Source organism: Rhinolophus sinicus, linkage group LG05 (genome assembly GCF_036562045.2).
Source record: "Rhinolophus sinicus isolate RSC01 linkage group LG05, ASM3656204v1, whole genome shotgun sequence".
Classification (NCBI taxonomy): domain Eukaryota; kingdom Metazoa; phylum Chordata; class Mammalia; order Chiroptera; family Rhinolophidae; genus Rhinolophus; species Rhinolophus sinicus.
Window position 1 is genome coordinate 176,984,945 of NC_133755.1, and position 144,179 is coordinate 177,129,123.

The 144,179-nt window shown below is 43.6% G+C and overlaps 1 protein-coding gene across 2 annotated transcripts; it reads left to right on the top strand.

Annotated features, from left to right (window-relative positions):
- Positions 1-17,565: 17,565 nt before the first annotated feature.
- On the top strand, positions 17,566-109,421 carry FNDC1 (fibronectin type III domain containing 1). Of its 2 annotated transcripts, XM_074333768.1 has the most exons (24): positions 17,566-17,898; positions 44,728-44,922; positions 47,217-47,303; positions 47,726-47,794; positions 59,884-60,090; positions 64,776-64,874; positions 66,413-66,530; positions 68,830-69,017; positions 69,728-69,835; positions 72,620-72,808; positions 74,221-76,129; positions 76,442-76,794; positions 78,891-78,991; positions 80,778-80,889; positions 81,817-82,233; positions 88,551-88,628; positions 90,023-90,166; positions 92,147-92,377; positions 95,036-95,144; positions 99,406-99,485; positions 103,262-103,291; positions 104,049-104,210; positions 105,617-105,739; positions 108,637-109,421. In XM_074333768.1, exons 1-24 carry the CDS (start codon positions 17,625-17,627, stop codon positions 108,750-108,752), a joined length of 5,499 nt encoding a protein of 1,832 aa, XP_074189869.1. In that variant the 5' UTR covers positions 17,566-17,624; the 3' UTR covers positions 108,753-109,421. The 2 variants fall into 2 exon arrangements, with proteins under 2 accessions (XP_074189869.1, XP_019605115.2); XM_019749556.2 differs by having other exon boundaries at positions 74,221-76,794.
- Positions 109,422-144,179: the final 34,758 nt, after the last annotated feature.

Below are 144,179 nucleotides of genomic sequence, written 5' to 3' on the forward strand. Positions count from 1 at the left end.
CAGCGAGAATATAGTGGTATGACTCCCCTACCTATAGCTCCATGGGTGTTCCTTTTTGGCCTCACCATGTCCTGTGTTCTTGTATGGGGAGCGGGAGCAGAAACTCAGCCTGACGCCCAGCATGACAAATGGCACCGCGAGCAGGGTCTCCCGCATGACACTGTGTTATTCAGCCTTTTCTTCAATCCAGTGAACTACTCCTCACTCTTCTAACTCTGTGGGTTTTGTTAGTTTTTTTGCTTATTCTAGCCTGAGTGTGTCTTTATCATTTGTCAGTGATATAAAGAATATGTGCATTTAATATTTTGGCAAATACCTTTAGTTGCCCTCAAATCTGAGGTAGCAGTTTAAACTTTCACCAACAGTTGGAAGCTTTTGGGTTCCATTTTACATCAATTTACTTTAAACAGTTCTGTGGTGTTACGTAAAGAGAGGCTCCCTTTATTCAACTTTCCTAATACAATACCACTTTGATTTCCTGATAAAGTGATTCTGTCTTCTTCTAAATAAGTAAAATGCCATTTCCTACAGTGGGTTGGCCAATAAATAAGTCATTTATTATTGTTAGATTACAAGTGGTTTGTATTAACTTGCCAAAGGTAGTTGATGACATGGCCCAGGGTCAAATTAATTTTATTTGTAAGTGGAGTGATTCACAAGGATCGGAGCCACAAACTTGGACTCCCATATTCCAAAACTGAGTGTTCTCACATGATCGCCTTAGCAACTGTAAATAGTGATGTAATTGTGAAAGACCAACAAAAAGAACAGTCCAGCGAGTGACAGAAAGTTCCTTTAACATCATGTTTGCCAGTTACTTTATTCTTACTTGAAATATATATTAGAAAAACCAGCTGTAGAGGTGGAACAATGTGATTTCAATTGAAGGCATATGAAAAGGAATTCAGATGCTCCAACTGGGCAAATACCATCGTTAAAAGGAAGCATGTAGGGTTCAATCCTGTGTGAAGCAAAATGTTCAGGTGATTTATGGACAATAGGAACCATAAATAAAGATGAACGCTAGTGAGCACTCAATCACCAAAAATTGTGTGTACCAGGGAAAGCATGGAGAAATGAAATCACGTCCACCACCACCTACTCCTTGACATATTTCCTACAGTGTGAATAAGAGAAATAAGGGAAATAATGTACACATTTGACTTTTACCTCCTCTCCTCGCTCGACCTGTTTTTGTTAAAACTTAAAGAAGAGTAGAAAATGTCCGGAGGAGAAATAATTATAATGCTGGAACAGAGGCTTCACAAGGTTTTAAGTAAGAGCTGAAGTGCTATTCAAAATATTTAACAGCCAGGACTGGAATGTAAATTAATATGTAAAGCAGAATTAAATCAATTACCACTATGTGTTTTATAGGATCTTAGAAAGGAAGATTACTTAAGTAAGTAAAGTTGTGCTGTTTTGTTACTAAGATACATGGAAAAGGTTGTCTTTCATGTGCCAAGCAGCGCAACTGACAGCAGGAGAAATTGCCAAGCGCCTGAAATAGATAAAGGCTCAGTTGCCAAGTCCTCCACAAGAGTGGGCTCATAAGAAGGAGCATGCCAGGCTTCTCACATTTCACAATTAAGATGGTGTTTGCTGGATGTAGGTTCTTTGTAGATACTACTCATCAGTTTATGCAAATCTCTCATGTGTTTTGAGTTTCTTAAGATTTATTTTTAACATGAATTGATGTTGAATTTTATCTACTTTTCTGATTTGAATGAGAAGACCATATGGTTTCTCCCCTATCATCTATTAATGTGGTAAATTACACTTATTTTAATGTCAAACCTCCCCTGAATTCCTGGAATAGAGCAAATTTGTACAAGATATGTGCTCTTTTTTTATTCTTGGCTTGGTTCAGTTTGTTAATGTTGTTTAGGATTTTTGTATCAACGTTCATTAGTTAGATTGTCTATGATTTCCTTTTATCATATCATCTTTGTCTAGTTTTGGCATCAAGGCTATCCTTACCTTATGGAATACTATCAGGGGAGTAATTCTGCATTTTCCATCTTCTAGAAAATTGGAACAATGTTTTTGAAAGTTATGTAGAATTTCCTCATAAAATTGACTGGGCCGATATTTGTATTCTTTTTAAAAAAGATTTTTATTAAAATATAGCTAACTTACAATATTAAGTTAGTTTCAGGTGTACACCATAGTTATTCAACACTTATATACCCAAGAAAGTGATCACCATGGTAAGTCCAGCAACCATCTGACACTGTACCATGCTATCACAATATTTTTTACTATATTCCCTATGCTGTACATTACATCAGGGGTATAGGATAATGGTTAGACATTTATATAATTTAAGTGATTGCCCTGACTAGTCTAGTACCCACCTGGCACTGAAAACATCGTTATTACCATATTATTGCCTATTTCCCTATCCTTTATACCCCATTGACTTTTGTAACTTCCAGCTGATATTTTCTAAACCCTTCACCTTTTTAACCCTGCCCCCAAACCGCCCCCCATCTATCACCCCGATAGACCTAGTACCCATCTGACACCATACATAGTTTTTATAATATTATTGACTATATTCCTTATGTTATACCCTGCATCCCCATGACGAGTATATAACAACCAATTTGTACTTCTTAATCCCTTCCACTTTCTCACCCACCCCCAAAACCCCTCCCATCTGGCAACCATCAAGATGTTCTCTGTATCTATGAATTTGTTTCTGTTTTGTTTGTTTGTTTATTTTGTTCTTTAGATTCCGCTTATAAAACAAATCATGATATTTGTCTTTCACTGTCTGATTTACTCCACTCAGCACAATACCCTCTAGGTTCATCCATGTTATTGCAGATGGCAAGTTTTCATTCTTTCTAATGGCTGAATAATATTCCACTGTATACATATACCACCTCTTCTTTATCCATTCATCTATTCAGGGACATGCAGTTTGCCTTCATATCTTGGCCATTGTAAATAATGCTGCAGTGAACATATGGATGAACATGTCTTTTAGAAGTAGTGTTTTAGGTTTCTTCAGATAAATACTCAGAAGTGGGATTACTAGGTCCTTCTTTGCCTCTTTTTATAGACTTTGTTTTAAAGTCTTCTTTGTCTGGTATAAGTATTGCTACTTCCGCTATTTTTGTTAGTTTGTTTCCATTTTCATGAAATATCTTTTTCCATCCCTTTACTTTCAGTCTCTGTGTGTCTTTCAATCTGAGGTGAGTCTCTTGTAGGCAGCATATGCGAGGATCTTGTTTTCTTATCCATTCAGCCACCCTATGTCTTTTGATTGGAGCATTTATTCTACTTACATTGAAAGTAATTATTGATAGGTATGTAGTGATTACCATTTTATTATTCACATAGGCCCCTTAAACTATCCTCATTTTTTAAATTCTTTTTTCTTTTTGCTGTTCTGTTTGGGTGTTTTCTGCTATCTTATCTTCTAAATCGCTGATTTGGTCTTCTGCTTCATCTAATCTACTATTGATTCCCTCTAATCTGTCACACACACACACACACACACACACACACACAACCCCATATAACACAGCACTTCTACAACACTGTTTCTCTCTAATACATTTTGAGAATTGGGGAAAACCCTGGTACAACCCAGCATCCTAGAACACGGTTTCACACTAACATGGTTTGAGAATTAGAGAAATCCCCAAACAACAGGGATTGTAATGAGAGCTTTTAAGAGCAAAAAATATCTCATTTGAAATTAGGGAAATCCCCAAATAACACAGAACGTAATAAAAGCTTTTAAGAGCAAAAGATATCTCATTTGAAATTTTTCATCTGAGTGTGGATGTCGTATCAGATTTTACTGCAGAATTTTAAAATTTATTACAATTTTAAATCCATTTTGTTCATGGAGTATTAAGCTCAGAGGATGAAAATATCTAGTCAAAAAGAAAACACCCTCCGTTAATGGTGCTTAGTACTGATGACGAAGAAAACATTATTTAATGCATATTAATATGTTATACTTTTGGTGAAAATTGCTTTAATAAAGATATTTCTCTTAATTATAAAAATATAATAGTATGTTTTATTATTTTTGGAACCTAACCCCTTTTTTTGTGTGCTAGTTCTTTGTTTCATATAACACGGATTCTCATAATACAGCATTTTTAGGAACCTAACAACCATGTTATATGAGGGTTACCTGTATATGAAACATAATATACATAAATATTTTATATATATTAATGTATGTGTGTGTGTGTTTGTATATATATATGATCTTAAATAAGTCCCTCGAAGTTCCCTTGTAATACTGGTTTGATGGTGATGGACTCCTTTAGTTTTTTCTTGTCTGGGAAGCTCTTTATCATTTAACTTTAAATGATAGCTTTGTTGGGTAGAATAATCTTGGTTGTAGGTCCTTGCTTTTCATCACTTTGAATATTTGCTGCTAATCCCTTCTGGCCTGCAAAGTTTCTGCTGAGAAATCAGCTGACGGTCTTATGGAAGCTCCTTGTAGGTAATCAACTGCTTTTTTCTTGCTGCTTTTAAGATTCTTTCTTTGTCTTTAACCTTTGACATTTTAATTATGATGTGTCTTGGCATTGACCTCTTTGGGTTCATCTTATTTGGGACTCTCTGTGCTTCCTGGGCTTGAATATTCATTTCCATTGCCAGATTAGGGACATTTTCTATCATTATTTCTTCAAATAGTTTTATAATTCCTTGCTCTCTCTTCTCCTTCTGGTGCCTCTATGATGCAAATGTTGGTACACTTGATGTTGTGCCAGAGGTCCCTTAAACTATTCTCATTTTTAAAATTCTTTTTTCTTTTTGCTGTTAGTTCTGTTTGGGTGTTTTCTGCTACCTTATCTTCTAAATTGCTGATTCAATCTTCTGCTTCATGTACTCTACGGTTGATTCCCTCTAATCTGTTATTATTTTCCGTTATTGTATTCTTTATTTCTGACTGGTTCTTTTTTATTGTTCTCTATTTCCATTTTTAAGTTTCTTATCTCTTTGTTGAAGTTCTCCCTGAGATCATTGATCATCTTCATAACCAGTGTTTTGAACTCTGTGTCTGGTAGGTTTCTTGTCTCCATTTTGTTTAGTTCTTTTTTCTGGAGCTTTGTTCTGTTCTTTTATTTGGGACATGTTTCTTTGTCTCCCCATTTTGGCTGCCTCCCTGTGTTTGTTTCTATATATTAGGTAGGGCTACTATGTCTTCTGGTCCTAGTAGAGTAGCCTTATGTAGTAGGTGTCCTGTGGAGCCAGTGGCGCAGTCTCCCTGGTCACCAGAGCCAAGTGCTCCAGGTGTGTCACCTGTGAGGGTTGTGTGTGTCTGCCTATTATAGTTGAACCTTGGTTGTTGTTTGCATGTCAATGGGAGGGATTGACTCTTGGTCTCGTTTGTTGTGAGGACTGCTGTTACTACAGTGAAAAAGCTGTTTTGGAGGGCTGGACCCTGTGGAGCAGGATTTGCTTTAGCAGGGCTCTGGTACCTGCCCAGCCTGCTCTTTGGGTGATGCTCCAACTCAGTTAAAATCTGGCCACTGGGTGTGCCAGCCCCATGGATACCTGGGAGGGAACCCACTGCAGGCCAAGTTCAACTACAGCTTATGGCCTGCCCAGGGCCACTTGGCATGAGCCACAAAGCTATCCTCAGATGGCTGCTGCCTGTGCTGTGCTTGAAGGACCCTTGAGAGGCCAATCTGTGAACCATGGTCAGCTGCCAATAGTGCCAGACTTAGGGCTACTCAGCCAAAGGTACGGGACATGCTGAAGCCAGATGCTGCTTGTTTGGGTTTTGTGAACTTTTGAGAGACTTTAGGAAAGTCTGCAGCATGAGCCAAGGCATGCATGTTGTATGAAAAAGCCACTTGAGATGGTTAGGGTGTGACCAAATGTTGGGTGGGGCAGGGTCTCAGAATCACCAGGGCGGGGTAAATGAAGAGCTTAGCCAAGTTGATGTAGACTCAGATATGGTGTCTGCCTGCATTTACATGCAGGTAGGGGGAGGGCTCAACAAAGAAACTGGCTTCCACCAGTTCCTCCTTCTGGGAGAAAGCTGCCTGCCCCTCCAGCCCTCACTCTGAAGTCAGACAATTCAGTTCCTCCCCCTTTATCCCTTTCGCCTTTATGGCTCCTGCCCAGCACGGGAGCTCAGAGTGAGTGAGTCTGTCAGTGAGTAAGTCCATGCATGGGACCTTTGGGAAGAGCTCCTGGGACTCCAGCTGCCCTCTGTCTCACTCAGCCACAATCTGTGCTCATTTTCACAACCAGAAATCAAGGGGACTTTCCCTGGCACTGGAATCCTGGGCTGGGGAGTCTGGTGTGGCACTGGGACCCCTCGCTCCTCCAGGGGGTCCCTCCCATTTTTAATGGTCACACACCAATGTGGGACCAGCCCATTCCATGTCTCTGCCCCTTCTACTAGTCTCATGGTGGCTTCTTCTGTATATCCTTAGTTGTAGGGCTTTGGTTTAGAAAGGCTTCAGGTGTTTCTCAATAATGGTTGTTTTGTAGTTTAGTTGTGATTTTGATGTGGTCATGAGAAAAGGTAAGCACAGTGTTTACCTACTCCACCATCTTCCTGATATATTTTTTATGGAAAGATATTTTTACTACTAATTAAATTTTAAAAATAATTGTAGGACCATTCAGGCATTGTCTTTCCTCTTGAGTCAAGTTTCGTAAGTTGTAATTTTCTAGGAATTTGTTTATTTCATATATATTGTCAAATTTATTAACATAATTTTTATGAACAGATCATGTAATTATGATGAGCAGATGAAACAGTTATAATAATTCATATCTTCTTTCCCAATATTCTGCTGAAATATTTGTCTTTTACCTATTGATTTGTAAAAGCTCTAATATATTAAGGATATTAATTACTGCCTTTCATATATATCATTTTTCTAAGTATGTTACTTTGGTTTTTAAATTTATGATTTTTTTGATGCACAAAAGTTTTTAAACCTTGAATTAAATATATCAGTCTTTTCCTTTAAAAAAATTTCTATAGCTTTACTATTTTATCTGGCTTATCTACCAATAATTGAGAAAGAAATGTTGAAATCTCTCCTTCTGTTGGTTTAGAAGCTATACACTCTACATTTTTCAGTTGTTGCTTTGAAAAATTTTGCCCTACTCAGTAAACAATTTCAAAATTTCCCAACCTCTTTTCTGAACAGTACAAATTAATTTTAACACTCTTAACAATGATTTTGTGATTCAGTATTTTAGTTGTCTTCTTTATTAACTTCATGATTAGACATTATTTTTATTATATTATATAACTGGTGCTTGTTTAGATTACCTACATATTTCTGAATTATTTTTCTTACTGTTCCCCTTTGTAATTCAAATTTTTATTCTGAGTTCATTTTTTTCTTCCTGAAGTACTTTTAGAATTTTCTGAGTAAAGGTCTGTAGGAATTTGTTTATTTCATATATGTTGTCAAATTTATTAACATATTATTTACGAGCAGATCATGTAATTATGATGAGCAGATGAAAGAGTTATAATAATTCATATTTTCTTTCCCATCCTTGTGCTGCAATCTTGGTAATTCCTTCTGACTAGTCTTCCAGTTCTCTAATTTTCTCCTCTGCCATGTCTAATCTACTATGTAGCCATCTACTCAGCTTTTATTACCCATGGTAATATTTTCATTTATACATTATTTTGGTTAATATTCAAACCATGATTTATTGTTATTTCTTTAAACATATCATGTATAATGATTTTATATTTTGAATCCAATAATTGCAATATTGAAAGCACTTAGGAACCCAAATCTTGTTTCTTCAGACATTTTTCATGGTGTCTATTTCTTTAGGGGTTTATGAGCACATATTTGATTGATCTTAAAATGTGGAAATACTGAGGGCCTAAATTGGGGATGCTTTCTTCTGGAGAGGTTTTGCGTTTGTTCTGCCAGGGATAGAAAGTGTCTCTGACCTAGGACACTCAGGACTCCAGACTGACATAGGGGTTGAGGGAGCTCAGATTCGGTCTCTGTCATGTGGTAAGCCCATTAGGGGCCCATTAAAAGCCACTTTCCCAACACACATATAACATGTTCTGTTAATTCTACCTCATAGTGTCCTGTCTATGAATTTATTTCTCTACTGAATCCCTCATTCAGGTCCTTATGGACTCTCACCCAGATTATTTCAGTAGCATCCTAACTGCCTCTCTGCCTCAATTCTGTTTCCATTGAATCATTTCTGCAGCCAGCTGTCTAATTAATCTTTCTAGAGCACAATTCTGATTTTTATAGTATAAATTCCTTAGGTTTTTTTATGAGGTCTGACAATTAAGTTTGTGAACTCATCCTAGAAAAAGTGCTGCATACCTCATTGCTGAATATCACTACAGTCACCTTCCAAGTACTTCCCTTGGAAAGCTATGCACCGACGCCAGCACCTAGTCTATCGTTCAAAGCAATTTTGGAACTCTTTTTCTGGAATGGCCATCAGAGCTGTCATCATATTACCCTTGACGTCCTGAATGTCATAAAAATGTCTTCCTTTCAATATTTGCTTTATCTTTGGGTAAAGAAAGAAGTCATTGGGATCCAGATCAGGTGAGTAGGGAGGGTGTTCCAATACAGTTATTTGTTTCCTGGCTAAAAACTCCCTCACAGACAGTGCCGTGTGAGCTGATGTATTGTTGTGATGCAAGAGCTCCTTTGGGACCATTTGTGCACACACCTTTCTTATGCCAAGATTTTCAGTTAAGATTTTCCTGTTTATCGATGTTTACTTGGTCTGCTATGCTTCTCACAGTTAGCCAATGATTTTGACGCACAATTTGACAAATTTTTGCAATGTTTTCGTCAGTACTGCTTGTTACGGGCTGTCCTGACCTCTCTTAATCAGTGATGTATTCTCTCCCCTTAGAAAAACGTTTAATCCATTTGTACACTGATGTTTTCTTCATGGCATTGTCCCCATAAGCTTGGACTAACATGTCTCTGATTTCACTTCCACTCTTGCCAAGTTTAACAGGAAACTTAATGTTTGTTCATTGCTCTAATTCAAGCTCAGAGACATTCTCGTGACGGCACACAAAAATACACAACAACAATAATGAACGCCACTCAGCAAGACACCACCACATGTCGACATGAACACAGCTGTGAGACACTGATATACCGAGGTTCTGAAACCTGACTGAGCTGTTTGTACAGGGCTGCCAGTGTGAGCGCACAGGGGCAAGTTCATGAACTTCATTGTCGCCTTCTTGAAAATACTGACAGTAACTTATCTAAGTTGCACCTCACAGTAACTTTGTGAAAAACAGCTGATAAGATTTTCTTCTCAGTGGCTTCCTCTTGCCTGTAGAGTAAATCTAAACTTTGCAGTCGTGCCTTTATGTCCTTCTACTTCCAGCTCTAGCCTATCTTCAAAACCACCCGCTGACCCCTTTCATGCATCCTACAGTCTAGCCAACCTGAGCTTCTCAAACCTCTCCTTCCCCCCGTCGCATTGGTCCATTTGATGAGAATGTCCTGTCATCACTGTTCTGGCTTTATTTTTCCTTCAAGGTCTGGCTCAAATGCTGACTCTTCCCAGACACCTTTCATTTGCCTCCTCAGCTAAACGTGCTCTGTCTCTCCAGTGCATTTAGCAGTACACACACGTGCGCACACACACACACACACTCACACACAGCCAGACACACAGATACACACAAGACACATGCAGACACACACACAGAAAGACAGAGACACATAGAAACATACATGCAGACATATCCTGACACAGAAATACACACACAGATACATGCAGATACAAACACAGACACAAACACAGACACACACAGACTCAGGGACACACACACACACATACACACACACACACAGACTTATCCTTCCCTTAGGAATTAATCATTTTGTGCTTTGTCTCAAAGTTCCTTTCCCTCTTTCCTCCTACTCCGTAGCTTTTTTTAGGCCAGGTTCTGTTTCATCTTTGTAGCCAACCCCATCTTTACTAATTCTTCAACATAAAGGTACAATGTATAGGATCCTACGTATGTTAAAGGGAGCATGGTGGAGACATCCCTGAAAAGACTGTGGTGGTCATAACTACATAATGACACCCAGTGGCTCCCTGAAGGCTTTCTACGTGGAGGGTGGGACCAGAAATGGATGTATCCAGTGAATGATTTCAGGGGATTTAAATCTGGAGAGCTAAAATGCTAAAAAGGCTTTCTACTGGTTTGTGTTTTATATACATAAAAAGGGGGGAACAAGCCAGGATACAATCTTGAACGAATGAGTCAATCTTGGATGAATGACTAGAGCCCAGGGCTGGTAGCAGTGTCTGCATTCATAGAGTATCCGAACAAAGGTGGGGGCAGTTAGTGCGGGGAGTGGGCCCTCAGTCCTTCTGACAGAGCATCATACTTTCCAAGAAGATGCTACTCCCTCGTGGAGAGGCTCTGGCAGTCTCTCTTCTTGGACAAACCGTAATAGTTACCTGATTTGTTGGCTCAGCAGTTTCAGGTTTTCCCTGTGATATTTGAAACTTTGTCTATTTTCTTTCTTACCAACAGTTATAACAAGATATCTTGCTTTAAGAAAATACGTTCCAATGACATTTTCATATTAGGCTCTATAAACCAAGCCAATGATTGCCTAAAGAGAATACTGTCTCCAGCTTGACTAATTAGCCTTGTTTAGAAGTTTGCTAACGCAATATGCAAAGCAACCCATGTTGATTGCTATATCTGAAACTCTATTTGAGATAAAGTTCATTCAACTATGCAGATAAATCACACATTAAAGTGGATGGCACATGATCAGAACTTGTGCTTTTTTGCTACTAAAATATCATGTTTGTGCCCTCAGTATTTATCATAGTGCTTGACACATAGTAGGTATTCCATGAATGTTTCTTGAAAAATCAATTAAGTTATTTAAAAATGATTTTCTAAGGCCTAGTGTGTTTGCATTCTTCATGGTTCTATCGGATAGCAAGAGAAATGACAGTTTGCCATCAAGCCAGGAACAAGAACATACGATGATAAACTGCGATACCAACCACAAGTGCTAAAGGAATTTGCAGGGAAGAATTCTTGGAGGGTTTAGCCAAGGAAGACTTCCAGGAGGAGGTGGCACACAATTTGAATACATGCTGCAAAAAACATTTGTTGAAATGAGCTGTTAGGTGAAGGGAAATGGGTGGGGTCTTCCAGGGTAAGGGAGGTGTGTGAAAGAGCGCAGGGCAGGGGTGGCCTAGTGGAGCAGTGAAGAGGGAAACCCTTGATCATTTTCATCCGCAGGGTGCTGTACAGGGTGCTCCGTGAAATGCAATAAGGCTGCAAATGGAGTCTGTCCTGGATGGGCTGCTGTATAGAATTCATAAACTGCAATATACGTCTAGTTTACGAGCACACAGAAGGATACTTGTCATAAAAGCAAACCACAGAGTTACATAGTTAAAACCATGCTCAGGGACAGGATAGTGGGACACAATGATAAGGGCACCTGAGGCAAGGCATACATGAGAGGGAAAGGCAGTGGAGGGTCGGATGTCACATCCGTGACCCCATGGAGCAGGCACTGTGGGGCCCCTGCAGGTGGGGACCTTCCCCAGCCTCCCTGACAAAGGCAAGTGAGTGCAAAGAGAAACGAATCCCTGGTGGGTGAACCTGGGGGTTTGCATGAAAGCAGGGACACTGCTACAGTATCAACTTCCAGGTCTGCCTTCCGGGATCCACACCTCCTGGAAGTCAAGCTTTTGTGTAGTCCCCTCCCATGTGGAATCAAGGTTGGTCTGTACCACCAAGCAAATGTGATGGAGGTGGCTGTGGGTAACTTCCAAGGCTGGTCATGAAAGGCATGGCCTTGGGCTCCTGCATTGCTTACTTCAGGGAATGCCGATTGCTGTGCTCTGAAGACACTCAGATCTGTGGGAGATCCAGATGGAGAGGAACTGAGGCCCCGTCCAACAGCTAGCATGAACTTGCCAGCTAGGTGAGCAAGTCCCCTTGGAAGTGGGTCCTGCAGCCCCAGTCAAACCTTTGGATGACAGCAGCCTGAGCTGACGCTCTGACTTCAGCTGACAAGACACCACCAGCTAAAGCTGCTTCTGCGTTCCTGATGCCCAGAAACAGCGAAGGAGGATCCACGATATTGCTTTAAGCCACTGATATTTGGAATAACTGGAATACAATCCTTCTAAAAACTACAAAAACAAACCTGCCATATCCTTGGGTACTCATTGAGTCATGGACTAGAAGAGAAGGAGATGATCTGGAGAGTGTCCCTCATTCTGTGTCTTTCTAATATGACTGTGTTGGTGAAGGTGATCACTGACATTACATCGTTACATAAGTCCGTGCACTCCTTCCTGGCAGCAGTGGCTACTATTGCACTTACCAAACCAACTGCACATCTGATTAGAGACATTACCGTGTCTGCAAATCCCAAGGCTCTCAATACTGATCAGTTGAATGAATGAAAATAAATGAGTATCCTCTTGCAAATTACTGGACTTGTTGCACCTGTGGTCCCAAATGGGAAATCTAGATTTCCAAATTGTGTTTGCTGCAGTGCTCCTCGGCCTGAGGATGTCTGCTCACTGGTTCACTGAATCACTGGTCATGCACGGAGGGTGTTCAACAGAGCAGGATTTGGGCAGGAGTGGAGTGGCAGCAGGCAAGATGTCCGAGCTTACACTTCCTTCTTGCAGAGGCCAGTGCTACCAAGCCAGTACTACTGAGTACAGGATGGCCTTCAGCCACTCGTGCAAGCCTACATGTGCTCACCAAACGTTTGCTGTGTGCCTGTATGAGTCAGGTGCTATGCAGGTCCTGAGCTACCGGGTGAGCCAAAACAGGCATGGTCCCTGCCCTCATGGAGCTTACAGTCAGGCCGTGGTGATGCACAACAGATAAGCACACAGATAAATGCAAAAATACAGCTGTGAGAAGCCCTGCAAAGGAAAGCTGGATGGTGCCGCGAGTGGCGATAGAGGGGGTTTCACCAGCTCACAGAGGTCGGGGGAGACTTTGATACGAGCTGAGCTATGAAGGATAGGAAAGCAGGCAGAAGGGAACAGGGGAAAGGATCAGCTGGTGCTGAGCCATGGGGGGGAGGCAGCGCTGCGACTCAAGGACTGAAAGGGCTGGGTGGCAGCGCACGTGGTTACTGCAGCCAGAGGCGTGGGTGAGATCCCTGGACAGAAGAGAGGGAGAGGGGGAAAGGGCTCTGACTGCAAAGGAGATGGAAGAGGAGTGGGGGGTGAAGCAGAAAAGAAGCCCAGGCAGTACTGAGTGTCAGGGGCAAAGGACGGGGCGCTTCTAGCCCAGGGAAGGGTCATGGAGCTGCACGCTGCTGAGCCGTCAGGAGGTATGGCTGAGGCAGGACTGAGAAACAAGGTCCCTCTCTAGCATGCTGGGGCTATAAAACAGCTCAAGTATACTTTTTCTTGTCAAGGGCATCACATAAATAATGCCTAAGTCTAATTAGTGAGTTCTATGGAGAAGCACACAGATTTGATTGGTACAAAATCATAGAACGTTTCTTCTTGGAGGTCAGTTTTTGTGAAGATTGTAAAGGATGGAAAGAAAACTGACTTAACTTTGCTTCTCACATGTGGCCTGAGAGAGTTGGTTTTGATGCTGACATAGAAAATGGTGCCTTTTTTAAAGTCGGAAAAATCTAAGTGTAAATAAGAGGCCCTAGTCCGGAGGGCCTGCCTGCTGATACATCTTGGTGCTAATTCTACACTGGAGAAGTATTCTTCCACTGCTGTAATGCAGAGGGCACTGAGTCTGCAGGTGGAGTACGCAGGGTTTGCCTCCTGGCTCTGCCATTTCCTAACTGTATGTCACCTCCGTGTCTACCTCTGCACATGGGCATGATCGCATGCCCTCCTCCTTCATGATTTGTGAGGATACATGAGATCATGCTTTGTGAATTGAAAAGCAGCCCATCTTACCGAGAAGAGTACCCAGAGGCATGATCATTCGCTCACGTCTCATCGGGAAGGAGGTGATCAGGTCCTTCCTGGAAGAATGTTTGATGGGTGGGGAGGTGGACTGCCCCAGGGCACTGTGCCTGGGGGAATGGTGTGAGGAGGACGCCGCGCTGGAGGGAAGCAGCTGGAGGTCACCCCTGACAACCGTCTTCTTCATCACCTCCTCCGGGCTGGTGGTGCTCAGCAGCATGATGCCTCCAGCCAGAGGTGGCTGCTCTCTGGGGGAGCAAAGGGCGCTGGGCACCAGGATGATGCTGGGCCTTTCTGTGGCTTGCCTGGGGACAGCCCACTTGGCTGCTGATGGCAAAGCTGCGATGGCAAAGCTGTCAATGCACGTGGTGTCGGAGGCGTGTGTGGCTGGCGGGACACGCTCTATATGCAGCTGCTCTGTGCCCTGTGCCTCTAGAGTACCCACCAACCGTCGGCCACTCTCTGCTCTCATCGAGGCAGGTCAGGCAAACAGGCTGGAAGGCAGCCTGACATGTGTTTTCCTAGCGTAATGCCCAGGCCAACTTCTACAACTGCCAACTGCAACTTGAAGACCATGCATTTTGAGTTTTTGTTCCACACCCCACTTTACTAATGCCTTCTCCCCAAGCTGGATTCTTTAATTCCACAGGACTAGAGTGAATGCACATGGAAAGTACACATAGGGTTAAAACCCGCCTGGGGAACAAAAAAATAAGATAAGGGAAGAGATAGGCAACATAGCTTCATGACCTAAATATCAGCACTGTGGAACTCTGGAGTGTAATTTTTTTTTTTTTTTTTTTTTTCAGGGATGGGGCGTTTGTTTCTCTCTTACTTTGATTCTGAGCTCTTTGAAGTAAGGACTGCCTGGGTCTCAGTCACACTTCTATCCCCAGATCCTAACACATGACTTGACAGAAAAATAGGTGTTCTGTAAGGTCACGTAAAAGAATTGATTGATGGATGATTTCTCTTGATGTAACCCAAGCCTTATTCCCATTGACAAGGGGCGGATGATAGAACTAGAGTATCAAGCTCCTTCCGCTGCATGGGCACGCTTTACAACCTGGGCCACTAGACAGAAACCTAGGATGTAGGTCTGTGGGCTTTTACATCACGGCAGTAGAAACACTCAATTAGAGTCCTTGACAATTCATATGCCTGGTTGGGTATCTGACATCTTGATGCTTTAGGCTTCACTAATTCCCACTTGTTTGCACAAAAGAGAACTTGCCTCGGCACTGCCTTGCAGTGGGAACAAGTTAGAACTTCTGTGCAGAGGAAGCACATTTCAGGCAATGACAGATTTATGGCAGTTTTTTTTTAGGGAGCACCGTTTCTTTCCCGCGCCTTCCAAACCCTGAGAAGATGAATGATGTAACGCTGAAGTCTTGTGTAATTGTTTGCTAAGAAGGCTCGTTCACCATTTGGATGGTAAGGAGGTGTCTCTGAGAAATCTGGACTGGACACAGGGCATGTCAAACATACTTTTATTTGTTCTCTCTGCCTTCATCTTGATGTTTTTCTTGAAAATCTGATAGAGAGGGGACTTTCGGAGGTGCCAGTTACCATGGAAATGTCACTCACTTGGAGTCAGACGCTTTGCATTGGACTGGCACCCTCACCAGTCCCTGCTGTCGAGTGGACAAGCCACATGACCTCTCGGAGTCCTGGTTTTCTCACTGTAAAATCAGATTAGTGTCTCTCAGGAATCAGAACAAAATGGATACAGCAGAAGAAAAGTTTGTAAAGCATCAGTTTATTTCTTTTTGCTGGTTAGTTTTGCTCTATCATTTTCCCCCCATGTCAAGGTGAAGTCTACTTGCTTACCTCTATTTTCTTTTCCCTTTCCCCTCTGTTTACGGAATCCTAGAGACTGGTTTTCCTCCAGATGTTGTGCCTGAGTTAGTGGTCCCCCAGTAACTCCAAGCACTGTGGGTGCTCCCTCTCTCAGTCCCCTTCTATGCAGTCTTTTACAAGTTGTGTGCACATCACGACTGTGTATGAGGTTGTATAATGTCCTGCTGCTATCACAGCATAAAAATATATTCAAATGTGATGCTTAACATGGCTTTAAAGAGCCATGTGGGCCCACCTGAAGCCAGAACAAGATTTAATGTCAGAAGATGGTATGAGACAAGCATTTTCAGAACTGCGCTGTAGTTTCTACTAGAGTGTCGTTTGAACTTGGTTTCCATTTATCCACATGAAACATGAAAATAGCGTTTAAATCTACCCTACCACATAGAAATGCCATGGCAACCTGTACGGAGAGTGTTGGACTCTCTGAATGTATGGTTATTTACAATACAACTAGAACCAGAGATCGTGTGTGGACACAGGCTGATTTGTAAAGCTAGAAACAAACCACTGACATAACCTGGAGTAAAGGATCACAATTAAATAGCTGACGATCTCGTAGCCCAAGAGTGACACCCACTGTGTTTGGTTTTGATGAACAAAATAGAAGCAACAGTCAGGAGCTTAAGAAATTATATGAAAATAGAGAAAAGTCTATGAGGACAATAGTAACAATAGAGTGGACTAGAAATTGATGAGAAGGAAGAAAACTTTGTAGAGCTTACATTTTTGAGATGATCACATTCAGGACAGATGACTATGACTTTTAGGTTAGATTTTGGTGGGTCTTTTAAACCTAAAAGTAGTGATAGCTTTGAAGTTTCTTTTAAGACTTCTTAAATTTGATTACACTCTCAAGTTTGTAATCAGATCAGAATCCAGACTCATAAATGTTAGTAATTTCATCTAACATTTAACAGACCATGGCTGATCTGATCTAGTCATCAAAACTCTAGAGTTGCTGTATTTCAGTTTCATCAGTCTACAATTCATTTAACAATCTTTTCCTCTCTGCCGAATGACACAAATCTGCTCAAGTTTTGGGTTGTCACAATGGAGAGCTGACACAAGGTGAGATTGTTGGCTTCAGCCCAGATCCGATCTGCGAAGAAACTGCTGGGCAGATTGCAGCACGTAGGGCCCAGAACGCGGGCCCGCCTGGCGCAGGCTTCCTGATCGCCTCTAGGGGCGCTCCCAGGCCACTTGGAGGGGCCGGAGGCTGCCAAGGCCCGGAGCTGACCACAAACAGGTGGGAGTCCGGAATAGGGAGACCGTAGGCAGTGTTAACGTAGAAATTGAGGGAAGCAGGGCCAGCCAAGTCTTGGGTCTGGGCTCCTCGTTTAGACGGCTTCGGTCGAATCTAGTTCATGTGCTCCACAGACGTGACAGCTGGAGTAGCAGAGGCTAAGGACAACCCCCCTCTCCTGGGTGCTGGGCCGGAGTGCATCGCAGGAACGACCGCAAAGTGCAGATGGAGGTGAAGGGGGCTGGCCTCGGTCCCCAACGTTGAAACCAGAGGTTTTCATTTACGGGGACATACGGCATTCATGGGCTTGGCAGAGACCGGACGCGATGGGCCATTTCCGAACCAGAAAACGAGAGAGGTTCGACAATGGAAGGAACTTCCCTGGCCACTTCATCCAGCACGCGAATCACCGAATTTTCAGAAACGCCAAACGGGGTTCCGGGGTGCTCGGCCACCCTAAGTCCCGGCTGCGGTCCCCACTGCCCCCGCCTCCCCCACCGCCCCGCCGCCGGTAGGGGGCGCCCACGCGCGGCTAAAAGGCGCGGCGGGTGGCGGGCAGCCTCAGTGTGGAGCGCGGCAGCGGGTGCGCGGTATGGGAGCTATCCGCGCGGGGCCCGGGTGCGGCGGGCACAGCGCAGAGCGCAGAAACCTACACGGACGGCGGGGACCCGACGGCGGCGCCTCTGCGCTCCCCGACTCCGGCCCAGTACCCAACCGTCAGCCGCCCAGCCCAGCCCTGCGAGCACCCCAGCTGGCGATGGCGCCCGAGGCCGGGGCGCCCCCACGCGCGCGGCGCTCTCTGCCCTGGGCGACGCTGCTGCTCCTGGCCGCGCTGCTGCCGGTCGTCTACTCAGCCGGGGCTCCAGGTACGCGCAGCCCGGGGTGGGCTGCCGGGCTCTCCGTGCCTCCTCACCTGTTCTCTGTCCACCTTCATGCACCACCCACCCCGTCTGTCGCTCCGGGGACCGCCGCCCCGCTTTGTGCTGGCTGCGTGTCGTGTCACTAACCTGGGCGTCCTCATCGCTCGTGGATAGGGCGCAGAGGGGCAGCTGGGGACGCGGGATCTGGGCACTTGGAGCCCCGTGCGCGGGAGGAGGGAACGGGGACATCGTCTGCTCCAGGGGACGCAGTGCCCTTAGTTTCAACTTTGACATCGAACGCTCGGGAGTCGGGAGACTAGAGCAGTCTAACTTGCCGGGGACATTCAGGCGGAGGGTGGGTGGGTGGGTGTGGGGTGAGGAAAAGCAAAACGACCTCTTGGCGTTGAGGTGGGGGTGGGGTGGTTCTTTCCTTTGCCCAGAATTTCCCCGAGGACAGCCTTCTTTCCTCCAGCTCACCTGCCCTACGGCAGAGATGCCTGTCGGAGGCTGCGAGGCAGGACTGCTTTAGAAGTGTGCGGGGAAAGGCTGTGAGCTGCCGCGGGGAGGCTGGGACCTTGGCGCCCAAGGAGAAGCCGTGCTCTTATGGAGACCGCGCATCCTGGTGGGAACTTTGGAGCTGGGAGAAGACGTTTGTCTTGGGAGGAGAGAGAGGGAAGTGGGAAAGTCGGTTCGGGAGAAGCTCACCCTTCCCCCAAAGGCTGAGGCTGGAGATGGGTGGATGTTTTCTTTGGGGCTGAAATGGAAGCAACGCTTTTCAGAAAAATGCCAGTGTGCTTTTGTCAGATTTCTTGTAAGGCTCCCGCAGAGAGAGACAAGTTTGTGGTGGACTTTTTTTATCCTTAAGCCTTTGGTGGCCCTTGTTCCCACTTCCTGTGCAGGCATTTTCACACTTGAAACTGTGTGGCTTTTATTTATGTCATCGGTTTGCAGGAGTCCAAGTCGACATTTTTGTTGATGTTCACTCTCAGCCGGGTTATAAAAATTCAGATGCAATTCCAATGAAAGCTACTTGCTTTCTGATGCTACTCAGTGTCTCTGTTGCCCTCTTACTACAAGAAAAAGGGGGAAAGTTAGGGGTCCCATTGCCTTGTGATTCTTTTTGGTGGGTACATCACGTGTAATGCTTGCTTCAGGTTCGCACCAAGGGCTGAGATGCCAAATGCCACTTTTTCATAAAAGGCAGTGCCAGTTGTACGTTTTTTTCCGCTCTGTTAGTGATCTCTAGGAAAATAGTCACTGAATTTTTTGTACAGTCATCAACAAGAATAAAACTATTTTAAAACCTTTCAACTTCCCCACTTACAGCCCGTGCCTTTTTTTTTTTTTCTAAACTAAAATCTTCTGAATGTTGAAAGAGTTTTTGTTTTAAAAAAAACAAAACGGACTGAAATGGGACCAATGCTAAATTGACTTCATGATGATTGCAGCTTTATTCCTGTTAGATTCCACTGCCACCTGCCTGCAGGCTCCTGTGAGCGCGTTTGCAGGCAGGGTTGTTTGTGGTATCTCCTGGAAGCCTTCTGTTTCTCCTCTGGCCTTCTGCTCTGCACATCACTGAGCTGTGGAATGTTGGAGCTGAAACTCTTGCTGGCACTTCTTTCTAGTGTGTTGATGTGGGATCTGCAGTAAAATGATGACCAGACTAGAAATGGACAAAGGGGACAAGCACATTTTGAAACAAATATCTACCGCATTTAGATGAAATAATAGAAGGAAGAAATAGATGTCACCTGTGGATAGCTCCCCATGCTGGGAAAGAAATCATGGGGCACATAATTTATTTCATCTGCTTCCCCACAGGCTTCCTATCTGTCTTGCGGTACATACGGTAGCTGCCATCACCATTCCAGACTTGTGTTCTGGGTCTCACAGCAAGGCCAAGGACACTGCTGCGTCTCTGGCTGAATTAATGCACGCACCCAGCAAGCTGCTTGAATCAGGCCCTGCCCTGTCCCCCAAACCTTTGGGGCCAGAATCCCTGTAATGAAATCACTTGGAGCCACATTAATAGTGGAAGGCCACTGCAGCTCAGAGGGACTTTCCTGAAAATAGAGGTGATTTACAGGGTGTGCTGAAGATCCAAATAAACCCTTCCACTTCATGGTCAGTTAAAACATAAAACAAAATAAGTGAGTGATTCCCCCCCCCCATTCATCCCTACAATAAACTACTATGCAACCATTAAAATTATGATGGCACTTGCCAGTCTGATAGGAGACATTTTTCTGAAAAGATATGGGGACACACATACTCATATACATTTATAGCCACTAACTTAGGGTAGCTATGGGTGATTTAATTTTTTTCTGTAAAGCTTAAAGACCTTTTCAGGGAATCTGCAAGGTCAAACTACTTTCAAAGTAATACTAAGATATCATCTACCTTTTTCACCGTGTTGACATTTGCAGCAAAGGTGCGAAAGCTTTGTGGGTAAAACTTCTGGTGCTTTAGCATGAATCAAGTCATTGGCACCACAATGAACTGGTAGTCATTGCATTTTTCAGCCTTTGAAGTTAAGAAAAGATGTGCCGGTTTCAATTAAGAATGTCCTTGGTGTGACAGTAAAAATTACTAATTTTACCAAATCTCTGCCATTGAAATCATGTCTTTTTAATATTCTGTGTGAAGAAATGGGAAACACACACAAAGCATTTCTGCTTACCCCTCAAGTTCAGTGGTAATCCTGAGGAAAAGCACTTGTGTGACAGTTTGAGTTCTGAGCTGAACTAGTTGCTTTTTCCCAAGAACACCATATTTACCGGAAAGAATGACTACAGACAAAGCAGTTATTCTAACGTGGATATTTGGCAGACAACTTCTCAAAAATGAACAAAGGGGGCCTGTCATTTCTAGTGACGTAACTGCTAGTATGTGTTGCCAGTGATAAAATTTGAGCTTTTAAGTGAAAATTTAAAATTTGCCATGTTACCTCCAATATTGTGAGTTTGAAAGCTTTCCAATACTTAAAAACTTTTCTAACAAGATCAATGGTGATATAAATGAATGTGATTTTTAAATATTGTGTTATAAAACATGTCACCACTTAGATCTGCATAACCATGTGAACCAAGAAATCCAAGTGCAGTGTTACAAAATCTTGTCTGGCTCAAAGATCCATCCAATGTGCAAGGGAGCCCAGTGGACTTTTTAATGTAACAATATGTAAAAAGTTCCTTATATGGTTCCAGATTCTACATTGCAACTAACCTTTAAAAAACTGCTACTTGATGAGTTTTGGTGTAGTAGCAGAGATTTTCCAAAATTATCCATAAGGCTGTTAAAATACTTTTCCAACTATCTGTGTGAGGCTGAATTTTATTCAGGTACTTCAACCAAAACAATATACTGCAGTAGACTGAAGCCATAAGCTGATGGGAGATCCTGCTGTCTTCTAGTAAAGAGATTTTCCAAAATGCAAAACAAGGCCATTCTTCTATTTCTTTTTTGTCTTAGAAAACAGTTATTTTTCATAAAATACAGTTTTTTTATGTCAACATGTAATGGTTTATTATTGCTATTTTTAAATGAATTAATTAATACATAGTTTAACCTCTTCCTAATTTTAATTTCTGGTCAGTAGTTATTGATTGATAAAACCCACGTTAACAACCTCTGTGAGATCCTCATTAATTTAAGAGTAGAAAGGCATCTGGAGAACAGAAAGTTCGATAGCCACTGGCTTATACAAGGGAAGTAGTTTCAACTTGAAGAAGCCTGGGTTGGAATCTCAGTGCTGTCATTCACCCTGTATGGCCTTGGGCCAGACAGTCTCAACTAGACCAATTGAATGGATGAATTCCTTCCATCTCTAGAAGCCCTCAAGGGCTTTCCTGTGACCCAAACTACCTCCAGCTTTGTAGGTTTTTCCCTCCTACTTCTGTTCTCTTTGACAGGAAGGGGTGAATATACCCTTTCCTTTTACCTTGTGCTTTGGAGTCCACCCAGATGAAAGAACTGTTTTATTCATCAGCTGAACATACAGTTAATAACTATGGAATTAGCTGTTGTGATAGAATTGCTGAGTAACAGTTCATGTCCCTGGAAAATTATCACCAGACAGTTTCAGAGCATTATCAATACATCTCACCAAGACCATTCATATCCCTATGTAAGTCATAAAGGCCCTTTCCCTGAAAACAGGCAGGGGGAGGGGTGAGGTGTGGAGGGGTGCATTAGTTTCCTATTGCTGTTGTAACAAATTGCTACAAATTTAGTGGCTTAAAACAAAACCAATTTATTATTTCATAGTCCTGGAGGTCAGAAGTTCAAAATGGGTCTCAGTGGGCTAAAATCAAGGGCTGTGTTCCTTCTGCAGGCTCTGGAGGCGCCCACATTCCTCTACTCATTGCCGCTTTCAATGGTCACGTCACTCCACTTCTGCCCACATGTTGCCCTCCTGTCTGCTCTTTCACCTACAAGGACCCCTGCGATTACATTGGACCCACAGGATAATCCAGGATCATCTCCCCATCTCCAGACCCTCAATTGAATCACGTCTGCACAGTCCCTCTTGCTGTGTGAGGTCACATATCCATAGGTTACAGAGATTAGGACGTGCACATCTTCGGGGGCCATTATTTTGCTATTACAAGGGGTGAGGTGGGGTTGTGGGGAGACTAGAAGCAAACATTTCAGGAAGGGCCCCATCGCACTTCGCTGGTTGAGGAGAGGACTTCTTTGCATCGTTTCCTCTGAAACTTAGGTATTTCTTGAGTTATAGTTAAACCTCTTATCAGGATCTTTTATTTCAGTTAGAAAATATAGAGGTAAGTACTTAAGGTATAAAAATAAAGGAGAAAGGAATATATATGTCTATGTGTTTACTTGTTAATCCATAGAATATTTATGTTAGAATATATCCGCAACTGAAATCTTGGGTGCCTTTGGGAAGAGCTGGGTAGCTGGGGGCAGGGATGCACATTGTTTCATTGTTTCTTTTACCAATTTTAGTAGACACGTATTAGGGCATTTGGAATCAGGTAGGTGTTGGTTATACATCCTCTTTTCCTTCTAGAAGTTCTCCTTGTCTTTGTTACAAAGAATATGGATTTAATTCAATTTTGGGAATTGTGTTATTGCTATTTAATTAAGGAATGTTCTCCAGTATGGACCAGATGGTTAAAATTGAGAAATTTTGACTATGGAATTTTTGTACAACTGAATATTAGATGATGTCATGTGGAAGACACATTTTTCTTCCAGTTCCTGGCCCGGAGGGCGGCAGCGCTTGCGCCCCGCGTCCTATAGAGGGCGCTCCTGGCCTTCCGGAGGCGTTTCCACTGCCCGAGGGCCCTTTAGGTTTCCGCCCCACGAGCTGAGGCTTTATAGAGATTAAGAGAATTAGGACAGACGTTCAGTTATCTGCTTTGGTATTCCGTTAGTGTTTGCCTTTTTTCAATGTTGCGACTCACTAGAGCTTCCTTCAGCTATTAAGTTGGGCAGCACAAATCACTCATTTAGTGTAGAAATGACTGCACGTTAGTAATTCCAGCTGACCATAGATGAGAGAAAGAATTTGAAGCCTAAACCTAAAGCTGTGGTGAGCCGCCCTGTATTTAGCGGGTTCCTCCAAAACTGCAGCAGCCGGAAGAGCAGAGCGGAGGACAAGCGACACCTGACAGGTGGTAACTGTCTCCTGAGCATCAAATGCCAGTTTCGATCAACGGGTCTTTCTCAGTATCTCCTCTCCACCCTCAATGGATTCTTTCTGTATCCAGGGGGAGTATTGCAAATTGTAAGGCAGGTCTCTAAGTGTAGCAAAACACCTGGAGAGATGTTAATGTTGATTATTTACATTTTCCTACTAGGTGTGGTCTGCTACTATATGTGGAGGAAATTATTACATTGTAACATCATCATAATCTGTAAAGTATTATACAATTTACCTAACCTTTGTTATCTTTAGGAGAAGTTCTTAGGTGTGCATTTTAATTTCTTTTTAATAATAACTGGCAGTTAAAAGTGCCACGGAGTTGACCATTTCCCCGTATATTATTTCATTTAATTTTCACAGCAACCGTGTGAAGTTGGTAATGTTCTCACTTTACCACAAGGGAACTGGGTTCAGAGGGCTTACCTGGTTTTCCCACAGTCAGTAATCTAGTATGCGGTAGTCCCAGGATTTGGACCCCAGTCTTCTGTATCCAAATCCCACGCTCTTTCAGCAGACTTGCTTGGCTCCTGTTGGTTTGGGCGTTTCTTTGAGTTCCCTTGTTTTCTGCTGTAGGCTGGGGTGGGAGCTGGCACTGCTAACTCTGATTTGCTCAGGACCCCGTTCTAAGTCTGCACTCTTGTTACATTGCTGTTGGCTGTTGAGAATGATTCTATCACACCCCGAAGCGTGTTGAATTCGAGCAGGGCTTAATTTAAGATGAAGTTGCAGTCGACCCTACGCCCTGATACAGAATATATTGGCGTTTGGTTATAATAAGCAAAATCATTGGGGGAAGTGCCCTTTACTTCGTGGGTCATGGGAAATCTTGCCTTTGAGGCCAGTGCCGTGGGCTTAGTTTGTTACAGAAACCCTTCAACATTTAATACAGCATTTAATACACTGGTTCTCTGTGCATCTTTGATGCCTCTTTGATCCTCATGATGGAATTCACAATTCTGAACCTGTCAGCCTTGTATTTTAACCAGAATGCTGCCAGAATTTAAGAAACATTATTTGCTAATCTATGGGGTTGACAGACCCCTACCTCTCATAGAAGTGGAAAGACTGTAATATTTTTCCCCCTCTTCCGCCTCACCCCCCCCAACTCCAGTTCAAGGCGTTGTTTCTCAGTCTAGTCGTGTAGGACACAGCTCCCTGGCCCATGCTGGTATTATGAGCCTTGTGCTCCCCCTGGCTGAGGCAGCCCGTCGCCGGTTGGTTGTCGGTTGGCCACTCACAGCAGCTCATGGCAGCTCTCACTGGCTGCTGGCTGCTCATGATGGCTGATGGGTACTCACGCTGGCCAGCGGCCACTCTTGGCAGCACACGGTAGCCCATGTCAACCTCTGGCTGCTCATGGCAGCCCAGCTCCAGGGAGAACCATTGTTCACAATCTTAGCTGTAGAGGGCGCAGCTCACTGGCGCATGAGGGAATCAAACCAGCGACCTTGGGGTTAGAAGCATGGCGCTCCAACCACCTGAGCCACCCGGCAGTCCCGAGACTGTAATATTAATAGTGCTAAAGTGCTTTGAATTTCTCAGAAGAAACGTGTCATTTAAATGCTGGAATTTGTTTTTTGGGATTATTTTATAGTGTCCCATCTCTTCATTCTCTTTTCTCATCCTGACCCAGCTGCTAGTTTGCACTGTGTGACCCTTCAGGCTACAGAGTTCTCATCTGCAAAAGGGGGAGATTGGGCTATAGGTGCAGCTAAGGGCCCCTCCAGCTCTAACTTTGTGTGAGTCTCTGTTTGAAAGCGGTGCATTCTTTTGTTCGGTTAGTTAGCAAGTGTTAATACTTGACAGATGCAGGGGAGCAAAGACCAGTCTCTCTGTGAGCGTGTACACAGGCAGGGGCGGAGGGTGGGGGAGAGGATACCAGCGTGTGGTGCGTGTTAGGACAGTCCTGGGGAGAATCAGACCAGAAGGTCCAGGACAACCATATTTCACCTGGGGTTGGACAGCAGGCATTACTTAAAGAAGGGAGACAAGGAAGGGCATTTCAGGGGGAGAACAGACCATGCTGCACGTGTGAAGGCACAGAGGCAAGATGTTGCATGACACATTTGAGGAAGCATGAGTGTCTGGGTGGCTCCTGCAGAGTGGCCCCCTGGGGGAACGGTGGCATTCGGGGTTAGAGGAGTCAGCAGCAGCCAGCTCAGGGAGTCCTGGAGTTTGACCGTAATCCAAAGTGAGCCTGGCCATTGGTGGAGTGTCTGCAGTGCATCACATCGCTGGGTCAGTGGAGGTTGCATCGTGGGCAGCTGAGTGGAGGACAGCGCTGGGGTCAGACCAGAGGGGGCAGTTGATGCTTCTGCTCATTACACTTGAGGGTTCTCCTATATCTGCTTATTTATTTCGGGCCATGGGGGTTTCTTCATTACAATATAGACCAAGCTGGCAGGTCCTACCTACTGTCTTTCCCTTCGGTCCTATCTGAAATGGCTTATGTGTTCTAGAACAATCCTGTTTTGGAGTGGGTTCCAGAGTACCGTGAGTCTCACTCACATGTGGGCAGATTGGCAGACTTCATAGTTAAGGTAGGAGTACTGAGTAGTGGAGAAGGTTTTGGGGTCAAGGGTGTGGTTTCTAAGGAAAAGACCCTGTGTGAGTAATTTTAGGAGTTCGCAGTGGGGAGGGGGCAGTGGTGGTAAGTCACCTGCATTAAAGAGGAAAGCAAGGGACATGATTCATGTAGGCTTCTACAGACTACATAGTGACGCTCCACTCTGAAGTTCACCTGACTCCTTTCAGGGTCAGAAGCTGTTTCGTCGTGGCCAGAAAGCTGGTTAGAGCCAGCAGACCCAGATTGTGGATGAGCCGGGGCTGTTCTTGGGAGAAGGTGGGCAGTGGGTCCCCGAAGCACCAGAGCTATGGCTGCAGCTAGTTAGTATTGTAGTAAAGACCCTGATCAAGGTGTGTATCCATCGCTCCTAATCTGAGATGACACCACGTTCATCTGGAGATGAAATCCCACTGACACTCACCTGCTGTCAGAACCCCCAGGGCTGGGCAGGGCGAAAGAGGCCAGAGACCCTGAGTGGTCAGCTGTGGCCTCCTAGGACCTTGGGAGAAGTGACCTCTGCCGGGCCAGGTGCAGGCAGCTGGGCAGGCGGGTCGCTGTGAGCTGCACTCTCACAGATGGACCAGGCCAGGGGCTGCTGTGGACGGCAGGCGGGTCCTTTGGGCGATGGAGGGAAAGCTCCCTGGTGGCATGGTCTCATGGGTGGTGCTGCCTCATCCTCATATGTTTTATACAATGAAATCCAACCTCCCCAGACCAGTGATGGCACGGCCATGTAGTGTAGTCATCACACTGGTGCTTCCACGCAGGAAGTGGAAAGCTGAGGTGTGCCTTTCCCACAGAAGCCAGTTGGTTGGGTGTGTTTACTGTGGTTCAGATTCAAAGATGCTCGAAGTGATTATTTATCAGGCTTCCCCGCAAGTGTATTCATTTTCCCCCGTCGTAAGTGTCAGGACCTTGAACTTCACCATAGGCACAAAAGACTATTTTAAAAATGGTTTTCAAAGTTGTTTTTTTAAAATTGGGGAATATTGGAGAACAGTATGTTTTTCCAGGGCCCATCAGCTCCAAGTCATTGTCCTTCAGTCTAGTTGTGGAGGGCGCAGCTCAGCTCCAAGTTCAGTTGCCGTTTTCAATCTTTAGTTGCAGGGGTGCAGCTCACCATCCCATGCGGAAATTGAACCGGCAACCTTGTTGTTGAGAGCTCGCGCTCTAACCAACTGAGCCATCCGGCCACCTGTCTGGAAGCTCAGCTACAGCTCAGTGGCAACTCATTGTCTTCAATCTAGTTGTGGAGGGAGCAGCTCACTGGTCCATGTGGGAATCGAACCGTCAATCCTGTTGTTCAGAGCTCGCTCTAACCAGCTGAGTCATCCGGCCGCCCCTAAAAGTTTTTATTTTGAGGTAGTTGAAGATTCACATGCAATTGTAAAAAATAATGTAAAGATACCATGTGCCTTCCATCCGATTTCTCCCAAAGGTGACCTTTTGCATGGCGATAATGCAGTATCCCAGGCAGGCAGCCAATGTTGGTGCAATCCATTGCATGTGTGTAATTCTGTCCTGTATATAGACTGTGTGACCATCAGTGTCAAGATACAGAACGTTCCAGCCCTCCCTCACTCTCAGCTCCAGCCCCTTGGCCGCCTGTCTGGTTCTCTAATGTGCTAGGCACTTTCCAGCCCCAGTGCCTTTGCACTCACTGTTCCCTTTGCCTGAACAAAGTTCCTTAAGCATCTATGGGTTGATCTCTCACAGTCTTCAGGCTCTTTATGCAACATCGTCTTCTCATGAGGCCGTACCTAACCCTTCCCCACCATTTAACATGTCCCTAACCCTCAGCACTTCTTATCCCGGTTTTATTTTTCTTCACAACCTTTATCACCACCTGATAGTTCATATATTTCACTTTTATATTTGATAATTGCCTGTCTCCCTCTGCTGGAATGTAAGCGCCACAAAGATGGGACATTTTGTGGGATTTGTTCACTGAAGTCGCCTCATGGCCTAGAAAGCTGCCTGTAAATAGTAGATACTTAGTAAAGATTTGATGGATGATTGGATGTGCTTTCTTTGGCATCAATTACATGTGATATACATTAAACATGTATGTTGACCTTACATAACAGGATATGTGGGGGTGGTGTGTGTGGGATAGTCCCCTGCATCCCTCTCATTCTAGCCCTCTGGAATCAGCACATGGGTTTTGAAGAGCGTTGGCTCGTGTTAGAAGTCCAATCTGCAGCTGGACTGAAGAATTATATTTACATGATGTACTAGTGTCCTAGGGCTGTCATAACAAAGGACCACAGACTGGGTGGCTTTAAACAACAGAAATATTCTCAGTTCCAGAGGCCGGAAATCTGAAACCTCGGTGACAGGGCCATGCTGTCTCTGAAGATTCCAGAGAAGAATCCTTCCTTGTCTCTTCTTAGCTTCTGGTAGTTTCTGGCAATTGGTCTTCCTTGGCTTGTAGACACGTCACGCCAATCTGTCTCCATTGTCATTTGGATTTCTCCCTGTGTATCTTCTTATAAGGATATCAGTCATACTGGATTCAGGCCAACCGTAAGCAAGCATGACATCATCTTAACTGGATTACACCTTCAACACCCTATTTTCAAATCACATTCACAGGTCCTGGGCAACATGTCTTTTGGGGAGGGGGACACAATTCAACCCACCACACATGGTACACATACCAACATGATTGCTTTTGAGTAGGTGGAAGAATTTGCACAGCTTCCAACGTTGGGGCCGCAGTTGAGATGTGGGATGACGAGTCACTATGTGGTATTATGTGTGTGGAACTGTCAACCCAGAGTTCCAAAGTCCTACGCACATTCAGTGGGCCTGATTCGTAGCTCAAGCCTGGCTGGATCCTTCATTCATAAAGTCATTAAGTAATTAACTCAGAGCTTCTGTTGGCAAGTGACTAGGTGAGGGTCTGGACAATAAACAATGGCATCGAATGTGGTAAGTATAGCAATATAGGATCATCTCGTACTTTCTGATTAACTTCTACTTGCCAGATATAGTATTCAGTTCTGAATATTTTTATACTGATGCACGTAGAATTAGAAGATCAGCAAGAGAAACCACAGAATTTGTCTGAGGACTTAGCCTGGAGGGTCCACTGTGATGTTGACTTAATCTACATTTTTTTTCCTATTCAGTAAAATTTGGGATGTGCCACTGTCTTTCTTTTACATAGATTTTATTCACTAGTGGGGACTTGTCGGTGATAAGATGAGGCAGCCTCGTTCTCCCAGAGAATGTCTAACTCTCTTTGACATTCTTTATGTTGTGGAAAGTGGCCAAGGTCTCTTTTGCTATGTAACACATGCCCTGGCCCTGCTTTGTTTTTATACAACAATTCCGCCCCCCGACCCCTGCCCAAAACTTTCCTTTTATTATTTTCTGATAGACTGGAAGAATTGAAGCATCTTCTCATGGTTATTAACACTCAGACCCACATATGTACCTACAGATATCCAAGCAAGCCACAGCCAAAGAGGAGAAAGGAGGGGCAGAGAACACTAAGCTCATTGACTTCTCTGAGACCTGGGCTGGTCTTATTTCACAGCTACGTCATGGCTGCATTTTGACTCTAACACCTAGGGAGGAAGAGGTTTGGGAGATGGTATACAGGGTATTATCTGAGCCGAGTATGTGTCTCTCTTGTAGAACATGAGGTTTTTGACTTGGGGTCTCTGGGATGAGTTCCACAGGGTCCATTAATACACCGAAATTGTAATGAGTTTTCATTAGAGGAAGCAATTCAGAGCACTCTGAGGGGTAAAGGGTTGGCTGGGTTAGAGTCACAGTGAGGGCTTGAGTAAAGGTCACCTTAGAATTCAAGCCATGGGAAGCAGTGTGCCAGCTCCCCCACATGGGGAAATCTCTAGCAAAGGCCTCCTTGAACCCACCAACGCTGTACTTTATTCTCTGATCACCCTGGCTGGAGGAGGGCTTGCCTTCCACGCCCTTCTGATCCCTGACAATATTTATTCTTAGTGGCACTCAGCTGATAGTAAATGTCTGACACTCTTACTCTTCTTTCCATGTGCCAGTATACTGCTTCCCCAGGAGAATGAAGACCATTGCTTTTTGTATATATCTGTGATTAATTCAGTTATATTTTCAGGGCAGGCCTTGTTTAGTAACCTGTGTCCCCACCTGAGAAACACATTCATAGATGTTTACCTTTGAAGGTGGGGGAAACTTGGAATTTGGGTACAACTGTCTAGTTATAGAAAACATGGAAGACCATTTTAGAGACACAATTGATGGGTAGTTTGAAGAGTAGCAGTTGGATCAGATTGCCTATTTCCTTTCAACTCTCAAGATTTTAAAATTCTAATTCAAAGTATATTTCCCAAGATTGAGGAAAACGAGGGCCCAGAGCCCACTCTGGCTGTGTGAGGAGGAAGACTTGATACTGGGAAGCAGACCGGTCACTTTCAATTGCGTTTCAATTGGTGACATCAGCCCTCTGTGGCCCTTCCTCCTCCTGCTGTATCTTACATTTGTTGAGTATTTTATGATTTTCTCTCACATTTTATTCTTATATCAATCCTTTGAGGGTAGCTGTAGAAAAGGAACTAATTAAATTTGGTATTTTTAGAGAGAAACTTTGTTGGCATGTTTGCTTTGTTTGCTCTGAATAGTGGTGGATACTGTCCTTAGTATAAGCAGAGAAAAGTGAGTTCTTCTCGGCCTTTACTTGACTTGACACTGAGGGACATTCCCTTCTTCCTGAAAATCTCTCCACTCTTATCTTCCACGATGCAACTTGTTTGCTGGTTGTCCTTTTTATCACTAATATTGCAGATTTAACATGTCTTCTCCCCAGCCATGCCTCAGACACCTGTGTTCTTTGGGTCCCACTGGAGATGTCAAGTAGACAGTTAGACACACCGGAGCTCAGAGGAAAGCCAGGGCTGGAGTTACGAATCTGGGAGCCATCAGCAGATGGATGATGTTTGCAATCATAGGACCAGATGTGCTAACTTAGGGAGAGAAGACAGAGGGAGTAAATGCAGAGAAGAGGCAGCGCCAGAGGCTGGGCTCTGAAGTACTCTAAGGTTTTGAGTTCTAGCAAAGGAGAACAATGATGTGGGACAGAAAGCAGGGAGTATGGTGTCCTGGAAGTCTGTGGGGCCGGGGAAAGCAGAAGAGATGCTTCCAGGGGGAGAAGCACCTAGCTCTTGTTGGAAGCAGAGTAAGTCAAGGACCAAGAGATGAGGACTTGGCAACATGGAGTCTTCTTGACATTTGCACAAGCTCCTTCAGTGCAATGAGCTTACGTATCTCCGTGGACTCAGCTTCCACTGATGACTTCCTGTTTCATACCATTGGTTCTGATTTCTCTCCAGGCCTGCATTTATCCCTTTTCATGATAATTATAGCTGAGAGGCAACAAAGTATAGAAGAAAGAGCATGGTCTGTGGTGTCAGGTAGGTCTGGATTGGATCACTGGCACTTAGCTGTATGTCCTTGGCGAGTCACTGAACTCTCTAAGACTCAGTTTCCTCATTTATAAAAGCAGCGATACCAAAGTACAGTACAGAGGGTTGAAGACTTAAGAGCTGAGAGTTACGATAATGTAGAACTCTTTAATCACCACTGGATCCCCAGTGCCTAGCTCAGAATCTCACACACCGTAAATATCTGGTTTGGAAGTAAAGAAAATGGCTGGCACTTAGATACAACAGATGTTCATTTCCATTCTTCTCCTTTGCTTCTCTCTATATTTTTCTTTATCACAAACAGCCCCACTGTAAAACTTAAACTGTTTGCTCATTAGGTATGTTGTGTTTTTAAAAATATCTTCATTAATAGATTTGCCTATGCCATTTATAACCAATAAGTGATTATCTGAAATATTAAAAAAATTTGCCAACGTTAAAAAATACTTTAAAAAGTGATTATCGTTAGGAATCTGGATTGTCAGTGGGTCCGTGTGGTGGTTGGCTTCCGGTCATGTCTATCTCGTTTACCCTGTTTCATAACTACCTCGCCACAGCACTTGCTTGGCCTGTCTTCTGACGGTAGTTTTCAGGGAGCTTGCTGAGTAAGATGAGTGGTAATTTTAGCGACAGTAATACCCAAGTGTTTAACATAGTTAGACAATGACTTTCACATTTTGGGAAAAGGAATGAATTTTTAGGGAGTTTTTTTTTGGCGGGTATGTCAAACAGTTTGTAAGTAGGCTGAGTTTAAGCTGGACCAGCAAACAATGTAATTCTTTAAGAAAGTATTTCTCAGTTGCGAATTGAATTTAAAGAATGTGCAAAAGATCCCACAAAAACATGGAAAATACTGGCTTCTTGTAAGGGCCTCTGATGCTGGTCAACTGCAGGCGTGAGTCCTGGATTCCCTTCCAATCTGTATGCATTTTCTCTTTAGAGTTCCTTGTTTTCTTATTGTTATAAATAAATACATCTATGGAGTCCCTCCAATTCCATTTCCCTAAACCATTCTGGGAAGCGAGTGGTTTAGATGGGGAAATAGACTTTTTTTTCTCTCTGGATCAGTAGCTTTTGCTTATATTGGTTCCTGAATAAAATGGCCAACAGCTTTAAAACCTTAAATCTTAATGATCAAATTCTGCCAGCTCTGCCGGTGAAGTTCGCTCTAACTTCTGGCTGCATCCTTTTCTGGACAGATGTACTTATTCAAGTCCATGGCATACTGACAAATAAAGCACTGACATTGTCAAAATTAAAGCCCCAGAGTGGATCCCTTAGAAGCAACACACAGAAAGAAATTGAAGTTAAAACAAAGCATCTCTCCTTTAGAAATCAAGAGAAAAAGTGACTTGATTTTATGGATCCGGAAATGATGACACCAGGTAACAATGGACTGGGCTGCTGAGAACATCATATCTGATGAATTGTAGTTAAACAGGTAAAGGCATTGCTTAGATCACTCACCAATGAACTTGGGAGCTGAGAGGTGCTCAGGGACCCAGGATCCTTCCCTTTTCCATTCTTCCATCCCAGGCCAGGTCGTCAGTCTCAGGCTTGTCACTTCATGTTCCAAGATGGCTGCTGCATCTCTAGGTATCATGCTGACATCCCAGAGGGAGAAAAAAGAAGGGAGATATAAAAGGCCAAAAGCACATGACAGCGGATCCTGGCCTTTTATACTGCTTTCCTGGAAGTGGCAGCAGTAACTTCCTCATGTGTATCATTGGCTGGAACTGGTCACGTGACCACCCCTTACTACAGGGGAGGCTGAAGGGTCATGAGTATTTGTATCCCAGCCTCTGTTGTAGAAGAAGGCACAGGAGGAAGAGGAAGCTGGGAATGGCTCTTGGAGACCCAACCCATAGTGTCTATCATGGTGGTGGCTGAACTCAATGCAAGCCGCTAAACTGTTACAAATTAGTAGGGAAACTTGACTTGAAAGGGACTAAAAACAATTAACTTTAATCATCTCAGAAAACATCTTGAGGAGAAGGCAGATTCATTTTAAGAGTATCTTTTGAGCTTGAGAATTTGACTTTAGTTTTGCCACTTGTTGTTTTGAAACAGAATTCCTTGCCACTTCATTTTATTGTCCATTTTTGTGTTTTTGTGCTTTGTCGATCTTTCCCAAGTTAGGAGGTTGGGGGAAGGAAAGAAGAAAGATAACAAAGGGGAATAATGTGAGGTAAACTATGTTAACAAATATTTGGTCTTTCTTCACCCATTCCTCCCCAAATACAAGCAAACAACCTAGACTCTAGAACATTCTAGGCAAACTTTGACCAGAGGGAGCCATTAACCTTTGAGGTAACGAGAGAACATTTGAAGTCAGACCTTTGTTTCCCAGAATCACAGGATTGTGACTGTGTTGAGGGTGCCTTAGGTGGGAGGTGGGTGCCAACTCCTGAGGAGAAGGGGAAAAAGGAGAGAAAGTGCTGCCCAGGCGGCATCGGGCTTCTTTCCAGGGGAAGTTCCCCTGTGCCAGCAGGAGGACCAGCTTGTGTGCAGCACCAGGGAGAGCAGTTTACTAAAGCCACTTGTGAGGATGGCCTCTTTCCCCGACACGCCCTCCTGAAACTCAGGGAGGTGGAGACTGCTTACCCAGGGAAGGCTGAGGGGGTGGTGGCGCTGACAGTCTGGACAGGATAGAAGTGGACTCAGACAAACCCGACTTCAAGATTTAGAGATTTGGGATCCAATATATGGTGATGGAAAGAGAACTGACTCTGGGTGGTGAACACACAATATAATATATAGATGACGTAATACAGGATTGTACACCTGAAATCTATGTAACTTTACTAACCATTGTCACCCCAATAAACTTTAATTAAAAAAAAAAAAAAGATTTAGAGATTTGGATGGCCTCACCATTTAGCTTCTTTGAGCTGATGGAGGAAAAAAATGTAATTCACAATTGTATCCAGTGACCCTCTAGTGTCCTTATAAGCACTTTAGCTTGTGCACATGCTAATCTGGCCTTTTGGTCTGAATAAAATGATGCTTTGTTGTTATCAAAATACTGGAAAACGCCTGCGGGGCCAGGGATAACCGCAGGGAACTCAGGTTTAGCCGAGGCCAGGGGAGAGGTGAGCAGGAGGGCGCTCTGAGCCCAGTGGCCTCGCTGGCTCTCTGTCCGTTAGGAAGCACTGAGGGCAGCGAGGGATTGATGACGCTCCAGCCACCCACAGAGCAGCCAGCTTCTCACTCTGCTCGCGTACACCTTCCCAGGTAAAAAGGACAGCACACGTTGGGCATGGGGGTAGAATCTAGTAAGTCACCATGACACGGGCAAATTGATTGGGTTTTGAGGAATGTGAACCAGGGGTGAAGTCTGGAGAGCCCTGGCTGCCCTGGATCTCCCAAGGGACAGGAACATCTGCTTGTCTTGGTGTTTCTCTCTAATGAGGACTGCACTGTGTGGCTTCCCCTTGGTGGGGTCAGAGGTTCTGTTTGCAGAGCTCTTTCAGCTCCCTGGAGTGTTTTTTAAGTTTAAAGACTCCAAAGACCTAGAGTTTGGTTTCATTTTTTACACAGTTATCCCTAGAGAAGCATACCGACTGTGGAAAACTCTTTTATTGAGCCCCATGCATACTGTGAAATGTCAGAAGAGGAGCCAGGCCATTACTTTAATACTTAGGCTGTGTCTACACAACTCAGTCTTCCAGGTGGAAAATGCAATCAACCATCTGTCAACTTTACTTCACACAGTTGCAAAACAACCTGTACTTTCCTTGTTGTTTTTTTTTTTTGCGGGATGGGGAGGATAAGGGAGGGTCATAATTATTTGGCAAATATAATTCCATTTGAAAAATTATTTAAAACTCAGTTAATCATTTCAGTGTTTTGCCCACATGTTGCCAAAGATCAGAATCTCTCTACATTTTGGAATATTCCTGTGCTGTCTGGTCTCTTATGGACAATAGCTGAATTTGTCCACCTGTCCTCAGAATCATAGTCTCAAAGTCAAATGTCACATGTCACATTGATTCCTACCCCCAAGCTAGACTGCAGTTTTAGTACATCCTAACCTTTTCTGGCTTATTGATTGGATTTTTGGTCAAACACTCGTGGTTACACTGAGATCTGTGTTTTCTTCATTTCAGAGTCTGAGAAGTATTTGGCGGTTTCCAGTGGAAAGTAAAACTTGAATTTCAAACAAAGATGAAGCAGGGAGACTTACATAAACATGAGGGTTTGTTGCATTAAAGAGCAATCTTTGGTATACTTAAGAAATAATTTCAGCATTTTGGGGGTTTAAGGGACTAGTTTATTTCAAAAACCCTTAACGTTCCTTTGGGGGTTTTCTACTTAACCGAGGTTGTCTGGTCCTGCTCCTCCCGTCAATGGCCAGACTGGGTGGGCTGCATGGAACGCTCTGCTAGGAATGGCAGCCGTCCCCAGCTGGTATTTGCCTTAATTTCTTTGGGTGTGTCTGCACTGGCAGCCTTTTGTGACCAAATGTATTGGCTGCTGGGGTAGCTTCAAAAAGTTATTTTCAACTTTCATAGAAGATCTTGATTAATAGTCTCTTCATCCATCAGAGTCTGACTGCAAGTGGCAGAAACCCAACTTGAACTAATCTAAATCCCAGAGTTTGTTGGCGTGGAGCCATGCATTGGGAAGTGCTGGGGTTGAGCTGGCCTTAGAGATAGATGCCCAGAACCAGGGCTCTAACTGTCCCCCCTCCCCAGACTCTCTCTCTGTCTCTGGTCTCTTCTCCGCGAGGCAGCGAGAGCTGGTCACCAACAATTCTAGGATTTTTTTCTTCACAGCCTCATGGTCAGAAAGCAAAACAGTGCCCAGGGTCCAGGTCCAGTTAGAACAATTCCAGTGACGTCTCCTGGGCCAGCTGGGGTCACGTGATCAGAGGTCTGTTACCAGGAGACTTGTGGGAGGCTTCCCTGGGTAGACAAACATAGTATGCATCCTTTACACAGCACATTTGGGGTTCGCTGCCTCAGAGATGTTAGCATCTTGGGACTTAAAGAATTTTAGGCAAGTGGGAGACTTTGGGGTCAATTATTTTTACTTCAGGGAATCCTGAAGAATCTACGCCAGTGCCAGTGGCAGATGGCAGAGACCACACTTGCCAAGGGAACCCTGACCCCTTCTGGGCATTTCAGTGATTCTCCTGAGGCTGGGGTCAAACAGAATAAGGAAGAGAGGAAAGGAATGTGGAGTTTAATTTCTTTTGATGGCAATGAAGCCGGAAGATGAAGAAGGCTTTACTCTCAGACTTGACATTTTCCCTGAGAATTTTGTAATGGGAGGAACTTATACTGAAGTTGGGACATTTTTATATGGCTGATATTGTAGTCCTAGGATATTTTTATGCTGTCATTTCATCTCATTGCAGAAATACTGGTGGGCTGTTTTGACCAGCATAAGCTGGGCAAAATTTGGGATTGGAATAGGACAGGCCAGGAGTAGCTGTTCAGCCTGGAGGTCAACCTGACTTTGGAGTTGGGCTAAAGAATGAGCCTTTCTCATTTCAGGGCCTTTTGGAAACTAGGAGTGGGGAGGGGATCCTAACATATAACTCCAGGAGGAAACATGGTGGGGCAGTGGTTAGTACTGGGAGGCTCCTGCCGGTGCAGCAGGGGCCCTGAAGGGCAGCTGCAGCTTGACCTCAGGTTGATGGTCACGCCCAGTGGGGTGAGGGAACAGCCTGCTGGGGAAGTCGTGGGACTTCCGGGTTCTCCTCACGTTTCTCTTCTGGCTTCTGTCCTCATCCCTTACTCCCTCCCTTCCATGATCTGAGGGGTGAGTGCTAAGGGCCCGGTGATCTTTGGTCTCCTTCCTCTGCCTGGTGGTGTTAGCAGACTAGAAGCCACAGGCCTGTGCGTCTTCTGTTCAGGTCTGTCACCCTGCAGGAAGGCTGCGTTTGGCTCCACTCTTGCCTCCACGTGGCGGGGCACTGTTGCTCTCGCCTCACCTGTGCCTGTGAGGCAGTGGTCCCGGGGTGGTGTGCTCTGCAGACTTAGCTCTCCCTTTTGTGTCCAGGGGAGGGTTCGGAATTGGAAAGTGGAGCAGGGACAGGACCCAGGATGGTGGTTGCAGCTTAGCCCGACCTTCTCCAATGCAACCTTATGAATAGCACACCTGATAGTTTGATTTCTGACTCTTTTCTCACATCGGTTGTGAGTGCAGATGTTCATAATGAGCCCACCTGGCGCCAAGCTTCAAACTCAGGAAAACTGCTTCGTACATTCAGTCAGGTGAAATAAAACTGACATGCGATTTGTTACGTATCACCGCAGTGAAAACATACAGGCCCTTTTTACTGCTTGCCCAAATAGATCCCCTTTGCTATTTAGGGTATAACACACGGGTCCTAAAAATCTATGAGTTGTGTAGTACAGTGTGACCATGAGTTTTTAGATCCAAATCTCTTTTTCAGATTTGATTTTCAAGTCCAGTCAAACTGATATTTAACTACTTGAATCATTTTCTTCAGTAAGTATGCAGGAGAAAAATCAAAGAACAAGTAACATTTGTTTTTCTTGCAACTATTACATCAGTTATGGCCTCAGAAAATACCTGATTCTACCTTCTCGACATTATTAGTGGGTTTTCTTACCTCAGCTGCAGGTTTCGGCTTCAGGGTCTGCAATGATTATGTGAATTGTAGGTCTGCTCTGTTCAGTGCGACCACAGAAATTAAAAGATTGAAGCATGTTTATTAGCTGCTGTTTTGTTTCTAGATGGTAGGTGGACCATAAATCAAACACAGTATTTATTCAGTCATCTAATTTTTTTTTTTGAATTCTGACTGGGTGCCAGCTCTTTCCGTGATGTACCATATTTGGCTAAAATCAGTCAACTTTGAAAGTTATGATGGAGCAGATACAGAGAAAGCATGCCAAGGAGGAGGGAGTTGTTTCCTTGCTTCTCCTTGGGTTGGTGATGCTCTCACTACTTCTCTCTCACATCTACCATTTGTCTATCATCCTTTCTCTTTTTGCTTACCAGTAATGAAGTAACTATATGCCATTTTTAAAAAGTAAAACATAACAAAGAAACAAACAAGCAAAACCGACACTTTGGATCCAGAAAGATTCAGTTACTATTTTGAATCACAGTCTTCTAAGCGTGATTTCTCCATGAGTTGTGTCATTTTTGGATTACTTTTTACCATTGATTCATTTTATTAACTGGTTCTGAACTTCCCTGTCTCTTTATTCTGAGAAATAGCCCTTGACGGAGTCCCCTTTCTAGGAACATATTTATTTTTGTCCATTGTGGATATGCCTGTACACTTAAGGCTGGGTGATGATGGCTGAACCAAGGTAGAGAGCAATACGATACTGAGTTTCATTTTGTGCATGTTTGCTTTGGAACTCACATGGAAAAATGTCGAACAAGCAATAGGGACTCTTGGTCTAGAATGGTTAGACCAGAGTTGGACACGTAGCAGTTGTTGGTTTTGCTAGTAGTTGAACCTTATGTAGCATCCCACACTCCCTTCCCAAAGCTATCTTCCCTACTTCCTCGCAACGTTGGAAGGTACCTTGCAGAGTTTGCAGCCTTTGGGTCCCTTGGTGGGTTGGGAGAGGTCTGGAGGTGGAATATGAGTCATTGAACAGAGCTGTACCTAAAGCCTTCAGAGGCTGGGATAGCTCTAGTTCCAGTTCTTCAGACTTTAGCATTCATCTTGAGCTGTAGACCTTCTTCACAGACCCAGACTCCCAGAGGAGTCTCAGAATTAAAATAGGACATTGGGAAGTTGTCCAGACGAGCAACCGAAGGGTTCTCCCTGAAGTGAAGTTAGACCAATGGACTGAGTCTGGCCAGCTGGTGTGTGTGTGTGTGTGTGTGTGTGTGTGTGTGTGTGTGTGTCTCACATAGTGTTTTTAAAAATTAAATTAATCACTAACTAGTATAAAATTGGGATATTTCATACAAAAATCAGGATTTCCAGCTTCTTTGAATAACCCCTAGAATATCGAACAACAGATGCCGAAAAACTAAATGTTGCCTATAGATGGAGTGTACACTCCTTATCATGTCTTCACTCATCTGCTTGAGCTTCCTGGTCCTTGAAGTTGTTTGGGTTGCACACCCTTGGTTAACCTCATTAGTCTAAACCCTTCAAACATTTTTTTTTCTTGAATCCCTCAGTGTTTTAGGTGAGCACTGGGTGGGTGGTTGTACCTGGTGCCAAGACAGATGCCAGAGTGGGAAGATGAGGAACGGGCAGATGAGGTTTAGTTACCCCATCATCTGTGCTGAATGCACCGTGAAGATGTTGGTCAGGCCTGCTGGCTCTGGGGACCTAGCTCTGTACTGAGGCTTCTGAGGGTGTTTGTCAGCCCTGGAGGCCACTCTTCAGAAGCTGAGAACCCTCCGAGGACAGACATTGTAGAGCCGTTGGAATCTTGGTTTCCATCCTTGAGTAGACACAGACCCATACTTTGACCCTTGAGCCAAACTGACCTGTTTGGATAAGACCTGGAGTTTGGAGCGAGGGCCAGCTAAGAACTCTGGGTGCCGACTGTGCCCTTATGTCCCATTCTGCAGCGGACCAGTAGAGGTCTCGTGGGAGCCATGGTGTGGAGCTGTCTAGCCTGGCAGTTGCCGGTATTTAAAACATCACCAAAGTATTGTTTTGCTACTGGGTACCTGGCAAAATATTCTTGAGCCTGGACAAAGTTCACTGGTATGAAGTATGGAAATGACTTTGTCGGGGTATGAAATTGCTTGAGTCATAGCAGATTTTCTGTGGCTTCCTTCTTCGGTCGGGGGCACCTCAGCATCTGTCTCCATTCAAAGGCAGCCTTGAATGGGAGCGAAGGGGAAGGACACAGACAGGAAATTCTTTTTACTTCACCTAAAATCCCTTAGGCTACAGCTTAAGCTCATTTCCTCATTTTGCATCCTGTGGAGACAAAAACACACACACAGCTTATCACGGCCCTTACCTGTCATGCAAGCTCTGTGAGGTATGTCCCAATAGTACCACTATTAGGTCATATAATTCCTGTTGTATTGACTTTAGGTTTGCCCTTTCTCTCTTTAGAGAGGCAGTTCATGGGATATAGAGCTGTAAAGAATATACATAATATCACCTTCATTAGATGAGCATGCTGACAGTATTACAAGAAGGTCATGGGCTTCCTTTGTCCAGCAGAGAGGATGGTCTGTTCTAAGTTTCTAAGAACACTTAAAAGTAAATAAGGAACCACTTTGTCATATTTCATCTTTATGCCAGCAGAATGCAGATCCTGTAACAGAATGCAGTCTGCAGACCTTGAAACTAGTTTTATAGTCCTTATTCCTTTACCTCACATCTAAGGAATGAAGTCATGAGACCTACATGACAATGATTAGGAATAGAACATATCGTCATGTGTCTAGCCCCAAGAATAAGCTTTTGTAATCCAAGTTCATGCACATTGATCTGTGCCTGCCTGGAACGGTTGTTCCTTAGATGGATGCTGGTTTGATGAGTTTACTCCAGAGCCTGGTGGGACTGGAGCAAGAGACAAAGTGCTTTTTATCCAGCCTTCCTCTTTTTATCCAATTCTTTCTGAGCAAGGCTCGGATCATTCCCTAGGAAGCATCAAACATGTCATCAATGTTAAATATCAAATTCGGTGGGAATCTAGAGAATAGAAATATCTTCTACTCAAGTCACTGTAATGTTTTGTTTGACTGGCCCAATTTATATGTGTTGGGGTGTAAGGTGGAAGAGAGGGTAGGCGTATATTGGCCTAAGGCCTTTGGCGAACCTTAAATTCAGAACTGATCTTGCAAGGAGATTGACCCTAAGGTTGCCTTGAAGGTATGGTTTCAGGGTCCCCTAAAGGCCTTTGTGTTCCAAAACGACCTTCCCTATATAACTCTGTAAGGCCTAAAATGTCACCATTAGAAAGCCCTTCCTCTGGTCTGAGGTTTTGTCCTAAGAATGTAGATACACATCATTCACTTGTTCCGTTCCCTGTCCTCACTTGAAGACATCCAGCACAGCGGAAGTGACTGTGGGTGGAGGCAGGAGTGCGCCTCCCCCCCCCCCCCTCCAGAGGGAAATGACGTGGGGACGGGAGGTAAGTGGTAGCAGAGATGGTTAACACAACTAGGGAGGTTTCACAGTTTCTTTTAGGATAGTAGTGGCTTCCTGGATTAATAACTTTCAGTGTATGTGGTCATTGGTTGTGCGGACAGAGTCCCAGAAAGCAGTTTCCAGGCTCTCGGCCTCACGTGGAAATGTGCTGGCTCGGTTAGTAGATGGTCATCCGCTGTAATCAGATGGCCATCTGCTGTGCCTAGGTGGCCATCAGCTATTACTGGTTAGCTATTAGCCTCTGATATAACTGCCGTGGCTACGCTGGGGCGGGGGGTTGGTTGGTTGGCAGAGAAGCACATGGCAGGTTGTGGATCGTGTGACTCCTGCTTCCTGTGTCTCCAACCCAGTCGCCAGGGAGACTATAGTGGTATGACTCCCCTATCCATGGCTCCGTGGGTGTTCCTTTTTGGCCTCACCACGTGCTATGTTCTTGTGCGGGGAGCGGGAGCTGAGACTCTGCATGACAATGGTCCTTTATGAGCGGGGGCAGATTTGAGGGGCTGTGGCTGTGGGAAGACAGGCTTTAGAGTTGGACAAAGCAGCAGTGGCCTTTGGCTCCAGCCTGGTGCAGCTGTGTAGCTCCGGGCAGTTCTCCTAACCAGGCAGCTCCAGGCCCTGCTTTCCTCACCTGTGACATGGGTGGGGCCAACAATACCTCCGAGTGGTGTGTGTTCTAAGCTCCTCCTGTGATGTGAGTTTAATTGCGTGGAGCAGTGGGTGGCAGATGGTAGACACTCACGAGGCCCCCTCTTCCTATCCATTTTTTTGCCCATTTGTATACACTTAGAGTAGTTTTACACCATCTGGCTTACTTTGTTTAACATACAAATGCTGGCACAGGCGAGTATTGAGTTGACACATTGCGTGGTGGTACTTGATCGCTGGCAGGAGGAAAACAAACTAACCCATGCGTGGACACACATGGACATCTGACTGGGTAAGCAGAATGAGATGAGTCACTGGGTTTTGGCAACCCGGAGGTATTTGCCCCTTGCTCTTCTTTCCTTTGTTTATCTTACTGAAGCTCCTGGAAGGTTTTGAGTGTCTCTCCTTACACTGGGCTGGTGCAACCATTTGAGTATGGATTCGCATGTGAGTTAGAAACTATTCTCTGCTGTTCCAAGGATAGATGCAAGGCATTGCAAGGGAAGAATACCAAGTATATTTATAAATTGACCTCCGTTTCAGATGTCAGTAAGGAAAGGAAATCGTTGTCAGGCTCAGGCAGTTCTGTACTGATTGAATCACTAGTGCCCGGTAGAAAACGTGAGGTTGTCGGGGTTCCACACGTCTCACACTGCCCACTGTCCAGGATCAAAGTTTTATTCGGAAGACTTGGAATTGAACAGTAGAGAAAAGCATTAGTCACGCATTCCTGCACTCGCTTTCTTTCCTGGGAGAATCGCCCAGCCAGGAGCTCCCCCTTCGCAGTTTCCAAGACCTCGCTTTGTTTCCACACACCTTTGGGTTGGTGTGAAATATTGGATTCCTGGAATGATTTCTGCTGTTTCAGGAAATAGGGATTGTAACTAGGGAAAGTTAGTCGACTGCTGGAAGAGAAGGAGGAGACGGTTTGGTTGTGAAACCTTGGAGAAACAAAGGGAACTGAGGAAAGGGGACCCCAGTCCTCCAGCAAAGAAAATCCTGAAGTTTCTCATAGGCAAGAAAGGGTAAATGAGAGCTGTTGAAGAGTAGTCGTGATTGCTAATTTTACAGGCCCAGAGATGCACTAGTGTGCTGTCTTTATAGTCTTTAACTCAAAATTTCCCAGCTGGCATCAGGTTTCCTTGTCTGTGATCTCTCCCATCGCAGTTTATAGGAACCTCACCTCTGAAATTGGGGAGGGAACGCTTTGTGGGTTTTAATCCATGCCCATAGGCTGACATCATGCTTCTGTCTCCAAAATGGTCATTCTTTCCCTAGTGCTTTCAAGTCATCATTTGCATACTCTTTTTTTTTTTCATTCCTTGAATTTCTCTAGCAAAATTATAGGAGCCCTTGCCTTTCCTAATTGTTTTACTCTAGAAGTGGAACAATTTTGGGAAGAATAAGTGATGTGTGTTAGAATCAGCTGTACTTATTCTGTTCAGAATTTTCATTCAGTATTAAAATCACATACTAACCAATCTATGTGTCATCATGAAACTCACTTCCCTTCCTTCTTCCATGAGAGTCCAAATTGATTTTTCTTAATATTGCTAAGTTTAAAGGTTTCTGGTTTTTGTTTTTTGTTTTTTGCTTTTTTGTTTTTTTTTAGGTAACTTTCTCCCCCTGAGAATGCTTTGCGTAATCAGTTTCACATCCAAATTTGCCCAAACTATGACTGTTGCATGACTATTTAGCATATATTTATGTTCCATTGCAGTTTCAGTTACATAATGAGCTGAGAGATTTTGCTTGACAAAACGTTATGTTTCATTTTATTTTTGAAAATCAAGAATACTTTTTTGGAACCTCATAATGGAAGATAAAAATGTAATTGTGCTTCTTAATAACTTGTTTTTCTTCTTCTGCAACAAAATAGGGCAACATTTAAATTAGCTTAATGCAGAAAAAAACCCAAAGTTTAACTACTTTTTAAGGCGTTGATGAATCTGTTTTGTTGTCTTTGTGGAGATGAATGCTTCCATTAATCTCCTTTTGGATACAGTGGATGTTCTTCCTGATTATGAGAGATTTAGGTTATTCGTCTCAGAGGTGATTTAAAGATTGGACCATGTGAAATCCTAAGAACTTATTTAATATATGAATGCCTCTGGAGAACATGTCAAATTACAAATTCATTATTCTTGTACCAGGAAGACAACAGAGTCAAGCCAGAGAATGCCTAGAGTTTATTTTGATTTGTTTCACTTTGGGTTCAAATTTACCACCCACAGTTATCCAAACTACATACAAGCTTGTGGGTTTGGCATGTTTGTTTTGCTGTCATACTGGAACGATGTCCAAACATGACTGTGCTTAAAGTCTGTAGGATCAGACAAATTAAAAGTCACTTGCTTTTTTGCTAACAATATCAGAGAACATTGGAAAAAAAGAATTCGTTTTCCCAATCTGCCATTCCCGTAAGTTGATAGTTGCGCTGTTTGCATAGCTGACCACCCACTGAAGCCAAGGCATGTGAAACTGATGTCCACTAAAATGGGCCTGAAAGTCACGTGGGACCCACCCAAAGATGCTACCAGTAGACCCGTGGAGCATTACAACATTGCCTATGGGAAGTCACTGAAAAATCTTAAATACATCAAGGTGAATGAGGAGACACAATCCTTCCTCATTGAGGATGTGGGTAAGTGACATTCTGGTCTTGTTCCCAGTCAGAACTAACTGCACCTCTATTCTCAGTTCCATTCTTAGGATGACTACTTGTGAGACAAAGTGTGGCAGGTTCCCGTGGTTCTTTGGGAACGGGAAGCAAAGGTCATGAGTCGGTTGCTTCCCCATCCTGTGTTTGAGCTCCAGTATCCCTAGATCTCTCTCCAAATTGATGTCGGAAACAATATTTAGTTTCTGAATCTGCTTTGGGAAAACATGTTGATCTTTTTTTATCGAAACTTGACTACTGGACAACTTTGTAGCCTAATCTTGAGATCGCATGTATAAACCATGTGAGCATTAGGGATTACATTACTCAAGTTAGATGTCCCTGTAAAAGTGTGTGTGATGTGTCACGCTTAGCCACATCTGGTTCAAAGATGTAACATTTCTCCCCATGAAATTTGATTTTGGGAGTTTGGACTATTTTCAATTTTGCCTCAATGTATTGTTTTATAAGTGTAGGTAGATGATTTTGAACTTAGGCTTTGCGCTGCCTCCTGTGGGTCCTCTGTCTTCTATTCTCTTGATCCCAGGAGGCTGAGACTCCGCTTACTCTACAGTCACCTCACAGTGCAACCTTAAGTTGAATCATAATGAAGTGACAGACATCAGTATCTATGGAAACTAGGTGTCCCCGTGCCATGTTAGCATTTTTGCTGCCTGACTCTAGTGGATCAAAATTAATTCATGCTCCCTGTTTCCTGACCATAGTCAACCACACATCTCCTGCATTGTAATATTAGTCTTTCTGGGGGAAAAAGTGCATAGGGGAGATGAAGGGGGCCAGAAAGGAGACAAAGGGGGCCAGATTCCCTTCCTCGTGGTTCCAGCTAAACATACATTTCTCTGATTCTCTTCCACACCCCTTACGGCCCCACAGAGTCCAACTGTGAGGTTCAGTAGAGGTTCTATTGGACCAAACCATGGGTCACATGTGCTTGCTCAAACCTTGACTTGTTATGATTGCTGCAGAGAAGAAAAACATGCAAAAAGAGAGACTTAGAACTCACTGAGAAGAAGTGTCTCCCAAACAACTCTGATGAGTTAACTGAACATGAATCAGAGACATGTGGATTATATTTCTTTATAAGTTCAGAACAAAGAGAGAAAGTGCCTGGCAAAGCATGATTTTACGTTCTGTCTGAACATGGAGCGTTTCCCAGTTAGTCCTGCAGGTCATGCCAAACCCTAAATGCCACCAGGCCCTGCCCTAGTCACACAGAAGTCATACCAGTCTTGAGCACAACAGGTGTTCCAGATGGTATTGGTATTGCTGCTGTGTCCTGGGCCTCTGGCTGGAGAACTGAAGTTGTTAAAGGAACGCTCCTCACTTTGAGAAATGTAATTACCGTTATTGCCTTTGACAGAACTAGCTCTAACCTCTCCAACCCTTCATCCCCTCAAATGCCTGCAAACTTTCATCTCTTCAAGTAATTGGCACCTTCACTTACCTTTCTCCAGATAATAATTCATTTTGAGGAAAGCCAGCACCACTAGAGTTTTGCTTTTTGAAGCGTCAAGTTCAGGGTACACTCATGTTCTAACCTGGCATCTTGGTTTCCTTTCGCATCCCAACAACATCAGGAGCTCAGTCAGCCAAAGAGACCATTGCTATTTGACCTTGACCCTTAGATGCATGTCAGAATGTGAAGCCCAATTATTCAAGATGAACATTTCCAAGGTTTTAGGAAATATTTTCCTAGATTTTTGTTGAAATAGTCAAAGACAACATGCAGACATAGTAAGGGGAACATTTTATTGTGAAAAGGAGAAAATTTCATGAATCTTTATTGCATTGAAGATTTCCCACATACTAACTTTTATGAGTTACATTTTTCTTATTTTTTTATTTTTTATTTTTTTGGAGATTTCCCTTTGGAGCTTCCATGGGGAAATATTATTTATAGTTTCTGACACTGTAGATTGAAACACATATTTGGTAGACAGCACATTCCTGGTTCCTACATTGATTTCACATTAAAAAGCTTAACAGCGCTTTTGTTGACTATTCATGCATCCAGGGTTATTTCACACGCCATGTACTTTGTACTAAATAAATTTTGTGTTTTGGGGTCAGGTGTATTTCAGTTGCATGAGGGGAATGTTAGTATTTTTATTTTAAAGAGAGGATGCTATAGTTAGACTTGTCATTTAATTCAGATTTTTTATATTTGGTTGTAACTGGTACAAGGAAGACAGTTAGTGAAGCAAACTGTCATTCTTGGAGATTCGAAACAGTGGCTTGATATAAACCATATGTTTCAGAGCCGGGGGTAGTGTACTTTGTGCTGGTTACAGCAGAAAACCATGGTGGAGTGAGCCGTCCCGTTTACAGAGCTGAGAGCCTGCCTGGTAAGTTCTGTCTAGAATCGGAGGCCGTATTTTTTCACTTCGAGTGGGAGAAATATCCCTTTTTGCTTCTTCAGGTCAATACATGTTTAGAATGATTAAAAGAGATCCTGAACCAAAATATTTTAGACTTGTATAACAAGCTGAAAGACTAGGAGAGATTTATCCCCTTTTTTAAAGTATTGCAATATAGGTTGTTAGTGTTTTGTCCTAAATGTTTGAGTGCTCACAAGAGTAAGCCATGTACAAAAGACTAAGAAGATGTGTTGTCATAAAGCTCAGATGCTGCGTCACTAACATGTCCCGAGCAGGTCCCTTTGAAGTTTGTTGAAAAGACCCCTTAAATATACGTTAGGGATGCACTGAAATGTGGAAAACCCTGTCGTCCTCGTTTCTAACTATCAGGTTGCATTTTCCTAATTTAGGAGGTGAATGGATCAAGATTGATGGTTTTCCCATTAAGGGTCCAGGACCATTTAATGAAACCGTCACAGGTACTATTTGCTCATTCGGTTCATGTCTTCACTGAAGCACCGTCTCGCAAGAGGGTTGTGCTTCTGTCACACACATGTGCTCACAAACCTTTGTTTAGTTCCCATCGCTAAACTAACACACATGCCGCACAGTTTTGGTCAATCTGCCCTGCACCTGATGGACCAGACTGCAGCCAGTGTCATTCATTTCTCACTGTTCTTTTATGTTCTGACGTGGGGAAGTGTCTGCGTCCACATGTGGGGATTCTGTTGTGCTGTTAACAGGCAAATATGGTGGTTGAGATGGCAGTCCTGGCTGATCAGGATATTTGCAGCTCTTTACCTGTAGATGACTTAAATGAGTGGGACCCACCAAACAGTGGCTTTTATTGGCTAATATGCTGCATCAAGCCTTTCTTTACTTAACACCATGGATTATTTGGTGATATGTTAGATTACCTGCCTTCCATCTCTGCTCCATATTTGTATATATGTATGTTTTATCATTTGGGTGTTGATGTTGTCTGGTCATATTGTTTTACTTGTTGAGAGAAGTGTTGACATTTCTTGTGTGTTTCTTGAATATATTTAACTAATGGTGAAAACATTAATGCAAAATGTTGCAGCTATTTCAGAGTGTGGTTGGGTACTATTGCAAGGCAATAGGGCGGGGGCTGTGTTTTATTTTCATGAACCATGTTTTCAGATTCATCAGTCTTGTGTTATTGTTGAAAAGAAGGTGAGTATGTTGAAAGCAATGGCTCTAATCTGCTTCTCAGATCAGATTTGATGGGTGTAGGCAGCTTTCAAAGTCCCTTTTATATGAAAAGGCATGGAAGAACGAAACAACCAGAAAAGGAAACTGGCTTTGGAGGAAAGGTGATATATTTTTGTTCACATATGTTGGACTTGAGGTAACCATGGGGTGTTGTCATGGAGATGTCTCTAGGTGATTGGAGATTAGGGAATAAAAGTTGGTGGACAGAAATCAGAGGTAGACATGGATTTAGGAGTCATGCTGTAAAATGAGAGTTGAAGTAGGGAGGGCAAGAATTAGGAGATGAGCAGAAGGCCAGGGAGCAAAACTCGGGAGACACAGCAGTAAGATAGTCAAGAAGGTGGTACACTCAGTCAATGTGCAAAATAGGACAGATGTTTATTTCAGAGGCCATCTGCCCTTGAAGACACAATGTAAGCATTCACAAGGATGCGTAAACCTTTAGTACCGGTGTGCTGTGCCTTGCATTTGAACTTTATCTTTTGTATTTTAAATGACCATTTCATTTTTGTAATCTTCCTGGTAAAGTTTTCTGAATGACAGTAGTTTTGGAAGGAGTCAATTTCTTAAGTAATTAATTTCTATGCCTTCTTTAGTAGAAACGTGCGTGTGTGCACGCGTGCGTGCGTGCGTGTGCGTGTGTGTGTGTGTGTGTGTGTTAGACAGAGAGGCCTTTCTGAAGTAAGCACGTGTTGCAGAAAGTTGGGGGATTGGGGATCAGACACTATCATGCTCCAACTCATTATTGGCTTTAAAGATAATTTAACCTTTCTCTGCAGAAGGCTTTGCACACTCTGGTTTCCAAAGAACACTCTGCCATAATACATGATACTGCATTTGTCAGACATTGTTATAAGAAAGACACTGGAAGAAATTGCTAGCTGAAACCATTTGTAGTATATGATGTAAAGTAGAACTTAAAAAAAAAAAAAAAAAGAATATCCAGAATGCGTAGAGTTGGTTACAGTGCTCCAGAAAAACAATTACATTTCATTGTTAATAAAGATAATAAGAATGACACGAGAAATGATTGATTAGTGACCAGCAAGCCTCTCTGTCTTTTACGAGGCTTGGAAAATACCCTTTGCTATTGTTTTGAGGAATGGTTAATATATAATGATCCTGTCAAACAAAAGGATTCTGAATTCCATGCGTCTTCTTTCACAGGAAGGGATTTGTCCTCAAAATGCCGACATTGGCATGAGTGCCTGGTGTAAGACCCCAAGGGTTTGCTTTAGTTGCTTTGACTGTTAGCATCTTGTGTTCTTCCAGTGTCCTATTTGAAAACAGAGGAAAATCTATTCTGAAACAGTGGTTTCAGTTCAAACTCAGAAGGCCTCCTGTTGCTGGCTGAGACCTATCTTGACCTCATTGTCTTTACTTGAAGTCAGGAGTTTAATTATTTAATTAATTCATTCAGCGCCTGTGGTTTTCCAGACACAGGTCTAGGTGCCAGAGATACAACAGGAATAAGATGCATGAGGCTTGCCTTAATGAAGACTACATTCTAATGGGAAAGAAAGGCAATAACATGGAAGCAAAAAGTAATGCATATAATCTGTATTAGTTTGCTAGGGCTGCTGTAACAAAACACCATGGACTGGGTGACTTAAATAATAGCAATTTCAATAAATAGCAATTGATTTAGTTTTGGATCTTGGAAGTTCAAGATCAAGGTGTCCGCAGATGTGATTTTTCCTGGGGTCTCTCTCTTTGCCTTGCAGACGCATACCTTCTTTCTGTGTCCTCACATGGCCTTTCCTCTGTGAGCACACATCTTTGGTATCCCTGTGTGTCCAAGTTTCCTCTCCTCCTAAGGACACCAGTTGGATTGGATTAGGCCCCACATTAATGGCCTCATGTAACTTAATCACCTCTTAAAAGGCCCATCTCCAAATATAGCAGCATTCTGAGCTAACTGGGGGTTAGAACTTCAGCATATGAATTTTGGGGGGACAAAATTCAGCCCATAACACAGACATAAATTCTTTGAAAAACACTGTGGTATACAACAGACAAGGTAGGGGAGCCAGGAGGCCTGATGAGATGACAGCACCAGGCTGAGACCACAGGGGGACTGCGGGGGTGAAGCCATGTGAGGAGAAGGAGGATTGGAATGATTCTCAGACTGGTCACTTGTCCAATTATGAAAACTCCTAGGACTCAGAAAATGACAGGACTATATGAAAATGCAACTTCACCGCAGAAATTTCAGCTTCCTCTTTTTGGGCAGCTCATCTCTTGTTGTTTAGTTAGAAAGTTTTCTTTGTGTTTAAATGTAAAATGCCTCCTTTGTTTTGTTCCGGGGGAAGAGATGTCACAGGTGTATTCACATATTGGAATCCTATATTTTACCTTTCCTGCAGATTTTTTTTCTGAAGTTGTTTTAGCTTTTTCTGCCACTGGATCTGGGCTGGTCTCTTATACACAGAGACAGGCATTGGGGGTCAAGGACACGGCCCTTTCGCCAAACCCTCCATCTGGGAAATCTTAGCTCTCAGTAGGATCGTATGCAGTTGTCATAATGCTGTTTCAGGACATCGCCAGCTAATCCTGGAGCCAGATCACGAGGCTGGTGTGTGCCAGACTCGTGCTTAAAATCTACCCCAATTCAGAGTTTTAAAATTAATGATGAATCAAAGACTGTCCTCTTTTCACATACGAGTTTAATTAAAGTCTTTGGCCAAGGGGGAATTAAGAACGTCTGTGGCATGATTTTCTCAGTAACTTTCTCATGCAATTACAAGTTGTATTAAATGTGCGATTTGCAGGGCCAAGCTCAGTTTCTGGTTCCTGATCTTGGATGGTGAGCTTCTCACGGGCAGGCCACTTAGATTTACTCATCTTTATCTCTCCAGAGCCTGGGGCAAGCACGTAGCAGGTGATCAATAAATGTTTGTTGAGCGGAAATGCATTTGGAGGCAGCTTCTGGGTCGTTCCCTGGTAGAAGAAATGTGTATTGACAAGCGCTGGGCGCTCAGTGCTGCAGAGCCGTCTGTCAGAAGGTCGGGGTCATCTCTGACTGGTTCAGCTACTGATTCAGGGGAGGTCCTGTCTGGGCAGGCCTGTTTGTTGGCCACAGAGTGGTGTTGTCATTAATCAGAGATCCCAATTCTTGCCTCTGGTTATTTGGAGGGGCCTGGGTGAGGAATGGCATTGAATGCGTTTGTAGACAGGAATTCCTCAGGGCTGGTCAGATCTGCTGGCTGTGCGGTTGCTTCCCTCCCTTGGAGGCCGTGCTGGGTAACAGCCACCTTCATCCTAGGGCTGCGGATCTCTGTCCCAGAGCCCGTTTTAAGCTGCCACTCATAGTACATACAGTTAGGCTTCACCAATGTAGAGCCCATTCTAGGTGATAGAGGCTTATATGTGGAGCTTCATTTAGCCAAATGTTCTTGCCGCCCAAACAGAAATGTGTGGAAGGGACTTGGGAACCATCAGCTGACTGAAGGCGGCAACAGCTGTGAGCAGCCTTCCCGGCACCAGCACTTACGTCCTTATTTTGTGGTGTTCTTCTGCATTGATGCATGTAAATATCTGCTCATTGTTTTTCCCTTCAGCGAATTCTGGGACACAAACAGCTGGGAGCAAGGCCTTCTCCTCAATGTCAGGGTGGGTGCTTATTTCAGAAGCTGACGGGTAGTTGGCTGTCCCCAGTGGGAAGGGCAGGGGCAGCTGGGAGGCAGAGAGGCCTTGAATGACATGTTTGCCAACGTTACCTTCACATTCTGGAAGAACCCGCACTTGTTAATAAACCTGCTACTTCTGAAGAGATCAGCCTCTTGGCACAGGATGCTGCTTTCTGATGGCATGGCCACCTTGGGCTTTTCTTCTGATGTCTGAGTGAAAAGAGGGCAGGCCTGGGGCTATGAAGTCACAGAAGTCGAGGCGCCTCTTACCTAGGATCTCTGCAAAAGCAGATATTAGCCCTGAAAGAAAGCACTTTCTCTTTCAAGTGATCAAGCTATTCATATATTGTAACTGGATCTTTCATTTGCAAATAGTCTGTCAGAGAGCAGGAAAGAATTGAAATAATCAATAGATATTCAGCAAAACAAAGTCTTTCATTTCCAGAGAACAGCCTGTAGACTAAAACTACCACACAAAACCGAACCAAACACACCTTTGGATGGAGCCCTAATTTTCCTTAGAATGTTCACACTCCTTCCTCATAGCTCCCTCGTCTCTGAGGCTGTCTCTATGTTCCCCTGTGGGGTGAAGAAACGATGGATGTCTGCATCTGAAAATCAGAAAAGGAGTGTTGCTCCCTTTGCTTTCCGTGGCCCTCACCAGTCCAAGTCCGCAGGTGTTGCAGCTGGAAACTATAACACCAGCGGATGGGTCCTGAGAAGATGCCTGTAATGACAATATTTTACATCACCAATGGAGAACACCTTCAGAGCTGGCACCTGGAGAAGCCTCCGGATCCTTCCACGCTGTGTCAGTGGGGGCTGGGCTAGAGGAGGGCCCACCTCATCCCCAGCTGCGGTGGCTCAGGACATCAGCCACTGATATTGGTCTTCTGGGCTTGTAGATAAGCCACTGCCATGAGTAGGACGCAGAGACCTTAGCTCTCCTACACAGGGTGAAGCAAGACTCTCGGCTCAGTGTAGGGAGAGGTGCCCCACAAAAGGCTGAGGACCTGTAAAAACTGAGGGACATGTCCATGCAAGCAGTTGTATAACCTCTTCATTCTTGCGCTGGTGGCAGAGCTTCGTTGCTAACTCATGCACAGTTCTCTGGCATCACTAATGGAATGTTGGCCGCTGCCTCCAGGGGATGTGGCATTTTGCAGTCACTCACGGCTGGAATCCTGTGGGTGCAATTGAAGGCATAAAGTTAGTTTTCATTGACAGTCATAACACTGCCAGGGGTCAAAGTCAGCCGCTGTTGACATTTTGGATGACATCCTGAAGCTGCTGACATACCAGTAGTTCTCGGGGCTCCTCAAACCGGGGTTCGCAGAACTGGGGAGAACACGGCACTGCCGGGAGTCTGTGAAGGCATAAAGTACACTAGCCACATCCAACGGGGCAGTGTTTTTTCAATGGTCAGCCATCTAAAATATTGTTTATTTTAAACACCAAAATGTCATGGAGTAGTCTACAAAATTCAAACGCAATTTTGAGATAAAACCGAGATGGTGAGTAAATTGCTGTGCTCCAGGCTTCCGCGGTTTGAGTTCATTTTCTTTACTGTGAGGTAAACTTCGGTGAAGAGTATGAGGGGCCCTGTTAAGTGATAAAGTGATTCAGTACTTTTGTGAAAGAAATAGACAAAACAAAGTGGTTGCAATCGAATGGTCCCAGGATGGCTTGAAGTATCTGTTTTATTTCTGAGACAGTCCTACTGGATTTTGAGAACCACACTTTGGGGCACAAATGCCGGCAGCCTTGTGCCAGCCTGTGGGGTTGGCTTCTGACCATACCGTCCCTGCCATCCTTCATGTCCAGTGGGATTCCCTATGCCTGACAGTTTAGACTTCACCTCATGACCCTAGAAACCTTTCTGAGCTTCACTTTCTTTGTCGGTAAGTGGGGTGTTATTGGGTTACTGTGAGGATGTTTGTCAAATGCCTTATACCTGATAAATTACGGAAGTTGGTGACACTCTGACAGACACTGTTCCAAAATGAAGAAATGAGATTCCTTTCCTCCCTATTGTTAAATAGTTGGGCCTATCCAAACATCACACAAAAACTCTGAGTAGTAAAAAGTATCGGGGGCATTTATTAGAGAGGAAAATAGGGCCTTCAAGACAGACTTTAGAGTAAGTCTTGCAAATATTGGAAGAAGAGTTTTGTGAATTCCTCACAGGTGTTTGAGGAGGATTATGTGTCAGAACTCGCCCAGGAAAGAGCCCCTGGCAGACAGAGGCAAAGGAGGCACTTGCTAACCTACTGGCAGACGCCAGTCAGCACCCAACCTGGACCTGGGTCAGGAGCAGGCAATTCAGACCCAGAGTGGGGCCAGCAAAGCACCTGGCCTGTCTCTGTTCTGGCTGTGACAGTTCACCTTCACCCCTCTTTAACGCATATTCCCTGCCTTTTTCCTGCCCCCTCTTCCCTCTTCCTTACTGTGCTTATTCACCCAAAGTGCACATCAGCTCTGGACTCTCGCCTGCCTGGTCCCGTAGAGGTGGGAGATGTTTTCACAAGCCCCCCCGGTGATTCTGGTGCATAGTGCAGTGTGAGGACCACAGCTCTAGCCTCAAGCGCTGGACCCCCTCCTGCCCTACAGACCAATGTCCCTGGTTACCTTGAGGTCTGATGTTTGGGATGGTGGGGAAGCTGCCGGGGCCAGAGGATGGGCAAGTGGAAGCCAGGGAGCATGCAACCTGCCCTTTCAGGCCATGGGGGTGAGGAAAAGGGCCATATTCGCAAAGCCTAGAGGTCAGTGCAAAGGGGTGTCAGGGGATTGGTCAGTGGGACAAGCCACTTATTCTTCAAAGCTGTAGACTGACTGACTGTCCTGTTCTGCTGGAACATGAGCATGTCCTGATAGCTGAGACCCAGCCCGAGAAAGGTGGCAGTGTACCCTTTCCTGCCGACGAAGAGCCGGGACTCGCTCAGAGTGATTGATGACTGTTAGATGCTGATGAAGACCATGACTAGTGCTTTCAGTGTATGGTGCCCAAAGGTCACCTGGGTATAGACAACCTCACATTTGAGAAGGTTTTCAAGGTAAAGAGTCTTTGACAAGAAGTCTGTCTCTTGTGCTCATGTCCGGTTCTTTGAAACACACATTTTTTGTGTCCCCTGTGTATAAGGCATTGTTGTAGAATCTGTGATGTGACTTTGGCTCACATTCTTAAGGGGGCCGCCCTCCCACTCAGTGACTCTGATGAGGGATTTCATTTCTATCATGACCACAAACACAATTAGCAATTAATGTGTGCTCCATATACGTCATGTATGATACTGGATGATTTACATGGGATGTATTACAAAACCCAATATGCTGCACACTACTTTACAGAAGAAGAAACTGAGGGCCAGTGAGAATCTTAAAATCACATAGCCAGTGAGTAATAGATTTGGACCTGACCTGAGAGCCTGTGGAAGCCCAATTCAGAAGCCACCAAGTTTAACTAGCATTGAATTATATAAATGGGCAAAGAATCATGTTGAATTCTGGATTTATTTTTTCTTTGTGAGAAGAACAGATTTTGACTCTGTATAATTTCAGAATATTTGCCAACTTGTGTAGCTGATGATACAAATCATGAGAGATGCCTGCCTGGTCTTCTGAAGTTTACTCTAACCTGGATGGTAATTGTTCCTCCCAGCTGACTTGCCAAGTGGATGGCGTGTAATTAATGGTATCAGCCAGTTCTAAGTTAGGAGCTACATGATGCTGTACCAAACGCAATGAAGGGACTGTGTCCTGCCAGGTTTACTGGTGGATGTGAACGTGATTGCTCTCGGCAGTTGTGACTTCCTGTTTTTCCTGTTTTCAAGATAAAAGATTTACAAGGATTTATTAGAAAATTTTCAGAAGGCTTCCTGTGAGGCTATCCCATACGGCTGAGAGAAATACTTAAAAAATGTCACTGCAGGTAAATTTGAACCATGTGGACAGTTTTTCTTAGTGTGCACATCAGCTTAAACAAGGGTTACCACATGATCTATAAAAGATGTTTGATGTATGTCTAACCCAGAATGTTAAAAAAAAAAAGGAAATTTTTTAAATACTTAAAAAAAATTGGGGTTGGTGTTTTTGAACCCAAAGATTTGAAAGATAGAGGGCTGTGTTTAGAGGAATGGCATTCTCACCTCATTCTGGTTTTCAGAGTCAATGACTTCCATGCAGTTTGGGGGCAGTATTTGGTCAGAGGCCTTCTCTTGTTCATTTGCTACCTGCTGAGTATTCTGGCCGGTCCATTAACACACACACACACACACACACACACACACACACACACACTTAATGCCTACTATGCAAGGCCTGATGCTCACACTCTGAAGGGGGCCTGTCCAGCTCAGAACCCTTGTTTCACATTTGTTAGCAGAAGAGTTAGGGGGTTGTTGGGATGGCACGTGGGGTGAGGGGCGAGCATAAATGGAAGGGACCTAGTTAGACGAGAGGGAACTTAGCATTAGAGTGGTTCAATTCAGGTCCCAAGCAGCTGTGCAGCCTTGGGTCAGTTACTTCACCTCCTTGAACCTCAGTTTTCTCATGGGGATTATGACATCTACTTACCTGGAAGCTGTTTCAGGACAATTATAATTAGCCACGTGAGAGCTTGTGACAAAGTATAAGGGTCTATATAAAGCAGGCACTGAGGTAGGTTGTAGCTACAGCCCTGTTCCTGCAGCTTGCTTAGCAGGCCTGGCCTCATTCTTGAACCCTGGTGTGGAGTGGTTAGACAGCAGGCCAGAGCCTGGGGCGAAAGCTGGGGCAGTCTGAGGGGGCAGCTACTGTCCCTGCCACTGGGTGTCATGGCTGATGCTGAGTGGGCCTGGCATGAGTCAGGACAGAGGTACAGGCCGGACACCTCAAGCAAAAACTTGTGCCGTCTGGGACCGAGCCTTGTCCTTGGAACCTCACCCCTCCATCCTCCTCAGGGACCCTGTCACTTTAGGAAATTCCAATGGTCTTTTTCCTTATTACTGGTTTTTTTGTTTCAGTATTTTACTGTTGAGTGTTAGGGGACATTGGAGCAGAGACCTGCTACACTCCCAAGGCCCAGCGGTGACAGTGAGCTTTCCAGGATCACATTCCACTGCAGGACAGATGGCTGGAAGGCTCCCAGGATTGAAGTAGAAACACAGGGCAGAGAATGCCATTTCTGTTCAATAATTTATTTTTTAGCTGACTCCTGTAAGACCCGTGTAAGTGTGTGTGTGTGTGTGTGTGTGTGTGTGTGTGTGTGTGTTCAGTAGATTTGCCCATTTTGCTAGAGATTATCCCCAAACTCCCCTGCTGTGGGTTGCTTTCTGCAATGGAGGGGAACATGCTTGGGGGCCACCAAGGGCTTTAGAGCAAGAGCTTTGGAGGGCAGAGGTATGAGCTTTTCATAAAAGTAAAATAAACATCATATGTTGTTGGCAGAGATCATTTTCACTTTATAGACTGGGCACCCCAAAGCTGGGCACCCCATGAAACCAAACCTCATGTTCACCCTCAGAGCTACAGGTAGTATGTGACATCAATCATGAGAGGGTCTTCTGTTAAAACTGAATTTTTGTTTGTGGTGATAGTTCGTGTTAGAGGCACACAGAAGGAAGAATGATTTAGGAGATGTAAAGAGAGTGAAACAAAGTTTTTCGCTCCCTTTAAAATTTTCTCTCTCAACTGCTATTCCCATACTCATAGATCATGTAAAGTCTATTTCTTAACTTTGAAAATGACATGAACACTATTCCTGAAAAATTAAGTTTGTTTATGTATTTTGATCTGATGAACAAAACTCTGCTAACTTTAAAAAACAATCCAAAGCTTCATTGTTGATAAATGAGACTGTTGCTCCTTGTCCAGATTTTGCTTTTTGTAAGCACTTTATACAAGATGTTTTCCCCAGTATTAAAGAATATATATATTCTTATCCTAGCCCCATGCAAGGTCTATTCACCAGTGATAGACACTGATGAAGGAAAGAAATTCATGTTTTCTTCTGTGAGGTAGTCACCCATGGATAAATCAAACACTTGACAAGATTTGTCTGCCTGGATCTTTCTAGAAACATTGGATGTCACTTTGTTATGAAGCAAGAGATCCCCAATGGAAACTCATAAGAATAACCAACTCATAGGGTTAATACAGGAACACTCACGGGAGTTATCAACTCATAGGATTAACATAGGAACGCATATGTTTATTGAATGCTGTGCCATTAATGACTTGGACTATTAATACTGAACACTTGGCAAATTGTTTTCTCTTGAACTATGTAAATGAGTCTATTTGTCATTTCTGCAATCACTTGGTGGTCCTTAATTTTTATAGAGGTCAGACTTTGAAATTGAGAGCTCGCCTTGTAACTTGGAATACAGCTGAGATCTGTTCAGTGTAACCTCAATTAAAGTGGTTACACTCACACCCCAGGTATATATAGTTAGTCCATTGGCTATGCTATCGGGTTCAAAACAAAAAGTCTTACTAAGCACTACTTTGAATAGTGGGAAAATGTTTGCTGAACCATTACCAGGTAGTCTCTTAGTAGCCTTAGGAGGGGTGCCCAAGTGACTGTTCAGGTAACTCTAGCTAATGTGTAAATGGATATTTCTTTTGGTTAGATTCACAACACTGGAACCAGGTGTCTGGCTTTTCAGAATAACCATCTCCAATGACTACTTATTGTGTCATTGAAACTCACACTAACTCATGACATTAGATTTTATTTTTCTGTCTTAGCCTAGCTGGGAATTTTCCCATCTAATAAAATTAGTCAGAATTGATGAAGGGATTAATATATATATATTAATATATATATAGTGGAGGAAGAGTGCCTGGGAAGGAACTGGCTTACGTACCTGGGGAGATGCTCACTAGCCTAATGGGATCACCCAATCAGAGCCAGGATGTGGTCCCCTGTCAGAAATGGATAATATAGTCTTCACATGCCTTGCAGCCCTTGTTCCCAAACTTAGCAGCTCTTAAGTGATGGAAAAGCAAAACTTTAAACACTAAGTATTGGCCACCAGTATGCGTGGCTTCAAGAAAGCTGACAATGAGAGCATTTCTTGAGATTGATCCGTTTAGCAAGAGGATTTCCTGAAATTGATTTAACAAGAAGGGAAACAACAGAGACTGAGGATATCGGCAATGGTGGGGCAGGACCAGGGTTTGTCTGGAGGGGCAAGACTTAGACATGTAAGAAAAATTAGCATCAAAACCAGAAATCGGTTACTATTTATTAATAGCTCTTAGTGATTCACCAAAAAGACCAGGAAAGCCGGTCTTTTCAGCCTTACAGTGCGAAAGCTTTCTGGAGGACACTTATAAATAGCACATAAGTGTGTCTGCTATATTTTCATGCTGACCTTTAGTTCTCACCAGAGAATATATAGTGTTGGACTTAAGGGGGCAAAAGGAAATCAATGAAAAAGAACACTGTAAAGCAGTCAAGATTTCTGGCTGGCAATATCAAACAGGGTGTGTTTCCATTTTTAGTTCTTGAGACCTCTTGGTCTGAAATGTGGGGGGAGCATGAGCACTGAGTGTCGTTGCCCTTGGGGGAAAAATGTGCTTACTAGAATTGGTTACCAAAATGTGTGTTCTGAGCCCAGCTGCCAATTGTCGCGGCTCAGACTTTGGCCAGATTTTATATGCTTGATGGTAAACTCTAAGGTTATACTGTTTAATAGCTTCTGTGTCATGTCCTCTTTAAGAAAAGGAAGTGCCAAACAAGCCTTTGCGTGTCCGCGTCCGATCCTCAGATGACAAGCTGTCGGTTGCGTGGAAAGCGCCACGCCTGTCTGGAGCCAAGAGTCCCCGCAGGTCACGGGGGTTTCTTCTGGGCTACGGGGAAAGTGGCCGGAAGATGAATTACATTCCACTGAAAAGAGATGAGCGAACACACGAAATTAAAAAGCTAGGTGAGTTTCATGTTAACTGGTATTCAGTGTTTGGTGACTAACCTTTCCCATCATTTCAGTAGGTAGAAGCTCCTTCATGACAGAACATTATATTTCAGTTGCGATGTTCATTTTTTCAGCTGTTACAACTATTCAGAATTATACTCCTTTCCCTCCTCCATCTGCCTCCATCCTTTGAACCTCCAGATAGCAGCAGACAAGACTGCCTTCCACGTGCCCGTGAGCTGCTTCCTGAGCTGATTCCTGGAGTTGGAACACTTCTCTGGATGTGAGAGGGAGGGCTAATGCTTTTCCTGTCTTGGCTCTGCTTTCGCCGTTTTTGTTCTTTAAGCTTCATCTGGAATCCTAGGACACTGGACCATGGGTCCCACTGAAATGAAATATGGTAGCAACTGCTGAAGCCTGCAAATCAGGCCTGCCTTCCTCCCTGTTTCCAAAACCCTTCTCTGGTGAAGGAAGCGTTGGCCATGGGAGGCTGAGGAAACATTTGCTGTGACCGGGAGAGATTATGGGCATCATTCTAGCCCGGGTCGAGGCCTGACTTTGGCTAGCCTCACTCATTGACAGGCCTGGCCCGTGGGCACAAGCCAGCCCCCAGAGGGCCCGTGCTTATCCCTCATGCCTGGCACTTCCTTGCTGTGGTGACAATGCCAGTGGCGACAACAGTCCTGCTTTCCTTCCCCTCCCCTCATGCCCGATTTACTTGACGAGTTTGGCAGGAGGCACTGGGTAAGTGTGGCTTGGCCCCTTCATGCCTCCTCCTCCTGGGGGATAAGGGGGGTGCCAGGCTGCAGAGAGCACACATTCTACTCAGCTCCTCTGTGCCCAAAGTCATGTAAGGGCGCAGGGCAGCTGGGCAGCAAAGCTTGTCTAATTCTGGGGTCCAGTAGTAGAAAGTACACTTGCCCCCACGTTCTCCAACCTAGTTTGCACCAGCAGTAAATATGTTGGGTCCCACTTCTTACTCTTCCTTCCTTTCCTAATTGGAAGCCAGGAAGAGGCTGTGATGTATCGGGCCCTTCTGAAAGATTCCAGTAGGATCCAGTGGTCTCTTGACTTACATGGTAGTCAGGCATCATTCAGCTTCTGGAAGACACTCAATGACAGGCTGGAGATGGAGGGAGGAATGGCTCCAAGCAAAGTAGCAGAGAAGGGCAGACAGCTGAAGGTCTGTGTGACGTGTGATGTGAGCAGAGTCTCCAGTGAGAAGGCAGAGGGGTGGTGCCCTTTGGCACCTATTTAGTTATAAAAGGTAATATCTCTAGACACACTGAGGGGTGGCCACACAGTGGGCACTGAGACTGATGAAACAAGACAGAGGAACGTAGAAAGAACGCCTGGGAGCAAGAGTTGCCAGGCGGCCACAGCAGCAGTTAACAGCAGTTCGGAGCTCAGCCTGGAAGAGACAGGTTTGCTCATGAGAAGAAGGTCTGGTGGGCCCATGCTCCTCAAGTGTGCAAGGACGACATCCACGTTGCTAAAAGGCATGACCACACAATATTTTGCACTTCATCTTAGCCAAAAGACAGAGAAGTGATCTCACCATACAACATTTTGGAGCTTGGACAAGCAGGTCCAAGTTTCTGAGGACGCCCCAGGCCGGGTCCCTAGCTACGTGGCAGGCCCCGATCAGGACGGATATGATCTGGTGGAGGCATTGAGTGGAAGGCCAGGCTGGAGTCCCTGCTGGAGATAGCCTTGGAAGTCACTGTTTCATTCGCAGCTCTTTTCAGCCATCTGCTGAAGACTCTTGGAAAAGTCTGTTGGGCGTTCATTTTGCATCAACAAGTTTTCCATTTGATTGGTTCTAGCATTTCATTTTCTCAGCAGTGAACCCCTGGCTCACCTGAGGATAGCAGAAGAATTTTGGGGTTTTTGTTTTTTTTGGTGCCTGAACTTGAGCAAATGTTGGAGCTGAGGTCAGGGGGTGGGTGCCAGTCCCAGCCTGAATGGCTTCCTGGGCTTCTGCTACAATGTCCTGGCTTTTGAATTTTCATCAGGTAAAAAGCAGTGGAGTTGCCATTGTGAAGGACCTAAGAGGTTCCCATTAGGAAGAGGAGGCCTCACTGGAAGCTTCTCCATCAAGGCGGGCAGGCAGGGATGAAATGAATTCCTGGGGGATGGTGGAGTGGGTTTGCTGTGCAATGGACGCCTGTCCCCTTATTTTATCCTGCACAGGATTTTAATTCTATTTATAACAGAGATGCCATTGCAAGGGTGGTTCTGTGGAGAATGGTCAGATATTAAGTAAACTTGGAGAAAAGAGGGCCTGAGGTCCTGTCAGCAGAAACCCCACCCTCCATTCACTAAGCCATCTTATTGGATGTCTTCTGTGTTGGGTGCCACCCCAGGTACTGGGTCCCAGCAATACCTCACAGAGATAGACAAACAGGGTGAGCAGAGCTCACAGTCAAGGGAGGCCCAGGGGGAGAGCGGAGGGTGTGGGGAGTGGAGGGGAGAGGAGAGAGCAGGTCCCAGGAGCCGAGGCGGAGCAGGACAGTAATAATTAACAAGTAGGCTGGCGTCCTTCAGAAGTTACGACACACCTTCAGACATCCAGACCCTGGGAGTTTCTGCCACGCCACACACTTGAGGTTGAAAGGGGGGTCGGGTACCTGGGGACACTGGAGTCACTGGGCTGGGGATGTTGGGGTCCACCCAGAGATTTCATTTCTACCCTTTAATCAAGGGCACGGAAAAAAGTGTGTTTTTCTACCAGTGTGGGTTCTTCGTTCTATTTCTATGAAAAGGAGGTGGAGTGCTGCATATCCAGCTGTCAGGCACTTTCTGGGCCCCGGCCGTGCTTGGTTAGCTCTGGGCCTGCTCCCTCCTCACATGCGTTGGGAACAGCCACGCAGACCTGCCACTTACTGTATGACCTCGGGTGGGTCATCTCACCCCTCTGACCCTGTTTCCTCATCTGAGCAAAAGAGACAAAGCCCCCTCAGGGGGTTTTTTCACGACTAAGTGAAGAATTGATGGGAAATGTTTAGCACAGCAAGGAGATTTGACCCAACCCATGTGAGCTGTTATTACAGTTTCCTGCAGTACAAAACTTTTCCTTCATCATAATCTTGGGCCAAGTTTAGTTTGGAGAGATCAGCAAATCAAGAATCTGGGCATAAAAAAAAAAAATCTAACAACTTTAAGAAATACATTGCAATTATGTAAAAATGTCAGTTGTGGGGAATTATTCATTTCTTGGTGGTTCTTGATAAATGCTGACCACTGTTTCTTACACGTGTTCCTGGGTGGCAGTGTTTTTCCTTTGCTGACTTTTGGCGTGTTGCCATTGTCAACAGCACCAGGAAAGAACAGATTGGAAGGGATTCCTGTTTAGAAGTTTAGTTTGATGTTCTGTGAACCCAAGTGTTACAAACTTGATTCCTCCCTTTCATAAAACATACATTTCAAAATTCTCTGGTGGAATAAGATGGGAGTGCCTTAGCCGAAATAATGTACTCATGTTACAGCGTGAGTTCCACCTGTCAGGTATTGGCTGTCAGGTATTATTCTCTTCCCTTGAAACCTGGTTAGTCTACAGATGGTTGCGTAAACAGGGTTCTCTGTGTGAGGTTTTTGAACACAGGTCTCCTTTCATGTGTAACTGGACATGCTGTTTGTAAAAACAGAAAGTTTATTTTCCCAGTGCCCCATGAAAGTTTGTAATTCCTGGAGGAGTGACTCCCATGTTGGAAGTTTCCTTTAGGATCTTAGTGTCCCCTCTGTGAATTTACTTAGGTTTTACCTGACATGTAAGTGTCTGCATTAGAAATCTAGCAGGCTCCCCCATTTGTGTTCTTGCGTCAATTAAGGCTGCTGCAGGAAGCTTTGGCCAGTAGAGACGAGGGTTGGGCATTAGTAACCTTGGATTCAGGGAAGATTATGAGTCCTTCTTAGGGGTGTCACCTGGGGCGAATCAATGTTTATGGCATTCTGTCCTTATTTGTGAAATAAGAAGTTCCAATTAGAAGATAACCAAGGTTCATCTGATCTCAGAATCTAGGATTCCACAGCACTTGAGAGTTACAAGTGTTATTTCATTATTGTAACTGTTTTTCCAAATACAGTTTTCAAGTTTAGGTTAAGTTAGTTACTAGTGGGTCCAATGTACAATTTGGGGGGTGGGATTGGGGGGAACTAACTGAAAGAACAATCCAGAAATAAAGATATGTTTAAACTCTTCCATTGGCTCTTAGCAAATCTTCAGAGCCTCCATTCTGAGGACTTGGGTTAGATTTTGGTTTTGAAGGGCACACATCCCACTTGGGTTGCGGACCTGGCACACTGGGTGGTCCTGCCCCCTCTCTCTTCCTTTTGATGACAGATAAAAACAGAGTCACCCCCTCTTCTCTATTTTTGAAATAAAAAGAAATTGGGCGAATTATGAGGGTCAATATACTATTCCTTTCTTTTTAAAACATTGTTCACCTGTCTTTGATGCTGCTAAGATAGAAACCCATTTTTCAGGGCTGACTTCAGGTGCAATCACTCCCACATTTCCTAACATAATGGTGGTCTTCTTAAGTTTAGCTCCTGCGGTGCTTGGTCTCACCTTTAGCTGTCCTGAAGAAGCGGGAATGCCCCAGAAAGATGAGCTGGGATGTGGGGGGGACTCGGACAGAGGGACGTGTGTTCTGGGAAAACCAACCACAAAGCCTCACCACTTACTCCCTGGTCCACAGCCTCCGAGTCCGTGTATGTGGTCTCCTTGCGGTCCATGAACTCCCAGGGGCAGAGCCAGCCAGTCTACAGGGCCGCCCTAACAAAGCGGAAGATTTCAGGTACGTTTCTAAGGACGCATTCGGACAACCAGGGTCTAGTGTGAATGCCGTGTTGCTCCCAAATGATGGTGGCTGGGTGGCGAAGTCCATGGATTTTCTGGAGTGTAAAGGAAATAGCAGGGTGGACTTGGTCACATTTTGGATACAGGTGTGTTTCTTTTGTGCTCAGAGGCGAGAGTGCTCTTGTGATGAAATACATTTCTCTTTACATTTTGAATGTCTGCACTGTGCAGTAGATTTGCCATGACAATAAAATCTTTAAAAAAAAAAAAAAAAAAAGCAGACAGACGTTTGTTCCATTTAAAGGCACAGACTTATCCATGCAGAAGCTGCCCCTGGTGACAGTGTGAACAGAGAAGAGTAGGTATAGACAGGGTGGCGTGCAAGATATGCACTCAAACCTCATTTCAGCCAAAATTGCATAAGAATGTCATTGAGAAGAGTAACAAAGATGCAGTAGTGGCTTGCTGATAGCCTGACCACTGGTCATGTGCTATGGATATTTTTTCCACATGCTTTCACAGATGTTTTTTATATTACTCACATATCAGCAAATGACATATACCTTTGCTGGATCATGTCCCTTTTTTAAAGAGGCAACCTATTGCACAATTATTTTCATGAATTCTCAACTTATTTTTAATTATAATTTTATATTATGTAATATAAGTATATTATTATATATTGTAATTTTGTACATATATATATATTTGCATTGTATAACAGAAGTCCCACATACATGATGTTTCATTTTTTAAAATTCATTAATTGCTGCTCTTGAAGTTTCTATGTCACGTTTCAAACAGGTTTACTATTTCCATCTTCCCCTAGTTGTAGTAAAAGATGGTTCCTGAAAAGTGAAAAGAAAAAACAAAACAAAAAGCGCAAGAGGCTCAAAAGCAAAATTGAGATATCTTATGAGTCTCAATTCATGTTAGAGCTTGAACAAAAACTGTAAGCTATGTGACTGGAATGTATTCTGTTGGAAAGTGGCTGACTGAGTTCTAGTTTGTGTCAGAATATGACTTGGAATCACACGCTCTAGAATGTGAGGACATTGAGCCCAACATGATTCGGGCAGCTGTTTGAACCAGAATTTTCATTTCATGCCGTGATTGCCAAGGAAATGCTCTGACTCCAGCTTTTCCTCCCGAAGCTTTGCTTCCCATAAAAAAAATGTATTACTTCCCAAACAGTTGCAGTGTATACTGAGAAAACATGGAGTTACTTGGAGTATCTTTGACAAAAACAAAGCATCCTTTTTATACTGTCCTTTATGTCAAATGAGTTGGGCAGCTTTTCAAGTGAACTGCCCGTTTCTTAGTGTTTAAGACGGGCAAGAGTAAAGATTTTGTTTTTTCTATTACATTGACCAATCAAATAATTGCTTAACATTCTATTCATTTCATTTTATCTACGTTAAGCATAAGCAATTTAAAAATTGTAGAGGGTGAATTATAAATTCTGGAGGCTCGAGGAGCTCAGGGCAGAGCCTATTGTTAGACACAGCCTTTCCATGCGTCCCCTTGTTGTTGCAGAAGAGGATGAACTGGACGTACCTGAAGACATCAATGTCCGGATTATGTCATCCCAGTCAGTGCTTGTAGCCTGGGTGGATCCTGTTTTGGAAAAACAGAAGAAAGTTGTTGCATCAAGGTACTTTTCCTTAATTCTTCATCTTTCTTTTATGTATGAAAGATGGGATTTTTCTGGCCCTGAAGAGATGTGTATAAGAGTGATTTGATTTTCTGACATATGTGAATGCTGGCCTCTTTTCTAGCTGCAGTAGACTATCCTACGGCAATCTAGCTAATCCTGAATGTGGTCATACATTTCCCACAGATCAGATGCTGCCCGGGCCTCATGTGTTATGCACACAGTGGGACCTCACATCTCACTTGCTCAGTTTTACCTGGTGTCTGGAAATGTCCTGGATTCCATTTCTTTCTTTGCCTCATTAGTGCTCTATTCATATGCAGAGGCTATGGCCCACCTGAGGGGGAGTCCTACCCTTCCTTTTGTTATCCAGGACTAGTGGCAGCATGAAGGCTCTTGTGTAGAGCGGTGGGCATTGCTCAAATGCCTACACATAGTAGTTCCTCTCTTTTTTTAGACTTTTTTTTAACTTTTATTTTATTTAAGTGTGTTTTTCCAGGACCCATCAGCTCCAAGTCAAGTAGTTGTTTCAATCTAGCTGTGGAGGGTGCAGCTCGAAGTGGCCCAGGAGGGGATCAAACCAGCAACCTAGTTGTTAAGAGCACCGCGCTCTAACCAACTGAGCTCACCGGCTGCCCCCAAGTAGTTCCTCTTGAGATGTTCTTCAAGCACCAGATTGCTTCATGTCCAGCTCATCTGTGCATAACAAAATGAATTGTATTTTTTCTTAAGCCATGACATTATGCTATTCTGGTTTTTATATTGGTTTGCAATAGCAACAGAGGAAAAACCAGTTATAAGGTTAAAATAATTTTTGTGTTAAAAAGGCCACTGGTGAACAGCATTTCTAGTTAGTGGTAGGTTAATATAGTCATCAAAATCTTACGTGTTAAATGACTGAATAGTTTATATAGGCAAGAGACAACCAAAGATTTGGTGGCCTAATCATTAGGTATTAATTTTGAACCTTTTCTATACTCACCAGGAAAAGTGAATGTACTTTAAAAAAATGAATGGACCATAATGCTGAGAATGTATTATATATATATATATATAATACATTATATATTATATATATATTAATATTATATATTAATATATTAAATATTATATATTATTATATTAAATATTATATATATATAATATTATATATATAAAATATTATATATATATATATATATATATATATATATATATATATATATATATATATATATACACACACACACACACACACACACATATATATATATATATATATATATATATATATATATATGATTAATCATATATATACATATGATTAAATGTAGTTTCTGTCGTTGCCTGCTAGTAACAAAAGACATCTGCTTTTTTTGAAAGACGTGTGAAGGTTCATAATGTTTCTCTCCCGAGCCATATGGTCTCCCCAACACAAAGTGTTCCTGAACCAGTGGACTTTGCTTTCTGACATCTTGATGAAAGCAAGAGGGCTTGAGTTTTCTTAGGAGAACTCTTGTGTTAATAGGTGTGCCACGTCTGCAGTGGAAGTCTTATCCTGACTTCCTGCTGTGATGAACAACACATTTTAAATGCATCAAACGCTTTGCACCGCAAAGTGCCCACAAAGACCATTTCTTGGGAAAGGACTCCAGTGAATGGCGTCTGCAGTGCTCCGAGTGTTGAGGTCCTGTGTCTGGGGTTGTGGGATACTGCCATGTTTGGTCACGCCATGTTTCCCTCCTTGATAGTCACCCGTTCCTCCATCCTGCTGCGTTTGTTACACATTTTTGCTCCTTGTCATGGTAATAACTCCACTCAAAACCACATACTGCCTCCTTCTCCCTGCCCCAAACCTATCAGAAACATGCCTGATTTAGTGTTTTTGTCTTTTCTGGAAAGCCCAGATACTTTGGGCCACTTCTGATTCTTAACATCGCCCATTTTACAGCACACACATCCACAAACACACTCACAAATGCACACACATCCCTGATAAGGCACTTGCCTCATCAAAGCTGTTCCCCTTCTCCCCTTCTCCTTCTGACTCTCTGCCTCAGCTTTTGAGCAGTAAGACTTTTGGTCTTGAAAAGACACTAAGCTCCATCTTCCCGGGTCTGCTTTAAACGCCTTTGCCTAGAACTTCAGTAGATTCTTTGAGCCAATAACATAGTCAAAAGTGTAGATTTTTCTCCTCTTTGATTTCCTGACTTACCTCCCAAAGCCATCACTTCTGGGGAAGGAGAAAGATCAAGCAATCTAGCGTTCACTTACAGAGAAGTAGCACCCGGGTGCATTGTCGCCTTTTGTTTTCTTACAGACATTACACCGTGCGCTATCGAGAAAAGGGGGAACTGGCAAGGTGGGATTACAAGCAGGTCTCCAACAGACGCGTGTTGATTGAGAACTTGATTCCGGACACCATGTACGAATTTGCAGTCCGTATTTCACAGGGTGAAAGAGATGGCAAATGGAGTACATCTGTCTTCCAAAGAACACCAGAATCTGGTCTGTATTGAAAATGGCCTTTGGATTTTCAGTTTGGGAATACTCCTAAAATAAGATTCGAAGACAGTTTAAGAAGCTAATAGTGATAAAGGCCAGCACAGGCATTTTTCATAACATAACCTCAACCCTAAAAGTTGGTAGTGAACACAAAGGTGCTAAGGAACTATTTCCATGGGTGCACGTTCTGTCTGTCACTGGCCATTTTCATTAGCCCGTTACTCTGACACATGGAGCACATTGAATCCTAGTGTGGGGCATCCATGAATCACCACTGTATGCCTGAAGGCCCCCGCGGCACTCCAGGCATGTAGGGGAGACTCTTCTTTCCTTAGGCTGAGGTTGCATTTGATTCCAGGGGAAAATTTTGCTCTGTATCTAAGGTTAGTTATTTTCTTTTGAATTATGTCTCTATGCACTTTATTTAAAAACTGGGTTTTAGTCTTCTTTGTATAGTTCAATATTCAGCAATGATACAAATTCTGAATTCCTAAAAGCGTTCCTCTAGCTATGTCTAAGCTCAGCATATGAGTTGGTGACACAGATATAAATCAGTGTCTCATAAGGGCAAGTGTAGAATTTTCTCTCACATATAATAAAAATGAACACTGTAGCTCTTCAGGAAAACCTGTGAACGTGAGGACTGCATGTCATCAACTTTCAGAATATGCATGAGGGTATTTTTGACCCTTGGATCCTTGTCCCTTTTGTAGCTCCTACTACGGCTCCTGAAAACTTAAATGTCTGGCCCGTCAATGGCAAAAGTACAGCTGTCACGGTAGCGTGGGACGCACTGCCTGAGACCGAGGGGAAAGTGAAAGGTAGGACCTCGTTACTTAAAGTGTAAGGTGTTCACGGGTGTGAAGCGCCCCAGGTAGAGACGTGTACATTGACTCGGATAAACGCTGGTTCTAATCGCAGGCCTGGTGACTGCACAAGAAATAGGAAAGCAACATACGTGTAGGACGTGTTAACCCAGGGGACCAGGCTATTTCTTGAAGGGTTTTCACTGTCAGAAAGATCCAGGTAGTCACAAAGGTGACTTCACCTTCCCTACGTGCAGGAATTTGGTGCTGCTAGCAGGAGAGTTGTTTTTAATTGTATAAGTGTGACATCCTAACCTTTACCCACACAAATGACACCTTGTTTTTCACAGTGTGGGTCTTTTCGTTGTGCCAGTAAGATCACAGGAAGTAGGAATGAGCAGGAACCCCTTGGGACCATATATGTCTCAAACGGGACCATAAATATTTTTAATGGATTTGAAAACTCAAGTAATAAAATCAAATGGAAAAGGGAGTTTTTCCTATTTGTCAGCCTTTTAAATTAATTTTGGGGCAGTTCAGGGAAATACGACCTTACAATAGAAAGAAAGAATACTGTAGATTTAAAAAATAGAATAAAATATTTACAAATCATTAAATTAAAAAAGCAGTCTGTTAAGAATGCTAAATGAGAGCACAGATCTTTTCTTTTTAATGTAAAAACATTCAAGGAGCTTTCAGAAGTCTGTTGGAGACATTTTAAAGGGAAGCATTGAGGTGTTCCCCCCCCACCCCCCTACCCCCCCTACCCCCCACCCCCCCCCCACCCCGACATCTCCTACACTGATGTACCTAGCCTAAGAGTACTTTTCATGATTTCTCGATTTTGGAAGACAATTTTAAGTCTTCAGAAGCTATGAAATTTCGTGTCCAGAAATTATGAAAAGTTTGTGTAAGCTTAAAGAAATCCAGAAAATTGTCCCTAATCGTCTTTGAGACTTTCTTAATTGAAAAAAAAAAAGAATGAATGGTTCTCTCTCATATTCAACTGTCAGTTATCTTTGCTGACCTGTAAAGACATCTTTTCATGGAACAATAGAAGGAAGGTAGACAGACATGGATAGTCTTTTCTGAACTTAATGCTTTCTTACTTTCCAGTTTTTTTTTTTAAAGAATATATTATACTATTCTTGCTTGTTTTTTCAGAGGAATAAATTAGAAATAAACATAGAGAAGAAATATTTAGTTGGCCCCTTTAATCATTCTTTCTATGGCAATTGAACTTTGGCTCCTTCTGTATTAAGTGCTACTGATGCTGCAAAGGCTTCTGAACATTGAATAAAGACATTTTTTTGGCTGACTACTTCTTTTTGTTACAAAAAGTCGATTATTGCTCCGTTAAGTGACTTTATTATCGTGCTACTTATTTTCTTTCCCTCGCCCACGTCTTAGTTTATATTTATCTCTCTTTGGTAAAAGAAGCTGCCTGGTAGTCAATTCCATATTGCCAGAAATAATAATGGCTACTGGGTTTTTATGTCCAAAAGAACTCAGAGATCTTAACCCTGCCTTGGTAGTTTTCATAAAGGTGTAGTGGTGGAATTGAAGGTTCATAATTACACTGGGGCATTTTTTATGCATGAGAAATATAAAACACAATAGAAGCATATACTTTGACATGGTTAAATTTTTTCCAGATGAATTGAATCCATAAAGGAATCTGAATTACAAAATTTTTAGACAGTATGTTCTTTTAATTCTTACTTTTGACCACCACAAATGACTAGTTTCTTCATTTTCAATGAGAAAAGAATGCTGTTTTTTCCCCCAACAAATGCTGCAAAAGCATTTTTGGTTGAAAGTTTTAAAATGAATGTACTTTTAAAAGACGAGCTCTGAGGTAAAAGAAAAGCTCTCGCATGCTACTCCCCTGGGAAGGATGATAATTGCTTGGTTTTTCTGTGATTCTAATTATTTTTCTTGGTTAGCTTTTAGTCATACTCATTTGCCAAATTTTGTAAATCTTGTGTTCATTGGGAGGAAAATAGGGATACAGTTTTTAGTTGATGGTGAAAATTGTGCTTTAAAACATGGCTTCCTTATGTGACAGTGTTTCCATATAAACATACTGTAGAGATACATTAGGTGCTTGCATTGAATTTGCTATGATTTTCAATCAGGGGTGTTATATGTTTGTAGATATTGCCAATTAAAGATGGCAACATTAGATATTGCATTAATCTATTACTTAGCAACTTTTCCTCAATTTTGAATGCTGTGAAATATTCTTATCTGCATATATTAAGAACTTTTATAATTCCTACGAAAGTGAAATTATATTCCAAATGTGGAATTTAATTGGCTGAATGTGCAAATCAAAATAGCCCTGATTAATAAACTGGAACTCTTGAAGATAGCAGCAGCTATTCAGAATCAATTCCTAGCAGTTGTCATTTCTCTTTCCATGGTTTCTTCTAGGCAGGATATATTAATTCTGTCATAGCAAATTAGTATATAAATACAATGAAGCAAAAAACCCAAACACGGTGTCATTATCTTTGGTAAATTGTATGAAGACTGGCCTCTTGGGTTCCCTATGTTGGACTCGCTGAGAATGGACAATTGCCAGCTCATTAACTACGGAGCCCTGTCCGGTAGCGTGAGTGAATGCGTGTTCATGGTCTCCTAGATCTTTATGCTCCGGCTGCTGACTTGGCGTGCATTGCTAGAGTATTCATCTTAGTAATGCACGTTCTAATTCATCCTGCCCATACAGTCTGTCTGCTGGACACAGGACTGTTTTCAGTTTCCTCCTTCCAACCGTCTGCCAAATCATTTCAGAATACATTCTTTCATACGCCCCGGCTCTCAAGCCATTTGGAGCAAAGTCCCTCACCTACCCTGGAGAGACAACTTCTGCCCTAGTGGATGGTCTGCAGCCTGGGGAACGCTATCTTTTCAAAATCCGGGCCGCAAACCGGAGAGGAATGGGGCCTCACTCCAAAGCCTTCATTGTCGCTATGCCAACAAGTAAGCATTTTGTGTTTGCGTCTCTCTCCTATCTCTCTTTTTGCTAATTGTGGTATGTTACTACGAATCATGGCTCTTGGGTTTAGAACTGCTCCATTGATGATTTTTTTGGCTAAGTTTACATATTGATTTCTAAAATACCGTTATAGTCCCTTTAGAAATTATCTCCCCAAAGACTGAAATGTTACTGATTGCCAATAACATTAATTACTACTACCATATAACAATAACATACATGTATGAATTATGTGAGTAAGCTTATGTCACTGTGTAATTTGGGGTTTATGATGACAGGGAAAGGACAGTTTTATAAAGATAATGTGACACTTTCAGTTGTTAGTTCTCTTCAATTTCTAAATAGCATTTAAAATGCTTAGCTTGTATTCCATTATTATGGAGTGCAGCTTTACTCAGAAAAAAAATTCAATTATCTTGTTTATCTGATCAGTATCAAAACCAAGCAGGTAAATAAAATCCAAAAATAGAGTGGGGCATTTCTTTGGACTGTGATTTCCTTTCTGCTTCCTCACATTTACACCAGATATTAGTAGTTCTCTCCTTCGTTGCATACGGTGAGGACCCCCGGTACTGCAATCTTAAACAGTTCTGTCCTGGAAAAAACTGAAATAGATGAAGTTTGCTCCTTCTGGGTGCCCCACTGCTATATAAAGTCCCCTCCCTGACAGCATCTCTTTCCTCATTTAATCCTGCTCTCAAGAAAATGTATATTGTAGGGTACATTAATAGAATGTTTTGCCTACCTCAGGATTCTTTTTTATTTTGGGCATAGCTTTGGAATTACAAATGCATCCATTATTAAAGCGATTTGAATAGAGAAGGAGGAAGCAAGTAAAGACACGTTAAGGAGAATAGGAAACTTTTTGTAATGCTTCAAAAATTACAAACTTGTTGCTCACCTCAGTCACTTGCCAGTCAAACACAACCCCTCCCCTGCCTGCCCATATCATTATGAGTATAGATCATTTAACATTTGGTACCAGGCGTCTATGTATTTCTTGCCTACATTGTTAAGAACAGCCGTAATGCATTTGTAACATATTGATAATTAGTTTTAAGAAAATGCTATGCTTTTGTAAAATCAATGGATTAGTTCAAAGTACACATTTGAGAATTCCTTTAAATAATAGGCTGGGACATAACCTGATTCAATTTATAGGAAGTCAATTTACACATATTTTCTAGAACTACATCTATTACTTAAAGCAAAATAGGACTTTAAAAGGGATTGCAATCATTGGGAAAATAAGTGTCCAATGTCCTAAAGAATCAGAAGTCATCAATCACAATCACCATTTTTAAACGCCTCCATGCCCTCATCTTAACTACTCCCTTTCTGTTGCACAACTTTCAAAACTCTTCTTTGACGGCAAATTCTTCAAAATCTATTCCAGCCAGTACCAGTGGGTCCGACGTTGAAGTTCAGCAGAAAACAGACACAGAGGAGAAGTGGAGACCCAGAAAACCCGAGCCTCCCTCATCTTCCCCCCAAACGCCAGCGTCCTCAAAACATACTCATGTGCCGGTTTCTCCTCGAGGTAGAAATGTCAAGAACCCTCTTCTTGACTTGAAGAACAAAATATTGACCAATGGTGGGGTGCCCAGAAAATCTCAGCTTCATCCTAAGCCTGAAGGGTTGGAGCTTCAGTCGACAGAGCTCACGGATGAGGAGGCGCTGGATTCCCAAGGGGACCTGCCAACGTCACCCTCAGAGACCCAGGACCAGAAGCGACAGCAGAGGCCACCAAGCAGATCTGTCCAACCGGTCCTTGCTTCTGGAAGGACTCCAGTGAGGGCCCGCACGCCAGTGCGAAAGGAAGGCTTAGATAAGTCTGGTTCCTCGCTGCCCTCCCCCTGGGCCTCGGCTGCTTCTGTTCGGCACACACCCACTGAGGGCAGCCCCCAGGGCTCTGCCAACCTGCCTTCCAGCTCTGCTGATAATGACTCACTGGACCAAGAGGCTGAAGAGCCAGCCGCAGGCTCCCTTCACCCCAAGGATGCCTCTTCCAAGCATCTTCGGCCCAAGAGCACAGCCTCCGCTCGGCCAGCCTTGGGGCCCAGCCGCCACCCGGCCTCCAGTACTGTGCGGGACAGAAACCCCGCGCACCATGGTGCAAAACCAGCCTTGCCGGCTCGGAGAGCACCCCATTCTGAGGTTGGAGAGGAAAATTCAAGTGCTTCGACCCCACGCTTGAGACTTGCTCCACCTCATGGGGGGTCATCTCGGCTGCTGCCCACGGAACCACACCCCGGGTCTCCGCTCTCCAGGGGCTGGAAGGACCATCATGATGCCCTAGCTGCCAAGTCCGATGTGCCATCACGCCCTACCAAGGCTTCCTCTGTGTCTTCGCGTCTCTCCTCAAGGACACAGGTCCCTGAGAGAGCAGATACCTCTGATGGCAACAGTGACAATGACGCAGAAGATGAAGGGAGGCAGGACGAGGCCACTGCCCCGACGCCTCGGGCCCGGCTGCCTGCAGGTGCCCCTGTCTCTGGACATTTCAATTTGCACAGAAACAAGCCCTTTGCTGCCCATGGTAGATACCCGAACAGGTTTGGCAGTGGCCGAGGACCCAGGTTACAGTCCTCCAGCTCCCCGCTGTCCACCATGTCCCCCCGAGTTCACTCAAGAGGGAATTCTCATCGAGCTTCTGACCTTAGGCGTGGCTTGGGTATCCATGGTGAGAACATAGAGGCAGAAGACGAAAAGCCACTTCCTGCCACCATCGTCAATGACCATGTGCCTTCCTCCTTCAGACAGCCAGCCTCCCGGGGCGTAAATCACCTACAAAGAGTCCCCCAGAGAGGAACGAGCCTTCCGCGGAAGGAGCCCTTGGCAGAGAACCCCAAATCCGCCGGGACCTGGGCAGGTGCGCACCCTCAGGACAGATCGCTGTCTTCTAAGGCTCAGGATGTACAACAGAGCACAGACGAGGCCGAGGGGGAGACTTCTCCCAAAACCCATCTGTCCCCTGCGCGGCTGCCCGCAGCGCAGTCACAGCACCACCGCGGGTCCAGCGCGCCCCAAAGGAAGCCTGTGCTCCCCCAGCCTGGGCGTCCCCACTCCTCGTACCAGGAAAGCACCTCCTCGGACCCTTCCACTTCCAGAGGCAGTCAGTCCCCACTCCTGGCGAGCTCCCGAGGGGTGGCCCCCACATCTCCCCAGAATCAGAACGAGGATTCTGAGAGCAGATACGGCGGAAACCATGACGACGACAGCACAGAAGCAGAGGCCCGAGGTGTGCGGCCGCCCGCACACTGGGCGCCGGCCAAGGACACCACCCCGTCCCTTCCCAAGCACAGGCAAGTGGGGGCTCCAGCAGGAAGCGCGGGGGACAGTCACCTCCGCAGACCACCAGGATCCTCCCTGAGGCCTAGCAGGCCCCACGCCCATGCCCGCACCAGGGTCCCGGCCAGAGCAGGGCCCCAGGCGGTGGGGAAGAAGGACGGGGCGGCGCAGGCCACACCGTTCAAGAGAGACCCTCTAACCTCTAAATCTCAGCAGTCGGTCTCAGCTGAGGAGGAGGACGAAGACGTGGGGTTTCTTAAAGGAGGAAAGGGTGAGGACCCTCTGTCTTCCTCTCTTTCAAAGTGGCGCTCCTCATCCGACCCCAGGGGCAGCAAATACGCGGATGGGAACGGCGCTAAGGAGACAGAGTCCACCTTTGTGCCTGCGCCCCCGAGAGGAAGCTCCCCCCAGGATGAGAACGCAACACCAGAGCAGCGACCTCCTCCACCTGCAGGCAGCTCCCCGAGAGCCTCGCACCTCCCCCCGCCCAGACATTCCCCTCGCGGCTCTGTCACTCCCAGTGCCCCTCTGGGCACCTATGCCCGGCCGCGGTACACCACCCGTGCCCCTCCGGTCTATTCGTCCACCACCCCCATGCTCTCCCTGCGCCAGCGCATGATGAACTCCAGGTTCCGGAACCCTCTCTCGCGCCAGCCTGTGAGATCCCCTTTCAGACAAGGTACTTGTTTTCAATTTAACATTTTCTTTACGGTTTTCAGTAGGGTTCGTAGCAATTCCTGAGAGCCTTCTAGGTTATGGAGCATCTCTTCGCCCAAGCTCGGTGGTAAGCGCTTTGCAGATGGGACGTGATTGCATTCTCTAACCATCTCGAGTTTGCATTGCTTTCAGGTGAGGAAGCCTGGGCTGAGGCACCTGAGCCATCTGCGGAGGTCAGACAGCTGTGGAGTGGCTGAGCTGCCGTTCCAATCCCCAACACTCGGGTTCCACAGCCCTCTGTCACTCCACTATCCCATTCTGCCTCTTTGAATTCCCCAACACAACCTCTTCATCTGTGAAAATGTGTCACGGCCATGATTTCAAACTCAGACTCCTGTATGTTAGGTTGTTAGTTGTTCACATGCCAGGGTACCTTTAAGGAATACAACAAGAAATTAAGTACCACCGGTGTAAGCTCGATCTTGTGCTTGTTGGTTCTGCGTATAAAACTCCCACTGCACATACCGTGGGGCAAACGCAAATGCCTTGGGTATGAATGAATTGCTTAGATGTTGCACTCAGTGAATGCTGTTTATTTTTTATTGATTATTATTATTTTTTAATAAATTTTACTGGGGAATATTGGGGAACAGTGTGTTTCTCCAGGGCTCATCAGCTCCAAGTCATTGTCCTTCAATCTAGTTGTGGAGGGCGCAGCTCAGCTCCAAGTCCAGTCACCAGAATTGAACTGGCAACCTTGTTGAGAATTGCACTCTAACCAACTGAACCATTCAGCCACCCCTCTGGCAGCTCAGAAGCAGCTCATTGTCTTCAGTCTAGTTGTGGAGGGTGCAGCTCACTGGCCCATGTGGGAATCAAACCGGCAACCCTGTTGTTCAGAGCTCACGCTCTAACCAACTAAGCCATCTGGCCGCCCTGTGAATGCTGTTTAAAACCTCCAGAAAATGCATGTTAAAGATGACTGTCACACAGAGTTGTAAACGGCAGATGTAGGACTTACACTGAGGGCTGAAGTTAGACGGCTATGGACTGGAGTCTACCTGGACCCCAGGGCAGGACCCTAGGCATTTCCCACAAGTCTGCATTCAGTTAAGTGGTCCTTGTGTTCTCCTTGCATGGAATCAGGGCTTCACAGAACTTCCTGAATGAATGTATTAGTGTTTAGTCATTCTGTACAATGTGTTGTTTGGTTTAGCCCAAAGTAAAGACAGAACACATGCCCCACATTGAGGTCAGTTTTCCATTAAAATAGACTATTTTAAGCAAACCTAAGACCCTGATAATAAATGTAAAACTCACAAGCCCTCTGCATAGTGGAAACTCAGTACAAATGTAATTTTCATTAACTATTTCAGCAAGAGAAGTAAGTCTGACAGGCAAATAGTTGCCAGAAAGCCCAAGCCCTTCATCCCGTGGCGGCTGGGCTAGAGTGTGCCCAGCAGAGGCCTCATGAACTGTAGGTGAGAAATGGCCTGAGATGAAGAGCAAGGACAAGAGAAGGGAACAGACAAGCTTTATTTTAACCAGTTGGAAGTTGGAGGGAGGGAGGCTTAGAAGGCTGGAGAAATTTTCTCTAAAATGTCCTAGCTGCTCTCTTCTCAGCAGATTATACTAAACACGACCATTACCAGTGGACTCAGGTCCCCATCGTCAGTCGCTGAGTATAAACACACAGTGCTGGCTCAGAGCTTGCTGAGCTCTGTGGGGCTGCTTGAGAAGTCTTTGCTCAGAGAGGAAGTACCAGGTCCACTTAGCTGCCCTTCTAAGCCTTCCTCCCTCCAACTTCCAACTGGTTAAAATAAAGCTACAGCTACTAAGGTCTTAAACTTTACCTGGAAAATTTACTTATGCTGAACACTCTCACTCCCCCAATATTATCAGAAAACTGTGACTTTACTGTACTCTGGGTTGACATCCATATAAGTCATGGAGAAGTCACAGCTTAGACTATCATTATCTAGTATACACAAGCTAGGATTAAAATTCTGTTTAGTGTTTCTGTTTAAAATGATGTGTTACTACGTATAGATTGGTATGAAGCCAACTTTCCAGAAATGTTGAATTTACTAGATTCTCTTATTTTCTTGTACTGTGTAGGTTATAATGGCAGACCAAATGTAGAAGGGAAAGTACATCCTGGTAGTAATGGAAAACCGAACGGACAAAGAATTATCAATGGCCCTCAAGGAACAAAGTGGGTAGGGTAAACTTCTTTACACATCCCAGTGTTTTCGTGCTGTTGGGAAGAGAAAAATGGTGGACATTGTGTAACAATAATGAAGCGGTCTTTTTTCCTTCCTCTCTAGTTTTAACCCCTCATATGTCAATATGCTATACATTTTTTCCAGCAATCAGAAAATTCTTTGATTCCTCTGAGTAACTAATTTTTCTTCTCATAGCTACCTAATAAGATAAAGCATGGACCTTTGTTTCTCGTTTGCCTTGACTGGTTAGGAAGCTCAAACAAAGGTAGGGCCCACCCACCACAGTGACATAGAACCTAATGCACGGCCTCTCAAATGAACTTCTATTTTCCTAATCCTCATAGCTTTATTTTATTTTTTTGTTTGTTTATCACGTAATTAAATAGTATGCATATTTTCCTGTAAACTGTCTCAAATCCTTTGTAAAGTAAGTTGAGGGTAATGGGCAGAACAGTTTACAAGGCTCAGGGACCTAAAATATGTTTTCAAAGAATCAAAACATTATTCATAGTGGAATTCCCAGTTCAAACTTCCCATTTGTAACAATAAGGCTGAGGAAAACATATTGAAGGACTTCACGAAATGTTCAGTCATAGGTGACCGAAAGATGCAGTTTATTATTTCTCAAAGGAACAGAAATTTGTAGGAGGAAGAATGTGTATTAAAGCAAAAGATCATGTAAACAATTTTGAATTGAACTGTATGGGTAGATTTCAAAAGTGGGGTTTATATAAGGAAGCTTTATTTTAATTACTGAGGCAACACCCAACCAAGTGGCCTGCCTGAGGGGTTCCTCCACTGGCCTGCTCGTACAGTCATGGTTCTCAAACACTAGCAAGAATCAGAATCACGGGGGGGGGGCTTGTCAAATATGGTCTGGACTGGGGCCTGGCAATTCACATATCTGACAAGTTCCCAGGTGACGCCGAGACTGCTGGGCCGAGAATACACTTGGACAAGTGTAGAGCATGAGCTTGCTCCCTAATAGAGATGATAATGCCCTTTTTTCAAGTTTTATAATTCCTTAGAATCTAAACTTTTTGCATGTATACTATATTGGGCAATTTAATTACAAATCAAGTTGTTTTTTATTATAGCAACTTTGTTAACATTAATAGCAACATGGAAACATTTCATGTTTTTAATATACTAGCCATACATGCTTGTTGCAATGGGTTAATACAATTCAGAAATATATGAAGAAGATAATAAGTATCCCAAATGACTTTTCAGAGATAACCACTATTAACAATTTGGGATATATCTGTCTAGATTTTTTTCCTTTGCAGTTTTAAGTTTATAGACACAAATGAATATACTTTTATTCTTGCAAAACAATCAGCCCTGTAATCTGAGTTTATATCAGTGTATGGCCATGTAGGTAGAATTTCCAAATCCTTTTCACTGGCTACATAGTATTCCACTTTGTGGATGGGCCATAATGTATTTAATCTCTTCCCTCCATTGATGGACACTTAGGTTGAGTCCTACTTTTCAGCATTACACATAATGTACTAACTGGTAAAAGTATTTTGAACATCTTTTGTATATTTGAGGAACTTAAAACAATCTACACAGTAGATGGGTAAGCAACTATAATTTGAAATAGGACTATTTTGCACTTGATTCTTGTTAAACCTTATGAATGATGCTGACAAAAATAATATTGCCTACTCTATGGTTTCCTTCTGTGGAAGCTTCATGCATATATTCATGTAGTTGGGTTAATGTGAACCTTTTGAAATTCCAATATTGGCTTTAATCTGTGTCATGGATTTAGGTTGTGGATCTCGCTCGTGGGTTAGTATTGAATGCAGAAGGAAGGTACCTCCAAGATTCGCATGGAAATCCTCTTCGGGTTAAACTAGGAGGAGATGGTCGAACCATTGTGGGTAAGTGAAGATGGTTTTTAAGGAACAAAAGTGTACTGACTTAGCTGTAGAATAACAACTTTTCTTCCTCTCCCCCTGATTTTTAATGGGTACCCTCGGTCAGTTATTTTTAGCCATGTGAAAAGGAGTACCTCAAAAGAGACAGAAGTTAATTTTTCCCTCATACAACTGTAGTTATACTCTTCCTACAGACTTTACCCTCTAGAAAAAGTGGCACTTGACTTTATTTTTGAATTTGGGCAGCCTAGAGCAGGAGTTAGCCAACTACAACCTGCAGGCCAAACCCTGTCTGCTGCCTGTTTTTGTATGGCCTGTGAGCGCAGAAGAATTTTTACATTTGTAAAGGATTGCCCAAAAAAAAATATAAAAAAATAATATTTTGTGACATGTGAAAATTACATGAAATTCACATTTCAGTGTCCATACACAAAGTTTTATTGGAACATAGAAACATTCGTGTGTGTACCGTCTCTTGCTTTTCTGCCCTACAGTGGCAGTGTTGAGTGGTTGCAACAGAGACTGTTGGGCCCGTAAAGCTTAAAATATTTACTCTCTAGATTTTTACAGAAAAATTTTGCCATTCCTGGTCCAAAGTAACACTTTTCCTTCTTTGGTGTAGGAATGAGAAAGAGGAAAGATTACGTTCCTTAATGGAGACTGAGTTATTTCAGAGTAATGGGGCATATCAATGAAATATTTATTAACTTATATGAGGTAATTCAGAGTAATGGACAATATAGTAAGCTCAGAAATTTCTGGATAACAGCAGATATTGCTACCTCAGTTGATAGCCTTTTAGTTATTTCTTTGCCTTTTGCAGATTAAAATATACGAATACATCAGTGTGAGAAGACACTTTCCACTTGTTTTTTACTGCCACTGGATTGTGTCAACTTGTTGCACAGCTTTTGTTTGCTATTGTTTCAGATCTGGGAGGGACCCCCGTGGTGAGCCCTGAAGGGCTTCCCCTCTTCGGGCAGGGGCGGCATGGCAAACCCCTGGCTAGTGCCCAGGATAAGCCCATTTTGAGTCTTGGAGGGAAGCCCCTTGTGGGCTTGGAGGTCATCAAAACAACCACCCGTGCCCCCACCACAACTGAGAGACCCACCACTACCCCTCGGCCCACGACCACCACCCGCCGCACGACCACGACCATGCGCCCAACGGCCACCATCCGAACCACTATGAAGACCACCACCACCACCACCACCACCACCACCACCACCACTCCTGCGCCCACCACCCCCACCCCCACCTGTCCCCCTGGGACCCTGGAGCGGCATGACGAAGATGGCAACCTGATAATGGCCTCAAGTGGGGTCCCGGAGTGCTCCCCTGAAGAAGGTAACTGTCTTCGGTCTAATGGTAGCTGCTGTAGCAAGCGTGCTGCATTTCACAGGAGGGTCCCAAAGGCTGCAGGGAATGGGAAGTAGGGTGCAGGGTGGGAGGGCAACTGCAGGCATTTCTAATCCCACTTGGTTTGTTCCATAGTGCGTGTCACAAGAGGGATGTCATTCAGCAAATTAAAATGTTGCACAGGACACACTTACATGAAAAATTATTCTCTGTTTATCTAAAATTCGAATCTGACTGGGCTTCCTGTGTTTTATCTGGCAACACTTGTCATAACCCAAGTCAAAAATTTAGCTGAGTCATGGGATATTATTAGTTTGGACTAGTGTTTCCCAAAGTGTATCCCATTGGGTATTAGTAGATTTGTGTGTGTGTGTGTGTGTGTGTGTGTGTGTGTATTTCTGTGATTAGTGATGTGATTTAAACAAAAGTTAAATGAATTTCTTACTGTTGGATCATTTAGATAATTGAATAGTCTCACTGTGAATTTCCAAGAAAAGCTGGGTTTCCTAAGCACATTTGACAGCTGAACACTTTTTTTGATCAGCTCTCCCTTTGGAAAATGCCAGTCCTTGCATGGCTGGGCTCTGGTGACAGCAGGGCCTTCTCACTGAGGGGGACTGTGCCGTTTCCCTCCTTTGGAATACTCAAAAGGCTGCCCTTGCCATGTCTTCCTACTGAGAACTGCCCATCCCCCCTAAAGAATGGAGTTAGGACACTTTCGATCAGGTTGTGGTGGAGCTGGAACGTCACCATCTTTGCTGCTGAGCCCCTGTTGGAGCTGCTTTGGAAGAGGTCACCTTGCATTTGCATCAGGTTTGGAAGAGGCAAACTCATCTGCTTTCCCTCAGGTTGAAGTGAATCACCATGTCTGCTGTAAAGCTTCTGTCTTTTTAAGCTAATACAGAGTGAAGACCATTTATTTCAGCAATTATTTGCATGCTGGAATTCTTACACAGCTCTGTTGACCACGATAAGCCCAATCCGTGTGAACTTGAATGCTGTATCCAAGATGGGAACTCTGTTGGAAGTCAGTCTTTTCACGGAAAAGTTCTGAATCTGAATAAATATGAATATTTGATACATCTGAAAAATTCACACTGAAAAAAACAAGGAAACCTACTGAGGAAGAGAACCATTGGGAAGAAAGTTCTCACACTATCAATTCACCAAGTGAGTACAAATTGGAATTACCTTTGAATTTCTAGTATGACATGTTATGTACTTCCCTTGACCTTTTCTGCATATATTAACATGTATATTTTTAAAAATTGAACTATAATTAGAATAGATATTACTTAATAATTGGTTATAAATGGAAGAGTGACTATTTTGGATTTGGCTTTAGTAATAATAATAATAGTTATTATTATTATATAATTATTATTATATAGTTATAATAATTATTATATTATTATAATTATATAATAATAATTATTATTAATATTTTGCATTTTCTTTTGCCTGCTTTTATATAGGCTTCATAGCATGTTCTTTTAATTTTCTTTGTATTTTTAGACTTTCATTTGGCATGAAAGTCAATATTTTTATTGGCATTTTGGTTTCTTCTTTTCTTTGCAAATCATTATACAGAGGATGCCAAAAAACGTTATACACATTTTAAGAAAGGAAAAAAACTGTATTAAAGTTGTAATACTCGATATATACCAATAACAAAAGATGAATAAAAGTCATGTATATACATTTTTTTGGCAACCCCGGTATGTATATTTTTAACTTCATTCATGTCCATTCTTCTTACTCCCTAATATCCAAGTATTAATAATAATTTGTCTCTAGGCAGCATTTTCAAAATAAGTACAGATCAATAGTCTCAGGAAAAAATTAGATTTGGGGAGAATAAGATATCATCCTTAAACAATATTGTAAGGTACTATATTTCATTTTTTAAAAAATACAGTTGAACCTTTGAATACGGATTTGAACTGCAGGTGTCCACTTATATGTGCATTTTTTCAATAAAACCTGTAAATGCATTTTCCTTATGATTTCTTAATAACATTTTCTTTTCTCTTGCTTACTTTATTGTAAGACTACAGTATGTAATACATATATAACAAACAAAATATTGTTTATTGACTATTTATGTTATTGGTAAGGCTTCTAGTCAACAGTAGGCTATTAGTAGTTAAGTTTTGGGGAGTCAAAAGTTATACTTGGATTTTTGACTGCACAGGAGGTTGGTGCCCCTAACCACATGTTATTCAAGAGTCAACTGTAATTAGAAAATCAGAGTCAAAATTACTCTTGAAAATCCTATAAAATAAAACAGAGTTGGCCATTTCTTGGTTGAAAACGTTGTAGTGGCCTTGATGCGCAAAGTACATTCTGTAAATGCTGTAATGACACTCAAAGCAGAGAGATGCTTTCAGTAAGAGGCTCTGCTGTCAGTAGAGGGACAGTTCCAGGTTTCCCCCTCACACGTAATCCACAGAATCACCTGTACTACATCTCCCTGCCTCTAGCTCTGCTCTTAAGTTTGTGTTTTCTCTCATGCAGCTTCTCTTTTGTTGTATTAAGTATAGTACAGTCCATAATGTACACTCACAAGTCCTGGGGCTCCATGTATGCACAACCAGTATTTACCAAGTGACATTGGCTATGGCATTTTGCAGCCTAGCAGCCTGAAATATTTATTGTTGTAGTAATTACGATTTAGAACCAGCATTAGTGATTCCTGAATGAATCACCCACCATTTCAAGTCCTCCTCTCTCCAACCGCCATCTAGTCGACCATTTGTCATTACATTCCATTGGCAAAACCCAACATTTTGTTTCTAGTGCGCCAATTTTAAAGTAATCTTTTCAGATCTCAAAATCTTGGCTCCTCTGGTTAAAGCATGCCCCCTTTCTCCTTTATGTTATAGGAATAACCTGTGTCATTCAACCATTCCAATAATTCAAGCAGTATCTATGTACTTCCTCATTATGGATGCCACACTTTTGTATATCTTCCTGCGGTCATAGATGTATATTATATGTTCGTTTCTGGTGTATTGTTGCTTTTATTCTTCTTCCTTGGCACGCGCGCCCACACACACACACACACACACACACTCACACACACTTTTTGTTTGCTCTGACTTCCCCATTAGATAATAAACTCCTTTCAGTAGAGAGTGTGTCTTCTGCTTCATGGTACCTAATTCTTCATCTTTGTTTATCTAAACAATACCTTAAACTATAGGCGTTCACTGTTTTCTGAGAAGTAAAAGCCAGTGATCCTTGTTTTTCAGGTTCCATTTCTACAGTGGATCTGGTAGTGTCATGTGTGTTTGGAAATGTGATGCTCTAATTGAACATCTTCAACAATTTGTAACATGACCGTGGGGCACATCTCAGAAAAACATCAGTTATTATGGAAAATGGTTCCATCTTGCCACATCTCGCTCTCAAGACAGAAAATACAAAGAGAATAATTAAAAACTCACCTGAGCTGGGCCAACTGCACAATTTGCAAATACCCTTGTGTTTTAAATGGCTATCATTTATCTTCTCTCTAAAGTTCTACTGAGAATATTTTTTACAGTTTTTTTTATATCTCTGGAGCTAAGGCCCTAATTCTTTGGTGACATTTTGCACTCATTTTTTTTAATGACCATTTGGATGAACCACTCAAGAGAATAAACCATCCCACATGGCTGGTGGTTGGCAGCTATTTGTATATGAAGACGTGGAAACTTTTGATATGGACGCTGGGGTGATTTATAAAACAACCAGTGATATGTAGTTCCAAATGCTTTGGAATGGCATTTGGGTGGGGCAAATTCCGATGGTCAGCTTTTTAAAAATATTGTATATATACTTCATTTACATCTGGAAGTTACTTTTACTTGGAATCAAGAGGGTGCTATTTTAGAAAAATATGACTGACTTTATTTGGTCTTACAAAAGAAAGAGCACTAAATTACTCAGTACAATGTTTACTTTTGCCAGCAGGCTTAACTGTCACTCATCTCAAGAAGTAATCCCAGTTTGCAGGTAAAAGGCATAATTTCTGTGACCAGCTGCCACACCAGAGTATTTCAGCACCTCAAGGAAGCACGCTTAATTCCAGGAACCCATAACGGAAACCTTTCCTCATCCACTCTGGGATGCAACAATTGTACAATTTATTCATTTTTGGCCTGGCCAAAAATAACAATGAAAAGAAATGAATCTGAACTGATAATGAGGAAAAACAAGACCATGGTCTTAACAGTTAAACTGACAAGGGAACGAAAATTGTATTCCAGGAAACAATGGCAAGATAACCCCAAACTTTAGGTGCTGTGAACTTGAAAACTGTCTGATTTGAACTAGCCCAGAAGTAATTCTTCGTGGAGCCAGGCATATTGACATTGGAATGACCGAAGGAAAAATGATGTCTAATAGTTTTGCATGAGGTGACCGTCGTGACCCCTGAAGGGTAGATAACTTACCCACTTGTCTCTTGTTAACATTCAATGGCCCCATCAGAACACGCCCAGTATCACCCCTACAATGGTGAGGCGGGCACTGGGCACCACAGCTTCTGGTGGCCACGGGGCTTTGCTCCATCATGCTCAGAAGGGCTGGACAGGCAGTGCAAGGTCGCCAGCGTCCTCCACTGGAGGGGTTTGTTTGGGCACCAATGCATTCACGATGCTATGCAAATGAGGCTCAAAACAGGCCAGTAGAATATTGGACTATTTCTGGGGAATGATCAATGATTTTCTGACAATAAAAAAATTCAAATAGGTGCATATGATTTTTTAGTGAAGGGGTTTATATACACTCTATTTCAATTTCCCCTTTATTATGCTGTGGCATGATGATTCTAATAGAACAAGGTTTACAAGCAATTTGATTGGTCAGTTCAACTCTTAGAAAGTGGAGGCAGTTTTATGAAGTATGAAGGATGTGGTCTTTGAAGCCAGAAGGCTGGAAGTTCAAATTCAGTTTCAGCTCTAGCCTTCACCAGCTGTGTGACTCCAGGAACGATATAAATCCTGGGTGTTAAGTGGGCATAATAAACCCATGTATCTTAAGGGTTTTATATGAGGATGAGCTCAAACAACATAGACATGAAAGTGCCTGATGCCCAGCCGGCATCTGATAAGTTGTAGTTATCCCTGTCTGTCCCCTGCATTGAGTTTACAGTTCTGTATAATTGCTGTGGGCTTTAGGTCAAAAGGAGGGAAGGAATGCCTCTGAATGTTTTGAGTTAGAAAATCTTTTGCCTCAGATTTTATCAACTACAGAGAGATATTCTTTTTACAGCTGCATCTACACCCGCCAAGTAGAGAAATAATAAATTGGTTTCCTTGCGTGTTCTCAAAAAGACTTGTACTCAAAGTACCCAGATAATGGAGGCAAAAATTGTGTTTTTTGCTTAAAACACTCACCTTGCTAGACCATGTTGTTATTCATGCTCATAATATCAGTTCAGCCATTAATATAGTCATTTTAATAATGGCTCTTATAATTAGGGCTTCCTGGAAGATAAAAAATCACATATAGAATTCTAGAAATTGCATTTAAAGGATAATTCTGCAATCATAATAGATCCAGTGGTTTTGTAAGTAAAGCCCAACTTGTTTGTAATCATTGGAATTTGTAATCATTGGAATATTATTTCCAAATTCATGTGCAAGTTAAGGAGTGTAATTAGTACAGATTTATCTCCTGAGTCGGGGAGAGAGGGTGGGAGGTTGGAGGGACTTGTGCAGCACAGGGAACTCACGTTGGTGTGGTTTGCCAAGTTAGAATATAGGAGAGGCAGGAATTCACCCCGTTCCCAGGACATGCAGGATCCAGGGGGTGGAGAGATTGAGGGTGTGATGATCGAAGGAGTCACAGGTGGAGGGGTTTTGTCCCATCTTGAGAACCAGCTGCCACTCTCGTCCTGCTCTCCTCGCTTCTTCCCGAGGGCCTGTTATCAGGCCTGTGACAGGCCAGGCCAGGGCCCCTGCCCTCGGCGTGCTGAGAGCTGACCGGGCAAGTGTGGTGAGGGGCACTGAGGTGATGGGAGGGAGCTCAGTGAGAGCGCTCTGTGTGGGAAGGTCGGCGGTGCTGGGGAGGGGTCTTCCCTTGCATTGCTGGACGGCCTCTCCAGCGTCCGCTCCAGAGCACAGAGGAGAGAAAGTCAGGGCCCCACCTCAGTGCTCTGATGCTCTTCCTCTGAGAAAGTTCAGGAGGCCCTGGCCCTGGCGACTTCTTCCCGTGAAACGACTGTGGGGAATGAGTTGTGCCCTGGGGACGATTCTGAGACAACTGCAAGGAAAGCCCGGCATTTGCTGACCCTTTCTCCCCTCCCCCTTCACTAGATGATTTCTCAGGATTGGAGACCGACACTGCGATCCCCACGATCCCCACGGAACAAGCCTATGTTGTCTATGATGAAGGTACTGACGAATTTTAAGCACATTATGTGGACAATTTCTTTTTTGATTGGAGAATCTTATTTCCATTACAAAGTGGATGATCTCAGTTGTCATTTCCTTTAGAACTCTGGGCTGGGGGGCTATGCTTAGGAAAGGGTGGCTGTACCCCACGCTGCCAAATTACCCCCCAATAATACTTGATCCAAAGAAAAACAGTGTGCTTGATGACAAATGCAGCTTTCTAACAAGTGCCCTGCACTCCCCATCTCTCCCTGCCAGGCCCTCCATCCTGCAGAAGTTGTGGAGCTGCCAGGTCTGGGCTTCCCCCTTCCACTGCTCTTTGTAAAACTACTTGGTTTAACCAGGGTCTCAGCTTCCTCTCTTGGCACTTCTCATGTCATTCTTCCCTTTCTCTCCTTTTCTATAATAATTACATTAAAAATGCAATGCTACAGATTTTTTTTTTTTTGGTCATAGAATCTTTTCAAGCGAGGGTAAGCTTATAAGATTAAGAATACAAAATGCCTTGAGTAGGATCTGTAACGGTTACGAAATGGTAATTAATGATACTGTATATTTACAACCCTGTGACTCTTCTGTGTTTTGTAAGTTGCTGCTGAAGAACTCACTTAGGCATCTTGTCCCCACCCCAGTGCCAGCCTTTGACACGCAGGATGTCCCCTCTATTATCTGTAGCTCTATTATCTGGAGCTCCAGTAGTCTTAAATCACAAGTGTGGGAATAATGTCACCTTTGATGCAATCATAATAAAGCTTGATGTAGTGGTTTAATCCCGTAGCTTTTGAACAAAAACAAACTTTAAAGAAAAACAGCAGATGTCAGAAAGCAAAGGAAGGTTTCTTAGCACCTTTGAAAATACGAAGCATCTTTCTTGTTGTCTTTGAGCAGTTGAAAGGGAGCAGTTTTATTTTTTTGATATTAAAGAATTAGTTTTCTAAATAGAAATAACCCCACCTCCTCCCCAGAAAAAAAGCCCATACACAGATGATAAATTTTTAAAAAAATCAACTTTATTTTCTGATGTTAATCTTTTATGGCTCTAAAAGGGAAAATTATTTAGGTAGAGAATGGCTTAGCTCAGTAACGGGAGTGTGCTAAACTGGATGAATTCTAAGGCTCTCTCCAGCTTTGATTCTAAATCTCATTTTTCTGGTCATAAGTGTTTCTGTTTTCCCTTACTCTCTTTTATCTGCAGCTGCTTTTCTGAGGGGTCTGAAATGGGGGCAAATGCTGTTTTATGAGAAACAAATTACGTTTAGACATAGCATTTATTTTACGGTGTGTGTATGAACGTGTATGCTTCAGTGTAGAGTTGAATCTTAAGAAGGTATCTTTGACTGCAAACGTTCCCCTTTCTGGAAGTGCCCAATTACAAAGCCTTCACATCATTTCAGATTATGAATTTGAGACCTCAAGGCCACCGGCCACCATCAAGGCCTTCACCACCACTACCATGCCCGTGGTTTTCCCACCAGAAGGCACCATTAGTTCCTTTCCTGAAGAAGAATTCGATCTGGCTGGAAAGAAGCGATTTGTTGGTAAGGAAGTTCTCTTCCTTAATCAGAGAAACATGGGTTTTAAACTTTTGCTCTTTGAAGAAGAGTATAACTAATCTCCTGGCCTGGCCATGCTGGTACATTTGGAGCAGAAGTTTTCCCAAAATAAGTTTCCATTTGGGGTTGTTCGGTGACTCAGTCCTGCTTAGATGCACATGAACCTGCTTCCAGCAGAAGTCAGAATTGGGGAGCAAACGGGAACATTCAGAACCAGACAGAGTTGAGTTGAGAGAGGCTGCCTTGTGTAGCCCAAGAGGAAGGAACGCTTGTAAATCATCAGGACCAGGGAGCAGGAGTATTTGTATTGTAGCCAACTTCTCTAAGGCGAGACTTCCCTGGGCCTGGTCTGCACATTATTTCAGTTCTTCCTAAAAGATGTGCAGTTGACCGAGTTGAGCTACTAGTTCTTCGTATCGTATCACAGAACCCAAGCTCTTTTTCTTCAGTTATTTCCTGTCATTTTCATTAGCATCTGGAGATTTATTTTACTCTTTTTTTTTAGTTATTAAAACAATTTCAAGAGTAAATTCTATTTCACTAAACTGTGTTTCATTCCCTGTGGGAGTCGTCTTCCCGCATGCCCTTAATGAACTTCACTAATGAGACAGATTAATATATTACTAAGTGGGAAAAAATAATATTTAACGAGGTGGAGATAGGCAACAGCTTAAACTGATATCACACCTTTCTGTTTCCAAGAGAAGTGTTGTGCCATAAGCAGAGAACAGCTCTTGCCAGCCAAGATGCAGTTTTGAGTGTCTGAATGACACGTACTTGAAGAACAAGAATCTCAGTTTGAGGTAGCATTCCTGAGGCCAACGCTGGCCCATGGCATTCTGCAGCCGGGCTGAATTCACCAAATCCCCCGACTTTATGGCTGGAGTTCCATGACAGAAATTGAAATCCCTTCAGCACTGTTATTAGCTTTTCCAAAGAACTTGTCTAAAGACTGAAAGGCTTACCACTGTCTGGCTATTTTTATTTGTTTATAACTCTGTGAAGCATAGTAGATTACTCCCCCAAAATTCCTGATGAGATTCATGGACAAGCTCTAGAGGCCTAATTTTATACAAATTATTGGAAAATAGAAGAGCTGAAAATTGCTTTTAGTCCACATGGCGACTGAAAATGAGAACCTGTACCAAAAGATGCAATGGGACATTTAGAAAGTACTAGAAATTTGTTGCATGAGGGCACTTGGGAGTCTTGAGTGTATAAAGCCCAACTCTGGTTCCTTGGCATTTCTATAGCGCATGTATAACGGAAAGAGCTGTGGACTGGAGGGAGAGTCTCCTGCTTGAGCCTTGTTTCATGGCTCAGTGTCAGTAGGCTCAGCTGGGGCTTGGAATATTAGTTCAAGTCCTGCCTTATTCCTGGTACTCTTGTATCCACTGAGATAATGTGTGTAGGAAAAGCTTGAACCTGTCCATATATGTGAATGGCTATTATTGTACTGAGCAGTAATATTGTAGAAAGCTATCTAGGCCTGGCCTTGTGCAAATATTCCAGATGGTTATGGGGTCCCTGAAGCTGCAGGGAGACCACCTGAGACTGAGGCTACACGCTATATATCTTGATCAGTGTACATTTCTTTCTGGTCCCAAGACTGTCTAGCGAATGAACTGTGTTGAGAGAACCCCAGCTGGGCCTGATTCACACTTTTCCAAATGTTTGGGCATAGAAATAGCAGAATGCTGCGGATTTATGTTACATGGAATTGTAGTTTGAGGATCTTTCAAAATCACTTTGAGAGCATAGCCATCGATGTTGATGGGGCAATAGGATCTTTTGAAATCACCAGATTGAAAGATGTAAATGTGTGGATCCAATTAGGAGAGCGAAGGTTGTAGCCTTTGTCTATTAGGGAGACTGCATGGTGGGGTCTATCCATGGGGCAGACATTGTTCCTGCCTCCAGAGAAAGCCTTCAGCAATTTGATTGGGTATCTCTGTTCTTTTCTAGCTCCTTATGTGACGTACTTAAGTAAAGACCCATCAGCCCCATGCTCTCTGACCGATGCTCTGGATCACTTCCAAGTGGAAAGCCTGGATGAAATCATTCCAAATGACATGAGGAAGAGTGACCTGCCTCCTCAGCACGCCCCCCGCAACATCACCGTGGTTGCTATGGAAGGCTGCCATTCATTTGTCATTGTGGACTGGGACAAAGCCACCCCAGGAGATGTAGTAACAGGTGTGTCCAAGGCAGATGTTCAGAGCTCCCATCAACTTATAGATGGGAAATATAGACAATAAGGGATGGGTGGATGTATGGATGAATGAAGGGTGGATGGATGGATGGATGGATGGATGGATGGATGGATGGATGAGTGATGGATGGAGAATGAATGGATTCTACCATCCACCATGGTGGAATAAATGGATAGATAGATGGATTCGGTGGATGAATGATGGATGGATGCATGGATGGATGGATAGATTGGATGGATGCATGGAAGCATAGATGGATTGGGTAGATGAATGCAGATGTCTACTTTTCAAGAGGATGAAATATAGGCAACAAGGGAAGCCTTGTGGGGCAGTATGAAAAGCACTGGATGGAAGTCAGAAATTCTGTATCCTAATCTCCGATTGGTTTGTATGACCTTGAGCTACGTACTATATCTCCCTGGACCTTGGTTTCCTCCTATGCAAAATATTGTTACCTCTATTACATTCTATCATCCTAGAAATGGCCAAGGAGTCCAGGTAGCCACTTGTAAGAGTAGTTCCTGCCACGTGGGTGATGAAAGCGCTGCTGCCAGGTGTCACTCTGCGTCAGAGTCAACCCAGGTGTTGTGACTCTTCCTCTTCCCTTCTTTCCATAACTGCTGGGTGCTTCTAGATCAGTCTTGGTTCTTTCGAGTTCCTTATGTGGGAATTGCATGTGGTAGAAAATGGCCAGACATCTTGAGCCTCCTGGGTGTTGAGCCTCCTGGGTCATGAGTTCATCTGACTCTGCTAAGGATATATTTGAGGAACACTCTGTTTGAAATAAGCTTTTACAGAAGACAATTGATATTTTCTTTGAATAGAGTCTTCCTTTGCAAATGATTTCTTCTGGGCCTGCAAGTTGTATAAGAGGAAGGAATATGTGTATGTCTGTGTGTGTCTCAGGGCTGGGTGGGTTGTGGTGGTATAGGTCAAAGTTTAACATGTTGTCTGTCACTATTTTGCTAGTGTATGTAGCTCATCAAAGTCAAATTTCTGGTGCTTTGGCTTTATGTCCTTAATATTGTCTCTTAAAATGAGAAAAATATATTCAAGAACATCCCAAGAGTAACTTTTCTTACGGAGTTTGCACAGTGGCCCAACAGCAGGAAACAATGCCCCAGGTATTCTGCCAGGTGAGGTTGAAGGGCCCAGGGGAGCAGTGAGGGGGCAGGATCAAGGAGTCTGTGTCTTTGGTGTAACTAAAAGTGCTGGTTACTCTAGCATGTGTGCTGCGGCTGGCCAGCTTCTGTGAAGTCCAGCAGGTTCCTAATAAAACCAAATAAATCAATGGAAGGAGGAGAGCTTGGAGTCAAAACATCAAGAAAATCCTTTTCTTAATTGAATACGGTTTTATGGATGGCAATTTTTAAAGCAAGTAAGTAGGCATACAGAAAAAAATACCTGAAAACCTTACCTTAAGCTATTTAGCTTTTGACCTCTTGCATACCAGATGTCACTTAACTTAAGTATACCACTGCGCCCCTGAGCCATGGGATGTCTGAGAAACATGGCTGCAGGATGAGAGTGTTGGCCACACTACATGGGCCTCCAGGCCTGCTGGGTAAGGAGCCTGAGAACTCCCAGTAAATGTCTCCAGACTCAACTCAGACATGATTTTTGTGTTACCCTGTAGATGGTGTGTGTCTGAAACATGTGCTCTTGTACACTTTGCATCCTGAGCTGTCCAAAGCTCCTCTGAGACTTCGGTGTTACCACATCGTCACATGCCCTACACCTAACCCCAAACCAATCCTTAGTACCCTAATTATGAGTACTCAGCCCCTAGCATAAATAATATGGATGAGGTACTTATAAAGATTTGGGCATTCCCAGTGTAAAGTTGTGCCCACTCTTGCCAAGCTGATTACCACGGAACATTCCAGCCTGTGACGGCCCTGCAATATGCAGGAAAAGCAACAGACCCCAAAAGGCAAAGGGGAAAATAATGGGAGCTCTTCCTCAGTACATTAATCAAGTACTGACTCTTTTAACCACAAAACAATGAAGCAACAGATACATATATACCCCCTAAACCTAAAGAGGACGTCACGCTTTGGGACCTGTGACATGGCAAGTGCTCTGCTGCTTTGCACCAACCGTTCTTTCTTTCGTAAGCAGTCAAGTGAATGCATAATAAGATGGTGTCCACACCATAGGAATCTCCTGCCGAGTAATCAGCGTGCGACCAGTTGCTTTCCCTAATGTCTCCTAGTAAGGCAGTGGTTCCTCCACTAGGAGTAATGCCGTGGGACATGGTCGACGTGATGGCCTCTTAGTTTTTCCGGACGAGCTCATCAGTCTTGCAGGACTGGTTTAGCCAAGAACAACAGAGAAATCAGATGTCGCCCATGTTCAGCAAATACATAGTCCAAACCCCGCAGCCCTCACAATCCAGACACAAGGATGAACAGAGAAACCTGAGCACCACCTGAGAGGAAGCACACGTTCTAATTATGGAGTGTATTTTTCATGTCCTCCCGTTTAGGATGAAAACAAAAGCCTACATGACCTCAGGGCCCTGCCTATGTTTTCCATTGTGTGCATCTTGAGTTTCACCTCATGCTGTCCTCACCCTGCCACTCCGAGACTCCCCCTCCTCCTTGAGGCTCACAGGCCTCTTCCTTCTTTCGCCTTGTAGGTTACTTGGTTTACAGTGCATCCTATGAAGACTTCATCAGGAACAAGTGGTCCACTCAAGCGTCAACAGTCACTCATTTGCCCATTGAAAACCTGAAGCCAAACACGAGGTATGATGTGTCAGTCGTTGCGAAACAAAAAAACGAGACCTGTGTTCATGGTCACAGACGTCCTTAGGACAAAAATGAAAGGATCAGTCAAAATGTTTTCATGCTTTCTTATACATTCTCTGTTTAGTTCTCAGAATATCAGTGAACGCTTACCGTTGTCATGTATTTTTTCTTTGAAGAAATTACTATATGTGCTATAATTGTTAGTCTGTTGTGCTGATATTTTTTTCCCTATTTTCTAGAGACTAAACACTACCTACCATTGGGGGAAAAAGAGGTTATCCTGTATGTTGAAAGGGAATTGACCCATTGGTACTCACTCTTGTGGTAGCGTTCGTATGTGTCATTCATGGAGCAGCAATTGCTAAACATTTTAATGAACTGGTACTCAAACTCTGTGATGTAGAAGTTCAGACCATTCAAGAAAGATGCATTTTACACATGAATGAAGGTTACAATTGTGTCTTTTAAAATTGGCAGTGAGTGGGTGGCCAAAGGGCCATCTGGGAGCCAGAGTTTATAGCCCTTGGTGTGAAATATGCCAAACTTGCTCCCAAGGGTACAAAGCGGATGACTATGCGTTTCCGCCTTTGTGCTGTCTGGTTTCGATGATAATGACCATCAGGAAATCTTCCTTGATGGCGAACATGGGCAAAGCACCCAGCACGTGATGGCTGAGCAGTTGTGTGCTTGTAAACTGGCTCTCTGGGGAAAAGGTCCCTGGTTTTTGGTGTTTTCCAACTTCTGTAGTATAAACACTCCCACCATGGCCAATTCCACGCTATCAGTGGGCTCGTGGAATTTCTGAATATTTAACAAATATTTAACAGGCATGAGCTCACTCAAGCCTGTACAAACGCTCCAGCACGTATTGTCACATCAAGCCACTGTATTTACGTAGCAGAGTGGTAAGTGTTGTCACTGTGGGTTAGAGGTCTCCCGTTTTCTCTACAGTCAGAGGAATACAGAGAAGGTTGGAACAAAATACTATCCTTAAACAGAAATGTGCTAAAGGAGATAGAAATTGGATAACAGCCGTGGGTACTGAACTAGCTGAGAACTTTCCCCAGGGCATTTCAATGTGCCACTTGGGCTCACTTGAACTGAGCTTTCATAAACTGTTACGAATTTCAGGGTTTGGCAAATGAAAAACAAGTAGCAAAGCAAGAAATCGAGAAAATACTTTTCTTTCTTTTTCCCTTAAAGTGATGAAAAGTAATTAAAGGAAACAAAAGCAACAAAGTTAGAGAAAACGGAGTCAACACCAAATTTTTTCATTGTGTGCAGAGTGACAATGCTTTGACAGCACAGCCGCAGTGTCAAAAAGCTGAGAGGCCTTAGAGATGATTTACAGCAAAATTGAATGCCAGTCTCCTGAGTGCCCTACCCCCCGCCCCCAAATCCAGTGTTCTTTTGACAACTCTTGCTACCAGACTGATGTTGAGTTTGAATAACATCAGGAGATGGTTATGTAGAAGGGAAGGAGGCCGACATGGCAGGAGGGGGCAAGGAGGGAGGAGACTGGACAGGCCGGGCCCAGAGGGCCTGTGGAGTCCCTGTGGCTTCTGTCCTTCCCTCCATCCCCATTCAGCTCCCTGACAGACAGCCTGGGGACAGCAGCCGCTTTATAGCCTAATCCCCAGGATGCTGGCCTGGTTATTTATTCAGTTATTTGTTCTCCTGATGCTGAGTGCTGGCGCATGGAGCACATGTGCCTCCTCCCACGTACATTTCCTCAAAACCCCTCTGAGCAGCTGCTAAATGTTTACAGCTAGGAAAGTGTGACTGTGATGGAAGGACGCTCATTTCCCCCTGCATGACCCTCATGCAGAACTTGTCTGGTGGACTCACTTTAGGAGTCCACAGGCTGCCTCCACGGAGCCTGCCTTTCCTCATTCTCGTCATAGTCCCCAGGGCTTCTCAGGAACTGCTTCAGGGTCCCTCCATGTAGGGGACGCTCTCTAGACCCCAGCCGACTGAAGCGGAGCCAGAATATAAAAACCAGCTGTGGTTCTTTAGAATTGAATCTTGGTTTTGACTTCATGTGGGCATTATCCATTTTGTTCGCCCAGCGCAGCCCCAAATCGCTTTCTGGAGCCTGCATATTTTAATCCACACTTAAAGCACAGAGATTTGTCGCTGGGGAGTCTGTTGGAAAGAAGGGGCCAAAAGATTATGTAAGAAGGCAAGGCATGGATTGTTCTTGTTACTTGGGTGAGGCAGAGTATGAAATACATATTTGAATTCATAGAAAAAGCTTCATGTGGTTTTTGAAAATAGAGCCTTTACTTTTTTCATAAGTCCATGTTACTTTTCAGCTCAGCATACTTAAATTCACTTTGACACGTTAGATAAAGTTCAAGTGGAACTATGTCTTTGGAATTGGGCCGCGTGGGCTTTGCGGAGGATAGAATAATTGTGCGGGCGGGAAGGTGGATTCGGAGAATACTTAGGTTTCAGTGGCAAGACAAATTGACACAACAAAGAAATCGGAATAGCTTCTCATGGTTGCCTGGTCGTCCCTTTTGCTGTCTCCTCCGCTGTACAGCAGTGCTTCCCACTGTGGAGCCTGGGCAGGTGGTGTCAGGCTGGCTCCAGTGGCGGCTTGAAGACCATTCAGCAGAAATGGTCCATGGAGTCTTGGAATATAAGTGTCATTTTTAGATTTTCAGGGAAAAAGAAAGTATCTGTAAAGTTTAACCGGTATCATTGGCATATGCCAAACCCACGGCTTGAACTGCCTGCAGAGTTTTGCCTTAAGTAACTCCACAACCACTGAATAAAAGTCTGCGTAATTGTGAAAACATGAACTGCTGAGTGAACTGAGATTTGGAAACTCATATGTTCTTAATTGTGCGTATCTTTTTTTTTTTTTAATGAAATGTTAAAAAGGATTGTCTCCTTAATGAAAAGTGAATGACTTTCTTAAAACGCTTAAAAGATGACTAATTTCAATGAATGGCTTAAATATTTCAGCCATTTAAACCAGCCCTCTGTTTAATCAAACACAAAGTCACACTAGTATGTCTGTGTAGCTGTAAGGCCAGAGACTCCCTTGGTGATTTCAGAAGCTCAGAAGGTGTTGTTAGAACAGTGGTACAACAGACATACGCCTTTGCTGTCTGAATGTAAATAATTCAACTTTTAAAAACTTAGTGCATTTTAATTAGTGCCTGACTTAATCCAAGAATTCTGTAACCTTGAAGTATAACTCCTGCTGGCCAGAAGCCTTAGGGAAAAGCTCATCATGAACTCTCCAAAATGGCAGAGAACCACACTCACAGGATTGTTTAGCACCTTTCTCACCTGTAAGTAGCTGAGGACTGAGAGCACAGATAACATCTAGAATCCCAGCAGGGAAGACCACACAACGATTAACAGGAAATATGGTGGGTCACAACAGCAGTGTTGGTCGCCAGTGTTTTCTAACCACTGTAGCTCGTAAGGGAACAAAGCAAGATGTTTGGGGACTCCCAACCGGCTTGGCTTACCAGTCTCCTTCTAGATGAACCAGTGGATCCAGACGATGTGCTTTCTAGCATATTCCCTGTTCCAAGGCAAAGATGACTACTCTGGCTAAATTTCTCCAGCACTTTTCCACTTCCCCTTCCTGGACTTGCGTCTCTTTCCCTGTAGCTCAAAAGCTTGAAACTCAGTGACTTTTAACGGTCCAGAGCCAACCATAGCACTTGTCATGCCCCGAACATCCTTGTCGTGTTAATTCCACCGAGGAGGCCAACCTCCGGACTGGTTCCCCCTGTCTCCGCCAACACCAGTTGCATCATAACTGGGTCCAGCATCCGACTTTTTCACACGGAGTCCAGTGATAAGAGTTAGGTTACAATGTGAATTCTGCTCTGTCAGTGACTTCCTGCTCCCACTTAGCCCTCTTGAGCTGTGAGACTCAAGCTGGGACGAGAGAAGGATGAGAGAGGAGCCTTTCATCCAGGACGTGTCTCATGGGGCAGTTCAACGCTTGATGCCCTAAGGATCACACACTCTGAGTGACTTATTTGCCCAACACGCCCCTTCTGTTCCCATTAGCCACATGTCTATGCTGCTACTTGTATCATCTTGAAAAGTTATTAGAAAATGAGAAAGTTCAGAAAAAATATGAAGAAATAGCAGTGATGACTGCATTAGTAAAAAATAGGACTCAAACCTTGCCGCAGAGTAGGTGCTCAATAGTTTGGGAATCTGTCTTATTACATATAAATTAAACAAACTGCTCTTTCAAAAAACTGTTTTCTTCCAATTTCAGGTATTATTTTAAAGTTCAAGCCAAAAATCCTCATGGTTATGGACCAATCAGCCCTTCAGTGTCATTTGTTACAGAATCAGGTATGGCTAACTTCACATTCTCATTATTTTCCTTTCCTTATTCTTAAAAACAAATAATTTGGAATAATGACTGCAATAGAATAAAAACGGAAGAAGTAAAACCCTAACTTTTCCATTTAATGAATTCATGTTGGATATTGCTTTATAAAATAAACATTATTTTCTTTCTGCTAGGTTAAAACTTGGATAATAAAATTAAAAGTAGTCTTTATTGGAACTGCCTGGAAAGTGGAAAGGTCAAATTCCAGTGAAAGGAAAAAAAAAAAGAAAATCCAGTTTTCAACCATGTGGGAAAGATACATTTGAATCTAGCTGCAGAGATAATTTTTTTTTTAATTGCAAGCAGCTGAAAAACATCAAAAAGGAAAAATGTCGTGAAGCCTGAGAGGCAGTGCTTCTAACAATTAATCAAGTCTCTAAGACACTCCCCTACTAGGAGATGACGATATCTTTACTTAATTTGGAGACTTTAATTGAAGTACTATTTAATCTTACAGGCAATGCCACTCAGAGGATGTCCTGTATTTGGGATGCTGGTGTGCAGAGTTCTCAGGCCCTTCAATAAAATGCTCCTTTGGTCATGGTCTGAAGCAGCCCACTGAGCTGGCCATGGTGACAAGCTCCTGGGTTAGCAACCTTCCCATGTAGGAATCCAAGCTGGAGAGTGGGGACCTGTGGTCTAAGCCAGGCCACCTTCAGAAGCCCAGCTGAGCCAGCTCCACACTGAAATACTAGACGCTCTGAAAAAAACAAAACAAAACAAAACCAGATTTTTTTTTCCCTTTCACTGGAATTTGACCTTTTCACTTTCCAGGCAGTTCCAATAAAGACTACTTTTAATTTTATTATCCAAGTTTCAACCCAGCTCTAACTTCTATTTGGTTAGATTAGTCCCTACATGTATCTTCTTCCCAGAACATTTGTCATTGGAAGATATTTTTAAATGTCATGATTTGAAATCTGAATCTAAATATATGGAACAAAAAATATTTTGTGAGAATATGCTGTACACTGGAAATGTAGGCAAAGGACCTCAAAAGTGTTTTCACCTATTTCATCTAAGAAGTGTGTTTCTCATTAGTAATTATGAAAGAGTAAGAGAAAACCATTTTCAGTGGTTAATTTGCTAATGTAAGGAATGTGTCTATGTTTATGGCTGCATTTCCTAAAAATAAAATGGACCATTGGCCACTATCAGAATTAATATAGGAAAAAAACCCCAAGTGAGTCAAATATAAACAGCTGTCAAGAAACTGAGGTCCAAAATCTGAGAGTAGAATGTAATTTCTGAGACAGCAATGTAAAATTTTGAAAAGACAGCTCTCTGCTACCCGCTTCCCAGTATAAGTTCCACCATACTCCCACCCCACTTTTTTGTGGCTTCCAAGGTGTGGGTGATGAAAATCCAGGGCACCCAGACTTCTGAATAAGACTGTCTTGGGTGAGGCTCTCATCTTACAGATGCTCTCTTTCTGTAAACCCCCAGAAGATTCTCACACACACAGAAATTTGACCATTATTTGCTCTGGTCATCATCACTTTATTCCATCAGTTTATTCAAGTCTCTCCTTCATGTAAAAATTGTTTTATTAAAGTATAGTTGACTTACAATATTATATTAGTTTCAGGTGTACGACATAGTGATTAGACATTTACATACCTTATGATGGGCTACCATGATAAGTCTAGTAAATATTTGTCACTGTACAATGTTATTGCAATATTATTGATTATATTCCCTGTACTATACATTCTAGCTCCGTGACTTATTTATTTTACAACTGGAAGTTTGTGCCTCTAATTCTATTTTACCTTTTTCACCCATCCCCCTACTCCCCTCCCTTCTGACAACCATCACTTTGTTCTCTGTGACTACGAGTCTGTTTCTGTTTTGTTTTGGTTATTTGTCCTGTTTTGTTTTTAGATTCCACATGTAAGTGAAATCATACAGTAATTTTCTTTGACTTATTTCACTTAGCACCCCTGGGTCCATCCACGTTGTCACAAATGGCAAGATTTCATTTTTCTTGGCTGAGTAATATTCCATTATATACACGTACCACACCTCTTTATCCATTTATCTATCGATGGACACCTAGGTTGATTCCATATTTTGGCTATTATGAATAATGCTTCAATGAACATATGGGTGCATTTATCTTTTCAAATTAGTGTTTTAGATTTCTTCGGATAAATACCCAGAAGCGGAATTGCTGGGTCGTATGGTAGTTCTATTTTTAATTGTTTGAGGAACCTCCATACCTCGTGCACTGTTGGTGGTAAATTGGTGCAGCCACTGTGAAAAACAGTACGGAAATTCCTCAAAAAGTCCCTCTTTCATTTTGTATTCCCTGTGGAAAACAGGTTAACAACAGGAAAATCATCAAGTAATTGAATTATGACATTTGCCAAACATGAGAATCAAAACATTTTTTATGAAGTAAATGTATGGGTGTGACACAGGCTGCACCATGGGTTCGGTTTTATTGTTGTTTGTGTTGTTGTTTTGTATTCCTTCCCTCCACCCACGCTGGCACATCTGAGACTTTTTTCAGCAGACTGTTGAAAGTTAAGAGCAGGAGAGTAAAAGAAGCCTTTACACTTACGGCTAATGGCGTGGCACTGTATTTTGTGGATCGTGGATGACGTCAAAATGAGTGGTCTACAAAGGGGCAACACAAGGGAGATTTGGGGTGATGGGATTATTCTGTATCTTGATTGTGGTGGGGTTCCACGAATCTGTTTACATATGTTAAAATTCATAGAATATTTACCCTAAAAGAGCAGTTTTACTCTGTGATAATTTTTCACAAAAAATGATGGCTCCTGTTGACGTAGGCCCAGGCATTTTATAAAAAGAAACTTCTTCTAAAGCAGAAGTCCTTAAAAAGCTAGTTTCATATTCTCTTAAATGGCAGTATCCGGACTAACATATAGACATTTTTAAAAAGCAGCTCTATTGAGGTACAAATGGCAAACCGTAAGCGGCACATACTTGGAGTACAGCTGAGTATGTTTTGAGGTATGTTTACCCCTTGGAGCCATCCCCACAATCATGATGGTGAACATCTCCATCACCACAAGTTTCCTCCTGCTGCTGTGCCGTCCAGCGCTCTTGCCCCATGTGCCCATCTTTACCGGTTTCCAGGCAACCACTAAATGCTTTCTGTCACTACAGATTCATTTGCGTTTTCTAGAAATTTATGTAAATGAATCATACAGTCTGAATTCTTTTTTCCTGGCTTCCTTTACGCAGTGCAATCATTTTGCGATCCATCCATATTGTTGTATGTAACAGTAGTTCATCCTCTTTGATTACTTAGCAGGATTCCATTGTATGACTTGTTTATTTGCTCAACTGCTGATAGATACTGGGTTGTTTCTGCTTTTTGGCTACTAAAAATAAAGTTACTATGAACATTCATGGATAAATACGCAAGACTAGAATGGATGGATTGTATAGTAGGTATATGTTTACCTTTTTAAGAAACATAACATCTTAAAACATAACGAGTATTTAATTATTTTATAGTACCCAATGTCAAGATGTTATCTTCAGAGAGCCACAGCATCTATATGAATAACAAAGTATTTCTCAAAAGGAAATGCTTCGAAAAGAAAAACTAAGGATAAATGTTGGCATCTGTCAAATAAAACTCACATATTTCTTCACCTATTTCAGTTTGCTTAGCTCTTTCAGTTACAACAAACATTTCAGCAGTTGCATAGTTGTGAAGTACGATAATGAAGTCAATTATTTCTTTTTTATTCTACAGACAATCCTCTGCTTGTTGTGAGGCCCCCAGGTAAGTTTCTCTTCTTAATAAATTTGACATTCTAGTAATCAGGTTGAATATTGAATACGACATTGTTATGATTACTCACAAGTAGAAATGCTGGACCATTTTTGCATTTTATCATTTTATGACAACTTCTGTGGTTTCTTTGCACCCTTCATCCTAATCCAGGGAAAAGAGGAGTGACCCAGGAATTTTTTAATATGGCCATCACAGCCAATGTCAATAAAAAACCATTATGGGCAGCCAATATTTATGAAAATAGATAAATTTATTTTCATGCAAACCCCTTTGAATATTTTTAATTGCTGAAAAGGTAGCAAAATGTATTAAGCATACAACAAAATTTTACTTTGTTTTTCAAATAAGCTGAGGAAGCCCTATTGCTTAGGTTCTGGACAAGCTTTATGTGTGACAAGCACAGTAGGAATAAATGCTGAGAGACCAGGAGTGAGAGGAAGGATGACATGGCACACAGGATCAAATGTGCCATTATAGCTTGTTTTCCATAAGGCTTAAAGGCATTTTCTTATTCTGAGAATCCCTTAACTAGGTTCAGCTAAAAGGAACTCTCCAATTGTATTTCAGTGCTAAGAAAGAAGGGGAAAGAGAAAGAGGGGGCCCACTAGGGGAGGTGGGAAAACTTTGCTCAGAAACGCCCTGCGAGGAGAGGAAGGCCCAGTGAATAAGTCAAATCTGCTGGTACTTTGTGCAACTATAAACACGTGGAATGTCATGCCTTAGAGGGTGTGTTTTTGTTGCCAAGGTGGTGAGCCCATCTGGATCCCATTTGCTTTCAAACACAACCCTGACTACACGGACTGCCATGGCCGGCAGTATGTGAAGAGGACGTGGTATAGAAAGTTTGTGGGAGTTGTTCTTTGTAATTCACTGCGGTATAAGATCTATCTCAGTGACAACCTGAAAGGTAGGTCTTTGAGGATGCTTGGCTATCGGAGGGTATGGAAAATTTTGATTTTATTAGATACTAACTTGACATAGCATGTGTATCAGAATATATTTAGGTGTGGACCCATTATGTCTCACTCTTGCTCAAATACAAATCAGTTTTGCAGTCTCTCTATTTTAGAGTGACTGGTTTTTACATTGGCACCCAGAAAAAAATAAATAAATAAGTATATATATGTATAGATAAGATATATATACATATATATATATATATATATATATATATATATATATATATATTCTATGTTTTAGGAATGAAGTCTAAAATTCTGTTATAAACTTGAAGGCCAATTTTTTGCCATTAATTCAATAATAATAGATATGAGTATAAGCTGGAAGTATTGAGGAAAGCGCCCTCTTTCATTCCTTGCCATTGGCACAACTTTATAGAGAAAAAATGTAGGTGGTGGAACATACATCAGTAGAATTATTTGTTCTGTGTCCAAGTCAAAATTACATTGCTTTCATTATGGATGGGGATTAAAACAAAGAATAACATACGTACTTTGAATTACTAACATTTCAAAATGCCATTTCAACCCTTCTGGCTTTGACTTACCCACCTACACAAATTTGTTTTTATTTCAAAATTTGCACAGCTTTTAATTTTTTAGTACATACATTTTTCAACTTTCCCTCAGCTGGTCTATATTTTGTTATGGGCCATGGGGTTTTTTGTTGTTGTTGTTGTTTTGTTTTGTTTTTTCTTGCTAGTGCTAAGCATTTCACAACAATGTCAAAACAAACCCTCCCTTACTTGGTGTATACGCCTATTCCAACACCCACTGTCTCTCTGCTCTTTCTTTTCTCTTCCACTACTGCCACTTTTCTCCCCCGACTCAGAATCCCTGGGAGAGGTTGCACAGCCATCTCCAGCATTCCAGGGTTGAGAAAAGCAACTTGGCCCTACTGTGCCGCGGTGGTTCAGCACCACGGACAGTGCCTTATGCCACAGACACGCATTCTACTAGTTAGGTACGAAAATAGGTTCTTCTGTTTTTATAGATCATCATGTCTTTCATAATTATTTTGCAATGAATTCTCTGACTAAACTAGTTTCCTCTGTTCCTTTTTTTAAACCATGGAGTAAAAAGGTCTACCATTTATAGGCTGAAACTGCCTGTAATATTAATATTTTCTGTTTAATGACCACTTGTTAAGGATTTGGCATACATGATCTGTCTGAATCTTTACAACAGTTATGAGGTTGGTGCCATTATCACCATTTTTTAAACATGGAAAGTATGACACACAGAGTGTAAGTAATGTGCCCAATTCAAATGGTCTCCAAAGCTTAAGCAAATTCCTAAACCAACTGTGGCATATTTTTTATCAGTCACTGACCTCCTTCATTTCTTCATGCAGACACATTCTATAGCATTGGGGACAGCTGGGGAAGAGGTGAAGACCATTGTCAATTTGTGGATTCACACCTTGATGGAAGAACGGGGCCTCAGTCCTATATAGAAGCCCTCCCTAGAATTCAAGGTAATGAGAACAAAGGTCTGATGTGTTAACTGGGAGGTGGGAGAGGAGAGGTACTATAAGGAGAAAATTCGCTGTGGCCCGGCCGTTGGCTTCCCATTTGAAGACAGATGTTGGCAGCATTTTGGATCATACCAATGAGGAATCAACAAAATACTCCTACCATGGGCTGGAATTGAGGTGAGCCTAGTGGAGTAGGGCTGCAAAGGAATATAAGACCTTGTCCTTACTCTCAGGAACATGGTTCATAACCAGGAAGGGAAGATAAATATGTGAAAGGTAACTAAGAGTGTACTACTTAAAGCATATAGAATGACAGGAGTTATGTCACATGATTGTCCTATTATCAGGAAATCATGCAGATTACAGTCACAATCTGAGATCAAGGGAGGCAGGCCACCTGAGGCTGTCAGGGAAACTCTTCAGAAGAGGCAGAGTCTAGGCTGAATCATAAAGATACCAAGACGTGCACAGATAGGAGGTCCTTCCAGGTGGGAGAATGGCAAGAACAAAAGTATAGAGGAAGGAAAAATAAACAGATGCAAACCAACCATGATATGCTTCAGGAGACAATGTATCAACTATTTGATTAGGGCATTATAAGGTGAGAACAAGTATATTCATCTCAAAAGTTAACAACTTGCTCTATGGTACCAACTCCACCAACCCCCCAAACAAACAAATAAGTAAACAGAACAGCTGAATGAAGTCCAGCACTTTTCCATTATGCACTCAACTCTTAGTGATCTGGCATTTTCAAGACATGAGACATTCTGATGTATCAACATTTTTAGTTTGGAAAAAAAAAAAGGTACAAAAATTACCAATTTTCAAAGAATTAAGACAGAGTAAAATGCACAAAATGATAAAGTAAGTGTATCATTCAGTGTTCTCCAGAGAAACAGAATCAATGGGGTGAAAGGGGGAGAGAGAGAGATTTTAAGGAATTGGCTGATATGATTGTAGAGGCTGGCAAGTCCAGAATCTGCAGGGTAGGCCAATAGGCTGGAGACCCAGGGAACAGTCAATGTTTCAGTTTGAGTCTGCTGGCAGAATAACCTCCTCTTCATAGGAGGTCAGTCTTTTTCTATTAGGGCCTTCAACTGATTGGATGAGGCCCACCCATATTATGGAGGGTAATCTGCTTTACTGAGAGTCTGCTGATTTAAATGTTAATCTCATCTGAAAAACAACTCCATAGAAACACCTAGAATAACATTTGACCAAATATCTGGGTACCATGGCCTAGCCAAGTTGATACATAAAATTAAAATAAGTGTATAAAATATATCACATTCCTTCATTTTTGGGGGATCTTGCAGTAACCCCAGGGTTACTATACATTATTTGTATTTCACTGTGTTTCTGAGACTGTGGTCATGGTCAGGGTTTTGGCTCTGAAGAGAGGTGCTGGTTAATCAATACACTCATTGGTAGAATAACAGGTAACCTCTCATCTGGCAAGGGTAAATAGGGCCCAGGGGCAAGAGCAGTTGTTGAGTTGCTGAAAAAAAAAAAAAAAAAAACAAGAAAGAAAGAAAAAGAAAAAATTGAGGAGGTTGGGGTATCACTTCTACTTCAAAGGAAAAATGGTCATAAATGCTACAGCATTCATTCCTTCAAGAGATTCACTTGAAAGAGCTAAGAGTCTACCATAGACTCCAAAAAGTAGATAGACATTGGAGGCTTGAGATCTGGGGCAAGTTGGGAGGCCCTAAATTCTGTGAGGACCAGGTGGAATCTTGCCTTGTGGTGAGGGTTCCATAGAGATTGGTTAAATTATCTTCTTTTGTGGAGAGAGAGGGCACTAAGGAACATTTTCCTACCTGTGTCATGCATGTGTGGGGACTGGATTATCCCCACAAAGCATGCCTGGAAGAAACCTCAGAGGCTACTGTGACCTCACACAAAAATGGTTGTGTTTATTTGGAAGTAACATTTGTTATAAGACAACTTATCAGAGGTCTTCTGTCTGAACGAGGTTGTAAAGATCAGAATTTTTCCAGTTGGTTTGGGTCCTTCTGATGCTGTGATACTAGCACCAATTCCAAGTATGGGTTTTCCCCACACCAAGCCATTCTCTGACACCAGCTGGGTGTCCTACAGTTAAACTCAATTCTGACACTATTTACCTGGAGTAGCATCAGATCCCATAGTTTAAGGGCTCAGTCCATAAGAGTTCCTCTCTTCACCCACTCCAGACACCAATCACAAGTCCTCATTGTCACCTGTACTTCTGACAGACCAGTTGTAGATCCAAGTTTCCCACAACCCCCTCTCTGGGTTTGATTAACCTGCTAGAGCAACTCACAGAAGTCAGAGAAACATATTACTTACTAGATTACTGGTTTATTATAAAAGGATATAACTCAGGAACAGCAAGATGGAAGAGATGTACAGGATAAGACATGGGGAAAAGGCATGGAGCTTCTATATTCTCTCCAGGTGTGCCACTTTCCCCACATCTCCATGTGTTCACCAACCTGGAAGTTCCCCAAAACCCATCCTCTGGGGTTGTTATGGAGGCTTCATTACATAAGCACATTTGATGAAGTCACTGATCATTGGTGAATGGAGTTATCTCCAGCCCCTCTCCCCTCCCCAGAGGTTGGGTGGGTGGGACTGAACATTCCAACTTTCTAATCACATGTTTGCTTCCTCTGGGGACCAGCCCTCATCCTTAGGTGCTTCCAAAAGTCATCTCATTAACATAAACTCAAGTGTGGTTGAAAGGGGTTTGTTACGAATATCAAGACACATTTATTGCTCTTATCACTTAGGAAATCCCAAGGGTTTTAGGAGCTCTGTGCCAGGAATGGAGATGAAGAAATACATATTTCTCACTATAAATTACAACGTCACAAATGCATTTTCTCTCCATCACTTTCCTTTTACCCTAGGCTACTATCGACAGTATCGCCAGGAGCCCGTCAGCTTTGGCAACATTGGCTTTGGAACCCCCTACTACTATGTGGGCTGGTACGAGTGTGGGGTCTCCATCCCAGGGAAGTGGTAACCCAGGACGATCTTGCCGACAGCTGGCCCTGCCTGGCCCCCTTGACTAACTTGCACTTGGGGCCGTGAGCAGGAAAAGAAGATGGTGTCCCAAGCCACACAGCCCGGGGTGTCAACAAGGCCATGGGATGGACACTGGATATTTGGGGCATCTTCAGTCTGGAACTCAGCCCTGCTTCCTGGCCTGGACCACACACAGGATTCAATGTTGCTGTTAACTTTGCTTCTCCACACATTTTGCTTATAATAGCACATCCCAGAGACAAGTGAAACACGCCACTAAGAGGATGCCCACTGATTCAGGGCAATTTTCACACTTTTTAGGCACAAAGTTCAGACCCCTCGGTATTTCCAGGGAACAGCAAAAACACGCTGTGCTGCCTTCATGGAATGCTACACGCTTTCTTTTTGCTCATTGGACTCCTTCCAAACTAGCTGAATTTAAGCTTCGGATCTCTTTTTATGCAGTAGAACTGAATTACTAAAATCACCACCAAAGGAAATGTATCCTACTTAAGATTTATCCCATGGACTAACCCACTGCTAGACCAAATGTATCAAATCTTCTTTGTAAATTCTCATTTTGGTATATATATGTATATATGCATATACATATCCACACTTGTCTGCAAGAACATTGATTAAAATCGCTAAATTTGTACCTATTCACTAGATAAATGCGTGCGGGACTTTTTGGAGCAAAGGTCCTCTTCATTACCATCTTCTAGAAGTGTCCAAAGCATATGTGCTCTACACAATATGACAACAACGGAAAGGTGTGTATGCCTCCCGTGACCAGCGCTGACCTGTGGGAATGCTGGGGATGGTGTGGTATCAGCAGTGAACTAGCTGCAAACTGAGTGCCTTCTACCTAAGGAGACAGCCTTTCCGTACCCATGCGAAACATGTGCTAGCTGCCTTCGTGAGGGCATATCCAGTACAGTTCCAGATTCATTAAGATGTTAGGTCCCAAATGATTTGAAAATCCAGTCTTAAAAAACTTCTTTTCCCTTTCCTGTCTATCTCAGTATCTACTCCTCAAAATATAAACATCTTACCCCTCTTGACTGCAGCACAAGAGGGTTTATTTAAAGACACATTATTCTAATTCTTTTTAAAACATGGTCTCTTTTCCATGTGCTTGGCTCCTCTGTGTCCTCAGGCGGCTCTGTGGGATGAAGGGTTTGTCTTCTCTCACAAAGGTTTCCATGTAAGAGAAGCAGGGGTGGGAATGAACCAGAGGCAAATGCTTTTCTGGGGCCGACTGGCTTTACCACTCGCATAAATGATTTCACTGCAGAACGCAGTCCAGGCTCCTGGAGTCAATTATTTTCAGTGCCAGTGCTGTGTGGAGGTGAAAGCTGATGTATCTGGCAGGGTGGAAGGTAAAACTTACAAACAAGTAACTTTACAGGGTCTTTGTGATGGGACTGTAATAGCTGACATTTTCCTCAACTTCCACCATCCCCTTTCTATAGTAAACAACAGTACAGAAAATGCAAGCATTCTGAAAGCCTGGGAGAATACCAGAATTCCTTAGAGGGACAGATTAGATACCCAGTTCATATGTTACATTTTCATTTGCAAAATAGGATAGAATCTTTCAGTAGCCTTTGGAGCTCTTATACACGAAATGGGGGTTTAAAAAAAGGATGTCAAAAAACACCTTATTTTTCACACTGATTAACAGTCAAACGTACTTCACAATGCCATGCCAAAAATAAGACCTTTAAGGGAATTTTCCTAATAAGTACATAACTTGCTTCCTTTCTCCCACCCGCCCCTCCAAATTTCTGTCTGTTTCAGCATCCACCAGCCTGCAATTGGAAAGCAGAGAAAGAGGCCAAAATGAGGCCCCATGGGAGAGAGCATCAGCGGCTTGCACGATTCCCCAAAGTGCTTTTTCAGGTATTAATAATCCATTAGTGTATAAGAGAAGAGCTATTTGGTCTGCCCCACAAGCCTGTCTTCGTTATGGGGCTTACTTTGGAGGAAAAGATGGAGTCCGGATCATCACAGAGGTGCAGGTGCCTCTAAACAATACATTCCCTCAGAAGGGATTTCTGCTCATTTCACAGAAGTGCAAAGGATTCACTGGCAGTCACTCATGCAATGATTTTCGAGCCCTGTCTGGTACCTTAGAATGTATTTGATTATAGAAATCTGAATTTTTATTAGAAATAAATGTTTGCAATTTTTGGTGGAATTTACTACAAACCCCAGATGACAGAGCAGCCAAAACAAAAACAAAAACATTGAATCTGAGCATAGGTGGTATTATTACCAATGTCCTGTCCAACTGAGGTTACGTAATAGTTCAAATGAGTCCACGCGGGCACATCAAGTTTCCAGCACTGTGTAAATTCTGGAAGCCATGTTTGAGGAATGCCATGGGTCTGCACATCATTTCATATCAAGTTAGGGGGACATTAACGGGTCTGTTTTCCTAAGGAAGACTTCAGCCATTTCAAAGGCTCTGAGGAAGAAGAGAGTTTGCCAACTCTAGAGGTCAGAAGTAGTTCCAAGTGGGAATTAAAGGAAAAGAAAATCTGACTCAATATGACAAAGAGTTTTAGAAGAGTCCAACTGTCACATGAGCCTCCGTGGAAAATACTGAGGTGCCCATCCTGAAAAACCTTAAATATAACTGGAAATGTCTAAACTTGAGCTTGGAGACCCCAGCCTGTTTTAACATGGCCTGTAAAGCTCAGAATTACTTCTACAAATGTAAAGCACTGTAAACAAAACCAACAGACAAAACAAAACACCAGTAATATGAGACATACATGGTTCACAAGGCCTAAAACATTTACTGTCTCACCTTATATGAAAAAGTTTGCATAGCCGTGGATTAGAGTTTTCTTGAGGTTTAAAGAAGGTTTAAGTGAAGTACTAACTTGCAAACTAGCACATACTACTTAATAGATGTTTGTTTGCTTTTCTCTTACTTGAGTTTGATTTATTTTCTGGCTAGTAAACCGGAACTCTCTGTTGAGTGGTTGGATCCTGGAGTCCCAAGTTTCCAGTTTGGCAAGACTTTTGTGGAAGTATTGTGTTCTTTAGGAGGCTTCTTGCATATGTATTTTAACTTTTTAAAGATTTTTGTTAAAATAGAGCTAACATAAAATATTACATTAGTTCCAGGGGTCCACCATAGTTATTCAACATGTATACACCTAAAGAAATGATCCCCATGATAAGCCCAGCAGCCATCTGACACCACACCACGCTGTCACAATATTATTGACTGTAATAACTATACTGTACATTACATTCCCATGACTTATTTGTTTTATATCTGGAACTTTGAACTTCTATTCCCCTTTATCTTTCCCCTCCTTTTAAAATTTTTCAATTACAGTTGACATTCAATGTTATATTAATTTCAGGTGTACAGCATAGTGGTTAAACATTTATATAATTTAGGAAGTGATCCCCTTGACTAGTACCCACCTGGCACTATACATAGTTATTACCATATTATTGAATATTCCCTCTGCTTTACTTTACATCCCACTGACTATTTTGTAACTTCCAATTTATACTTCTTAATCCCTTCACCTTTTCACCTTACCCCCAACCCGCTCCCATCTATCAGCCTGATAAATCTAGTACCTATCTGACACCACACATAGTTATTATAATATTATTGACTTTATTCCTTATGCTAACCATACATCCCCTTGACTACTTTGTAACAACCAATTTGTACTTCTTAATCTGTTCCCCTTTTTCACCCACCTCCAGCCCCCTCCCATCTGGCAAGCATCAAAATGTTCTCTGTATCTATGAATTTGTTTCTGTTTCATTAGTTTATTTGGTTCTTTAGATTCCACTTATACATGAAATCATATGACATTTGTCTGTCGCTAACTGACTTACTATACTCAGCACAATACTGTCTATGTTCATACATGTTGTCACAGATGGCAAGATTTCATTCCTTTTAATGCAATGAAATCATTTATCCCATAAGACTGTCAGCTGATTTCGCAACAGAAACTTTGCAGGCTGCAAATATTCAAAGTGATGAAAAGTAAGGACCTACAACCACGATTATTCTACCCAGCAAAGCTATCATTTAGAATTGAAGACCAAATAAAGAGCTTCCCAGACAAGAAAAAGCTAAATAAAGGAGTCCATCACCACCAAACCATGGAATCTTACAGGGACTTATTTAAGACAAAAATAAAAAATAAAAATAAAAAATATGAATAATAAAATGGCAATAACTCCATATCTATCAATAATTATTTTAAATGTAAATGGATTAAATGCTCCAATCAAAAAACATAGGATGGCTGAATGGATAAGAAAACAAGACCCATACATATGCTGCCTAGAAGAGACTCACTTCAGATCAAAAGACCCACACAGACTGAAAGTAAAGGGATGGAAAAAGATATTTCATGAAAATGGAAACAAACAAACAAAATGCTTGTACTTACTTATACCAGACAAAATAGAGTTTAAAACAAAGGCTATAACCAAAGACAAAGAAGGACCTAGTAATCCTGCTTCTGGGTATTTATCTGAAGAAACCTAAAACACTACTTCAAGGGGACATGTTCACCCATACATTCATTGCAGCATTGTTTACAATAGCCAAGATATAAAGGCATCCTGGGTGTCCCTAAATGAATGAAGGAATAAAGAAGATATATATACAATAGAATATTGTAGGTAACTGACTGCTTTTCAGGAGTCAGTCCCACAATTTCTGGCTGTGAAAACCAGCAGAGATTGTGGCTGAGTGAACGGAGGGCAGCTGGAGTCCCAGGCACTCCTCTTAAAGGGCCCGCGCATGGACTTACTCACCGATGGAATCACTGACTCTGAGCTCTAGCACTGGGGCAGCAGCTGGAAAAGCAACAGGAACATATGGGGAGGAACTGAGTTGGCTGACTTTAGGGGGAGGGCTGGAGGAGCAGCTTTTCCCCAGACAGAAGTGCTGGCAGAACCCATTCTTTCTTTGTTGAGCCCTCCCCCTTCCTGGTATGCAGACACAGGTGGGAGCAATATCTGAGTCTCTATCAACCAGGGTAACAACATTCATTCGCCTTGATTCCCTGAGGCCCCACCCCACCCAACTTTGGGACACACCCAAGATGCTTCTCCATACACACAACCGGTCATAGCTCATGCTGCAGACTTTCCTAAAGTCTCTCAAAGGTTCACAAAACCCAAACAAGCAGCATCTGGCTTCAGCGTGTTCCATACCTCTGGCGGAGCAGCCCTAAACCCGGCACTAGTGGCAGCCGACCTTGGTTCATGGTTTGGCCTCTCGAGGCATCTCCAAGACAGCGTGGGTGGGGGCCATATGCAGATTGCTTTGTGGTTCATGCCAGGTGGCCCCAGGCAGAGCACAGGCTATGGCTGAACTTGGCCTGCACTGGGTGAAATCCTATTTCAAGAAATAATGACAGAAAACTTCCCTAACCTAGCAAAGGAAATGGATATTCAAGACCAGGAAACTCAGAGAGTCCCAAACAAGATGAACCCAAAGAGGCCCACACCGAAACACATCATGGTTAAAATGCCAAAAGTTAAAGACAAAGAGAATGTTAAAAGCAGCAAGAGAAAAGCAGTCAGTTACCTACAATATTGGCAATGGCAATGGAACCCTGGCCTGGGGAGTCTGGTGTGGTGCTGGGACTGCTTGCTCCTCTGGGGGAGCGGGATCGCCACAGGTGAGACATCCCTCCTGATATTTAACGGTCACACGTGGGTGTGAAACCAGTCTCTGCCCTTCCTTCCAATCTTGAGTTGGCTTCTTTTGTATGTTCTTAGTTGCAGGGCTTCTGTTCAGCTAAACTTCAGGCAGTTCTCAATGACATATTGAGGCAATTCACGACGACAGTTCAATAGTTTAGTTGTAATTTTGACGTGGTCATCAGGGGATGCAAGCACAGCATTTACCTACTCTTCCATCTTGACTGGAATCTCCTGGCTTTTTGCATATTTAATATTACCATTTGGTGAAAACATAATTTCCAGGGTTTTCCAGATGAGTTTTGACTAATTTTGCCCCCCCACTTTTGACCTATTCAAACCATGTATCTTGGTCGGTTCAGGACGGTGAGGAATTTGAGAATGTGATGATAATGGGGTTAGAATAGGTTTGCTTCTCTTGGCACAGGACACAGGTCTTAATCACAACACACAATTATAAAATGATTCTAGTGATAAAAGCAGCCCACGTTTCTGTAACATCTTACATGATATTAACGTGTTAAAATCATCTCCTTGAGATGTAACTGTTTTGCAATTAGAAATAAGTGAGTTTAAAAAGTAAACTATCTTTTCAAACATCCCATGTCCCGGTTCTCAGATTAGGCTGAGCTCAGTAAAATTGGATGAGAAAACCAGATCATATCTGTTGTCAATGGAGGTATGGTTTTAAATATTAGCTATAAGATTATTAATGTATAAAAATTTTAAATCATAATGAGAGCAATCGCATAGGATTTATGATAAAAGTGAAATAAATTAATATAGGCAATAAATTTAACACAAAATTTTTTTTTGGTCTAAATTAGGAAAGCAATTCTCTCTCAAGCAGAAATTGTTTGTTGGCCAAGAATAGAAATGCCCTTGAGTGTTAAAGGGTTTCCCAAGGTTGGACCACACAATCTCAGGACAGGAAATAATGTGCGGGAGGTGCTATTGGGTTGTGGAGATGACCAGTGCCAGGGTCCATATGGCATGGAGTCGGAGTGTGTTTGTCTCAGAGGCCACGGAGGCCAGGCAGTGGACACAGTGTTAGTGACAAGTCACTCCTCTCATTTACTCAGCAAATATCAGTTGAATCCAAAATACGTGCCAGACACTCTTCTAGATCGCCCAGCTGCAGGATGACCAAAATACACCCAATCGCTGCCCTCGTGGAGATTGTATCCCAGTGGAGCAGACAGAAAACACACAAACAAATACACCAGATGTCAGCTGGTGAAAGTGAATAGACACAAATAGAGCAGATAATTGTGTCATGGGCAATTGGGGACTGAAGACAGCGAAGAGGTCCCTCAAATGCTCAGGATTGGGAACGACCTTGGATACCATATGGCTGGAGAGAAGGGAGGTGGGCGTGGCAGGGGGAGGAAGCATCACTAATACCTGAAACTGAAGGGTTTCTTCCTTGGCACCTGGGATCTCAGACTTGACTTTTAAAAACAATAGTGAAATAAAGCTCATTTCCTGATCTTTGAACTCAGTAGGACGAACCTAGTTGATTATTTTGCTATGAGTTTGGCACCATAAAAGAGGGGTTCTTGTCCTGTCTCACCCAAGGGACTGCTGACCCCAATCCAAGTTCACCCATCCCACTAGCCACCCATCTTCAAGCTCTAGACATCTACAGGAAAGAGGACAGAGGCAGCAAACCTTTTCCACCTGGAATCACTCAGCCAGGCCTCATTCCTCCTCCTAAACAGTAACTGGGCACTTATTTTATGTTTGGGTGAAAAAAGGGGCCCTTTTGTGATTTTCCCAAATCAAAGGGTATCTATCTACCCGAAGATGAGCTGAAATCTCCTCTCCAAGAGAAAAGTTCACTGATGTCCATCTTTTTTGGAACCGTGCCATATCAATTTCCACTGCCCACTGAGTTGTAAGTGTCATGAAGGCAGAACCCACATCTGTTATTTACTTTGCTGTCATATCCTGGCAGCTAACACAGAGCCTGGCCCATAGCAGGTGTTCAATAAATAACTCTTGAACTCAAGAACGTGTGAGTAAATGGATAACTGAATGGATATTCTGCTGCTCTCCTCTGATTGCATTTCTTCTAGATGCCCGACTTCATTCAGTACGGTGGCCCTGTTCACTTTGTTTCAAAGGAGAGAGCATTTGAGGCCAGGATCACGTTCTCAAGGAAATCCCATCGGCATGGACAAATACCTCCAGTGTTTGACAGTGGCCTTTGGTCAGCTAATTTCCAGTTCTGAAACAATGTTTTTCCTTTTTATGATTTTTGTTTCCATTTAGAAATTGGAGACCTGATACCCGAGATACGTTGTATGCCATTACAACATAGAACCTGGAATATAAAAGTTTGGTAACTCAGGGCTCTTACGCTTTCTTCTTTCTGTTGGAAAGCAGGAGAACTTGCTGTTAGGGGCAAAAAAAGTCCTGTAGGAGAGAAAACCCCATGCAAATAGGGGCCCCAAATGTCTACTCGACCCCTAATCTTCCAGAAGGCCAGTTGATACTAGGTAGTGGAGCACCTGGGTGGAAGTTTTGTCTCAGGTTAGGGAAGGGGTGGTGAGGAAGGATTCTAAAGGTGGATCTCTGTAGTGACCACTTGCCTTCCCACTCCTCCCATGGCCTGTTTTCCATGTCTTTGAAGTCCACGTATACTGGACAGACCAGGACTCCTCAAAGCACCACAAGTTACATTTCCATCTACTGTCCTTTTCTGAGAAAAGCAGCTTTGTGAAGCAGCAAAATTTGGCTACCCTGTCCAAGACTCACTGGACAAGAATGATGCTGGAACTAGAGGGTGACAATAGGGACACTCCAGATGCGTCCATCACATTATCCCTTTAGGAGGATGATAGGTAGATAGACAGACAGAGAGACAGTGTAGACAGAGAGTAAAATCTGCCACGATGTCAACTGTGATACCAAGAGAGGCTTAGCGACCAAGAGAGACAACAGAAGAGCCAAGCTGGTCTACACATATTACATCCTTCTGTTTGCTCTCATTCGGGAAGCTTGGTTTCTGCTCCACAATTCTTCTCAAACCTTGCTCTCCACAACCTGTGTCAGGCCTTTTCAAAGATAATACAGCCATCTGAGCAGATATAGAGCTTCTACTATTTCATGAATTAAGCAAACATTTATTATTTACTGACTTGTATGAGGCCCTGTGATGGTAGATGTCACCTTCAAATTAGGATCATTCCAGGAGGTTTAAGAAAGGGACTGCTTATGTTGGTACGGTTGGGGGCCATAGGCAATGCTGCGTCAGTGAGTTGTACCTGAACGTGGAAGGTCAGAGGAAGGAGTGGCTAGCAGAATCCGGGAGTCTCAGAGAGAAGTCCAGTTTTAAAGAAGCAATGACCTCACTCAAGGGACCAAGGCAAACCTGTGGGGAGGGAGCCCAAGCTTCCTCCTCCTCACTCTCCTCTCTTCCTTGTCCCTTCCTCCTTCCTCTTGCCATCTCTCCTACTTCCTGCCAGGGTTTCATTACCCAAACTGGTCTGAGGGCCAGGTGGCAAGGAGGCTGGTTGATGAAGGTGAAACAGGTCAGCCCCTGAGTCAGAGAGCAGGGTGAAGGAAGGAAGAGAGTGGATCTCGAAAGACACCCACCACCTCTGGAAACTGAACTTGCAGTTTTCACAGTTACTCATTCCTTTTAGGCCATTATGATATCATTAACAAAACATGAGTTAAGGACAATTTTTAGAGAGCTTGTTTAAATAGGAAGGGCTTTGTCTTCTTAGAGTTGGTTGAGACTTCAGGGGGGATTTAGTTGAGATCATGATATAGTTAAAGAAACTGAGGTCCTGAAACCTGCAATAACCTGCCAAAGTCATGGTCCTGCTCATCCCATCAGCAGGAATGACAGGTGTGAGGCCTGGGCCACCAATCCTCTTTCCTGTGACAGACACTGTTAATCAATCGAGACATTTTTTTCTCCTGGAATCTGCATTTGACAAAAACACAGCTGTCAGCTCTGACCTCCCAGCTGTTCTCTCAGCGGACTAGCGCCAGCAGTCAAGTTGAAACCTATTTGCTTGCCATCTTGGTACTGCTCTGCCTCATCCTGTAAATGCCATTCCTGTAATACTAACCTTCCCCTCTCAGGGCCCTCTGATAGGTGGTCACAATAGGGGAGACATGATGGTTTGAAACAAATCAGCCTTTTCTACCCAGTGAAGTCCAGCCTTGGTTTAGTTAACAAATTTGGGTTCCTTCAGCACCAAATTCCCTTTTAGTTCAATTTATTAAGGAATTCTCAAGCCTGTGCTAGCTGCTGCTGAGGCCGAAGGGAGAGGTGTATTTATTACCCTCAAATATTTAGTCAGATTTAGGGGGAAGCATTGATGCCACTTGTCCCATGTCTGGGCTACGCCTGGGGTCAAGACTCCTAGTGGCCTCCTGCAGTCACTTTGTGGGGCTTTTGGTGGAGAGCTCTGTGTCCTCCTTACCCCTGCCTCACTGGGGAGCCTGGCACACTCTTCTCACAGCCCTCCCACTTGACATTAGACAGGCATGGCTTACAGGCCACCGCCCACCTACAAGACCCTAATAATCTCGCTACCACCTCCTTGCAAAGATATTTGTGGATTTCCTCAGGATGAAAGACTGGGAATTTGGTGGGGGGATTCAAAGATGCCTCTGAAAGCTCTATATGGCAGCGAGTCCTGTTCTAGAAAACATTCAAGATTCATCCAGGGATGGATATGTGTGGTGCAGAGTTCCTGGCACTGCATGCCTGGTCTGGCACAGGACCTTGTGGGCTCCAACTCCAGACTTAGGGCGATGTTGGCAGAGTGATGCAACCCAACTTGTGCCTTCAGCACGCGACAATGTTTAGAACCAGTGTCAGGTCAGGCTTTCCTCATGGTTCAGCGTTTATCCATTTTTCTTTAATTCAACAAACTTTCAGTGGCCACATGTGCCAGAGAGTGTGAATGATAAATGTGTACAATCCATGTCCATCTCCAAGTTCACAGTTGACATTAAAACAATACTTGAAAGGCTGGCTTTTTTTAAAAGCGCAGGGAAATGATACCTGCATGGTGGGTATTTTGTGTTCTGTGTTTGTTTCTCTGTGTGCTCTCATCTGTATTGTTCTAGTTCCATGTGAAGCACAGCTGCTCTGAGACTCTCAAAAGTCCATTTGCAACATTTCTGGGTTGCCTGGTTGTATAGGAAATATTTGTTTGGTGACCACAGCTCCATTCTGTTTTTGATGCTGAATCAGAAAATGCCATTTGTCCTTTGGGAATGCTGTCATTAATGGGAAACAAATGGTGGTCTGAGAGGTACACAGCATGTTGACCAGTCAGAAGATTTTCTTGGTGTAAATTCAGGGCTTTTTCTGTTTTCAGAATGTTTCTGAAGTAATTTGTAATCATTGAGTTGGAAAATAGTTTGTATCCTTGTTCACAGTTCAAATACAAGATAAATATTAATGCATCCATATATATAGCCATAACAGCCAATTTTAATAAGTCCTTACCAAGAGCCAGGGACGCTTCCAAGTACAGATTCGTTCTTTGTTTGTTTTTATTTTTTAAAAACCTTTTTTTTTTTTTGAAAAACTGACATGTCACACATGTTGTTGCATGCATCAAGAGTTCATTCCTTTTAATTCCCGAGTACCGTTCCATTGTATAAATGCACCACCGTTTGGTCATGCACTTACCAGGTGAAGGGCATGAGTTGTTTCCAGTATTGCGTGATCATGAATAAAGCTGCTATGAACAGTCATGCACAGAACTTTGTGTGAACGTAAGTTTTTATTTCCCTAGGAATAGTCATGTGATGAGTGTAAGTATGTTTCACTTTGCAAGAAATCATCTGTTTTCCAAAGTGGTGGTACCATCTGCATTCTTAACAGTAATGGATGAGAGTTTCAGTTTCTCTACCTCTTTGCCTCCACCTGGACTTATCACTTTGCTTTTTAAGTTTTAGCCACCCTAACAGATGTGGAGTGGTATCTCCTGGCTTTAATTTGAGTTTCCCTAATTTCTAATGATGTTGACCATTGTTTCATGTGCTTATATGACATCCAGATATCATCTTTGGTGAAGCGTCTTTTAAAATATTTTGTCTATTTCTTTTGATTGGGTTGCTTGTTTTCCTATTATTGAGTTATGAAAGTGTTTTATACAGTCTATAAACAAGACTTTTGTTAGATATATGATTAGCATATTTTCTTCCAGTGTCTTAAAGTGTCATGTATATGGCAGAAGTTTTAAATATGGCAGAAGTCTGATGTATTTTTTCTTTTACGGATTGTGATTTTAGTGAAATATTGAAGAAATTATAAAGATTTTTCTCCTATGTTTTATTCTAGAAATTTTATAATTTCAGCTCTTACCTTTAGGTCTGTATTCCATTTTGAGTTAGTTTTTGTGTAGGGTGTGAGGTTCTTTTTTTCTGCCCATGCAGCAATATCCCAGCACTAATTGTTCACAAGACCAGCTTTTCTCCAATCAATTGCCTTTGTGCCTTTGTTGAAAATGAATTGACCACATATGTATGGGTATATTTATGGACTCTATTTTCTATTCCACTGGTTTATTGATTTATCTTTTGTAGCTTTATAATAAGTCTTGAATTCAGATGAATATGAGCTATCCAATTTTGTTTTTCTTTTGCAAAATTATTTTGAATATTCAAGTCTCTTTGCCTTTCCACATAAATTTTAGAATCAACTTATCATTTTCTACGAAAAAAATTCCTTGTGGGATTTTTATTGGCACTGCATTAAACCTATGGTAAGTTTGGGAAGAATTCATGTCTTAATAATATTTTCTCCCAATCTGTGAATTTGACGTATCTTGATTTATTTAGATCATATTTTTAGTTTCCAGGATACAAATTCTGCATGTATCTTATTGGACTTATGTCTAAATATTCCACAATGCTGTTTTTATTGGCATGACTATAAACGGTACTTTAATTTTTCTTATTTCCAGTTGCTTGTTGCTAGTATATAGAATTATCATTCATCTTGTATATTGACTTTGTATCCTCAAACTTGCTAAACTCATTAATTAGTTTTAGGATTTTTTTGTTGCTATCTTGGGACTCTCTACATAGGCAAGCATATCATCTATGCATAGAGATAGCTCTATTTCTTCCTTTCTGACCTATATGCATCATATTTCTTTTTCTTGCTTATCACCCTGGCTAGGACTTCTGGCATAATGTTGAGTACGAATGGTAAAAGAAGACGTATTGGTCTTGTTCCTGATTTTAAGGAGAAAGCATTTAGTCTTTTACCACTTTTAAGTATGATGTTACCTAAAAGTCCAGTCAAGTTGATATGTAAAATTAACCATCCCAAATGGGAACTCCGAGAGGTTAGGGATCTGTGGTATGCCCAGTGCCTGGAACAGTGTCTGGCACGTAGGTGAATGAGTGAATGCCAGACTCTGTTCTAGGCCATTTGCATGCACTCAAACCAAGGCAGGAGAGGTTCAGTAACTTCCAAGAGTTGTGCAATAGGAAGGGGTGAAATTGGGATAATTACCCAGAAGACCATTGTGAGGACTGAGCAAGGGTAATCTGTTTAAAGTGCTTAGCCAGTGCCTTGCATACAATCAATATTCAATACATTGCAACTATTTTTGTGTGGTGGACAGTCTGTCCTCAGTTCTCTGGTTCCAGAGAGCCAACCCCATGTTCATAAACACATACAGTTTCCCATGTCTCTTGCCAGGTAATGGTCGATGAAACCCTGACATTGTTATGAGCTCATTAATCACTCAGAACCATTGTTCATATGCTTTGGTTTTGATGAGAACCCCAAAGGCATTTGCACAGCCTCTTTTGCAATTTTGAATGCCATCCACCTATTAATAGAAACTTGATCTCTGCATTGATGATCCATCGATAGCTCATTGACGAAAATTCTATTCAGTCGGAGCCAAGAACCACGTCTTTTCCTTGGGGAAAAAGCAAATGCCACATTTCTGCAAATGCCACATAACAAAAATCTTAATTCATTCTGAAACCTTAACTTCACTAATTTTCAGTCGCTTCTAATCTGGGCCAATATGGGAAGCCCTCAGTTTATAAAAGGTGAAGACTTAGAGTTCATCTTCTTTGCTTTCCGCTGTGATAAATCGTGCAAAACAAGCATCTCTAAATTCATTCCCCCTCCAAAAGCCACTAAGGTCCTCTAAGATGTCCCCAAATGTTTTATCAAATATTGCCGAGAGAACCTCCTTAAAGAAAACCACTTGAATTTTGCCACCATCATAAAATGATTTCTTAAGTTTCTTAAATATGGAAATAAAAAAAAATATATATATATATATATGATGGAAATTATATAAAAGTTATATACGCCTGTTTCTAGAGGAAAACCATGTTTGTTGTACAGTGTCTTTTGGAGGAAAACCCTCCCTGTGTGAATACCACTTGTGAAACTTTTTTCAGCCAGGCCTGAGCACTGGGAGAATTTTCTAGGCACTGACACTTAAGGAGTCCTGCTTTCGGGTGTTGGTAAAAACTGTTGCAGCGCATGTGGCCTGAGTTGCTATGATTGTGCATGTGACACTGTAAGCTGCACGCTAAGCAAGAATGTGGAAAGACCTATTTAAAAAGCGGATTTTTAAGAACTCAGTCTCCGCGTATGTTAGTTTCCTCAGATTTCAAATAATCAAAACCTGTTGCCGAATTTGAAATAAAATTGAACTGTTAACTTTCACTGATACTAGAAGGAACAGAGTACATTGCTTATTAAATGGACCAAGTTACTCAAATGCCCCAGAACCACTGACGGCTCTTGGCTTCTGTGCTGCCCAGATAGCAGGGCTCTGTCAGCCATAGAGCTAAGTGGGACACTAGGCCCCTTCCAAACGGAGGCCTTACAGGGAAAATCTTCATACTCATCAACTCCAAAATTTCTTGTCTCTTTTGGAGGGAAGAGAAAATGCAGATATAATAAAGTATTGAGAATCTTTGTAGAGACATGCAAGACTTCAAATGGGAAAAAAAGGGGGGGGGCGAGGAAAGAGGGAAAGTGAGAGGGTCCTGCCCCTGAGAGGTTTTCATTTCCCCTGAGTTGGGCCTATGGCTGTAGAAGTCGCCCTGGATCTGTCTGTAAGACGTAAGGTTGTGTGGCCATTACAGAAAGGAGTCCATGGAGTCCCAGACTCTGCTCTGTTGTGGGCATCATTGTCTTTATGATAAATGGACAGTGGTTATCACTGGGGCTCTTCCCAAATCGTCTAGTTCTCCTCCCAAGCACTTGGAAGGATTGCAATTCCCTGTCCTTCCAGCAAAAGTGATGTGTGTCACCTCCAGACAGAATCATTTAATTGTCCGTGTAAAGTCTCCAGCACTCCCTTTTCCTACTTTGGGGGCTGGGAAGGCAACGGTCAACATGGATCCTTGGGTCATCCTGGATTCTGGGTGCTCACAGTGAGCAGAGCTTCTCACCAACTCACACTGTATATGTGGCAGGAGCAAGGAATCAACCTCTGTTGCATTTCTGCTATGACTGGGAGGTTATTCGTTACCACATATCAGTCTAGCCCATCCTGACTTCCATCTGCTGTTTTGGCTTCTCCAGCATCTATTTTCTGTTATTCAGATAAATGCTCTTCCGTTTTCCCCCAGACAGACCACCAGCATCCCACCCACTGCCCAGCTGACCTGGCGAAGCTACCATGTCCTCCAGCTCCAGCAATGGGTAAGTGAGAAGAGCCAGGTACATATATTACCCTTTCAAATTCAGAAATGATGATGATTCGAGTCGGCAAAAGAGCATCAAGCCCAGGAATCTTTCTGCAAAGTTTTATAAAGGGAGGCCATGTCTCCACCAGGGTCTTCAGGTTGCTAGGGCACAGTCTAATGAGGCTAGTGGCCCTTCGTCCCCCAACCTGCACAAAGAGACTGACACATACCAAAGCCAACACAGAAGAAAGCAGAGCCAACAGACGAAGAGAAATGCATTCCTGGGGACAAGTTTGAACACCTGGCTCCAGCTATGGCTGGAAGACTGCATTCTGTACTGTCACAGTAAGACAGGTCAATAGCCTGGCTTTTGCACATACATCAGTTTGAGTTGGGTTTTTGAGACTTGCAACTGAAACAATCCTGACTAATACACTTAGGAAACACAAGAAGGATGGGAGAAGTCACACACTGCCTCGTCCCTTGGGCTCCCCCTAAGACAATTCTTAAGTAAGTAGATTTGAACAGTAAGTGCTGAGTGACACGGGAATGGAATGAGTCAAAAGTCTTATGGGCTGAGTTAGTGAGTGAAGGGAGAGGTGCTGGGGGAGCTGAGGGGCGACAGAAGTGAGTATCAGAGGGCAGAGAAGTTTAGTGAATGACTAGAATCTAAGACCATATATTTAGATCTTTAAGTCCTCTAAAAGGTATTGGACAAGGATAGAAGTTTTTTGTTTTTGTTTTTCAATTGGGAAATATTGGGGAACAGTGTGTTTCTCCAGGGTCCATCAGCTCCAAGTCATTGTCCTTCAATCTAGTTGTGGAGGGCACAGCTCAGCTCCAAGTCCAGTCGCCGTTTTCAGTCTTTAGTTGCAGGGGGCGCAGCCCACCATCCCATGTGGGAATTGAACCAGCAACCTTGTCATTGAGAGCCTGCGCTCTAACCAGCTGAGCCATGCAGCCGCCCCTCTGGAACCTTGTTGTTAAGAGCTCGCGCTCTAACCAGCTGAGCCATCCGGCCACCCCTGGAAGTCCTTTTTAATTGCACTTGATGTTTAAACTGAGCTCCTTGAGCCTGATGTTGCTGTTTCTGGGCCATATAGGACTCTAAGTTTATAAATTTTGTACATATATTTGTATAGCACAATTTATATGGCTGCTTAAAGTAGAATGGTTTCTTTCTCCTCAATTTTAATTCCTCTGTTTATAACTTTTGTTTTGACTTGAGATATCTTCAAAAATCTCTGCAAATTTTATGTTTGCCTAGTATTAACATTCTTAGAAAAATGAGAAAGTAGAATCAAGAAGGGACTAATACCATGAGACTATAGAAATGGCCAAGTTTTCGGTATAGTTTTATTTTTAAAAAATAGACTAAGCAAAAGATTGTCTTTTATCCAGAGACTTCTTTGAGAAAATATAAGTGTTGTGCTTCATAATGTAATCGCTGTTGAACAAAGGTCCCTTGTGTTTCTTGTCTTAATTGATTTGGATACATTTCTGGAGGCCAGATTTCGTTAGCAGTACAGACGGATGACGACTTCCTCATGCGCTAATTATCTCAGAAATTTCACATGACCTGACCAGAGCACCATCTGCTCACCAATACCCTTATGATTGATAGCATTATGTTTATTATTGCTTTTTCACGTTATTTTAACATCCTGAACTTAGACTGCTGGTGTTTAGGAGGTTACATACACATAAATATAACCACAGACCTGATGGGAGGAGGAAGATCTCAGCAGACACCTGCTTGGACAAACAACATGGAGGCTAATGTGTTCCTGGCCCCTCCCACGTGGCATGGTTTGATGTACACCCCACAGAATTTAGCTATAACCCCAGAGAAAGGGGAGAGGAGCCAATGAACTGACATTCAGTTTTTGCCACCCAGTGGAGTCAGGGCAGTGAGGCTGAAAATCCAAGTTACATTTTTTGTCATATGGTGTACTGAGATTTATATCTATTACACACAAATAAAATGTCTTCCTAGAGACATTCTGTACTTGAAAACCATGCTGAAGACCAGCAAAGCAAATGAACATGTCTGCACATAAAAATATGCCAGCAAGTCTCGGCCTGCCATTGACCAGCCAGAAGACAGCCCAGGAAAGTGCTTCAGTGTGCAAGGTCCACCATCAAGAGAAGGGAGGACACGTGCTTCTCCACTGGCTCTGTGACACCGCACCCTCCCGGTTTCCCTCCCACTTCTGTGACTTCTCCTCTTCTGCTCCTTTGCTGATGTCCCCTCTTCAAAGAGTCAGAGATGGCTAGATTGTCCCCAAGGTCAGCCCAGACCCACCTCTCTTCTCACACTCTACAATGGACTGAATGTTTATATGCCCCCAAAATTTGTATGTTGAAACCCTGGAATAAATTACATAAATGCTCAGATGGATTCCAAATTGGAGAATTTCATTTGGGTCTGTGCCTATAAGCTTTGTGCTTAAGAAAATAAAGTAGCTTGGTAATTACAAGGATTTGTTAGTAAAGAATGAATTAAAACAACATGAATCTTTACTGAATTTTTTCCAGTCGACTCACAGCAAGAATTTATACACTACTGCAAAGAAGCATTTGAGAGATTAATGAGAGAGTTTTGAAATAACCTTTGAGAAATTAATCAGAGAATTTTAAAATATGAAATTGAGGTTGAAATTTGAAAATATGCAAAGTGTATTGAGATTCAGATGAGCAAGATTCCACTGTACTTTTCTAGTAATTAATTATGTGATCTTGGGCAAGTCTCAACTCTCCTGTACATTTGAGCTTCACAATGGGTTTAGGGAGTGTAATGTTTTTAAAGCATTTAAAAAAAAATGACCTGAATTCATCACCCTAATATAAACAACAGATAAAAATGCAATGTTTCTGGCTGAAGCTGAGTCTTGGAGACTGGGCCCTGACCCCCCTTCCTTTCCCTTCAACCTCCACCTCAATCTTATGGAATCCTCTGGAATTTCTGCAAGGAATGCTAGCAATTTGAGAAACAAATTTTGGAAACTCCTAGACAAGAGATTCTTTAGATACTCTTCCAGCTTGATGCATGTTAATGAATGTAAATCAGCTAGACCTGATTCAATATTGTTGTGCTAGGCACTGGCGAAAATAACAACCTCTGGAAACCATGGGTATTGGGGGAAATCTGAATAGATGGAGCAGGTCAGTCCTTTGCTCCACTTAGGGCCGCTCACCTCCTCACTCCCTCACGAGGTCCTGGTTTTGGAACGTCTGTGCAGCCCATCTGATTGTTTTCATATTACTTTGCTCTCACTACCATGTGATGTGACAGGGTGAGGTCACCTCTGTGTATATAAAATCAGAGGAATGAATAAACTCCTAATGGACTTGGAGGCCAGATTTTTAACTTCAGTCTGTTTTTAGTATTTTGACATTTTCTTCTTGACACCAGTTCAATAGCACATTAAAAGACTTTCCAAGGGTTGTATTTATCATAATGCCACAAACAGACTTGTTGGATCCTGCATTTCACTGAGCTATCAAGGTCAGAGTCTGGGCCTCTGAAACTTACTGTTTGGCTACTTTCTTTAAATCTGGTCTATGTAAAACAATGTATAAAGGAGCAGCAGAATCTGTGTGCTCTGATGGTAGCAGAACAGGAGTCTGGTGATTTGGTTCTTGCATTCTAGGATCTAGAGTGGCCTTGACCTTGCTCGAGAGCCTTTACAGGTCACAGCACCATACCTTTTATGAATGCAGTCCTGCTGGATTTGAAGCTGGACTCACACAAGATAGAAAGGCAAATTAAATCAGTTAACAAAATCCTGTTTTTTGACTGCTCACTCATAAATACCTAACGAGAATCCTGGAACATCCCATCTGGGATAAACTTTCACAACACATTTTCCAAGATCTCAGTTTCTGGAGAAACTAGTCTCTCATAGGGGATCCAGGGCCTCACACAGACACTAGTAAGTAGCAAAAAGAATGTAGGGCTGCATACGCTTGGCCAACATCCAACAGGACTGGAAACCAATGTCGTCAGCACTCACTGAGCTGGAGGTGATGAACATTCGAAATTCTTTTTTAATCTGAATTATCTTTAAAAGAAGAGTCAAAGAGAATCAGAAGAGAGGCTTTGGAGCTGGAGGAGAGATCAGACTCCCTGTAACCTGCATTTCCTTTGTCTGACCTTCAAACTGATACACTCTCTGGGGCCATGTTTGTCTTCTCGAGGGGCAGAGCCTCCAGTGGTCATGGGCCTTCCCTTCTGTAAGGATTGCACAGCCTAAGGCAGTTCTCAAGCCTGCTTTTAGGAAATACACCTTCCAGGCCCACCTGAAACCTCCTGAGTTAGAATTTCGGAAGGCAGCTCCTAGAAAGTATATTTTTTGTAAGTTGCCTATTGTTCTGACTCTTTGCCTAGTGAACTCCTACTTGTCCTTCAGAGCGTAGCTTAAGCATTGCCACCTCAGGGAAATCTTCCACGACTTGCTACAGAATTGGTTGCACCGCTGACTGCAATTTATTTGCATGATTAGTTGTTATTATCTGCCTTCCCCACTTGACCAAAACTCTACGACAGCAGGGACCGTGTCATTCTCACTCACTGCTGAATGCCAGGTCTTATCACAGCACCAGGCACATCACAGCTATTGAATAAATACCTGCTGAAGGAACAAATAAATGAATGGGTCGATCGGTGAATGAATGAATGAGTAAGTGGTCAGGGAAATGGATACATAAAATGAGCAGCCAAGTTTGGGAAATGCTATTTGGGGTGAAAACCCTGTTTCCAGGCTCGCTTTTCTGACCTCTACTAACATCAACTCCTTCTTATGGGATGCATGTTATTATAATGATTAGTGGAAGGAGGAAAGAGAATTAGGAGTGGAATTTGCAAGGTGGAGAAAGGTATAAACTACTTAAACTTTTGCCAAAGTTTACTCCTCAGCATAGGGCTCACTTTGTCACTTTGCCAGCTCAATGCTCAATGGGGGAAACATGTCACGAGGACACTGATATTGCCCAAGCTGAGAGCCAGACTCATTGTCTTCTTACATTAGCCTGGGTCTCAGAAGAGACCAGGTTACTGAGGAGTTTCTGTGGTGATAATTTCATAAAATGGCCATAGTCAATTAAGTAGCCACTTTTGATAACGTATTACATACTGAATTCTGTCATGAGCAAGGTTCACATAGCACCAAAGCTGTCAGATACTAAAAATATCAGCCAGGCTGGTTATTCTACATGGTATAGAGCCCCAAACTCGTTTGTTGAACAGAACGGGTTACTTTCCAACCAGCTCTCTTTAGTAGAGTGAATGTATGAGATCCTGCAGGTTTTGGATAGTTTGCAAGTAACCTAATTATAGGACCCGAGAAAATGACAAAACAGGCCACCAGATGCGACTGAGACAAGAAGCAACAGGAAGTGGTTCAGGTTTTCAACAGTAAGGGGCCCATCCTTTGCAGAAGTCAGGATAGGTGAGAGACCTGGAGGCTGGAAATCCAGGCCAGGGTGACCAGAAATCAGAAGTCAGAAACAAACTCTAGTAACTACAGTCAACCTAAGAGTGCAGAAGCCTGGGTCAAAGCTACTACCAGAGGCCTGGGTCAAAGCTGTGGGCAGGAGGCCAGAGTTTCAATGATCATGACCCATCCCAGAGGTGAGCCCAAGTTCAGAGTCAACCAATACTACACACCCCACGTGCTAGGCACCTACACCACACAATTAATCCTCACCACAAAGTTATAAAGTAGATATAACCGTTTCTACCTATAGCTGAGGTTGGGTAATGGTTCCAAATAACAGTAGAATAGTTAACATTTATTCTATATTAATGCTGTATTAACATGTATTAGATCACTTGATTCTCAAAATTCAACAAATACTTACCAAATGCTCACTACAGAACAGGGATTCTGCTAGGTGCTAGGAGTTTAAAGATAAATAAAATACTGCCATCACCCTCTGACCTTAAAGTCTAGAACAATGGTTCTTAAGAGGGACAATTTTGCCTCCCAAGGGACATTTGTCTGACAACAGTTTTGGTTGTCACCACTGGGAAGAGGGTTGCTAATAGCATCTAGTGGAGGCCAGGGATGAGGACAAATTTCCCATAATACACAGGACAGTCTCCACAGCAAAGGATTATCTTGCCCACAATATCAATGGTACAGAGATTGAGAAACCGTGGTTGAGAAAGCGGAACCCATGTGTAAAAAAGTGCATGATGGTGTCAGGATTTTACAGGACACAGTGGGGACTCAGTGGAAAGGATGATCAAATCTACTATGGCAGGAGGAGAGGGTGCAGGGAATGGAAGGGCTCAGGGAAGACTCTGGAAAAGATGGGTCTTGGGAGATGAGCCGGTGTTGCCCTGGCAGATGGGGTGTCCCTGAAGGAAGCTGTACGAGCCAAGGCCAGGGGCAAGTAATGCTGTGGCCTCTTAGGATCCAGGAGATTGTCAAGCCCTTGGTGTTAGCTTCCATTCCACTATGAAAACTACTTTTTGAGGTGTCCAGATAAAAGGAGAATTACACATCGGTTTGCCTTTAAAACGTTCATATTGTATAAGACCAGTCATACCTCTCAATCAAAATAATTCCTCTTCTCCAGTTTTTGTTTGCGCACATAAATGAGAAAACATTATAATTTAAGGAAAATCCCAATATGCTTCTGAAGCATGTTGTAGCCAGCCAGTCACTATTTTTGATTCACTTTGAAGGGTTCAGGCCAAGACAATGAAATTGACTTTCCCATTCGAGGGCTCTGAGGTTTTGTCTGAGAAGTATAGAAAAGTTAAGTAATTGTAAGTGAGCTTCCTTGGCCAAGATCGGCATAATGAGATCAACAACCTCTAAAATATTTTTGGAATTTGCTAGAACTTCTTGCACTTTTACCTAGGGCTGTCACTTTACTAATAGCTCTTCCTCACGTCCATCTTATCCTGTAGGATTAATGTCAGCCTAAGCAAGAAGCCGTCTCTTCTGGAGACTCACTCAGGAACAGAGGCAAGGGAGTCGTTTTACTGAAATATTGTCATGTAGAGTCAGAAGTCAAATGTACTCCAATATAGTAAAAATAAGACCAGTAATGAGATGTCAGGATAAAAGGATAACGAGATACCTTCCAATATCTGAGAACACAGGAGACAATGAACTAAATGAGTCCCTGAACAGGAGGTGGGCTACCTGAAACTGGCTGACGTGGCCAGCAGACTATTCTGAAACACTTCTGTGTATTTGACCGTCTTCTTACAGCCTAAGATAGGGTTACAGGAACACCATGTGCTGGCTAATTGATCAAACCATTAAAAATAACAGGGTAAAATTTTAGAGCTTTGACAGGCCTGATTTTCAGAAGAAAGCTCGACTTGCAAAAGTGCTGATATGCATCTTCATAAAGTTCGGTAAAATTGTGATGAGAAAGGGGAAATTTGTATTAGAAGTCCTGCACGCGTCAGCTGAATTTCCATCGCCCTGTTTGCTAGATGGCCTGGTTGGCTGCTGGCTCATGGTGACGTGAAGAAGGGAAACCCACAGCTCGTGTTCAGACGCAGGAGACGGCACCTCAGCGACTGCTGGGAAATTAACCAGAAGAGGACACCGGGCCAGGAAAGGCGAAGACACGTGTGCGATACCAGAGACGGGAAGGGTGGGGACCAGTTTCTAAAGGAAAGAAGGCCCTAAATCACTGAACAAACTTTCCAGCACCAGAGATTACAGACAGTTCTGTGAGCAGAAGCAATCTCCTGCCTGGTCAGATAGCAGAGAAGAAAACAAACGTACCGGTGGCTCTCCTGTGTGAATGACGGCCCTGTGGCTGCAGGAACCCTCTAAGTATTTATAAAGCTGCATTCCGGGTCCGCTCTGAAAGACAGCACATGTGGCCTGTATGGGGATAGAGTCCCAGAGAGCAGTTTCCAGGCTCTCAGCCTCACGTGGAAAGGTGCTGGCTCGGGTAGTAGATGGCCATCAGCTGTAACTAGTTTGCCATCAGCTGTCACCAGTTAGCCATTGGCCACTGATATAACTGCTGTAGCTGAGTTAGCAAGGGCGGATTGCAGTTAGCAAGGGGTTGGTTTGTTGGTTGGCAGAGAAGTGGAGGGTGCATTGCACATCAAGTGGCTCTTGCTTCCTGTGTATTTCCATCCCAGCCGCCAGTGAAACTATATTCATAGTGGCATGACTCCCCTCTCTATGGCTCTGTGAGTGTTCCTTTTTGGCCTCACCATATCCTGTGTTCTTATGTGGGGAGCGGGACCAGAGACCCTGCATGACAGCCTGTGTTTTCTTGTCCACACATGTGGGACGACTGAGCTGTGCTGATCCTGTCTGTGGGGACAGAGCCCCAGAGAGCAGTTTCCAGGCTCTCGGCCTCACATGGAAAGGTGCTGGCTCGGGTAGTAGATGGCCGTCAGCTGTGGCTGGTTGGCCGTCAGCTGTAACCAGTGAGCCATTGACCACCAGTATAACTGCCGCCGCTGCGCTGGGGAGTTGGCAGAAAAGCGGACAGCAGGTCGCAAGTCGTGTGAATCCAGCCTCCAGTGAGACTATACTGTATGACTCCCCTACCTATGGCTCTGTGGGTGTTCCTTTTTGGCCTCACCATATCCTGCATTCTTGTGCTGGGAGCGGTAGCAGAGACCCCGCATGACACTCTCATAACCACCAGATTAGGGGACGCTTATGTAAAGAGGTGGAAATGTTACCGGGGGTTGGGCCCTCCTCAGGGCAGTGTCCAGGTTCTTGGCGTCTCGAGCAAAGAATTGAACGAGATACCGAGGTAAAGTAGTGAAAAAGCAGTTTATTAGAAGAGATAGTACACTCCAAGGAAATAGTGGGGTGGGAATATTTTTCTGTGAGTCCCCAAATGAAGTAAATGATGTTGGATCTGCCTGCAGTTTCTGGGTGTGGCTGGGATCGTGTCTCGTGAAGCCGAAAAATGGACACACCGACCAGTAAGAGGCAAAAAGTTTTAAAAAGAGGATAGTTTATTAGAGGCAGGAGAAAAGGTGGCAGCCACTGAGCGGTTGGGGGGTCCCGAATGGGGGTGACTGAGGCAAAAGTTCTTACTTTTATACCTTCCCCTGACTGCTTGGGGAAGGGGGCTGGAGCCTTCTAATGGAATTCATCCATCAGGTTTGTCTTGTTTGCCCATCCTGAAGGGATTAACGAACCCATTCCTACCTATCAGATCTGCTCCTTTGTCCGGCCAAAAGGGATTTGAGATAATGTATTAACCTGAAGGCGTATTCTCATGTCCCTGTCCTGGAGTGAAGGAGACATTCCAGGACCTGGAGTTTTAGGATATGGCAGTTTTTCTGTTTATTCCACCAGCGACCCCCCTGCCCACCTAGGCAAAATACTATCCTCTCTCAATAGAAGCAGACTCGAGCAGTAAAGAATGGCTCAAGGGCCCAAGGTGGCATTATTAGGAGAAAAAGTACACTCCAAAGGGTTTGGAGCAGGCCGAGCAAAAGAAGAGGCTCAAGAGGCCCTGACTAGCGAGGACTTGGAGATTTTATTCCTTTTTACTCTAGAATGGGCTGTTCCTTTTTGGGCATGGGACTACTTGATTGACACCTGTGATTGACAAGGGGTTATTATCTCATCTTTTTAGACTGCGCATATTCCTTCCCAGAATTTAGTCTGTTATAATGATATTAATGAGCTTCTGGGCATATGTATAATATTATAATGATGATATACTGAGGCCCAGGTGAAATGAAGGTCATTGTGGCCTTTACTGCACAGGTGTGAGTGACCGGTTTAATCTAGTTGGGTATTTTGTGCCCATTTGTTTCCTCATAGGGATGGATAATTATAATGAAAAGGGGACGTTTTGGGCAGACGGGAGACCTTTTGGGCGGTCACATTCTGTGGGTTGTGTTGGACGTGCAGGATCGCAGAGACCCGATGCCTGTCTCTAACCACCTGCTTTGTCTTCCCCTTGAGAGATGTGATCCCCATAAAATCTCTATGGGAAGTTGAGGGACAGGAGGTCTTTTCTTCTGTATCAGCTTCCTACAGGGGCATAGAGCTGTCCCTACATATTGGGGATTCACAGAGCTCTCGTCCTATCTGATCTTAGATGAGAGGAAAGGGTCTCGAGATCTGCCTGAAAGACCGTGTTGACTTCTTTGGTTGGGACTGGTAATCTTGCTGGCGTGTCATCTGTATCCCCAAGGCCTCTGAAGGAGGGAAAATAGATTTTAATTAATAAATCTGTTAACTTTATAGAGCCTGTGACCATTTAACTAGTTATTCAGGCGGCAACAATTGTCCAGGAGCTGGGCCCAGAATGGGTTGGAAAGAGCATTAGGCTTCAATGATTACAGTCAATGGCCTGGGGGAATGTTAAAACCTATTTGGGATGGAATTATCCAAGCATTAGGTCCGGAATGGCTTGGGGGAAGTTGGGAAGTCACAGGCTTATAAGTAAAGTTATCTGAAGCAGGTATGAGACATTCTATGATTCAGGCTAGGAGCAATCTTTAGGCTAGGATTCAGAAACTGATTAGAAGAGTAATCAAAACCAGGGGCTAAGGAGCTAAGAAACTAGGGAAAAGAAGACTTAAAATTTCTATAGTGAGGGGGCTCTCCCTTATCCGAAAGTGTGTCCCATGATTTGGAAAAAATGTTATCTTTTAAATCATTGCCTCAGGGTCCCTCTTATTTTACTGGATTCTTCCTTCACTAATCAAGCGAGCTTTTCTCCTGCCCCACGTCCTGGGGAGGGAGGAAGAGAGAGGCTGTCACTGAGCGGTTTGCATGCTCTTGGGTAGATTCTGCTTGGCACGAGAGTCCCCTGGCAAGGGGCATCTGTGGGCTGAAGCCCATTTCCCCGCCAGCTCTGCATCACCCTGCCCCCTGGCATGGAGCTGTTGGGGATCCTTCTTCTCACTTGTCCCCACATGTGTAATCCACCCACCTGGACAGGGCACCTTCTCCTCCTTCTCACGAATGTGCTATAGTTGCTGTATTTCTCATATGAAAACTCAGAGCTCACAAGTGGGAAAGTCAGTTTTCATTGCCTTGACCGCTCTTTAGGGACAATGCTATTGTGTTCAGCTTCCGGAACTACGATGTGCATTGCAGCTTTATTTACGGTGGCCAAGACTTGGAAACAACCAAAGTGTCCTTCAACAGATGAATGGATGAAGAAGTTGTGGTATATATACACAATGGAATACTATTCGGCGGTAAGAAAAGATGAGATAGGACCATTTGTGACAATATGGATGGATCTTGAGATTATGCTAAGCGAAATAAGTCAGACAGAAAAAGCAGAGAACTATATGATTTCACTGATATGTGGTATATAAACCAAAAACAACAAAGACAAACAAATGAGAAACAAAATCTCAAAGACACAAACAATAGTTTAGTGGTTACCAGAGGGTAAGCGGGGAGGAGGGTGGGAGATGAGGGTAAGGGGGATCAAATATATGGTGATGGAAGGAGAACTGACTCTGGGTGGTGAACACACAGTGGGATTGATAGATGATGTGATACAGAATTGTACACCTGAAATCTATGTAACTTTATTAACAGTTGTCACCCCAATAAACTTTAATTAAAAAAAAGAAAATCGACAACAGTTATGTCCCCTCACTTCTGAATTATATGACGCAATTTGTTCTGCTTTGAGGTGTGACAGCAGTTCTACATGTAGTGGTTTTGACTCATGATTATAAGGTGAAAAGATACATCCAGAATAGCCCAAATGCTTGCCAAAAACCCTTGAGGTTTATTAGTTTGTTGGTTGGAGGTTGTATAAAAAAATTTTATTTTTCCATGATTTTAGACCTCCAAGTTCACAGAAAAAGAACATCACAGAATGTGCAAAGTGTAAGAAGAAATGGAAATAGCTAATAACTAAGTAGCCTATTTCAATTTCTAAATACTTTGGACTTGCTTTAAAAATAGTAGCATACTGTTCACAACTGAATAATGCGAGATGCAGCAAACTCCTTCCGGTCTCACCCTCTGCCCTCTGGGCCCAGCCTCAGCTCACTCCAGAGTAAAGGGTTCTCCCTGACATGGGGACTTCCGCTTCCATACAAGATGGAGTAACAAGCACAGATTTACCCCCACCCCCCAACAGCTAAAAACAAAACAAAACAATATATGAAACTTTTTTTCTCCAAGACTCTGGCCATCAGGCAATAAAAGACAGTGATCCCTGAGAACAGGAAACACGTGAAGTAAGGCCTACAATTGCGTACTGCCTGAGAGAGCCTTCAGGACGTAGGGCAGAGAGGGGAAGCCAGGTGAAGCCTGGAGCAAGCCTCAGTAGAGAGGTGGAGCTAAAGTCCAGGGTGACGACGTAGTGAGAGCTCACAGTGCAATGTGCTAGAGAGGACAGGGCTTCACAGAGAGAGAAACCCAGCGATCTGCAGAGTCCGTTCGATTGTTCCATAGAGGACTGATCAACTCACGTATGTGAACAAATACAGGAAAAGAAACATCCAAAAAGATGAGAAGAAACAGTACCTGGAATTGACACGGGATGAGTACTGATGTTGCTTCACCAGCCAGACTAGAAAAATCCATCCTCCTGGGACACTGGGTAGGGTACTCAGAAGGAACTTGCCTCAGGGCAAAGGCAGAGGCTGTCAGAATGGATAGAATAGCAAAGCCAAACTATAGGCTGCCGATAAGAAACACACTTTAAATAATAAAGACACAAATAAATTATAAGTAAAATTCTAAAAGATATACCAGGTTTATACAAAATATGGGGGTGGCTATATTAATATCAAACAAAGTCCATTTTAGAAGGAAAAATGTCAATGATAAGAAGGTAACTTCATAATGGTAAAGGGTCAAATGATGAAGATGATGTAAAGTCCTAAACGTTTATGGTGACAGTGTTGTTCAAGTCTACAGCTTTCCTGATTCTAGAAACACACAGCCTTGCTGAGAACATTTTTAAAAGACCTAAATAAAGAGAGATATACTGTGTTCGTGGGTCAGAAAACTCAACATAATTAAGATATCCATTCTCCCCAATTTGATCACTGCAATTCCAATGAAATTCCATCAGGAGTTTTCATAGAAATTCACAAGCTGACTCTAAAACTCACATGTGTCATGCGGGGTCTCCGGTCCCGCTCCCTGCATAAGAACATAGCATATGGTGAGGCCAAACAGGAACACCCACGGAGCCATAGGTAGGGGAGTCATACCACTATATTCTCGCTGGCGGCTGGGTTGGAGACACAGGAAGCAGGAGCCACATGATCCGCAATCCGCCGTCCACTTCTCTGCCAACCGTCCCCACTCGCTAACTGCAATCTGGGCATGCTAGCTCAGCCACGGCAGTTATATCAGAGGCTAAAGGCTAACCGGTCACAGCTGATGGCAAACTAGTAGCAGCTGATGGCCATCTACTAACCGAGCCAGCACCTTTCCACGTGAGGCTGAGAGCCTGGAAACTGGTCTCTGGAACTCTGTCCCCACAGTCCACCCCTACAGAGTCTCACCTCACAATCTATGTGACAAGTGTCTTCTGCGAGGGGCCCTGTGCCGTATTAGCCTATAGGCACCTATGGGCGGAAAGAAATGGCAGTCTTAGGAACCAACAATGGCAAATCCCTTCCATCTGGGAGGATACATGCTAGCTTTTTGTCCTGGGAAAGGAGGGTCGCTGCCACTGGCACCTTTCCCAGTTTCTGGTACCAGACCTTTATGGCAGTGCTTGGGGTCCCTTGTGTAGTTTCAACATGTAATAGAACAGAGGACCCCATAATAGGCCATAGCGTGAACACATAGATTCCCTACAAAGTCGTCCCAGCATTGGGACCTCCGTATACCACAGTCACTTGCGGTGGCCACTGGGCCACCACCCCTGGCGTCACTTGCAAATCATGGGTCAAACCGGCCCCTGAAGGGGGTTTTCAGGCCCAACCACTGACAATGGGGGCTTTTGACCTGCCAGGGCCAAGTCCATTGCTGCCGTTCCCCTGCTTTTAAGCATGTGGGTGCTGGCAGCAAAATGTTTCCATTTGTGCCATAGCCTGGCTTTAACAGAGTCTCACTTGTGGTAACCTGTAACTGAATGGGAGCGGCCGTTCGATGTAGCAGAGCTTCTACTGGTGCAGGCCCTCCTTTCCGTGGTCTCTTATTCAGGACTGTCAGGACGTCCCATAGACGTGAGACCCAGTCACGCATCATGGGACGGTGTTTTGACTCCCGGAGGCCTTGCTTCAAAAGGCTGTTATAGCGTTCAATCATGCCAGCTGCTTGTGGATTGTACAGGGTGTGAAACAACCATTGCACGTCCATCCTGGCAGCCCAGCGCTGCACTTCTTGCCCTGTAAAATGGGTACCCCTGTCACTTTCAATGACTTGGGGGCGCCCATAGAGGGCACACAGCCATGTAAGAGCGACCACTGTATGCCGCTGATCTGCAGCCGGACATGGCCAAGCAAACATCAACCCCGTAGCAGTGTCCACTGCTGTGAACATATACATCACATTGCGGGCCTTAGGCAGGGGTCCAATGTAATCCACTTGCCAGCAAGTGAGGGGCACCCTCCCTCATGTAATCTGTGTCTCCCAGGGGAGCCTCCACCTTTGGGGCTGTCCTGGGCACAGACGGCACAGTCATAGCAGGCATCTGCTATCTCCTGCCATTTCAAAGGCAGACCGTGTCTGCTAACCTGCCACATGGTTCGGCTTCTGGCGTGCTGCAATTTCCTATGCAGCCAATGGGCCACATCAGTGGCAGGGGCCCGTTCTAACCATCGGACCCGTGCTAGGGCGTCTGCTTCATCATTACCTGGGGACACTACGGGGGAGTGACCTGTGACACGCATTAGGGTCACCTCCTTTCTCTGCCCTAGGTCCCAGAGATCCCGCCACATGGCTTGACCCCACAGTGGATGGTGTCCTACCAACCAGTTTTGGTGTTTCCATGTAGGGAGCCACAACGTTAGGCCCCAGAACACCGCCCAGCTGTCAGTACAAATAACTAGGGACCCGGGCGCGTGGCTGATTATCATCCACACAGCCCGTAGCTCAGCCCACTGGCTACTCTGGCCCATCCCAGTACAAACCAAATGGTGTCTCTTTGGGGCTGCACACATAGCCGTCCAAACGGCTACAGCTCCTTGGCTAGAACCATTGGCAAACCAGGCATCCTCAGGTACTGAGGGTGTTGTCCTTCTTTGTAGGGCGAGGGCTCCAAGTCCTCCCCTCTAGGCAGAGCAATAGGCTCAGCCTGGGCTACAAGCTCCACAGGCCCCAAGAGCTATTGTAGCTCTGTGCTCAAAGGGCTTGAACTAAGGGTGCTACGTTGCTCCAAGCAGGCACCCCACTTGGCGAGGGTGGTGGTCTGTGCCACCCCGGTTTTGGGTCCCTGGGTCCACGTAAGGACCCACTCCTGGATGAGATAGGTTGTTCAAACCAACACCCGTGTCATACACAGCAGCCAGCTGTTTCTCTATTAGAGAGTAGCAGACCTCTGCCCCTTTCCACAGTTGGGACCAAAACCGCACCGGCAACCGGAGACGCTGCTGCCACTGCCAGAGGCCCCAACTGTACCCCTCTTGGGTTACGTGAACATCAAGTGCAAATGGGCAGCCAGGGTCTACTACTTATAGAGCCTGTGCCTGCTGCACTGCCCATTTTGTGGCAACAAAGTCTTGCTTTATAGCCTCTGTCCAATCCCATGAGGCCCCCTTTTTTATCATGTTATACAAGGGCCTTGCCATTTGTGCTAAATGGGGTACAAATGCCCACCAATACCCCAGCAGACCCAAATACGTCTACAGTTGGGAGACCTTGGACGGCTGGAGAAAGGCTTATATTTCATCAATAATCGCCTCAGGTATGACCTCTGTCTTACCCGACCACACAACACCCAAAAACTTGACGGATAAGCCAGGGCCTTGGACCTTTTCCTCATTCACTGCCCAGCCATGTGACTTCAGGTGGTGGAGAAGAGAGAGAGCTGCTTGCTCTAAATCAGAAAGAGAATCTGATGTTAATAGAATATCATCGACATAATGAAACAAGGCCACAGAGGATGGGCGATCCCACTGTGCCAAATCCTGGGCTATGAGCCCGTGGCAGATAGTGGGGCTGTGCAAGTATCCTTGCGGAAGGACTTGAAAAGTCCACTGTCACCCATTTTAAGTAAAAGCAAACAGCTCTTGACACTCGGGTGCAATGTCAATGGAGAAAAAAAGCCTTGGCCAAGTCCACTACATAGTGATATGTTCCCAGGCGGACAGTCAGACAATCTATCAAATTGTGAATTGAAGGCACTGCCTCGTGCAAGGGTGGCGTCATCTTATTTAACTCCCTATAATCCACAGTCATTCGCCAGGTCCCGTCTGGCTTCCTGACAGGCCAAACTGGGGAGTTAAAGGGACTGTGCGTTGGCCTCACAATATGTGCCTTCTCCAACTCCAATATTGTACGACCAATCTCCTCCTGTCCTCCTGGCAGGCGGTACTGTCACACTGTGACCATGCGCCAGGGCTGTGGTAACACTTGAGGAGGGTGGTGAGCATGCCCGTGTGTCACCTTTCACCACCCAGATCCAGAGACGGAACTCTCTTACCGATGTCTGTAAGCTGAGGCCATGTCGCACGTCCACCCCTAGAATATACTCTGAAACAGGGGAGACACAAACCTTGTAGGTACGAGAGGGAAGCCTTTCTATGCTCAGTGGTAAAGAAACAGCTTTCACAGTCACAGTCTTTCCCCCGTAGCCATCAATGCAGATTGCTGGTCCTGGGAACAGTTCTGGGTTCCCATAAACAAGACTGCAGTCTGCACCAGTGTCAACTAGGGACAAAACCCTCTGCACATTAGAAGGGGACCAATGTATGGACAGTTCCACATGGGGCCTCCGGCCCCTGCTCGTCTCCTCTGACCGGATACCTTGGCCCCACCCCTAGTCAAGCTGAAAGGAGTCGGCCTCAAGCGGCCACATGAAGTCCTGGAGGGACACTGGGTTGTGCTTTCCCTGACTTCTCCTTTAGGCTTCTCCGGAATTGTTGTTCTGGACGCAACTGTTTCCAGAGTTCCAGCAGGAGTGTATTGGGTTGTCGGTCTATTTTCTTCCGATCGACCCCTGCTGCCATGAGATCACGCCACATCTGCATGCATGTTACTCTCTGAGGCCCGCGACCTCACCCCCTTACTTTCGATTTGGGCTTCCAGGTCTCAACTGCTCAGACCTCCTGTCTTAACTTCCTTCGCCTCCGGCTTTCAACATCCCCCAGGGTGGCCATGGCAGTTATAACTTCATGGATCCGTCGCCCCACATATGGTGTAAGAATGGCAACCAAGCATCCAAAAGCACTTGTAGTTGCAGTATCCAAAACCAGATCTCTCATGCTGGCAGTAAAAAGCTCATCATCCGGCCCCTGCAAATTAGGGTTGAAAATAGCATGTCTCATACCCATTTCACGGATGATTTGTGTAAGTTCCGTATATGATTGCCATTGACTCACAGTGTCTGGCAGCTCGCCAGCCTGTCCCATACTGTTTGTACCGCAGCAGTGAGCCACTCCATTAGAGAATGGTTGTCCTGGTCGTTGGCCAACCTATGGCAGTTCTGCAACCTTTGTCGCAGTGATGGATGCACTGTCATGAAGGCTAGCTTTTCCATCTCGCCTGGGGAGCAGAGAATGCTGTCTGCTCCCTCATCCTGTAAACGTAGTAGCCAAGCCGAGACTGGCTCTCCAGGGCGCTGTCTGTACCGCCTCCCCAGCTCCTGCAACTCAGTGGGAGTGTAAGGGGTGTAGGTCGTGAACTCAGTCACAGCTGGGTTGCCAGCAGCAACAGTCCCGGGGCCCAAAGGTTGCTCACATTTTACCCTTTGCTTCAAGATTGGCCAGGCTTGGGGGTTGGGAGCTACATTGTCTCCACTCGCTTCCTCCACCTCTGCCTCAGAGTCTCCACCTTGGGGCCCCTGTTCTAACAGGTGGACCTGCGCTTTCAGCGCCTCCCCCTGGGACACCTGGTCCTGCACCTGGGCTATTCCAGCAAGCGTGTCTTCCAAGTTATAATGCACCGTGGTGATAACCTCTTCCAACCAGCCATCCCGAGCTTCCAGCACCTTCCCCCAGGGCTGCTGGTCCAGCACCTGAGCTATTTCATTAAGTGCATCCTCCATGTTACATCGCAAGGTGATGTGGGTTACATCCAGCCCACGCGGCCGGCTGTAGCCTTCGCCTCCTCCGGCAACTGCTCAGCCAGAGCCTGCAAGGGCTTCTCCACACTGGCTGGAGAGCCGTCCATGTCTTCCCACCCTCCTTGGGGGTCCAACTCCTGAGAACAGTGGCTACTGGGTACCACACACTGTGTGGGGGCCACACATCCTCCTGCCCAGAGTCAGACGCCATTCCTACCTGGTCGGAATCCTGCTCGCCGTGCCAAGTGTCCGAGTGGGTGGTGGCCTCGGTGCAAGATGTCCACAACCCTTGGAGCCTACGGTAGCAACAGACTATCAAAAGGAAGATGACGCCTTCTATGGTCAAGAGGGTGGTGTGCCATCTGGAGGCTCGAGTCTCCCAGGTCGATGGTGCCTCCCGTTCCCGGTGCCACTTCTCACAGGCTTCCTGAAACTGAGCTCTCACACATATAAACTGCTCCATTACCCTTCTGGGCATTCTGGCTGGCACCATACCCTGCTCGCTGTGCCATTTGTCATGCGGGGTGTCATGTGGGGTCTCTGGTCCCACTCCCCACATAAGAACGCAGGATATGGTGAGGCCAAAAAGGAACACCCACGGAGCCATAGGTAGGGGAGTCATACCACTATATTCTCACTGGTGGCTGGGTTGGAGACACAAGGACCAAACATCCACCAGTACCTCAACAAGGAGTCTTCCTGCCCCCAGTTTCTCTGGCGGCCAGGTGAGACGCACACAGGAAGTAGGATCCACGTGATCCGCAATCTGCCGTCCCCTTCTCTGCCTCCCAACCAACCAACCAACCAACCAACACAGGCATCCACGGCAGTTATATCAGTGGCTAATGGCTCACTGGTTATAGCTGATGGCCAACCAGCCACAGCTGATGGCCATCTACTACCCGAGCCAGCACCTTTCCACGTAAGGCCGAGAGCCTGGAAACTGCTCTCTGGGACTCTGTCCCCACACCTACTATCTACTAGGTGTCTCATAGTCAGCGATGGAGGGCTGTGTGCCACAATGAGGGGTGGGACATGTGGACTAGAGCATCCCAGCAGGAAACCCCCACTTGCTTCATTTCAACACAGAACATTCACAGAATTCACTAATTTCCATGCGATTTCTTCAGAGGCTGGTTGGATCTGGCCTGACACTGGGGTTGGCTGGAGGTTCCAACAGGTCTTTCTCTGTCAACCAGCAGGCTCACAAATGAATGGTACTTGTCGAAGGTGGGCTAAGATTAGAGGACGGAAATCAGGGGCTATAAATCCTCTTCCATTGGCAAAGAAGCAGATATGAGCACAGTCTAGGGCTCACCCACCTTGCCCAGAACTTACATGGTGTTAGTACTGAGAGTGCTCTGCTCCCAGAACCCCTCAGGCCCTGACAAGAAGCACGCTGTTCACTCCAGAGCACTCTGTCTTGTGTGGGGCTCTTTTAGCTTCAGGAAAGCCCAGGAAGCACCATCATCTGGGATCAGCTGGACTTCGAGGTGGGGAATGGGCAGCAGATGATAAAGATGTGCTTAGACCTTGGACCTAGGACTCTAGTGTAGATTCTCACTCCCATAGAAGGACAACGTTAAATAACAAAGAAATAACATCCAATTTGGCAGGGAAAAGAATTGTAGAAAAGAAACCCTTGCAGCTGAGGATTTAGAATGTAAAAAAACCAAACCTCCACTGGCTCTCCTTTGCCAATTCTTCTTCCTTCTTTTACTCTAAAATGAGATACAGACCTGAGGTTTCTCTCCCCAAGAGAGTTACTCTTGCTACTGGGGCATCCCTGGTCACCTGTCACTTCTTTTCAGATGGTAGGCCTTGTGGTGGTGATTGGGAAGTCATAGTAAATAAGACTTAATAAAAATCTAACAAGGGCAATCTCTGTCCAGCATTAACTTTCATTCTCTTGGGAGCCTTTCCCATAAGTTCATGT

Bases quoted from the DNA above. Each gene is read 5' to 3' on its own strand.
- FNDC1 (XM_019749556.2), top strand. From the start codon at position 17,625: ATGGGAGCTATCCGCGCGGGGCCCGGGTGCGGCGGGCACAGCGCAGAG. The intron at 17,899-44,727 runs GTACGCGCAGCC...CTGTTTGCATAG, and splicing joins CTACTCAGCCGGGGCTCCAG to CTGACCACCCACTGAAGCCA. The intron at 64,875-66,412 runs GTACGTTTCTAA...TTGTTGTTGCAG, and splicing joins AACAAAGCGGAAGATTTCAG to AAGAGGATGAACTGGACGTA.